Source organism: Elgaria multicarinata, chromosome 2 (genome assembly GCF_023053635.1).
Source record: "Elgaria multicarinata webbii isolate HBS135686 ecotype San Diego chromosome 2, rElgMul1.1.pri, whole genome shotgun sequence".
NCBI classification, from domain to species: Eukaryota; Metazoa; Chordata; class Lepidosauria; order Squamata; family Anguidae; genus Elgaria; species Elgaria multicarinata.
Genome location: NC_086172.1, coordinates 40246018 through 40359245, shown reverse-complemented (window position 1 = coordinate 40359245; position 113228 = coordinate 40246018). Strand labels below are relative to the sequence as shown.

The 113228-nt window shown below is 44.8% G+C and overlaps 4 protein-coding genes across 6 annotated transcripts; all 4 read left to right on the top strand.

The window, feature by feature from the left end:
* The first annotated feature begins 6540 nt into the window (after positions 1–6540).
* Positions 6541–9104, top strand: HOXD8 (homeobox D8). The gene is made up of 2 exons (XM_063116357.1): positions 6541–7455; positions 8391–9104. The coding sequence occupies exons 1-2, from the start codon at positions 6900–6902 to the stop codon at positions 8687–8689; spliced, it is 855 nt and encodes a 284-aa protein (XP_062972427.1). The 5' UTR covers positions 6541–6899; the 3' UTR covers positions 8690–9104.
* A 7252-nt stretch (positions 9105–16356) lies between these two features.
* Positions 16357–69117, top strand: HOXD3 (homeobox D3). 3 transcript variants are annotated; one of them, XM_063116348.1, is made up of 5 exons: positions 16357–16525; positions 34554–34580; positions 56088–56162; positions 62647–63280; positions 66258–69117. In XM_063116348.1, the coding sequence occupies exons 4-5, from the start codon at positions 62737–62739 to the stop codon at positions 67004–67006; spliced, it is 1293 nt and encodes a 430-aa protein (XP_062972418.1). In that variant the 5' UTR covers positions 16357–16525; positions 34554–34580; positions 56088–56162; positions 62647–62736; the 3' UTR covers positions 67007–69117. The 3 variants fall into 3 exon arrangements, with proteins under 3 accessions (XP_062972418.1, XP_062972419.1, XP_062972420.1); XM_063116349.1 differs by lacking the exon at positions 16357–16525 and adding an exon at positions 17256–17361; XM_063116350.1 differs by lacking the exons at positions 16357–16525; positions 34554–34580 and having other exon boundaries at positions 55961–56162.
* HOXD4 (homeobox D4) lies at positions 38316–40243 on the top strand. The gene is made up of 2 exons (XM_063116359.1): positions 38316–39011; positions 39524–40243. The coding sequence occupies exons 1-2, from the start codon at positions 38555–38557 to the stop codon at positions 39832–39834; spliced, it is 768 nt and encodes a 255-aa protein (XP_062972429.1). The 5' UTR covers positions 38316–38554; the 3' UTR covers positions 39835–40243.
* A 26573-nt stretch (positions 69118–95690) lies between the features above and the next one.
* Positions 95691–97750, top strand: HOXD1 (homeobox D1). The gene is made up of 2 exons (XM_063118304.1): positions 95691–96207; positions 96921–97750. The coding sequence occupies exons 1-2, from the start codon at positions 95691–95693 to the stop codon at positions 97253–97255; spliced, it is 852 nt and encodes a 283-aa protein (XP_062974374.1). The 3' UTR covers positions 97256–97750.
* Positions 97751–113228: the final 15478 nt, after the last annotated feature.

Genomic DNA, 113228 nt, shown 5'->3' with positions numbered 1-113228 from the left:
GCACCTTTGATTTCTCTTTGCAAGGAGGAAATAAACACACGGTGGAGATTTATCTTTCAAACCATCCTGAAATGCACTGTTTCTAAAAACAACAACGCACTGTCTTCTCTAGAGTACAGCACACACGACTTGCAGGAAGCCCCTACAGAGACAGGACAAGAGACAGAGGCTTGACTTCCACTGCTAAGTGAGCACCCTAGAGTAGGGATCCAACACGGGGGGGGGGATTCCAGCAGATCTTCTAAATGTACTGAAGGCGTACGGCAAGCCTGTGGATCCCCACCCCCATTCCTGTGATAGCTTTCCTCTTTGAACCTGACTTGTTTGCTTGTCCCTTGGAGCAAAAGCACTCTCTGAGGCAACGTGATAAATATGGAGATACAGAGTCCAAGTAATTGTTCCGAGGCTCTAGCCCGAGATCATAGCCTACGACCTTCTCTTCTGAGAAGGACATGGTGAGCTGCCACAGCAATTGTAAATGGTGAGGACGCCTAGTTTACCGCCGGTGGAGGTACAAGGTTGGTTTCCTTTCTAAAAAAATAAAATGAAAATAAATAAAAAATAAACATCCTAATAATAAACCATTTAACAAACTCCTCTCAGTGATGGAAGGGGGGAGAGCACATAAGACAAACCGAGCTATCCACAAAGAGGACAGAAGTTAACTTATTGATCATTGTTACATCTGTCTCCCTACACCCCCCTCCCCCATTCAAACTCACGGCCTTTTTGAAAACTTGAAAATGAAAATACATCTGAAATAGATAGAGAGCTAGATGCCACTTTGGCATGATCAGTTCTGCACCAGTGTTCGTGAGGAGCTATTTAACAATACCCACCAAACAAAATAACCAAACGTAAATAAAAATGCCTATCTGAATGCGTGTGTGTGTATATATACATACACAAATATATCTAAAGGAAGTACTTAATCACAACGACATCGAAGTCCCATTGGCTGATTTTGAAGTCCATTGATTTCTCTTAGTGGGAGAAATGAAAGCACATGCTTAACTATTCCGTTGAAATGAATGGAACTTCGAAGTGCTAAAGTTTGACTGGATCGTATATGGAGGACAGGCACGCTCAGGGTAGTTTATACTAATTAAGAGCAAGGATAGGATCCTGGAAGAAGATCATTGTTCTGTGGTGAGAAACTATTTGAATTAAGTATCTAGAAATAAACGTGGCTTTTTAAGCAATTTAAAAGAAGATTTAAGCGGATGGAAGCAGCCGCAGAGATGTGGGGGTGGGTGGTTGTGTCTGTATCTGTTTGTAGGGTCACTTCCCACTCCCCCCCCAAAAGGGCAGAGTGATAAAGGCCTAGGAAAAGGTGCTGGATTTCATCCCCATTCATTGTCAACCGTATACCTATAATTCGTTTTTAAAACAGGAAGAGACGAGGTATAATAAAGCCATTGAGAAGGCGAGACGTCTGGACCTAATGAGTTTACGATATGCACTGGCGCTTTTTTCTTTGAGACCATCTTATTTTGATGTTTGTGTTTGTTAGGATAAAACACCGATGCAGACAAAACCAGGCCTTAAAATCCTGGACTATAAACGTCAACATGTCACCCGATGAAGGCAGACAACAGGTTTAGACCTCAAAGTCTCAGAAGGGAGAGGGTGGAAATGAATTCGGATGTGTTTGCCAGTGGACATGGATCAGAAGTCCTTTTAAAAAAGAAAGAAAGAAAGAAAGAAAGAGCTAGAGATCCTATTGGAAGAGGGACACTGAGGTTGCGATCATTTGTGTACAGTATTACTGGAACAGGGTGGGGTCGCAGACCTTGAAAACGGGACACCTTAGTAGAGGAGAACCTTTGATTCCAGTCCCTTTGGGTGGGACAGGACAGAATCTAAACTTGCCATGGTCTGACCCAAGTCCATGTTTATTGATTTCAAAATGGCGCCACAGCCCAGCTACGGGACTTGATCTCCTTGGAAAAATATGAACCAGCGTTCCCTTTCAATCCGCGGATTAATATTTGTTAAGAGTCCATGTGTTTTTTGTTTGTTTGGTTATGTTAAGTCTCTCAATAAAACAGAAACAATTGATATTAAAACTCCAAGTGTAAGTGTGTTAAACGAAACTGACCACTTCTCCAACAAGGGCGTTGTGAGAAATAATGAAATAGACAAGTTCAAGGGAGAATGGTTATGAACATGAACATAAAACATACCCTCCACCCCAAAAAGCCTAAATGTGGAAAGGTTTGATTTCATACAATCTCCATCAGAACAGCAACAGACTTCTTCGTTCATTTAAATATATTATTTCAACAACATTAGGGCTTAAAGACATCTATTTGGTGAAGTAAAATCACCCATGAATTAATTAAACCTATCCTCTTGCTAAGAAAAGGCAAGATTGTACATTCATTGAAGTGATTCACGCAGGATGTGTAGGATTACGCTTATATACAATGCCCCTCTTCCTATTTGTGAATATGACGATTCTTCATTGAAGAAAACTGAGAATTCTTTGTAATAATTGCACGCTCCATGGATGTTTGTTTTTATTTTGCATGACTTTAGCAGTTTTTAGCCAATGGAAAACATATTTGTTGGGGGAGGATCTATAATTCATGGAAATTAAAAGCCAATATATTTCTTTCACAGTCATTGTAGAAAAAGCATAAACATGTGGCATGAACCTGGATTTGCAGGCCAAGCTTTCATTTCGCCACTAGAGGGCGGTGTTGCTCCATTCTCTGATAATTTTCTGTATCTGACCAGGATTATGTGTTTATTAAAATATGTATGGGCTGTGGTTGTGGTTTTTGTTTTTTGTTTTTTAATCCATGGCTTTGGTGTTTGTAGCCAAAAATAAATGAACACGACCATTCTTTACGATGATCTAACTAATTAAACTGGGAAATTGTATGCAGTCAGCATGTCTAAATGTACCCACCATGCTACGAAACTTATTGCATAGAAGTTATTGCGTGCAGGAAAAATCTGTGTCTTCTATCGAGTTCTGGTCATTCTATTATATTTAAAATTCCAACAGAAAATCCTCGAGAAATCATATATAAAACACAAGATAGATAGATAAAATATGATTTCTCAAGGGAAGGATTCATGTTGATCGAACATCTAATGGAAACAGAAATGGAAACCGATTATTTTTGGGTTGTTGTTACCACCAGAAAAGATTCTACTTTCAATGTGTCTGGCCTTTTGGGTGTGTGTGTGTTCCTATGATCAGTTTTCAAACTCAGGAAATATAAACTCCCATTAGACTCTGAACTAACCCAAGGTAAAAAGAGAATCAAGGCCTCTCTGTCAATGTGGAAACTGTATTCTGGGGTACTTCCTTTTCCCCCCCTTTTGTACTAAAAGGGGTTCAAGAGAGAGAAAAAGATCCTCTTTTGCATTGCCATTAACCTTGCATTTGACACTCCACCCACAACTTCTGCGTTCTACATGAGATTCAGGTTAAAAACGATCACACAGTCACATACCTGAATAAAACACATTTATCTCCGCTGTTACTATGATTAATAAACAGAAACGGACTTGCTTTAATAACTATGTTTTAATGTATTTATCACACAGTCCTATACATGTGTATTCAGCAGTAAATCTCATTTTCAATGGGGGTTTACTCTCAGGTAAATGGACTAGCCTTATTCAACCCAGAAAAACACATTCGCTGAAAGTCTTATATTCCAGGAGATCATTCTAAGAAGATGATGTTTTAGTTCTTCGGTTCTCGATTCGCCTGGATTTTAGAATAATTTCCCAGTTGTTATTCCACTCCAGCAGTCTGTCAACAGCCGGGAAAAGTTTAGAAAGCTGGGGACAGATTAAAACACAAACAAAACCCACATTCACTCTGGGTTCTGGAGCGTGCCAATTTTACTGCATAGAGGAAGCCTACTTGGAACAATGCAAGTGGTGTGGTTTGGTTGTCAATCAAACTCTTGTTACAACAGGGCTCAGCAACACGGTACTCAGCAGCCACACTTCGTAAGCCCTCCGTGTTTTTAAAAGGCTGAAGTGAAGGGTGTGTGTGTGCGGGTGGGAAGTTTCTCAAATCCCTAATCTACCTCCCCCGCTCCCAAAATTACATTTCAATCTCTTCCTTCAGGCAGAAAGATTTCTTAAATGATTGGGGCACGTTCCGCCTTGCAGGCCCGTGTCTTTCCTCAGTAATTCGAATCCTCCTTAATGGAAACCACAGAATAAATTTGATGGAAATTCATTTGGGTTACTCAAACAAACGTGTTTCTGTGTGTGTGGGTGGGTTTTTTGGGTTTTGTTTTTTTTTAAAAAAAAAGCCTGACCGTAGTGGGAGAGGAATTGAGGGAGATGGAGAGAGAGAAAGAGAGAGAGAGGAAAAGGAAGGAAGCAAGGAAGGAAGGAAGGAGGGAGGGTTAGGTTCTGTTATGTAGCCACAGATAGTTAATGTGACTTACACAAGACTGCTTAGCATGCTTTTCTATTTGGCTTTGTGTAGTAATTTACCCATCTCGGCTTTGTAGCGGAGCCAGATCGGACTGGAATTTATCTGATGTAATTTGAAGATTAGATACCCCACCCCACCCCCAAACAACAACAACAACAACAACAACAACAACAACGCCGCTCCACCACTTCCCCAAAGAGTGAGAGTAAATTTTATGAATGAATTGCACCTCAACATCCGTCCGGATCACTGCATGCCCCCGGGGGAGGGGGGAACGGGCTACCCCCTTCCCCTATCCAGTCCTTGTCCCGACCACGAGAACCCCACGCGGGGCGGCCTACGCTGAAGCCAGCCCCCTGGAGTCCCGTGGGACTTCCTCTCCTGTCATTGTGCGCACAGGCTGGCTTCCCGTCCGCACTCAGGACGGCCAGCGGCTTGGATCCTCGCGATCCTGTCCACGACCAGCTCCCTCTGTCGGCCTCAAACCCCGGGAGAGAGCGCCGTCCTCCTCACTGCCAACCTGGGCCCGAGCCCGTCTCTGGCTCTGGAGAGGGAAGACGTTGCGAAGAGAGCAGCGGCGCGTACGGGGCAGCCAGCGGTGCAGAAAGGACGGACCGGTCCTGCCCCGACCTTCCCTTTCCTCCCTTGCAGTGGGGGGGGGGGCGAAAAACCAGCCTCGATTTTGGATTCCCACCTCAAGCTATACCGGGGTTGCTCAACCAGCCGCTATTGCCTCCTTCCCCCCCCTCCAGCCTCACTCCCCCCCCCCCCTCCAGCCTCACTCCACTCCTGCTCGCTTGCTTGGCTTAGCTAATGACGTCCAGTGAGGATGAAATGATGGAAAGCATATTCATGGGCATGACTTCCATTAAGTATCAATTAATCCGGGATCTGCAGCCAGGCGCGCATTGCGTCAAGGGTAAATGTGCATTTCATTTGCAACCGGCCCACTCACGGGAGACACACACACAGCCTTCTGAGACCCCGGGTTTGGTTTTCATTTTATTTGTACGCCCCCATCCCAGCTACCTTGCCAAATCTTGCGGGTTGGGGGGATGGGGATCCATATCGACACGAGGCTGTGGGACAGGAGCGAGCCAGCCTTCCGTAGGCGCTGCCTGGTTGAAATCCACCTTCCGTTGAAATCACTCGCAAACGTCCATTAATTTCTCCGAGATGGCAGCCGAACCGGGCTCGCTTTCACTCCCCTCTGCTTTTCCTGCCTTCCCCCCGCAAACCCCCCCTCCGCGCTGCCCTTGTCCCCTTTGATGGTTTATGACCTTCTGGGCCTGCACTTTACCAACACCATTGGATTTGAGCGCGGGAACTGCAGCCCCCCCCCCCCCGCCCTCCAATGCCCGGGGTGGGTGGGGTGGGGGCGGCGGCTGGGCTGGGCTATTTTTTTAAAAAAAACCAGAAAAAAACACCCCACCACAAAATAGTGTCACCGCTTCCAGCTTGCCTAAAAGCCATGCCCTTTGATCCGGAAGTGAAGACCCTCTTTCTTGATCCCAGAGGTGTGTGTGTGTGTGGGGGGAATGGATCGACACTTTGCACACGTTCAGAGGCACTGGCTTCTCGACGAGGCCTTCATGTTTCAGTGACGTTAGGAGCGAAGGATCGCTTCACCCTCGACCTAGAAATCGGCTCAAATCAAACCAACCTCCTTCTCCAGCGTCCTCCAGGGTCTGCCCCCAGAAAATCCTAAACATCTCTCTGACCCTCGATAAAGTTTTTTTTTCCTATCCCCCCCCATCCATCTCCCCCTTCCCTTTTAAACTTGGGCTTTACTCCGGCCTTTCCGGTCCGCAACTCCAGCTTTACTCCGTATCTGCCCTGATCTCTCTCTCTCTTTCTGCTCGGTGAGTTTCAGAGAAATATGCGCCTCCAAATCAGCGCTCACAGCCCGAGGGGGAGGAAGGGGAGAGGGGGAGGCCTGGCCTGGCCTGGCCTGGCCTGGCCTAGGGTGGGGGTGTGGGGGGAGGCCGCTTGCCGGAGCAGCCGGTGGGGCAGCTTTGGATGCTTGGCTGGCTGGGATCTCTATTTATTTTTTCCTTCCTTCCCCCTTTAATTTCTTTCTTTATTTATTCCGGGGCTCGGTTTTGCGCCTCGGGAGGTGAGCAGAGCGCAGCAGGCCAGCCCTCCCGCTGCCATGCCCTGAACTCCGGCCCATGTGAGTGAGTGGAGTGTGGCGGCGGGGCGGCCTGTGTGTGCCTAATAGGAAATAGTAAAAGCACTGAGGCAGGTCAGTCGGCGCGCGGGTCGAGCCCAGCCCGGGTCACCCAGCAGCGCGTCCGCCCAGGCCGACGAGTAACTGGGGAGGAAGCGCGGAGTAGCGCGGCGGGCAGTGCGAGGCGGGCCGAGGTTCCGTGGGCCTCTCCTGGCCCGGCGGCGGCGGCGGCGGCGGCTCCTCCTCTCGCGGCGGCGGCGGCGGCGGCGGCTGGTGGGGGTGCTGGCGCCTCCGCTCGCCCCCCGCCCTCCGATGAGCTCCTACTTCGTCAATCCGCTCTACTCCAAGTACAAGGCGGCGGCGGCGGCGGCGGCGGCGGCAGGAGGGGGCGAGCCGCCCATCAATCCCGCGTACTACGACTGTCACTTTGCGCCCGCCGCGGCCGCCGCCGCCGCCGCCCTGCTGTACGGGAACAGCGCTGCGGCTGCCGCGGCCGCGGCCGCCGCCGCCGCTTCAGGCTTCCCGCCGCCCGGGCCCGGCTCGGGCGGCTCGGGCGGCGGGCCGGAATACTACCACTCGCCCCACCAGCTGCACCTGGCCGGGGGCAGCCCCTCCGCCTACCAGCCGCCGCCGCCGCCGCCTCCGGCCCCGCAGGCCCCTTGCGCCGGCCTGCCTTGTCCGGGGGAGCCGGCCAAGTTTTACGGATACGATAACTTACAGAGACAGCCGATTTTTACGACACACCAAGAGGCCGAGCTGGTCCAGTATCCCGACTGTAAATCGTCCAGTGCTAATATTGGCGACGAACCAGAGCACTTAAATCAGGGCGCGTCTCCTTCTCCAATGTTTCCCTGGATGAGGCCACAAGGTTGGGCGCAGGCGAAATCCCTTCCCCTTCCCTTTCCCTCCGCTTCGCTTCTCCCGGCCGCGGCGGCCCTGGGCGCCTTCCACTTTCCTTCGCTTTCCTTCTCTTCGGTTCTTTTCGTTCTTTTCTCTTCTCTTTCTCCCTCCTTCGTTGAAACCCCATGTGTGTGGGATTCTTTTTTCCTCCACAATAAGACACAAGCAAACTATTATCCGTCAATTCAATCTTTCTTTCTTTCTTTCTTTCTTTCTTTCTTTCTTTCTTTCTTTCTTTCTTTCTTTCTCTTCTCCTCTCCTTCCTTCCTGCTTTTTCCTTTCTCCCCCTTTTTCCTTCCTTCATTTCTTTCTTCCTCCCCTATAGCTGCATAATTTATTCCAGTTGTTCTTATTATTTCTCATTAACAACACACTTGATACAATTCTTTCCACCACTCCAATTACTATCAGTTTTAACGGAAGCCACGAATGTGTTGAACAGAGGGATTGAACAAACCACCCAATAGATGGTGATGATGATGATGATGATGATGATGATGATGATGATGATGATGATAATGATATACTTCAGCAAGAGACTGAAGTTATTCGAACTGGGTGTTGGAATGTTTTGGGCTCACGCACCCCTTCCTACGTACCAGTTAAGCTGGATTACTCGGGTTTAAACCGCTTAGCCTCGGTTAAATTTCTTAGCTGAAATACAAGAAGGTTTTAAATAGACCTCCGAGCCTATGTTTCTGCACTGGGAAATAAGTGAGTTCAGTGAAACTTATTCCCTAATACATTAGGGAAACCCTTTGGGATTTGTTTCCAGTAAATAAATTTAGGGTGTTTTGCGAATCTCTAAGCACGGGGTAGGTGTGTGCATATGGGTATTTTTGTTTTTGGCTGTTGTTGTTGCTGGTTTTGTTAAGAAATTTCTGTGCTTTTTGTTCCAAACAGCAGCTCCTGGCAGGCGGAGAGGAAGACAAACATACAGTCGCTTCCAGACCCTAGAACTGGAAAAGGAGTTCCTTTTTAACCCCTACTTGACCAGGAAAAGAAGGATCGAGGTCTCCCACGCGCTAGGACTCACCGAGAGGCAGGTAAAGATCTGGTTTCAAAACAGGAGGATGAAATGGAAAAAAGAGAACAACAAGGACAAATTCCCAGCTGCCAGGCCAGAGGGGAAGGAAGGAGGGGACGCGAAGGAGGAAGCCCACGGGGATCTAGAAGGCGGAGCGGAAGGCCCTGCGAAGTAAGGTTCGGAACCCTGGCGAAAGACAATGGAGTATCTGAAGGTGCTTCTCCTGGACTCCTTTACTACTACTACTACTACTACTACTGCTACTCAGGCACCTTTGTTGCAAGGGTCCTACCTTGTCTTTTAAGCTACCTTATGACATTTCTGTGCTAGGTGAGAGTTTATTTTACTTGTTACTGCACAGGTCTCCCTAGATGGAGTCTCAGCTGGCAGCGGCTGCATCATTCCCCACCCCCCACCCCACATACACCTTCACCTGGGATGTGATACTGGAAAGTGTTGCAATGTTGTACCTGGGGGTTTCTAGGGGGTGTCTTTTCTGTTCCAAGGACAGACTGCTCAAACCTATCCAGTGCTTCAGGAATCAAATCAACCAAGTGCACTTGTAATATCTCTGAAATTTCCCTTCCCTTTTATTTCTCGTAAAGTAAATTAATTAAGACATTGAATGAAAAAAATGAGGGGTGGTGGTGGTGGAAGGAAATATTTTAATTAAACGTTGATCTTTAATTATTGATAATTGAAATAAAAAATATTCCAATGTAATATTCATGATCGGGTTTTTTCCCTCACCTCTGCCTCTCAGGCAAAACTGTTAATGGCTTCAACCAAACTTCTGGAGCCCAGAGGGATGGTTTGGAAACTTCGCCCAACTGAGTTAGAAACAGTTTTGTTAAGCGAATGGCTGAATAATCAAGGGAGGGTATCATAGAATTCAAGGATATAGTTTCTCTTCTTCCCATCGATAGCTGTAGGATTTTGTCTTTGGCTTTCAGAGAACAGAACCTGGGCACAACCTTAGTGGGCAAAGTCATCTAGGCAACTGCAGTAGAATTCCTTGAATGCCTCTAACCCTACCTTATGGGAGTTGGCTCATCTAATGAAAATAATAACAATAACGTTCAATGACATACTTTGAAAGGCTGATTCAACCTGCCTTGGAAAACCCAATCCTGGAAACATTCACCTGGAAGTGAAATCCTATTGGTTTCGATGTACTTTACTTTCATATTACATGTGTTTCAGATTTGGAGACTGAGGGCCACTTTACAACAGAATCTCTTTTGACTAAGGGTGTCTGTGTGTAAACCTGGGACTAAGGGTGTCTGTGTCTAAACCTGGGACTAAGGATGTCTGGGTCCAAACCTGGGACTAAGGGTGTCTGGGTCCAAACCTGGGACTAAGGGTGTCTGGGTCCAAACCTGGGAATAAGGGTGTCTGGGTCCAAACCTGGGACTAAGGGTGTCTGGGTCCAAACCTGGGACTAAGGGTGTCTGGGTCCAAACCTGGGACTAAGGGTGTTTGTGGGTATGTGCATAATACAGAACAAAGGCAGGATCAGGTCATGAAGGCATCTGATACCCTTATTCCTGATAAAGCATGGACCCGATCCAGGGGAAGTGAATTGCCCTTACATCCAATAGCAAACCCTGCTTACTATTGATTTTCATGGAATGTATGGGTGACATGATTTTCTCTCTGCGGCCACAAATATACTGTAGATGGCTGTAAAAGGGGATTAGACAAATTCGTGGAGGAGAAGACTATAGCTCAGTGTGGTAGAGCACCTGCTTTGCATGCAGAAAATCCCAGGTTAGATCCCCAGCTTCTCCAGGTAGGGTGAGGAAAGAATCCCACCTGAAACCCTTTGATAGCTGCTGCCAGTCAGTGTCAATAGTACTGGGCTAGATGGATGAATGGTCTGACACAATATAAGGCAGCTTCCTATATTCCTAATGGCTACTAGTCCTGATAGCTCTATGCTACCTCCAGTCTCAGAGGCATTATGCCTGTGTACACCAGTTGCTGGGGAACATGGGCAGGAGTGAGTTGTTGCACCTACATCTTGCTTGTTGGGTTTCTCATGAGCAGTTGGTTGGCCACTGTGTGAACAGAATGCTGGACTAGATGGAGCCTTGGTCTGATCTAGCAGGGCTCTTCTTATGTCTTGGGAGTAATGAAGCTACTATGAACACAGTGGGCCTTGCTTCCCAATAATCATGGAAGGACTTGCAAACCCATTAAAATGACTGGGACTTCCATTCCGTCAGGTGTTCAAGATTGTTCACTCTCTCACTCTGCAATAATGGAGCCTCTGTAACCAGGAGCTGTGTATCCCCACTAATACCTTACTAGACAAGCAGCATGTGCTGCCTCTCTCCTGCCTACCCTGCTTGACTGACCACTCTTGGAGACAGAATGCTGGGCTAGTTGGATCCAGCGAGGCAATCCATCTATCCTTCCTACGTGCTAACACACTACCTAATTGACAAAGTGTGAGTGCATGTGTGTAGTTTGGGTTAAAGATAAATTGGAAGTGTAACAAGTAGCCTTCTTTTTCAGTTGCCATTCTAAACTCCAAGGATTTTCCAGAAATGCTATATTTATAAACATTACCATTAGTCATCCTTACTGCTAATACGACTGCTGGGATTTTTAATTATTTTGGCAGCAGTATTTATTTAACTTGTATTTCCCAGGTGGAAGATCTCATTCCCATCTTGGCCAAACTTCACTCAGTTCAAATAAAGCTAGTTATACAACTAGGAAGAATTATTCAGATGAGTAGCACTGCTGTAGATAATAACAATACTCGTACTGGAAGTAGTGGTAGCAGCAACACCATCATATTTCCATACAACAGCCCCGCAAGATAGACCACAACAAGGGGAGTGTCCCCTCAGTAGGGTCGGAGTCTGAGGCTGAGATAGTAGTAGCTTCTCAAAGACCACTGAGTGACTTCATGACCAGATTTGAATGAAATTTGTGATTATGATGGTTTTGAGATTTTGTAGTTCTCACTCTTAATGGCCGTGCTTCTCCAGAATGTAAGCAGCAAACTCTGAAAATCTTTTCGGATGGGCGGAAGTGAAGAACTATGAGAGAATCTGTGTAAATTCATAGCAGTTCAGTAAATTCAAAGTTCATAGCAGCCGTCAATCTTGCAGAGCTATAGGGAATTAATGACTAAGGGCCTTCAGTCAAGGGCTTGTGTCACAGTGCCTAATCCCTGGATTGGGGCCAGTGTGTGCAATCCACTTGTGGTTTATGGGCAAAAGCTTACATTTATTCCAGTAGGGGTTTCGCTCTGCCTACATTTTTCTGGGGTCTATGACTTTGCTAGTATTATTTTTTTGTTAAGGATGAAGTAGAAAACGGAGATTTTATATAGGTGAGAATTCAACAGAGAATTGAAAACATAGTACAGAGCGATAGAAAAATAAATCCAAATCATCATGGGGTAGTTGTTCCCAATAACAGGTGAAATCCTGTTATTGCTAGCTTGTACACCTACGTGAACCAACCACTTAGTTTTATTTTATTCTCTGTACATTTTTTTCCTGCAAAAAAGCACACGGGTGTGCACATGTTGCAGGTGTCAAAAAATGAGGAGGAATTATCTTTTTCAATTTTTAGGCAATCCTTCCAGCAATCAATTCTATTAAATCACATTCACCTCAATGGGATTTATAAAACAGCCTGACCCAAAACTGGCTTGCAGCCTTTTGCTTAATGCAGGAATGGATATCTCCACATTAAACTACAAGGAAACTGCCAGAATTATCTCGGAAATTTTAAAGACCTGGCTCATCTCATGCTGATCATGAAAAACGAAAGAAGAAAAAGAAAAAAGTAACTTCCCCATCAAGGCTCCAGGATGACTGTTTTGCTGGAAACAATAGCCTTCAAATACTGTTGATGTTCACATACACACACGCATTCCAGGGGAACTGTGTAAGAAAATCGCCCAGGCATTGAGGACACACGCCAACAAAAAATGAGTCTAAAACGGCATTCCTATACCCACTTACCTGGGACTTGAATGCCATGGGCCTGACTCCTGAGTAGACACGCATAGAATTGTACTGTAAATGACTTCACCCCTTTGAAATCAATGGCATTTGGGGGGGGGTAGGGCTATTTCCTATTCCATTGTTTACCATGAGAGAAAGTCTCCGTGTATCTTTTTGCGGGGTGGTGCCCAGAGTGGGCAGAAGCCCACGCGCGAAAGGCCAAGACGAGTGCAACCTCTTGGCACGCACGCACCTGCACACACACACAGCGTTATGTATTGTCCTTTGTCCTTTCTCTTCCGACTCATGTGCTCCACTTAGGTGTCTTTTATCACTGGGAAGCATTGCTACTCTCACTGTGCCCCGCCTGGCTAAAATTAAGTCCCTTTCGGTCCTATGGATTTCAATGGGGAGGTAAACCAGTAGCACTCAGAAGTGCTGAGTCCTGCCCATTGTTATCATTCATTGCCAGCCCTGGCACAGTGGTGTATTGTTTGATCCTATCAAACCCCTTGAAGCAAACTGAAGGGCCGCCCTGTTCTAAACAGGACGTGGACTGAGGAGCAGAACAAACCTTTAGTAAGGAGATTATACCCGGTCGAAGTCTGTTCTCATTTAACCAGAATTAAATCTGCAGGAACTCTTCCAAATCAATCCCCCCCCCACTTTTTTTTGTATTTTGCTTTTAAAACAACACTCTGGTCGAATTCTTTTCTTGACACAGGTATATTTCATACGATAGCTTAGGAAACAGCAGGATAATATCTCAGCAACACGTATAATCGTCGAGGGTCTTTTTCGAATAATTCCCCGCCCCCCGCCTGCCCTCACCCCAGTCCAAAACACATCCCGGTGCCAGTGCCGTAGTGGGCTGGGACTTCGTTCGCGTTGTAGGCGAGGGACTGCGGCAAAAAGCGTGAAGCAAACAATTTGGTGCATGAATTTGCATAAATGCGGCAAAAAAGCGTCGCAGTGGTCCGCGTGTGATTAGTTCTGCGGATCTAAGGCAAGCGAATCTCCGGAGCCCATATAAGGAAGGGCTTGTGATCCTCCCCACCCGCCCCGCTCCTCCCCACGTAAAGATATCTAAACCCTTTCAATCTCTTTACAAATAATGGATAAAACCCCTTCTCCATGAAAGGCAAATCTTAGTTGATTTACAGTGCCAGCCTAGCTATGTACTTCTGTTGAAAAGTAAGCCCCATTGAGTTCAGTGGAACTGACTCCCAGGTAAGTGTGTATGTATAGGACTGCAGTCTTCAGGCGATTGCAAGCCTCTTACTAGCGGAGGGAGAGGCCATTTTGGAGCGTCTCTCAGACCAGTTCCAACTATGAAAGAGAGAGAATGACCCCGGTATTCACGAATCCTAATTCGAAAACGGAGTCAAAACGTCTAAAGATATAGAATTTGCCTTTGGAGGAAGGAAGTCCATATGTTTTGCTCACACGCGTTCTCCTTAAGAAAGGTATAAGCCCAAGTTAGTGACAGAGTCACCCACAAATCGTTGGTCGTCCTGGATAGTGAGTCTAATTAATGCCATCAAAGGTAACGCCGCCTAGAAGCTCCTGGTTTTGTTGATGTCTAAGGAAGCGGCCATTTTGGTAAGGGGACGAAATTCTGCTTGCGGTTGTTTGGTCTACATTCCTGTAAGGCAACGAACCGGAATTATAGACATTTAAACCGATCCCAATCACATTACTGAATTGAAAATAAACCCCAAGCGAGTCTGAACCTGTCAGAACCCCTCGCTTTAAATACAAAAAGCACTTACAGACTAATCCCACAATATGGCCCAGAAATATCCAATTCATGATTTTTAATGGCGACTGCTAGTTTACAGAGGAAGGCAGCAAAAAACAGGCAAAGGAGATTTTGCTCGCTTACTTTCCTGGATCTAGGAGCAAGTAAAAACATGAGTGGATCCTTCTATCCATCCCATCTTAATATCTTCCTTGGGAGAAAGTGCCATCGGTTTCAATCGCACTTTAACCTCCAAATATTGTAATTGGGTTCAAATAGCTGCCTGGGGTCGGTCGGTCGGTCTGTCTGTCTGTCTGTCTGTCTGTCTGTCTTTCTTTCTTTCTTTCTTTCTTTCTTTCTTTCTTTCTTTCTTTCTTTTGCTTGTTTATTTGTTTTGTTATGTTGCACAGAAAACCAAGGGCCAACTGTAAAATGTCAACAAATGTCCACGGCGTGATCTTACACAGGTTTACTTAGCTGCAAGTCAGCGAGACTTACTTCTCCAGAAGAAATGGTAGGGCTGTGTAAACAGATGAATAAAGCGGAATAATGTGCCGGGGTGCCTGTCTGGGTGCCTGTCTGTGGGTTGAGGCTTGACAGGCCTCAAGTTAAAAGTTCGGGGAAAGTCAGTTCTAACTTTTGAGATGACGTTGGGTCTCCCCCACCCCCTCCCCCGCCCTTTGCAGTAGTAGATCCAGTTCAGCGCACGGTTACGTCTTTGGAGCGCAGAATTCCCGGCGCGTTCTCGAACGCTCCAAATCGATGGTCGCGCAGCCAAGGAGGGCCTTCGTTTGTTCCTGCTCAGATCCCATCTGCAGGGCCAGAAGATCTTCGAGGAGGCCTTTTCCTGCAACGAGGAAGAGACACCCATAAAGCTGACGGGTTTTATTTGCGCCTCCATACGGAGTCAGGGAACAACACCGTGAAATGTACATTCGAACAGAACGACCAGAAACAGCCAGTCCCCGAAATCGTGTCATGCATGGGGAGCCTTCACGAGCTGCCTCTGCCTTTGCAAAGGAAGCTAGATGCGAGATTCGTGGAGGTTTTTATTTTTAATGGAACCGTCTTCTCCCCGCCCTCCATCTGGAAAACTAGGCAAAGGCGGTCAGAATGAAGCAGGCTAAAATTTTAACTCGGGTGGCCAGGAAGCCATGGGAAAAAGAGGGAGAGGTGGCCAGGGGGGTTATCCTGCTCATCCTTTTGTTCTACTCCAAATAGCTTACACACTTCGGGTAGGTTTTGCGCACCAACGAACAGGGGACTCAGGCCTCTCCGTGTTTGGGCTGGGCTGGGGGATAACTGCACAGAAGAATCGAATGAGGATACACTGTCTCCTCTGCAGTGTTTTTGCCCCCCCCCACTTCGTCGCCTCTCTAGGAATGTCTCCCCTGGGGATATTTATGTATTTATTTATTTATTTATTTACTTTAACCGCGCCATTCGGCAGAACTCAACAGAATACCGCAGCTCAGGCCGAGGCAAAGGAAACGTAGTGGTGATGGTGTAGCTGGTGGTGTGGAAAGTGAAATGGGGGGGGTGGACAGAGAGGGAGAGCGAGCGAGCGAGAGAGAGAAGTGAAACAAACGGGGGAGGGGCAATGCGTTTGTATCGGTCTGTGTAAAAAAAAATCCGCAAGGAATTGCAGTAAATTCCTTTTTGTTTGAAGAAAATTTACAACTCGGTAATAGACCTTTTACGACCTATTTGGGCACGTCATTGGCTGCGCCTAGTCATGTGCCAGCGCTGATGGCTCGCACGGCCTCCCCACCGCCCCCCAATCTTTTCCCTGCCTGATTTCCCTGGCGAATCCCCCCCACACACCGCATTCTGACTTTCCCAGAGCCTCAGACCTTCTTTTCCTAACCTTTGTCTCCGATGAGCTGCATTACGCTCGCTATGATGTGTGGGTACCGATCCAGTCGAGTCCACAGCTCTTGAAAACAACACGCACTCACACACTCACACACATACGCACACACACGCGCTCGCCTCCGCTGCCTTGTCAGTTTCCAGCCGTAACGGAGGCGCGGAGGAGGAGGAGGAGGAGGAGGAGGATGGGCGGGGAGGTGAGGAGGAGGAGGAGGAGGAGGAGGAGGGGGGGCAGAGCTTCCTTGTCTTTGCCAGCGAGGCAGCTTGTTTATCTATCTAGCCAGCTCCAGTTCCTCCAAGCCCTACCTGCCCCGTCGCCTTTTGCTTTTCTTATTGCCACGGGGCTCGGATTGCCACCGAAGGCGACTCGCAATGGATTACCGGGATGCGCCTGGCCGCCTCACCCTTCCACCGAGGCAACGAACGGGTAAGGCGTTTCCTTCCATTTCTTCTTCTTCTTTTATTATTATTATCACCATTATTATTATTATTATTATTATTATCATCATCATCATCATCATCATCATCACCATTCCCCACTCGCCTTCCTGGCTGCAGGGGCTTCTCTTTCGCCTAGGCGCCGGAGGCAGCACTCCAGAAGTCATAAAAGAAAGTGGTGGGGGCGGGAGGGGGAGAGGAAGACGCTCAGGCTTGGGCAAGAGCAAGGCGCAGCGCAACGCGGGTGGCGGGGTGGCGGGGAGAGGTTCTGCGCAGCTCCCGGGCCACCTGTCCGGCTGCTCTGCCATTCAGAGGGGCTACTTTGCCGAAGGGCTTTGACTTTGGCGCTTGGCGATTTCAAGGCTCTAAGGACTGGGAGGCAAGAGAGGCATCGAAGAAACCCAAGCGTCCTCTCCTCCTCCTCCTGAGACAGAATAGCCCACACGAAGCAAAACACCCGCAGAATTATCTGAGCGGAGATGTCACTCCGCTTCTAGCGGGGCTCCCTCCCACCCACCCCTGTTTTATCCTCGTCGTGGCATTCCACCCGCATGCCACTAATTGCCAACAGGTGGCTTCGCCTCCCTCATCCGGGCCATTCATAATGAGCCGGGCAGGGCACTGTTGCGGCCAGGTTTGCTGTAGGGAGCGCCCGTGGGGTCTACGCGGGGGGAATCCAAACCACCCCTTGGCAAGCTAAGGCGCAGGAACGCGATCGAGGAGCTGGGTAGCCGTTCCCTTTCCGTCTGGCTAAACACGCCGAGATGTCTGCACAGACCGAGCCTGCTTTGAATTTTCGCTGCCAGGCGGAGAGAGAGACCAAAGGTTTGCAGGGATCAAAGCAGACGGGTCTCGTTAAACCTCTCCTTTTGGGGATGGGGATGAGGGTGGGGGTGGGGGTGGGTGGGACGCTTGGCTTGGCTTGTATAATTCTCTCCGATCGTGAACCGTTTCCGGGATGCCCTGTGTGATTCCTCGCCAGTTTTTCCGTGTGACAGATTTTATTTTACTTTATTATTATTCTTTAACAGGGCGATTAAAATATTGTGTAGATTGTTATAACGAGCAGACGCATGTGGACGTGTTCCGGTGGTGGTCGCTAATGCGTGTGCCATCTAAACAGACGCCAATATGGCTGCAATGAGGCAGGCATTGATTCTCTGATAGCAATGCAGCTGCTTCTGGCGTAAATTCTCTGTAGGTTACTAGTTGTGATACATCGGACTACTGCTCAGGCTTTTAAAAAAACCAAAATCAACGTGTTATAAAGGTGATGCCTGATTGAATGAAATGGAGATTGTCTATCTATCTATCGCCTGAGTGTGTGGGGGTAATTTGAGGACCCAACGTGTTTATTTTAATGGCAAAAATTTTGGGGAGAGAAAAATGAACATTCTTCCTTTCAGCTTCCTGCTATGTATGCATGAGTAAATTATCTCAGTGAGGCTTACCCTTAAGCATGCTTAAGATGGCAGACTGTACTATATTAAATTTGCCCCCAAAATCTTTTGCAGTCCCTTAGCTTTAGCAGTCTTCATTTCTTGAAATTTAAAACATGACTCTGCATATTCTCCGTAGTAAACAAAACAAAACAAAAAATCATTCAAAAGAAAACTAATTACCTGTTACCAGAAGGTCTGTTATTTTGCTATCTCACTGAAAACGGATTTGCATGATGTGGTAGATAACACAGTCGATGTTGTTTCTGTACCCATTTTGTGTGCTTATTCCTATATAAGATATTATAAATTATGAAGTGATTAAAGAGGTTAATGGATATAGGATTATGTTTCTATCTTGTTAGTACATTCACACGTTATGTTGAAAATGAGTAGATACTTCATTTTGTCTGTTTCATGAGGTGTAAGTCATCGTATAATCGTTTGAACCTCACTTTTTATATTTTTTCAGTCATCTCTACAGAATACATGTTTTTCTTAATTATAAACGACCAGTATAGATAGGAGAGTTAAAAGAAACCATTACAAGATTGTATGACTACGGTTTAATGGCTACAGTTCATAGCAGAAAGTCACAAAGCATTCCAAACAAAAAATATTCATATTACTAAAGTCCGCCCACTTTTTCCTCTATTCAATTGCATCTCCCCTCCCCCAAAACTGTAGCCATTGTACTGTATTTATTATAGCTAAGGTGGATGAACATTTCAGACTGTAGATAGGTGTGATTGCAAAATGTTACTTTTCACACCTGTTTTGTAATAGGGTTTATTCAACTGCAGGTCCATCCCAGTCCATATCCCAATTAAGATAAAGTACTCAGATTTAAAGATGCAGTTTAAAATAAAAATAAAAATAAAAATCCCCTATACACATCTAATTGACTGAAGCAGAATATATTCAACTTATTAGGCTTAAGTGGGTAGAGGAATGGATTTTAAACCCCCTGTGCCTAGAATCCTGTTTCTAAATACGTTCCATTCGTTAGAAGAATGTTCCATTCATTTCAAGACAATATCTTTCCACTTTAGACTGCAGTTATAGGCACACCTATCATTTGGCCATCTGGCCAGTGTTCAGTAGGTAGTAAGTACCACCAGTTCAACGATAGCAAGCTTTCAAGCTCCAGAAACCCACTGAATTTGCGGGAGGGTTTGAGTTCAGAGTGCTGCCAAAACTCATTTCATTATTTATTTATTTATTTATTTATTTAAAAAAGAGGATTCATAAAATTCACACATCAGCTCGAGCCCCTTAGGACCACGTTTTATTCACCAAGTAAGGGAAATGTTCCCAAGGAACAACGGGGAGAATTTAAATCACCCCTCCTTTAAAATGGAAAACAAGGCAACAGTTTGTATAAGGCAAACAAACCCAACATTTGGGGGGTAATTTCGCTGGTGGAGAACCACAAATTCATGTGCTGATCATGCGTTCTGCTGACTATTTGCATGTAACGGGGATAACACTCAACGCATATATTTTGCACTCTGGTATTTTTTTGAAAAAGAAGTCCACTCTGTTTATTATTTAACCAGTGTGTGTGTGTGTGTGTGAATGTTTTCCAGTGAAATATATTTCTCATGGGCTGCTTTATGAGATCCTGGAGCTGGGGGTGGGAGAGAGAAACCGAACAAAGACAGTATTTCACTCCTTGTTTGGCAGGCAGCTGTTAAAGGTATTTACAGCTCTGCTGCATTGCGGCACTGAATGCTCTTACTGCCAGTGTTGGAGCTAAAAACAGGAAGTGAAGGGGGAAAAGGAATCGCCATAAACGTTTCGTTTGGCCGAGGGGTAGAGCTTCAAGACACTGCAGCACGTCAGCCTAGAGATAAGAGATAAGATCTAATTAAGACACCTCGCCCCAGAGTCACTTCTGAAAACGTGCCTGTCTCTAGCAAGGAACTATCATGAAATAGCTAGTTTAATTGGCTGCATGAGGGCGCGGGGGGGGGTGTCTTCCTGCTCCAAGCCTTCCAAATAGGAAGCAACACAGGCAGCCTCCAAGAAACACGCGTGAGTTGCAGGAGAAGCCTTTACCTCCTTGGAGCAACAGGGGTTTCTTTCAGGTCCCACGGGGGAAAGGGGAGAGTAGGTTACGGTGGAAAGAAGAAGAGGTGCGTCAGGCATTTAGGAGATGGGGAAACGCTGCATTGTTTCAGAGCCCTTTGTGATGAAATCTCGTTTAACTTGGTTGTCCCACCATTTTCTCTTGTTTCGAGTGCAGGATGGATCAAAAAATCAAGGAGCGGGTAGGTGGGTGAGCTGGGTTTAACTTCTTGGATGGTCAGTAAATCTGCCCAGCAAGCTGACCAAAATCACACTTTGGGAATGAATCAGCCTAACTTTGATAAATAATAATAATAATAATAATAATAATAATAATTTTTAGGCCAGTCCATTTCGAAGCATCAGAATGGGATCCTGGCACTGGTGGTGATGAGATTTATTTATTTATTTATTTATTACATTTTTATACCGCCCAATAGCTGAAGCTCTCTGGGTGGGTCACAAAGACCTTCTGCAGTCCTTTTTTTGGTTTTTGAAACCCCTGTCAATGAGATTTCCCGGCTTGCAGGTGGGTCTCACACAGCTGCAGCAGCAGCCCCTGACCAACCTAGAGTTAGGCCTGGCTTAACGTGAATGGCACTGGATTATGACCATTAGCTAGGAGTAGTGACTATTTCCTGCCCGTTGGTGTGGGATTCTTTGTTATTTGGTGTATCAGCCCTTTGACTCTCTATCAGACCCTATTAAAGATTAATCTGCCCCGTTGCTCTTCTCTGGCTCTTGAAATGGCCTTCCTTCGCTCTGAGCAGAACGGAACAGACAACTGACTGGTTGCTGGAGTAATACCATTGAAGGCAATGGCTCTACTCAGGATGCCAGAATGTGGTGGCGCGCCTTGACTGGCTTTAGAGGCCCGTTTTGCTCCTGGAACGACGCCCGCGTTTCCTGCCTTCCTGTTTGCTCAGATTCCTCCTTTTATTGTGTCCCTTTGCAGTCCTGTGTTGGACGCAGCGTGGCCACCGAGACCGCAGCAAGCGCAGTCCTACATGCCTACCTTTAGTTCCCCTCCTTGTCGTCCCTTAAACAATCGTAGTTGCATTTTCTGAGAACGTGAGCCGGGCCATTCGGGTATCAAGGAACAAAACACAGTACAGCAATGAGTTTCCTGCTCAACACTCTGCTGAAGCAAACCTATTCAAAGGAGAAGCAGGCATGTCTTTTAGTGAACCGAGTCCCCTCCTTAAATAGTATTATTTCACATTATGTGTATGTACTTTTTACCTAAAAGGAAGGGCGGGAGCGGGAGCGGGAGAGAGATCCGTTGAATCTTAAGGCTGCCGTCCTGCACACAGACACATATAACTGGGCTTAGGGTGGAAGGTTGTGTGTGTGTTTTTTACTCTGAAGTGACAGTCTAATAGAATCAAGCTTCTGAACACACTGATTTCTCCAGGACAGCCTTCACCAACCTGGTTCGCCCTAGATGGCATGAGGGGGCATAATTCCCATCATCCCTAGCGATTGGTAGTACCGTCTGGGGTTGATGGGAGCTGCAGTCCAAAGCAGTCGGGTGGTAGGGAAAGGCGGTCTAAGAATCCCTAGATTCGAGCGCGAATTCATCCTACTTACTTCCCAGGTGGGATTCCCTCCTGTCTCTAACAATCGCCCATTTCCTTTCGTCTCCCCTACCCCGCCAATCCCGTTATATCTGATTTGGGAACCTGTCGCAAGGAGACCTCCCCCGCCACCCGCCCACTCCTGACTCACTTTGTTGTCTGGCCACTTGTCCAGAAGAAGGCGCTATAGGACAAGCCTCGCAGCGCTGGTGTCTTAAGACCCTGCCCTCAGCCACACAGCGAGATCTTTAACAGTGCAGGGACCCACCGTCTTTAAGAACTGCAGAGCCTTCCTTTCAAGGACATTGGAAGCCTGTCTTTCTCCCTCTTAACTTTTCAGCTAGTTCCAAGAAGAAATGGACACGAAACCTTAGATCTGTGGACTAGAGCATGTCCTTCTCGCCCACCCCAGCAAGGGTCACAAGAGATCAAAATAGGGGAATTTTGGAAGAGGGCCCCTCTATCTGGTCAGAGTAGGTACATGCTTAAACTACCACTTTAAAACAATTAGAAACCTGGGAATCCTGGGAACTGTAGTTCCATGAGCGTCCAGGACTTCCCTAAAGTTCTCAAAGAACTACAGTACCCACATTTCTTTTGGTGGCAGGGGAGAAGCCTAAGTAGATGAAACTAATTCCAAACCATTCTGTTTCTTAGCTCTGACCTAGAGAGAGTTACTGCGGCTGCAATCCTGTACACACTGAGCGGGGAATGTTGCATATTGAATTCTAAAAGTAAAGATACCCATGGTGGCCTATGGGGGGTTGGGGGGGATTCAAAACCCACAATTGGGCAATAGCTTTATTAGGATCAGCCAGAATTCTACAAAAATGTGCAAACTTTCAAATTCTCCAAAACTCTTGCTCAGGCCAGGCGAGACTTTTGGTACCATCTGTCCCAGCCTTCCGCAATATCTGGTGCCTTCCAGATGTTTTGACCTACACTTCCCAGCATTCCTGATCACTGGCCACCCTGACTAGGGCTGATGGAAGTTGACGTTCAAAACACCTGGAGGGCGCCAGTTTGGGGGAAGCTGATCTAGCCTGACGAAGCGTTCTGGAGAAATTGAATGCTTGCCCACTTTTCTAGAATTCTGGCTGGACCTAATAAAGCTATTGGCCAGCTGTGGATTTTGGATTACCGAACTCTGTGGGATTTACTTCTGAGTACACTTGCTGAGGGTTGCGCTGCAAGTCCCATTGAAGTCAATGGAATTCACTTTGGAGAAAACATGAATGAGATGCAGCTGCAAGGTTGCAATCTCATGTAGCCTGCTTTGGGAGCAAATCCCAACTGAAGTCAGCAGAACTCCTCCTCCACATGTCTCTGGCCTGAGATGGTAATGTAGACCTGCCGAGGTTGTCCTATTGAGGTCAGTCAGGAACTGCCAAGCCTTGGTGAACTTCACAGCCTGATCCTTGAATGGAAAACCCATAGAATTCAGTGGGAATCGCCATGCAGCTACGTCTCTGACTGCCACACAGCTGCAGCTGCTGCTGCTGCTCCACCCACCTGCCTGTGGCTGTAGGGCAGGCAGACCTCGGTAGACCAGACGGAGGGTGTGTTACAGCTACCCATAAAGCTCACTGTCGAAATGGCCCCTAATCCCACGCTCCGCCCAGGGTCTCCCACAGACCGGTGCCCAGCGAGTCCAGCCACCTCCCTCCTCAAGTGCAGCCGGTTTATGAGGCTGTATAGACGGCCTTTTGTGCCGTGGTAAACAAGTGGTCACAGCTAGTTACTCCACCGGATCATAACCTGTCTGGGGCTTTGATGTTGTTCTGCTCCTGCTTCCTTTGCTTTCTCTTTGATGTCTGTCGGCCCCCGAAATGGCAGCCATTCCTCTCAAAAGTCCTTTTTTCCATTGGCTTGTAGTCTCCCCGAAAGGAGGTGATAAAAACAAATTGCCCGCCTGGCCTTTCTTTTCCGTCTGCTGCCCCACCCGAACCCCATTCACTGGACTCTTTCGAGGTTCACCTTCCACAGTCATGATACAAGTCCTTGTCCTCGCGTGACCTTCTGTGCCACACAACCATCCTGTCCTTTCTCTTCCTGTGCCTCCCTTTTGCTTAAGCAAGTACCATTTGTGCGCGCAACGGAGAGGTCGCTGTCCAGCCTCTTCGTCTCCATCCCTCTCCACGCCTGGGTCCGAGCACCTGACTTCAAGCGTCTGCCTAACCACGCTTCCTGCCACTACTTGCTTTACTGTCAGTTTCATTTTTAGCCAGTTCTCTGAGATGGTCAGGCATCACTATATTTCTGAAACCTCCAAGCTTAGAATTAACATACCTCTGAGTACCAGCTGCTGGGGAAGTTCCTATAAGACAGTCTCCCTCTCCCACCCCGACCTGGTGCCCTCCAAATGTGTTGGACTAAAACTACCAACTTTTCCAGCCAGTACTGGAGGCTGGTGCCTCTGATTTTGGTGGGACTGTGAATCCATTCTGGGTTTCAGTCAGAATCAGCCAGAACTCTAAAGGAGCTATCCAAAGTGCTGAACCCAGGCCCAAATTTGATTCAGCACCTTGGATAGCTCCTTTAGAGTTCTGACTGGTTCTGCCTGAAACCTAGAATGGATTTCCAGCCCCACCGAAGTCAGAGCCACCAGCCTCCACTGCTGGTCAGATGACCGTGCTGGCTGAAGATGATAGGAGTTATAGTTCAAGAACACACCTGGAAAGCACCAGATTGAGGAAGACTGCTGGAACATAGGAAGGGCATCACTCTCATGCCCAGATGGTTAGTTTTTAAAGCCTAGAGTGTTAGTCCTACTTAGAGTAAACTTATTAAAATGAATGGGGCTAACATTGGTCTGTTGGAGTCAGAATGCTGGACTTGATAGACCATAGTCTAGCCTTCCCCGTCCTAGTGCACTCCAGATGCTTTGGACTTCAATTCCTATCAGTTTCAGATAGTGTTGATAGTGGTCAGGAATGCTGGGTATTGTAGTCCAAACAGATGGCGAGCACGAGGCTGGGGAAGGCTGCCTTAGTCTAATTCAGCAAGCAGTTCGATTTGTTCTCATAAAGTGGTCTTGGTCGCCAAAAACGCCCATCAGGAGCTGAATCGTTAGGATCCAGATTCCAAAAGAAATGCCAGTTTTGATGAGAAACACAAAATGGAACAATCCGAGCAAATGTATGCTAATCAAACAAGATAAGTTTGGGAGCTACACCAAAATCTTCTCGCTAGCTCTTGAAACGAGGAAGAGGTTTGTGCAGTTCAAAACCTGCCTAGTGTTTCCCGACAGAACTTCGTCCACTAGAAAAACCGACTTAGGTATGACCTACATTCTGCTACAGAACCGTGTCCGATCAATCCTGCACCTTTCGTCAGAGGTGAATGATCTCGCTGGAGCTTATTTCCAAGGAATGGCAGTCGTGGGGGGCGTTCCTCAGAAGTAAGCCCCAATGAGTTCCATGGGATTTACCTCCTAATAATTGTGATTAGGATTGGGGCCTTAGTCTCTCGTGTCGATATGGATGAAATTAAATGATGTAGTTTAAAGTAGGGGGTAAAAGAACTCTGTGTTGAAAGGGGGGAAATGCAATGCCGCAGAGGAAATCTAAATAAAAGAAATTAGCCAGATTCAGTAAGACTCTCTCTCCCCCAATTCCAATTCAATAGTAGCAGTTGTGCATGGGGAACACCAGATTTCCAGAATGTACATTTGGGGTCTGGGGTTTCTCCTCAGGCTGGAATCCAGAAGCATCGATGCCCAGAAGCATTTTTTACTGAGAACCATTGAGCTTATTTTCAGCTAAATGTCTATATCAACCTTCCTCATGCTGGTGCTCATCAAATGTTTTGCAAAACTATTTCCACCAAGTCTAACCATTGGCCATGCTGGCTAGAGCTGATTGGAGTTGTAGTCCAACAGCATTTGGAGGGCATCCTTGCTGACACACTTCCTACTTCTTAGCTTTGAATCTCGTTTGCATTTACCCCAAGAGTTTGATTTTTGGCTTGATCTTCCTTTTCGAGGGTTTCACTTTTGTTCTGCTCCTTTGCAAGGAAGCGGAATCAAAGCGCAGCTCCTCTGCACGTGCCTTCTCAGCCACCGGGCCTTTTTAACGCCCTTCATAGTGCAGAATCCGCTTTGAACCGAACCATTTTTCAAAAGCTCTGATTTTTCACCTGAGAATTCTCTGCATTTCCTCTCTGCTGATGTATCCTTGACCACATTAATGAAAGGCCCACGTCATCTCCTCCTACAGCTCATTTGCCTTATTTCCTCCTTTTGTGGTTTCGGAGCATTAAACCTCTTGCCAATTTCCACTGGAGGCATTTATCTTGAATTGTGGGGCTTAATGCAAAAGAGCTGAACTGACTTCTTATACACCACTTATCATTTTGAGAAATACCCCAGTAATTTGTGCTGGCATTTTGGTCACGACCTAGTATGAGTTTATTTTGATTTGGTACGAACCATGTACAGAAAAACAAAAACGGGTTCCTAATGCCTTTCTTTCTGCCTCTCAAAGGAAGCTTCCGAAATGGATCTCAAAGTTCTCTGCGTACCTACAAGCGGTCCCTTCTTTTAATCTGCATCACTTAGTTTTAATTTGCATTTCTTACTTACTGGCTAGATTTATATTCCCTTTCCTCCAAAGAGCTCAATGCTGCGTACATGGTTCTCTCCTCCCACCCCGCTCAGTTTTAGCCTCACAACAACCCTGCGGCTCAGAGATTGTGACTGGCTCAGGTTCACCAAGTGAGTGAAAATAAGGATTTGAACCTGGGATCTCCCACTATACTACTGTCTCTTCTGTGAAAAATCATCCTTCCTGACCCCCAGGATGTTACCTTTGGTGACCACTGGGTTAATGGCTTGTCACTTCCCCAGTTGTAGGCCCCCAGCTTTTTATTTTACTTTTAACAAAAAGGCTGATAAAAAGCAACATTTTAGTGGCTTCTTCAAGAAAACAGAGACACAACTAGCAGCTGATCTATATTCACCAAACATTGCCATGCAGGGTTTCATTTGATGCAAAATAGTGCTGACCCCTGGAACTTCTTTGGTGTGCCAAGGCCCAGAATCAAGAAAATGGAGAGACTTGATTGTCTCTAAACATGTACAAAGTGCCTTTTCTTCATTGCTAGATAACACGTTCCCAGTGGGCATCTGAGATCAGGAGGAAGTGATTGTAGTCAAAAGTCAGCAAATCCTAATTTACTTTATTACTAATGTAAAGCCTGTGTTGCCATGGGCCCTAGCAGTCCTGTTCCTTTCCTGCTTTTTTGTTCATGAATAATGCAAATGTTGCCCATACATAATAAATCCCCTTGAAATTTGCATGCACCATAGCTCTGCCCCCTCTCTCACACACCCCAATTAGTCACTTTTGTCACCTTCCCCCTCCCCACTGGTGGTGCCCGCCTTCACACCAAACCAATTGGCTGAACAGGACTGTCTGTCACCCCACTGGTGGAGGGGCTGCCCTGCTTGTTTGGTGCAAAGGAAATCAATTAATATTAAAGCTTGCGCTTTGAACTTTTTTGAACTTTCACAATTTTCTGCTTGTCTGCACTGCTCAAGCTTCAGTTTAAAACAAAAATGAGCAAAACCAGTCTGGTAGATCTCAAGCAATAAGACTTACACTACTGTATTCTTATATTCTTTGGATATTATGCATCTTGATTTTTAGCCAGCCTAATGCCTTGGGCCAGCCTTAAATTAAAGCATTCTACTACATCTTATATGAAAAGTGTATGAAGGTGAGATATTCACCTTGTGCAAAAGCTAGAGACAGGCAAGCAATTTGCCTCTTAAAGCACTGGGAGGATATGCTAGATGGTGCATTGTACTGGTTCTGTGTCACAAAGCACTGGTGGCAAACTTTCTGGGCTGTGCAATTTCAAAGACTGCATGATAAAACGCTCCTTCCTACAAACAAAATTCTCTGCCTTAAAACAAAGCAAAACACCTAGATGTCATAGAGAAGGGCCATAGATTAGCCATTTAAATCCATATATGCAAGATTTTTAACAATTTATTTTGGCTGGAGGAGGAGCATTCAATCATGTGACCTGGTCCTAATCTACACCAGCCAGTTATCCCGGGGTCGGCTCAAGATCATCCCTGTGCATCCAAATGACAGGTGATCCTGGGGTCAAGCAGGGATGAGCTCTCAGTTGTCCCGGGATAACTAGGACTGGGTTTTTCCCGCAGTCCTGGGACAACCCTGAGGTATGTGGGTGATGTGGTGCTCCGTAGGTGATGTGGTGTTCATTCCTGGTGTTGTCCTGCCTCCCTGCAAATAGTGGGGCTCCCCAAATGGGCACAGAGTTCCGCAGGGACTTTTGCCACCCCTGGGATGGCTCTTGGTGGGTTTTCAGTGCCAAATTTCCAGGTTTGTTTGTTTTTAAAAATAAGCTTACTTTTGGTGCAGGATCATGCCCATGCAATTGTGCAATGTCTGCTTCTTCAAAAAGAACCAAAACAAAATGCCACACCGGAATGTCCCTCTTCACTTCTGGGATGACATGCTGGTGTTTAGACCCTGGGGAACGATCCCGGAAGCTGGAATGCCTGAGATCTTTCCCCCACCCATCGTGGAAGGCATGCAGGTGTAGATTAGGCCTTGAACTACGAAGTGGTACCTTGGTGAGAACTAGGCCAATAAGGCAGGAGCCAAGCCCCTCTCTTAAGTCTACTAGCCTGGGCAGTTTATATGCCTGCTGAGAACAGCCATTCCCAATCTGGTGCCCACAAAACGTTTTGGGCTACAACTAGTGGAGGCTGGTGGCTCCGATTTTGGTGGGGCTGTGATTCCATTATGGATTTCAGTCAGAACCAGCCAGAACTCTAGAAGAGCTATCCAAGGTGTTGAACAATTTCAGGAAGAGGGCCCAACACCTTGGATGGCCCCTTTAGAGTTCTGGCTGATTCTGACTGAAACCCAAAATGTAACCACAGCCCTACTGAAATCAGACCCACCAGCCTCCACTGGTCTCAGCTCCCAGGATTCCCATGTTGGCTGGGGCTGAGACCAAAATTTCTGGAGAGCTCCACATTGGGGAAAGCTGGCTTAGGTCTCGGATGTCATTGAACCTGGGGACCACTGCAGAGAGACCTCTGGTAGGATTTTTTTTTCCTGAGCTGAAAGACCTTTGCCAAGGGATTGCTACACATTTAGATTCATCACCAAATGAGGATTCAGAAGGCTCCTTCTCTGCAGAACACCCATCCCCAACACAGTGCCTTCTAGATGTTTTGGACAGCAACACCCATCATCCCTGGCTATTGACCATGCTGTCTGGGGCTAATGGGAGTTGTAGTCTGAAACATCTGAAGAGTACTATGTTGGGGAAGACTGCTTTAGAATATATTCAAAGGAAAGGACTGTCTGACTTGACCCATTCATTTCAATGGGTCTACTGTAAATAGGAATAACATTGGATGCACCCCACAAGTTCTGATGCTGAGAATATGTCCACAGGATTCAATGTCATTGCACTTGGGATCAACAACCCATTGGACTTATAGGGATGTGTCATGAAAGCAAGCCGCATTGAGAGCAATGTCCACACCTGGAATCCTGCATGCAAGCCAATTCCAGCATTCCAGCCAAAACAGTGTTTGTGGATCCTAATACAAGTGTCATTGAAGTCAATGGAGTCAAACTACTGCTCTAAATCCTATGAGAGGAATTCAGACTTAGCCATACTTAGAACACAGACTCATTGAAATCAATAGGCCTTAAGTCAATGAGACTCTTAAGTGTGTAAGTCAAGATCGACTTGACTGGGCTGTGGGTTTTCTGAAATTTTGGGTATAATTAAGATCTTAGACTTATAGTCTACTGCCAATAGTGGGGGACAGGAGAACCACCCCTACTCCCATTCTCTAGAGACAAAACCCTGTAGCCTAGAAATCATAGAATCATAGAATAGTAGAGTTGGAAGGGGTCTATAAGGCCATCGAGTCCAACCCCCTGCTCAATGCAGGAATCTTTTACTTCAGTTACTTCGAAGAAAGTCCCAGGCATGCCAATGGAAATTGCTTCCATGTAAGAGGCTGTAATCCTCTCCATACTTACTTGGGAGTAAGTCTCAGAGGAATGTATTTCCTAGCCGCATGCTTCAATATCAGGGGGTATTACATCCTTTCATGGGGACCTCTGAGCCTTCCTACCATGTGTGATTGCTGTCCATGCGAGTGGGAAAGGAAAATTCCTGTGTACTTTATCTTCGATTTGTTTTAGATGTTGTTTAAAACTAAACCTCACATGTGGGGGGAGGAGGGGAAGGCCTGGGATCCTAGTCTATCTTGAGATAATTCTAATCTGTTCCTTCTTCTTCTTCTTCTTCTTCTTGTTCTTTTTGCGGGTTGGGGGGGCATGGACCACAAAAGTAATCCCTGGCCTAATCTACACCAAGCAGGGTATTGTGGTATGAAAGCGGTATATAAAATCCAGGAGCCACACTACCACTTATAGCGGTATTGAAGTGCACTGACAACTTTTGGAACCCATTATTAACACATACCATATTCCTCTTTCATGCCACCACTTGGTGTGGCTCCTGCCTTTTATATATCACTTTCATACCACTTTCATAGTGCAAAATCCTGCTTGGTGTAGATTAGGCCCCTTTCACAACCTAGTTAATTCGGAGTGCTTTGATTTAAACAGGTTTAGTTGAAATTAAATTTGTTGGCTGAAAAAAAGTTACTGTAATTAGATGGACAATCCTTTAAGCTTATCTGAAAATAAGTTCCATACAACTCTGATCCAATCCATCAGTGTCAGTCAATGCACATAAAGTAGATCGTGTTTAAAAGGGCTTTAATGCAAGTAGTATTCCAGATTAATAACTATTCAGTTCACAGTGTACCAACGGTCTTACTACACAGCTTCGTTACAGTTTCCTGTTCCGAACCCATTCTCCAGGAAGATTTGTTTGTATTTAGCTTTTTTGAGTTCCCGGTTGCTTGGGAAAGTTTCTTTGAGCTTTCAGTTTTGCATTGTTTGAGTCTTCATTTCTGCAGAAATCAGAATCGACTATTCCTTAGACTGGCTCTAACTTTTACTAGAAAATAGCGTTATTTGATCGTCTTACAAACTTGTAGGGGCACAAAATAGCCAGTCTTCTGAGTATTTGTTCATGTGGTATTCCTGAAGGAGTCTCATAGAATACAATGGGATTTGAAACGGTCTACTTTAGAGTAAGTGGCTGAAGGACTAGAACCTGCTTTCTCTTCGTGGAAAAGGATTACACTTGGGTTTAGAGGCAGATGCAGGCGTCTTTTAAAGTCAAGTATTTGGACCAAACTAATTTACACTTGGGTTCCCTACACATTGGGCTGTATTCAGACGTCATCATGTTTAGAATAGAGCCATTGAAATCATGACTGACGTAAGTCCCAGGCATGACAATGTGTGGATACAGCCCATTACACGGAAGTCTCATCCCCGTCCCTCCCTTGATGTTAGTTCACTTGCTTCCAACAGAGCTTATTTCTGAGTCACGTGTCTATGATGGCTGAGTAGGCGTTCCTTTAAAACAGGGGTAAACAACCTGCTGCTCTCCAGATGTTATGGACTACAACTCCCATCAGCCCCAGCCAGCATGGTCAATTATCAAGGGGTATGGGAACTGTAGTCCAAAACACTTGGAAGCACCAGGTGGTTACCCCTAGTTTATATGTCAACATCGAAACCCTTTCAACTGATTCCTGGGATTCAATGCTGGCCAAGCCAACCTTAAGAAAAAGCCAGTGTTTCCATCAGGTGAATGTCAGCACAGAGTGAATGTTGACTTTTGTCGTGTATTCAGTCCTGATCACCGGATGACAGAAGTCCCACTCACCTAAACGATGCAGGGTATTTCCCTCTGAACCTAAGCGTTATAGCTACGCAGCTATTCTACATCCATACTTGGAGTACTGTTCAAAAATAATTTCCCTGCAATAATAAGATCGACTCATGTGATGAGAGCAGGAAGAGGGGGGCGGGTCTTCTCTAGTCAAAGATTCAGGCAGTATGGTGTAGTGGTTAGAGTGTTCTACTGGGACCCGGGGTCATGACACTCACTGGGTGACTTTGGGCCAGTCACTGACTGTCAACCTCACAGGGTTGTTGTTGTGAGAATAAAAAGTAGTGGGGGAAACCATGTAAGCCGCCTTGGATCCCTTGTAAGAGGCAAAAAGGCAGGAAATTATATTATTATTATTATTATTATTATTCTGTCTGCTCTTTTTAAATTATAGAATGTTCTTTTGTGTGTGTTTCTTTTAATAGTTTTGGAGTATTATTGACATGAATTCAGTCAATATCTCCTATGGACCTACACAACTGGAGAATCATTTACCAATATTTTAAATAAATAAATACATATATAAGCAAAGCCTTTCAAGCAAAAGGTGATTCCTTCCCAGGGACATTTGACTTCCTGTGTTTTAAGATGAAGTCTCTTTAAAATCCACTTTGGCTCGCTGACCCGTCCTTCTCTCCCCCCTCCCCCTTCATCCTACCTTTCGTTCACACCAGACTTCTTTTATTGCTTTATAACCCTCCTTAAAGTTTCAGCCATCAAAGTTTTCGGGAGGGGGGCTGGGGGTGGCGACAGGAATCGGGCTTAGCCATCTTGCCACTTTTACAAGTCCTGTTCCCCACCCCACCAGGCGCGCGCTTTGAAACAGTTTGCTCTGCTGGGGGAGAGCCCTAGAAGAGGCGACATACAATAAGAGCCTCACAACTGCTGGGCGGGATCCCGCCGCCCAGCATTCTGCCTCCAACAGCGGCCAGCCAGATCCCTGCTGGATGCTGCTCGGCAAGACCGGAAAGCGACAGCCTCCCTCCCTCCTCCCGGCTGCTATTCAGACAGGTACACTGCTTCTGAACATGGCGGTTCCAATATCGGCTACCCCCCCCGCCCCCCTCTGAGGGATCCATTTTCAGCAATTACTTAGGGAACAGAAATCCACATCTCTGCCCGGCTCAGGATGTCACGAACCGTTTACACCATACTCATTAAAAATCATCATCATTCTATAAATTTGAATGGGGTTATTTTCTAGTAAGCGGGATGTGCATCGCAGCCTTGGCTTCACCCAAAGTGTCCAGGACCTGACAGTAGGGGGGTGGGGAGTGGGGGCGGTGGTTGGTTGAAAGGATCTCACAGACGTGATGAACTTTCAGGGTTGCTTAAAATGTCCTTCCCCTCCCCTCCCCTCCCCATACATATTCATCCAAATAAACTTTGAATCGGTACTCACTCACAGCGGAATTCACACGTTCCTTTCCTCAAAAGCAATTAAGGGCTGGGTTAGACTGAGTTAGACACTTTCTTCGTACAACTATTTTGTAAAAGCCTGGCCTAAGTGCTGCACACGCACACTCACGCCTCCCGTGCACGATCCTTGCTATTTTCGTCTACTGAAATCTCATAGCACACAGGGTCGCCGCCGCCGCGCACCCCCCCCCCCACCTTTTCCTCTTTTTCTTCTTCTTCCAGGCCCTCTTTATTTAAGTGAATAAAAGTTTAAAGCTGGAGGTTATTTATTGTTCCGTCGAGATAAGTCCTGAGTGGCTCTTTCGAAGCACGTGATTCCAATAAACTTTGTTTTATGGCTTGAGAGTTGACAAGCCAAAATATAATTCCCACCATAAATTAGTTTAAGAGCATACAAGTGCAGATGCTTTAGTTCCTGGAAGGCAGTGACAGGGGAAAGTGGTAGCCAGGAGCCCTCTGCCTGAATCCAAGCGTCAGGAGATCCTTTTCTTCTCTCGAGTTCCTTCCTCTTCCATTTGGGAAAGCTTACAGTAAGTCTCTTCTTCCTCTCCCTTCCCGAGCGAGTTTTTCCGGTGACTTTGCTGCCCGTTTGATACAGGAAGGATTAGACCAAATCCAGGGAAACGCGGATATGTTATAGGAATAGCTTTGAATCAAATTTGCTCCAAGCAAAACAAAAAACAAACAGCAACAACAACAACAGACACAGCTCAACTGTTGACGTTAAGAGTTGCCAGTAAATCGCGTTGTTGTATTATTATTACTATTATTATTGAAACCAACCCGCTAGAACGGTTATTCAATGTTTCATTTGCACAGATATCCCTGTAATGGCCCTGTTATTCTAGGAGGAAGCTGAAGGAAGGCAGGGGAGGGAGGGGGAACCCTTGAGACCCAAAGGTACAAGAAATTATGGAATTATGGTGACTCACTTAAAGTGTTCAGTGTGTTTATATTTACATAGCCCTTCTCAAGGCTAATGCAAGCCACAGGATGGATGGTGTAAAGGAAATGGTTTTTGAAAGAATAAATTAATTAGCTTTGTTACTACTCTTCGTAAACTTTTTTTTTTAAAAAAAGTATGTCTGCCTCCACATGTGTGATAATGTATAGAGCTTACATGTTTGTGAAAAGAAAGACAACAGAAATTATATGGTCATGTTAAGAATATAGTGTTGACTTTTAGAGTGTGGATCTTAAAGTAATTGAGATAAGTGAATAAATAGGTGGCTATGAGGCTTCAGGAATTCTGTACACTGGTAAGGTTTCTGTCACATTGGGATGATCCCAATGAAAATGCCCCTGGGAAGGAAATCTGCTACAGATAGAATATTGTGTAGATGCAGAGTTAAAAATTATAGTCAAAAACCCCTTTAAAATGATAAGATACGTTTGACTAAAAATTTAATTTGGCTGGTTTCTTTCAAATCACCATCCATCATATATCATCATCAAAATAACAAATAAGTAATCATAAACAAAAATGGAGAATCACCAATGAGAAAATGTGTGCTAATTTTTCGCCTTTAAAGGCAGTGCCTGTGTCCTCCAGATTGTTCATGGATAGAGAGAGAAAGCTGCAAGATACAGGTTTTCCAAATCACGATCAATATCCTCAGTACCTGAAATGCAACATTATCAAAAGGGTTTCTTCATGTATATTTTTTTCTCTCTCTCTTTTTAATTGCAACAGGTTCGGGACAATGGAAGGGCATCTACAGTAAGTGAATTCTTCCCTTTTTGCGAAATTTGCTGGGCTTCCAAACATTACCTTGGAAACATTGACTTTGTAAACAGAGACCATTTTATTCTTGATGTTCCTATGATGTTGTTGGTACTGGATGGCTTTGGGATCTTTCCTTGTTTTCTTCCATCCTCCTTCATGTCTGTGACAGCAGATCGCAGCAAACGCTGATTGTACAGTTTCTAGGGAGATAATTACAGGACTGCACAGGTGCAAGTTGTCATATTCTGCCTCTCACAAACACTTTCCAGCTAATGAGCAGGATTACCATTTTAACAGGATAAAGTTATGCAGTGTCTCCCTGTGCAAACGTTGAATCTATCATGTATCGAACTCTTGGCTGCCTCCCCCACACTCCTCTGTAGATTCCAAATGCAATTCTTATTTGTGGTCTGACCCTACAGCCTGTGTGCATGAAGGAATGTTCAAATGATGTGTCAGGCTCTAGATGTTCCTGTATCCTCTCCTTTCAGCCTGAGCAAGATTATTTGGAAATAAAAGGCCTGTTTGTTCCAATGGAAATATAGTTTCCCAGCAAATCAGCTCAGGATCGCAACCCAGGTGTTGTAATAACATTGCTACTGCGATTCAATGAACTCTTCCCGAGATCGATGGCTGGCATTTATACGGGTTATAGGGAGAAAGGAGATAGTACTGCGTCTGAATGAAAGGGAAGTGGGTTAATTGTGGGTTATTTTGGAGGAAGAAATAATTTGGGGGCGAGAGAGAAGGAAGGAGATGATTCCATTTCAACAAAGAGGAAAGAAATACCACTAGTTCAATGGTTGCAACTTTCTATGGCATGATAATATGTATTTAAGTATTTTAGCTTGATGTTTTCGAATACAATGCATTGCTTCCCTATTTAGAAAAAGAAAACCACAGGCTTGTTATGTTCATTCAACCCTCTAAATGCCATTCTTTTCAGCAAAGCTTCTCTCCCCCCCTCTCCTTTTTCTTACTCGCTGAGAAACTTCTCTTGCTACCTTTACATTCTAGGCTGATCTATTGATCTCTCTGTGTAAAATTGCAATATTGCTTGTGTATGGTTTTTTGATGGCTTTAAACCACTAAGGAGGGGAAGGGATTTCTCAAGTGTTTTTTTCCCCTAGATAAACCCCTCTGCTCTTGGCTCTTGCTTCAGTTTTCTCTTGCCAACCCTTAAAATCCTTAAAAAACAAAAACAAAAAACCCCACCCTGTTCTTTTCTATTCTTTTTACTTCTTAAAAAAAGGGGGGAATCTTCCTTAAACTTAGCTTTAGCATACTGATTATGAACCAGAATACAAAAAGGCCTGATGGATCAAAAGAATTTGTATGGGCAGTTGAGCAGGAGGTGAATATTTAACGCTTTTGTTCATCAATAACTCCTTTGGCTTTGACCTGTCTGAGCAAGTCCCGCAATAAGGTGAAACGCAGGTCACAGCGTCTCACAAATATGAAAATCTGTGCTATTGCACAAAATATTGGGGGTGTTTTTTTTCTCTTTTTTTGCTCCATTGGATGACTCCTGTTCAATGGTTCACCCCCACCCCAAAGTAATATATTTTGCCCCCCTTCCAAAACTGTAGCTTTTATAGATTTGGCTGCTTGGGCACATTCAGCATTTCTTGGTTAAATACTTACTAATTAAAAAGAGCAAGGGTGGCTAGAACCCACCAATCCTTCTCATGAGGAATTATAACGCCTATTTAGCCGACTCAGAAAATAGATATGGAATGGATTCAGAAATTCGTTAAGAGAACCTCTCCTATTTCCCCCATAAGATGCAAACACCACAGCCTCCCATTCCAAGAAAAGGAGCAGCTCTCTGTTTAAGAAGCCATTTTTTCACAGATGCTTAATGTCGTTCATATATATATATTCTCTGATGGTTTGTTGGTTAGAACAGAGCTGACCACGAAACAGTACACAGAAAATGGATCGGCCACTAAGCATGAACTTTTGGATTCTACTGTGTTGTTGTAAATAGGAAACACTGGGATGTTTGTCAATGATTTAGAATGACCTCCAGCCCTGCCCTTCACCATAAACGCTACTGCATGAAAAAGAGGACAGGTTTGTGTGTGTGTTTAAGGTTCAGATACTCTCAGCTGTTAGGAGATATGGCTTAAAACTAGAGGCATGAAGGTTAAAAAAAAAGGTTTTATTTTTAAAAACAAATAGTTCTCTTTCTCCTGGAAGAGACAGTCACTTAGCACTAGGACTTTTATTTTGGCATTGAAAGATGATGATGATTTTACAAAAATTAGTTGAAATCCCTTCCTTTTCTTGTCAGTAAACCCCAATCATTTCAAATGTTAAGTGCAATTTCATTTCCACCAGTACACATTATTTAAATGCTGAAGCATCCAGAGCGTTTCTCGCACAGGCTCTCAGCCATCCGTTGTGAGAAATCTTGAGACACCGTGATAGAGATCAATGTCACAACAATAACACTTTTTATTATGATTATTATGATTATTATGATTTGGTTTGCTTTCCTATGAAATGGTTACAGTCTTCCGATCCATAATTTTCAGACCTTTCCCCCAACAGAATAGTAGACATTTCTTCGGAGAGAGTCCCAGCTTTACAATGTCGCTGCCTTTTGCTACCCTCTGTAGATGAAAACAGAATGTTATTACGTTGTCTATATATACCCTGTAGAACCGAATTTGTGTGGTATTTACATAGTCACAGATTCGATTCTAGGGGAATATATGGTCGATGCAAAAACTTCACCTTTCTGCAAATGGTTAGAAGTTTTAAAGGTAGAAGATATCTAAAGACACATGTATGTTGGATCATATTGCCTCACGCTGGTTTACTAAGACCATTCTTCATAGTTCCTTGTTTGTTGTTTAATAGTGCATCCCATCACAAACCTGCTCATATAAATAGAATTAATACAAACAGTCTGGAAAGAAAATCCTAGCTGGCCAGTGAATATGCTTTTTTAAGAAAAGATTATAATGGTGATGATAAAAATAATGAATTAATAATAATATTAAAGTGGATGGCCAGAATAACTCTGATATTAGCGATTCCCTTACCCCCATTTCCCATGCTCCAATGTTCTCCAGATTTTAAGGCTAACATTGGATGTCCCTGGAAACAGTAATATTGTTTTACTTGTTACGAACAATTGACTATTGGAATGATCTGATTAAACGTGATTTTTTTTTCTAAATGCTTTTTAAAAAAGAAAAGTTGAACTTCACAACTCTAGCTTTCTTGTTATCTGTTTGTTTGTTTTTAAAAACAACAACAACAATGACATTTGTTTTGACACTTGCGCAGCAAATTCGAAGCTAGTTACTCATTGCCTAATTTTATGCTGCCCAACTAGATTCTGGTAACTTTTGGTTGACCCCTACCAAACAATGGCAGGGCCGATCCATTGTACACCCTATTGCCGTCTTGTTTGATGTCTTCTTCTGGTTTCCTATCCTTTCCCCCTGGTGTTTAATGCTTGCTTCACCCTTGCTGCTTTTATCTCTTTGGCACTTCTCTCTTGCTGAAATGTAACCCACTAACGTTTTCATAGATCGCCAAAAATTTAAACTAAAGGGCATCAAAGGTTAGAAAAGTCAGGGGAGACAAAAGGCTTTGATTTACCTGGGGGAGGGGGGGAAGGGGCAGATGGGGTGGGGTGGGGGGGTGTCACTGAGCTGGCCATCAATTGATGAATCGTGTTTTATGGCATTCATATCTCCTTTGGAAGGGAGGGGGGACACGAATCGGAGAGCATGTGGGTCCACTTGATTACCCGTATATTATTTAGTGAAATTCGTGGAAATTATGAGGTGCACACACAAATCCGGTGATAAACCTCCCTGCCTCCCTATTGGCTGAGCCAGTCACATGGGTGCCTAACTTTATTCAGTTGACAGCAAGTAGGAGGGCTCTGTGGAAGGAGAAAAAAAGACAACACGAGAAAAATTAGTATTTTCTACCTTCCGAAATTAATGGCCATGAGTTCGTATATGGTGAACTCTAAGTATGTGGACCCCAAATTTCCCCCTTGCGAGGAATATCTGCAGAACAGCTACCTCGCTGAGCAGGGCTCGGACTATTACGGGGCTTCTTCGCAAGGCGCTGACTTCCAGCATCAGGGACTCTATCCACGGTCCAGCTACGGCGAGCAGCCCTACAGCTGTAGCAATGCCCAGGGCTCTGCAGTGCAGCCGCGGGGTCACGGGCAGGAGCAATCCGGCCCGCCGAGCCACTTTCCCGGGCAAGCTGAGCACTGCCCGCCGCCTCCCATGCCGGCCACGAGGACCTGCAACCAGCCGCCAAGCCTCAAAAGCCCCAACGGGTCACCCGCGGCGGCGGCGGCAGCAGCAGCAGCAGGAGCAGCGACGGCAGGAATTAAGCCTCCAGCGGTGGTTTATCCCTGGATGAAGAAAGTCCACGTTAACTCGGGTAAGCGGCAGCTTCTTCTACCCATCTCTTCCTTTTCCCACCCGCACCCCACCCCCAACGACACACACCTCCTACTCGCCTCTCCGCAAACCCTCCCCCCCCCCAAGATTTCTCCAGACTCCACGATGAGAGATATGGAGTTGAAATCGAGGTAGCCAATTACACTCGCCATAAATTTTTATGGCTTAGGAAATAGGCCTCTCGGCCATGTGGCCGGAGTAGAAGGAGATTCCATTTCAGAAAAAGAAAAAAATCCTGGGGATTTTTTAAGTCCTCCACGTGAGTGAATGAATGAGAGAGAGCGAGAGAGCGAGAGAGAGAGAGAGAGAGAGAGAGAGAGAGAGCGCCCATCTGTTATTAGCAGCAAATGTAATGGTGTATATAATGGCCTCATAGTCGCTCGTGGGTTCTCATTTTGCTTTCGCAATGTCTAGTGAGAAAGTCAAGATTAGCTTGTGGGGTTTTTTGGGGGGTCGCTGTTAAGTCCTGCCTATTATTTTTCTCTCCCTCAGTGAATCCTAATTACACCGGAGGAGAACCTAAGCGCTCCAGAACCGCCTACACGAGGCAGCAAGTCCTTGAACTGGAAAAGGAATTCCATTTTAACCGGTACTTGACTAGGCGCCGACGGATTGAAATAGCCCACACTTTGTGTCTCTCTGAACGCCAGATCAAGATCTGGTTTCAGAACAGGAGGATGAAGTGGAAAAAAGACCACAAACTGCCCAACACGAAGGGCCGATCCTCTAGTACTTCAACTGCCTCCAGCCAACACTTACAGACGGTTTCCAAGGAGCATCAGACTGGCTTGACAACTTTGTAGGAAACTTGAAAATGGTCCGTTTCAGCGATCTGAGTGGGAATTAAGCTGCCCAGGACACAGACACACGCACACACGCACATGCACACGTGCACACACACAGAGATACAGCCCCACAAACACACAGGCTGGCTAAAGCAGAAACCTGCATGTAGCAGCTACACAACTCCCAAAGTGTCTCGCTCTTGCTTTAAAATACTGGAGAGAAACACACGATCTTATGGACTTAGGAATAAAGCAAAACTGCACAACCCTACAAAACAAACAAAACTTTGCATCCAGGTGGTGAGAAAGTGATATCTATCTATCTATATCTATATCTATATAAATATAATATTTTTAAAATAAAACTCCTCTGTCGACACACCATTGCAAACGAAACCGTTTGGTGTTGTGCCTGGAATCTGCAAAGGGAAGAAGATCTGGGTGTTTGATTCCTGTTGTGGTTTTTTCTTGTTTCCCCCCATTCTGTGCCATTCGGGGGTTGTGCGTTTGGGTAAGTCCAAAACTGGGGTCTGCTGCTGAAAAACTCTCCCCCACTGCTGCATTACCATTCAAGTAAAAATAAAAGCTTACCCATTCCTCTGACTTTTTTCAGAAATATTTTAAAAGAAAATATGAAGTGAAACGGGTTATTTTATTTTTTGATTGTATTAGTGTATTTATTTATTCGTTGTTTAGGTAAAGGGAAAGGTTAGAGAAGAGTCAAACCAAAAAATGCAAAAGAGGGTGACACCCAGTCCCCCCCCCAAAAAAAATGTTTCTGAGATTTTGTTTGTGAAAACAGAGAACTTTCTCTCCTTCCTCTCTCCCTCCTCGCCTTGCCCTTTTTTCAGATTCTTCTGTATATAGGAAAATGTTTCTAGCTTTTAGAGATGAGAAACAGGAGCAAGGACCCTTTTGAAATGGAATGGAATAAAAAAATTTTCCTTTTGTTCCTGCATTGTCCTTTGAGCCAAGGTAGGGCGGGAGAGAGCCCCAAACAAATTGCAAACAAAACAAACAGGAAACAAAACAAACAAAAATTGTAGTGAATATTCCAGGTGATTTGTGACATCGAAGAAATTTATTTTCTATTCAGACTAGATGATGTGTTGTTTTCCTTTAACTATCATGTTTTGAATTCAACTGTTGTGTTAGTTTAAAAAGAAAAAGAAAAAAAGATGGACTGGATGTTTTGGCTTTAAAGGCTGAATTTCTTTTGATTCAAGCCCTACTGTGGAAACTCGAATATATCTTTAAACAATTTCTGAGAAACTAAATCCTTGGTGCGGGAAGACTAGGTCCTGGTATAGTTTGGCACAAACCCCCATGCCTCTCGGGCCCATGCGGTGTTCATGGTTCGCTTTTAAACACCAAGAAGGATTTGCTGGGGGTATCTTAACCGATTAAACGTGTAGTTTGTTCCAATTACATTTTCGGATTAGAGCCCAACAAAGATCCCACACACATACACACACCCGCCCCCCAAACACATAGGCAAAGCTTGTAGCAGCTGGCAAAGTGGGGAAGGGGAGATGGGTCCGTTTGTGAAGCCCTCATTCTCCTTACATCTACAGCCCATGTTTACTTGGAAGTAAATCAGCTCGTTCCAATGGGACTCCGTCCCTAGTGATTGTGCCTAGGCTTGCAGCCTTCAAGAGCATTCTGAATTCTAAGAACGAAATTTCTGGGTCTTAGGGATGGCATCTGGCATCGCCTGTGTTGGTTTTCGATGGGCGAAACAGCTTCGTTGGATTCGTCTTTTAGTAGACCAAGTTCCGAATGCTTTCCTTGATTTAAAAAGAGAAAAGGGGAGGCCGCGGTGACAGAGGCGTTGGTGAGGAAGGATCCATGTTTCTAAACAATACTACCGGAGATGCAGATTTCATGTAATAGACCTCTATCAGTCCAGCAGCTCGCTTTGGCCGCTGTGCTTTCCCTGAAGTAGCGGTGCTTCTTGGGAAGCCAGTCCCAAGGGACTCAGGATCGGGATCTCCGAAGACGCCTCCTTTTGTGCCAGGTCTTGGAGCCCCTTCTTTGTTCTCTGCCTCCTTCTCAGGCTCACACCCGTTCCGGGGCATCCCTTGAATATCCGCCCGTCGTGATATTAAAGATGGATATTGCTGCATTCTCCGCGTCATTGTCTCTATGACAAAAAAAAAGAAAGAAAAAAGCGCCGGGTTCATACATAGTGAAGAAGTCTTCTTTTCTGACGCCTTCACGTTGAGAGGCTGAAAAGGTGGTGTGTGTGTGTGTGTGTGTGTGTGTCCGTCCGTCCCCATTTCTTCTTCTTTTAACTGAAGTTCGGCTAAATCGTAGAAACAGGTTCATCCAGAGGACAAATTTTCTATTCGATTAGCCGTATTTCAGCCTGGAGGAATGACCTCTAAACCCTTAACCTCTTGGACCTGGACGAGTCCCCTTTGCTTTTTTCTGCAACACAGAAAAGCAGCGAGAGGCAGCCCTTGGGAAGCCCTGGCCTCAAACGCTGAGATCTAAAACCCCTGAAGTCCTTTTAAAGAAAGAAAGAAAGAAAGAAAGAAAGAAAGAAAGAAAGAAAGAAAGATAAAGGAAAGCACCAGCCTAGCCCTGGATGGATGGTTGGTCACTATGCTCAGATCCCTTCTAGTCCCCGGCCAGAGCCTTGTCGCAACAGAGGCTCTGGATCAGCTTGAGTTAAGAAAAGCGAAGGCAGCCCGTGTTTATTTAAGGCCTGTGTTGAGTCCGTTGTGTCCCGTGGCAGCAGGTCGGTTTGGAAGCGAAGCCAGCAGTCCTGGCTCCCTTACAGCCATTTAATCTCCTCTTACAGCAGCCTTACTAGGGTGCCGGCCCTACTAAGTGGGTTGGCGTTTAGTTAAGTGCCTGATCTTATGCGTGTTTATTCGGAAGTCAGCCCTGAGTTCAGTGGGCGCTCCCTCGTAAGTGTGCATAGGATGCCAGACTAATACCCTGGGAAGGATCAGAAGGGCCGGCGCTACCATTAGGCTAACTAGGCAGCCGCCTAGGGCGCAGACCTCAGAGGGGACGCAGTACTGCCCTTTAAGGGTCACAGTTTTATACAAATTAGCTGTTTTAAGGGGAAAAAACCATCATAAAAGGAAAATAGAATAGTTCAGAAACTCTTCTTGAACAGCTGAATCGAAGTTGGCAGTTTGGGGGAGGGGTGCAAGTAGCTCACCTTGCCTAGGTCGCAAAATAGTCTGGCACCCGTCCTGAGAAGGGAGCATTTCCCTTTGTGAGTCCGGCCTTCTCTCCATCTGAAGCACATTCATTAGGTAGTTATAGTCCAGCGATTTGGGATTGGGATTGAAGACTCAAAGAAGCCCAACTGATTTCACTGGGATTTAGGCCATAGGAAAGGTGGGGGCCCAAGAGCGTTTTTGTGTAAGAAACAGGCTGTAATGCTACGTGTACTTACAAGGAAATATTCCCCCATTGACCCCCAGAGGCACTTACTTCCGAGTAAACATGTTTCGAATGGGGTTGCCCATGGGACAAATTGGACTTCCTCCACGTAACTCGTCCACCCCCAACCTAAATGGAATGAGCTCAGAACGTGTGAAGAAAACAGAACTGGCCCAAAGTCCTTTTGTAATGTTAATCTCCTCTGGACAAATGTTTGGTTCAAACCCTTCAAGTCGTGTGGGGTGGGTGGAGGAGAATTCCCTTTGAGCTGGGGTAGGGGCTTGTTTTGTTTTTTGGAAGTCTTAAATCTTCATTGCATTTATGTTGAAGGGGGATGATGGAAGTGGCAGGGTATCAAAGGGTTTCTACTTGATGGGTCTGAGATGAAAACATTTGGCCAAAAATGAATTAGAACACCCCCATACACCACACCGCACACCACAACACCCCCTCCACTTCCTATCATCTTTTCTCACGTGAAGGGGGGAGGAAAATGACCAAGATGATGGTAATGATAATTCTAATTATACTTGTTTTGAACTATGCTGAAAGTGGGGGATTATCTTTCTTCCTGCCCTTACAGATACAAAGTTGTATATTGCTATGACCTTTGTGAGGAAGCCGCATTGTCCAACGGCAGTTCTCTGTTGTTGCCCTGAGACATTTTATAAACTTTGCCAATGTTTTTGCTGCCTCTGATTAAAGAACTATTTATACAAATTAGTTTGGTCAAAGTCCTCCATGTTTTTGACACAATAAAAGGCATAAAGATTGATATTCTATTTCTTGAGTGGAACAAGGTAGAATGCATACCTACCAAAGAGCATGCATAGTATATAGAGTATCCCTATATGTGTGTGTATGTGTATGTGTGTGTTTGTGTGTGTGCACGTGTGTGTGTGCATGTGCATGCCATCTCAGAGTGTAAGACCACATGTCCAATTGTGAAAAGCAAACAAAAGAACAGATTATTATTCTCTGTTCCTCTCTGTATTCCATTCCCAATTCAGTGTGCAGACAGACTCTAGGCATGCTTAATGAGATGAACGTCCCACTGATTTCAAGTAAGTGTGCAAAGGATTGCAGCTTTATACTCTGCTTCTACGGATGTTGACTTGGAACCCATTGAGTTTCATAGGTTTACTTCCAAGTGAGCTTGCATAGGTTTGTAGCTTTATATTTCAGGCCTCAACATATATCTTACTCAGAAGTACATTCTAATAATACTAGTTCCCGTTACTTCCAAGTAGATTAGTAAAACAGCTGGAATTGAGGCTTCAGTCATCTCTACATTTACCTATGAGGAAGAGCCAATGAACACAGTGGGACTTCCTTCAGAGTCAACATAAATAGGACTGTGCTGTAAATCCCACTGACTTCAATGGAGTTTACTCCTGAGTAAATGTGGCCAGGATCAAGGGGCATGTGCTTGAAAAGGCAAAACAGGCAAGGCATGTCCTCTGATGTGCATGTCTTCATTTATTTTAAAAACCTTTCGCATGACCTTCAGCGAAGCTTCCAGGGCAGGTTACAAAACAACAAACAGTTAACAAACAGGATACAAATCAAAATGAAATGCAACTGGTTACAGAACGTGTTACAATATGCTGTGATATTACTCACATGCTTTGCCTTATATCACTTACTTGCACTCGCTTTCGGTGAACCTTTAATACTAACTTAAGTATTTCATACATGCCTTAATTCCTGGCCCTGAAGGCATGATTTGGCAGGGTCCCACTCATTTCCATGGGACTTACGCCCCCAGTTTTGGCCAGGAACCAATGACTTTTGTCGCTTATTCCATCAGTCCAAGGCATTTCTTGAACAGCGGATCCCCTCATATGACAAACTGGGCTAGAAACCAAGGGGAGTTTCGAAGGCAGTTTGTGTTAGTGTGTGTGTGTGTGTGTGTGTGTGTGTGTGTGTGTCCGTCAGTCTGTCCATCCATCCCCCCCCCCAAATTAAAACAACAATCACACTTGGGTGCGATTAAAATAGTTCTTTGGATCTGGGCCAACAGGTTGAAGGTCACAGTGCCAAATAATTATTAACCAAACCCCTTTAGTCAATTTTTACAGAACAATATTGAGCAGTCTATTATATATAGCATTGTAGAGAGTTCAAATACATCACACCAGAAGTTCTTACAACAAGCCTGTAAAGTAGGCCAATAGTTTTATTGTCATATTACAGATGGGAGACTAAATGTTGATGTCATGCCTAGGCCTCCTGGTGAGTTCATGGCTGAGACGAGATTTGATTCTTACACCACTCTAGCGACACTACACTCAGTGAGTCTGTGAATCCATTCTGGGATTTAGTCAGAACTGGCCAGAACTCTAAAGAAGCCATCCAAGGTGTTGAATCCATTTTGGGATAGGGTTCAGTATGTTGGATAGCTCCTTTAGAGTTTTGGCTGGTTCTGACTAAAACCCAGAATGGATTCTCAACCCCACCAAAATTGGAGCCACTAACCTTGCTGACTAGTCTACCCCGCACAACACTTCTCATATTTGATGTTAATTGCTGCACTGATACACAGAAGCATGCACAAACACACACTAGACCACCACCAACCCATCTGCAGGAAAGAATCCCCACCCCATAAAGTTTTCCCTCACTGCTTATCCTGCAGAGAGTCTCTATCATTACACTGCCATATGCATGTTTACTCTTGTAACAGAGTTCAATAGGACTTCCTACCTCCACCTGGAAAGTAGGTTAAGGCCAAAATCTTAGGAGCATGTCTAAACTCAGTGTTCTCAACTCACTTGCTTGAGAATAAACATGCATATCAGGGATGCATCCAGACCTCCACTTTTTATGTAATTGCTCTGAATTTTTATGCATTACCCACTGACTATGATGGGATTTACTTCCAGGTTTCTTAGAATTGCTGTTTTAGGTAAAAATCCACAAACCCTTGAAATGTAATCCACATCCGACAGAAATCTCCTGCAGAATTCCCATTAGCTTTAATGTAGCTGGGTTGCATCCTTTGTCTGGAGTAGTCCCACTCAGGTGATTAGTGAAATAACTCCAGCATGAAAGTGCACTGAACTATGGCCTAAGATTGTACTGGAAGCACAGGGGCCACAATTCCACCTGGAGAACTTAAATACACAGTCATGGATGGCCTTATATTAGGTCCTCCTCCACTACCACCACCATTATAATGATGATGAGTATATCTAAGTATAAGTAAGTCTGGTTCCAACATACCACAATGATAAGGAGGAGGAGGATGAAAATAAGGTCATCGAGACTTGTTTCCAGGCGAACGTCTTTGGGATGGGGGTGTTAACTAGATACATCATCATCAATATGTGGAAGGATCACATTCCAGATTTGGTCCTCCAGATCAGAGGTGGGTAGACTTTGTTTTTTCCCTAGAACACCAAGATCTACCAACTGGAACCTGGTGCAGAGGACATCACACTTAGAATAAAGGAATTCTGAGTCCAGAAATTTGTTTAGAGTACCAGAACTGAATGGAGCTCACGGTCCTTCCACACAAAAATCCATTCCAATTACCCCAAACTTTCTTCATCTCAGCAGTAACAATAATGTGGGGTGGGGTGGGGGTGGGGGTGGGGGGCACATTTTGTTGCTGCTGGTGTAAATCATGTGGGAGTCAGAAATCCTTGATGATCTACTGAAACCCACCCAGAGATCTACCCAGTAGATCCGGATTCACCTTCTGCCTACCCCTGCTCCAGACTGTAAGGGAAGGCGAGGCAAGATCTTCTGTTGCCAATCATGATCTTCGTAAGAATCAAGACCCAGCGAGGAGGACAGCGAGAGTTTCTGTAGACTTTTACCAAGAATGACTCCTCCTTCCATCGGACATAAACATCCATGGCAGCAATAAAACATTTCTCTTTCCACGAGGTCGATGGTGCTATTTTTATCGGAGATATTTTGATACACACACACACACACACACACACACACACACACCGCTTTGCACATGGTAGCTTGTCTTTTCTTGAAGAGCAGCCAAAGCTGGAGTCAAAACCAAAAGGATCCTGTCTGAGAAAGGACCCCCATCAATGTATGGAAGGCAGGCGTGACCTCGCTTTTATACAAGAAAGGCTGAGAAAGTGTGTATGTGTGTGTGTCTGTGTGTCAGTGCATCACCACCACCACCATCATCAAAAACAACAACAACAACAACACAGCCAGGACTGATAAAGATGCGGGACACATTTTATGACGAGGGCTGCCCACTGGCTCCTCTTCTGAACAGCTCCTCCCGTTCCCAGCAATCCCGTTTAATATAACGCATCTCTGCTACTCGTTATTTTGAGGACCAGGAGGCGAAAGAACAAATTTCTCCATCCACTTGTACAGTACAGTAAAGAGGGACTTTTGAATGGAGCGCTTCGAATTGCTTTCAACGGCCATGTTTGCCACACCGTCTCCCTGATTTCCTTTTATTTTCTTTCTTTTTGGAGTGTGTGTGCGCGTTTTGTGTGTGTGTGTGTGTGTGTGTGTGCGTGTGTGTGCGCGCGATGGTGGTGGTGGTGGTGGAGGAGGAGGAGATGGTGGTAGAGGAGGAGAGGGTTAAATATAACCATGTAGACCCAAATCTTCTTGCTAGGGAAGAGTCACAGCAGACAGCAGACAGCCTCTCAAAGTGCAAGGAAGATGATAAGAATAGATTTTTCTCCAAGTCCTGACCACGTGATGGGCGAAATAATTAATTCAGCGCGTCCCTTAAGAAACACGGAGTCGTCATTAATCTGCCAAGCAAAGGACTCTATCAGACTTGAAAACTGAAGAGATCCCAAGAATATAATATACAAAGGGGCGCCAGGCTCTTTCTATGCACACCTAGCAATTTGGCTACAGCCGAAGGGGGGAAAAATACCAATAATAAAAGAAAGAAAGAAAGCGGACCTTGGTATGTACACATTTTCTTTCTTTTCTTTTATATTTCGAAATCCTTAATGAACTTAGCTGTCAAATGTTTGACAAATAGGGCCCCTTCCCTTCCTGATTTGTAACCCTGCCCTAGTCAGAAGCTGTTCTAGGCATGGGGGGGGGGGGAGAGAGAGAGACACCCCAATGTTTACTCTTTATTATGTGATATAGTGGTACTGTGTGAAGTACGGATCCTTCTGTGTTCCAACGGTGGTGGAAGAGAGAGAAAGGGGACGGTTTGGCCAAAAGCCTGTGTGGGGAAATGGGTGAAGATTTACTGGTTGTTTATATCTTACTGGGAACAATGCTAGCTGTCAGGGCATCTGCTGCCCATTCTTAACTGGTGAGAAAAGGGCCCTGAACTTCTTTTCAAGCGAGGGTCGTAAATTTTTCTTTGCGTCATAATGGAAGGCTATAAAACGGAGTTGAAATTTTACCCAAGGCAGACTTTAACCAATAGATAATGAATTCTACGGGTACTTCAGCAGCAGCAGCAGCAGCAGCAACAACAACAACACCCCCGCCCTGCGCGCGTTCCAGACCCTGCAAGACTATAGTGTGGCATATTATCCACTACACAAAGACCTGGTGGTTTTGGATATTCCGTTTTAGAATATATTTGTGGGATGAGAGACTGAGGTCTGGAGCGAGAGACGGAGGGAATACCTGTGAGAGGGACGTCCCACTGGAGTCGGCATTCAGTTGGTTTTGTATAAGATGTAAACAGCCCTCCTTTCTTTGAAGCTGGCTTAAGGAAAGGGGAATTTGGAACCGCAACGCATGTGTGTTGTCTATACATTTGTGGGTTCGTGAGTGTATGTGTGTGAATGGCTATAGATATACACAAATACATAGGCACACACTCATCTGTGTGTGTGTGTGTGTGTGTGTGTGTGTGTGTGTGTGTGTGTGTGTGTGTGGCAAACCTATTGAGCTTTCCTTGTAGGTCTCTGGTTCTTTGGACATTCGTGTTTTGTTTTTGGAAGCGGTGTAGCCTTTTAAAAGCCTCACTTGGAGATTTATTTATTTTTTAATCAGATTGTTGTTTTTATTACTTCCGCAGCATGTCAGGACATAGACAGAGTTTCCTGCGTTATGAATTATACAGTCAAAAAATAACACATCGGTTCAATGATTCAAAAATGGCAAATGCTTATGGTTTGGGAAAGTGGCTAGAAAACGGAGTGGCTCTCTCACGATCCGTAGACATAGATGCACAGTTTCTCTCGGTTTATCCTCGCTCCCCCAAAAGAACCCAAAACTATACGAAGGAGAGAGAGAGAGAGAGAGAGAGAGAGAGAGAGAGAGAGAGAGAGAGAGAGAGAGAGAGAGAGAGAGAGAGAGAGAGAGAGAGAGAGAGAGAGACTCCGAACCTAAATGCAAAAGGCCCTTTAATGATAACGCTGATTCCTGTATATCGCCCCGAATATTTTATCAGTTTGACAATTGCGGGGTTTGTTGTTATAAATCATCGTAAGTAATTCCTGGAAGGGTGTGAGGCTCCCCGGTGGTGTGTGTGAGGGAGAGAGAGAGAAAGAGAAAGAGAAAGAGAAAGAGAGAGAGAGAGAGAGAGAGAGAGAGAGAGAGATGGAGGGGTGGGGTGTGGAGAGGGAGAAAGCGAGGCAAGGAGGGCCTGCAAGGACTGTAAATCTTTCCATTTTATTGCTCTATGAACATATGTTTAGACTGAAAAAGCCTTAGATCCTTTCCCCAAGACGCATCTCGGCCAAACTGCAGACCCCCACGCTCTCGCCTACCTTCACACTTGGCTCGCAGCGTTTCCCAGCCTTAATGTGGGCTGTTTGGTTACTTGCTTGCTTGTTTGTTTGTTTTAAACACACAGTTTATAGGTGGCCCTCCTGGAAGCGCGCGATTTCCTTTTTCTTCTACCACCCACCCAAGAGGCCTTGACAAGTCGTGGGTCTGAGGAGGGGGTGCCCCGTCTTCTTCTTTCTCTTGGCCCTTGATCTTTCCTTGATTGGTGGCTGTATGCTTTTCAGGGTCTGGTCGAAGGAACGAGGAAAAGACGAGGTTGTCTCTTCCGCTGTCCCCCCCCCCCCGCCCCCAGCCCCAGTGTTACATTTTATACAGAATCGTTCTTCTTCCCTTCCCCACGGCGAAAGGTTTGACTGACAGGGTATTGCAAACGGGAAAAAGACAACAAGGAGCAGAATATTCCTCACAGTTGGGTCCTCCTAAGCCCATGTAGGTTGCAACCCTACAAACACTTACCGAGAAGTAAGCTCCATTGAACACAGTAGGGTTTACTTCTGAGTAAACATGTATAGGATTGAACTTGGGAGTAAGCGTCACATGCAAAAGGGCTTACTCTCCTGTAAGTATGCATAGGGTCAGTCTAAAGAAGAGCTTAATCTTGGCTGGATCGTGCCCTCGCTACAGATGCCCCGAATCGGAGTTGTCCCCTGAACTTCGATAATCGGACTCCAATCTTCCTCCCTACCCACCCACCCCCAACACACACCCCGCCCCAATCCCCGTGCTTTAATGACCGCTTTGCAAAGTCAGGAGAAAGCAGAGTAATTTAGATAAATGCAACCACACACTTATGGTGAGTATTGTAAGGCAATACATTACTGTCAGATCTCCATGCTTTGGATGGTAATGAAATCTTAGGAGATTCTAGATTAGGCTGGGCGCTTTTACAGCACTAAGTTACTTTAGAGACATCAGACCAAACGAAAAGTTGCAATAGTCAGGCTGTGCCGAATCTGACTTGCTCGGGATATTATTTGTGTGAACAATTCGTGCGGTTGTTGTATCTGAAGATGGTTTGTATACAGAGTCCTACAAGGGGGCGTTGCGATAGAAAGGGGGCAGAAAGAAAGAAAGAAAGAAAGAAAGTAGCACCGGGTTAGATGCAGAAGTGTTAACACGGTTGGTCTTTTATCTCCTGTGCTGACCAAAGCCAACTTTACATAATTCGTCCCCACACCCCCAACACACATACACACACACACACACACACACGGATTATTCCATGCTGCAAGGCTCAGGCAGACCTGGAGCCATCCCATGTTGTCAATGGATTGTACAGAAATCGATTGTTCACGAGCAAGACTTCATAAACTACAGCGCAATCCACATTTCTTCCATCTTTCATCGTGAGGCTTTAAAGTAATAATTTTCAGGAGCAATGGGGGAGAAGCCCCTCCCCTGCCGTTAACACAACTCTTCCCCCCACCACTCCACCCCATCACACCGCCCTATTTGTTCTACGCACAGATGATGATTATTATTATTATTATTATTATTATTATTATTATTATTATTATTATTATTATTGAGAGATTCTTGAGCCAAATTTACCGTGGTGGTTGAATTTTTGGCGAGGTGCAAGGACTTCGTGGGCCACCGCCACAGCTAGCACCTGCACTTTGAAATCTTTTGCTAAGGTGAGCTTGCCAACTGGACTTGTGCGGATATGGAAAGATCTCTGGAACCTGGCTGTTGCGCTGTCCCCTTGGCACTGGACTATGAAGGGGCACTTTTAATGGACTAGGTTGTTACAGTGCTCTTTTAAAGGCATCTCTCCATAGGAAGGTTTGTGGGTACCTTTTGCCCCCACCCCCGGTCAGTCCATCCCAACTCCACAGACAGCTAGACCGACCCAGGATACCGGGGGAGGATTTTCAGAGTAACCCCAGTGAAAGTTCCAGACTTAATCAAAACCATCTCCTCTCTCAGGATCACGTGAACCAATATGCTTGTATTTTAAGGCAGCGCCTGTATTTCTTATGACAGAAGGCTTCCTCTATTCCTATGATATATATATATATATATATATATATATATATATATATATATATATATGGGTAGATAGCCTGGTCACTCCAAAGCAAAACAATAAGTTGGCAAATTTGGCTCTTTTATTCTGTGAAGTTGATCGTGAAGGGATTATTATTATTATTATTATTATTATTATTATTATTATTATTATTATTATTATTCCAAACAAACTCAGAATCCATTCGCCCTCTTTTATTGGAGCTCGACTCTTGGCTTTTTTTTTTTTAATTCTATCGGGAATACTGGTCTATGGAAATGCCTGGACAAACCCGCAAGATCAGGGTTAGGAGTGTATTGTCTGCAGAACAAAGGAGGACGGATATAATCCCAAACCTGCAAACGCACAGTTTATGACCGAGGAGGACACTTTTAGGATAAGCAGGGATCCAGGTAAGCAAATGCATGAGCTTTAACCAAGATGGGGAATTGTGAATACCAGGGTCCCCCCCTCCTCATCCCACCCCACCGTAGACTATAATGGAAAATGAAATAGAGCCTGTTTAACACGGGTATGTGGGTATAGTCATGAATCTTTGGAGACTGCCTGAAGTAGTAAGTTGATGTTGCTGCTGCTGCTGGAAACTCAGGGCTTTCCCAAATTGTAACCCTCCTCCCCAAGAAATCCGTATTGGGGTGATCAGGGGAAGGAAAGGGGGGAAGGAATTTGGCATTATGAATGAATGAAATACACAATTGCAAAGAGAGAGAAAAGAAGCACACCTTTGTGTTTAAGTGAAGCTCTTTGGGTACAATGCATTGCATTCTATGGCCACTGAATTCTATGGCCAAACTCCTTTGTATGTTAATACTCTGCTTCCTTTGGCTTGGACAGGTAGGCTGAGTGCAATTCAGTTTACTATATATCTATGCAGTCATATTTAAAACACACCCAGTGGAAATGGTGTCACTGACTATTGTTTCTGGGGAACTCTTTCTGGAAACAGTAGGCTTATCCCTTTATCTTTTCTTTTGCCGTTTGTTTTGCTTTGAATCTGCCTTCTTCTCTGAATTACTTCCCACCATCACCACCATCGCCGTCAACAAATAAAAAATGCTGACAAAACACACTGACTTGTCATAGTTCCAATGGATTTGCATGGATCTATTAAAAAAACAAAGCAAATGTGCTAGGGTCTATGTATCTGCGTGGGTTGGAGCCTCTCCATAAATAAAGAAGTAGCCACAATCCAACAGAGTTAAGACATATTTACTCCCATTGATTTCCATGAGCCATGCAGCCTGATCTTTTGCATGTTCACTCCAAGTAAGTCCCACTGAATTCAGTGGGGCTTACTCCCTAGTAAGGGTGCTTAGGACTACAGCACAACTGCGCCTAATTCTGTGCCGGATTGTGGCCAATGATCATGTTCTTTAAAATGTGGGGTAGCTAAATATAATCTTAGTATGTTTTCGCTGGCATCAAGCATCTCAAAGGCATCTGAGCCAAACCTATTTAAAGAAAGGTGCGTTAAAAGCCTCCCCCCCCCCGATTTTAAATACACTTCCTGGGGAGTAAATACAGATGTTTTCAGCGGAATTTTCTACAATGACTAGCACAGGGGTGTTACTGAATCCGGAGGATGTTTTACTTGGAAGTAAACAGAATTGATTTCAACTAAACTCACTACTAGGGGACTGGCGTGGTCGTGGAGTGAAGTCCCAGTAAGTTCAATGGAGCCGATTCCCTGGTAAGTATTGGATAGGTTTCTGCAGGGACTCTAACGTATGTATGATCCTGGGGGATATTGGAGGGGGATTTATATCCAGGCTTTTATTTATTTATTTATTTATTTATTTATTTATTTATTATTATGTAATAAATAAATGCAAGTATCCTTAATTCTGACAATCCGCCACCCCAACCTCTCTTGTACGAGAGAGATTGAGCCTGATTTAGCCTGACGCTCCTGTTCTTACGATAACGCTCTTATTTTCGCCGAATACTGGGAAGGAAGCAGGGAGCCTGCGCTTTGGTCCATGTCTTGCGCTGGTCTCGATCGGAAGATGCGCCTCAGCAAGCCACCAACTCGCCCTCTCCCCCACCCCACCCCCCGCTTTTCCTTCAGCCCTCATGCCTCCGAGCTGCGGGCCTGACAAGTTAGTCAGCTGCATCCAATTACGGCAAGCGGCATTTCATTTCGTTCCGCGACAGGGAACGCTCTTGGTTAGGACTTCACCTAAAATTTCAATCATCTCTCTGTGTCTTGGGGCCCGGGCCTGAAACGTCCTCCAAGCTTGGCCCTCGGGTCTCAGTCAATCCCCGACCAACCTCTCGGAAGCGCAGCCTTTCAACAAGCGGCTCCGGATCAGGATGCGCGCTGGAACGCGAGATCCCGCAGCAGCCCGGCCACGCCGGTGACTTCCGCATCCAAATGCGGATCGTAGCCCAAAGCGGCTTGGAAATACCCCGACTCGTCCGATTGTCGTTCTATTTTAGGGGCTGGGGGTTGGTGGCTCGTCTTGTTTTAAATGTTTCTCATCAGCCTTTCCCCTGCCTTGTCGTCTTGCTGCTGCAGAAGGAATTCAGAAGTCGATAATTAATTAGACACAAAATGAAAACTTACCACGTTAATCAACAGCGGGGGAACAATGACTGGCTTTTGCGAATAATGATCACTCTGTTCAAGCGCTTCTAGGATGCTCCCAGTCGTCTTTCCCCCCCTCCCCTCCCCTCCCCTCCCAACTTCTTGCACTGTACACAGGGCTTATTTCTAAGGATCTCCGGCGTTTTGTTTTTTAATGGGCAGAAAAAAATTAAAATAAAACCCCTTAAAGTTGACTTAGGCCCACGTGAACCTATTATACGAAAGGTTTGGTGGGACAGGCCTTGGAGGGCCTGGTTAGAGCATCGTGTGTGACCAGCCTGCTCCGCTTTCCCCAAACTCCACGCTGCTGCCGGCATAAATTAAAGGTGGCTCGGAAAAGGGCTGCATCCCAGCTGGGCTTTGGATAGGGATGTAACAGAAGAAAGTTGGGAGCTCGTTTCGCTGCCAGCTCTTGGAGGGGCTTCCGTGGGTTGTTCATTAAGTGGTGAGTTATAGCTGTGCGAGCCAAAGGTCATTTCAAAGGCTTATGCTTGTTAGATATTCTCTTTATAATGACCCAGGCTTCATGGTGGGGAGATCTCTTCCCCGTTTCCCCCCCCCCCTCCCCATCAGCACCAGTTCTGTTAATGCCCTAAAAGTTCTGAGTTGGCAAATTCCGGTGTGAAACGGTGACGGCCTCCCCAAATAAAGAGAGGGGGGCGATTTTCGGGGAGGCTGAGTAAATTATGATATGTTGCCTTAAATAAAAATGTAAGAGGTCTGTCTGCCTCGAGTACCCCTGAAGTGAAATCCGAACAGGGACTGCCAAGATCCGGCAAGGGTGTGTGATTTGCCCGACTTTTCTCGGTGTGTGACATCGCCAGGGCTAACCACAGCTATACATAATGCATAAGCCTCGGGGTACGGCGCGGGGGTCCCCCTGTTCACCTTTCCATTCTCCTGACTCAAACTATGCGCCTGGAGTCTAAAGCTGCTTGTCTGAATAGGCCAGATGCTTGTGTGACTATCACGCGCTACAATCAACCCCCCTTTTTTTTGTGGGGGCAAAAAGTGACTGCTCACCACCACTACAGTTTTTGTATTCCCCTTCCACTCTCCGCCCCCCACCCCACGCAAAAATATAGACCAGAAACGCACCGGCAGCAAACATCCTTCTTCGAAATGTGATGCCAGCCTGTGCTGTGTGTGTCAGGTTTTTAAAAGCATAATTTTGATCCAGGTGTGGGGCTTTTACAATGATTCCTTGTTTCCCTAAGTGGTTATATATTAGGAGGGGGAGGGGTGTGAGTGCATGGATCCAACTCTGTGGATTCGTGTCTACTGCAAATGTCCAAAAACTATCTAGTCGCCCTAATATTTCATGAAAATCAAGTGACTTATTTGCGGTAAAGAAAGAAACAAACTCTTATACTTTATAGACAAATAAGGCTGAAGTCCCATACACGCCTACCTAGGAGTAAATCCCATTGTGTAGTGGATGTAAAGGGGGGGAATAGCCATGCTTAATATATACATTATTTATTAAGCCCGTGGTTGAAACTTGCGGGGGGAAATAATACTTCCACTGAGTTTCCCCCTTTGTTCCAGGTACAACTCATCGTTTTATTCAAAGGAATCTGAAGATCCTACCAAAAGTATTACAGATAAAATTCAAGAAAAAACGTAATTGTGGTGAGTTCCCCTCCCCCCGCTTTTCCTTTTGCTAAAAATGTTTTGCTTACATTCCTTCCCTCTCTTTTTCCACGTGGAGTTTACCAACAGATAATGTATTTTACATGGAGGAGGGGGGAATATCATGGCAGCTGATTCCCTTAGGAGCTTAATACACATGATATAATGTAACTGACAATCGATTTTCAAAAAAATGTATGTTAATATTCAGTGGCCTTAAACAAATACTTGAGAGTACATAGATAAAAGGTTATTACCATGAAGGTTATTTTTGTCTAAGCAGAATTGATATCCTATCAGGCCACTTCAGTAGATCATTATTAAAGGGGGAGGCATGATAGCAAACAAAAAACAAAAACAAAACCTTTAATGAAGCCATTCCACAATGATCCCGATTTATCCAACAAAATATAGATACTAATATTCTCTCAGTGACCATGGAATTATATCACATCAAGCTGAGGGAATGATATAGCCACGACCCCCACCCTCACTTGTTAAGCACTTTCAAGCCCCATAGATTCCACTGGGGAGAATGGAGGAGGAACTTAAATCCCCGCCACTTCCGAAACCCACTGGACTCAAAAGCGCATAATGAAGAGCTCTTTGGAGTAAATTTACTAAGAGCGTAACTGCTTTGTAAAGCGCGAGTTCGTTGAGCGAGAGACAAAAAGAGGGGGGGGGGCGTCCCTACAAGCTCATAACGCCGAATACACACAATACTCCTGCCAACGTAGCAGCGATTGGCGATTGATACAGTACAGCGGTGATAGAATATGGCAGTTAGGGTTCATTTACATCCATCACCCGTTTCTCCCCAGAAAGAATCGCTCCTTCCTGCGGCTCCTTCCTGGCGGCTGCAGCCTGTATTCCAGCAAAGACCCGGTTGGTGGAAAGCCTGTCTTCTGCCGGGCTCGGGGTGCTTCCAGGGGGCGAATCTCAGCCCGGCTTTGGAAGCAAATGCTCGAGGCAGGGCGGCGCAGCCCTTTATATACAGATGCCCCCTTGCAGGCTGCGGAGAAGGGGACGTGTTCCTGCGGACTGGGGCATTCTTTCGCCGGTCTCCCTCCTACGCAGCCTTGTTTTACACTTAGCTGTGCCCAGGCCAGGGCTTTCCTTCCTTCCTTCCTTCCCCCTTCTTCTTCCCTTCCCTTTCCTCCCCCCTCCACGCCATTCCTTACTCAAGCGTTTACTGCCCGAGCGCCAGCAGTCATAAATTTTGCTACACACCACCATGACAGGTGCATTGATATGCGCTGTGAGAACTCCGGCTGCTTAATAACCACTCCTCCGGCCCTCTCTTACTGCCTTTTATTTATTCGGTATCATATTAGATATTGATCCCCCGCAGAATTAAGTGTAGTGGACGCATTAGTAGAGAACTTGCTTCATATGAATATGTGGGGTTGGGGGTATCGGATCGAACGCAATTGTGAGCGCCGGGGAACTTGTCAAGAGAACAGGAGCGGGGATGGCTGTTCCTCTCGGTGGCACGCGGGGTGTGCGTGTGCGATGGGGGTGGTGGTGGGTGAGATAAGAAAAGGAGAGGGAGGGGAGGGGGTTGAACCTCATATTCCTCTCCCCACATCCTGAGCCACTTTGATTTCGAGAGATTATTCTTCGGAATAGATGGAGAGCAGTGAGGAAACAAAGGGATCTATTACTTTGCCTAATGGCACAGCGGTTCAGACAAGGTTAACCTCTCCAGATACTTGGGAAGGAAATTCGAAACACAGACATGGATACTTTGTGGCTTCCTCAGACTCCCAGAGAATCGTCCTCAGCCTCCCACACCGGTTTGTAAACAAGTTGGGCCAAACCACCGAGTGGATAAGTAGGGCTTCGGCCTTACCTACACACACACACACACACACACAAGAAGAGGGGGGGGAACCCACTCTTTTAAGCGCATGTCATTCTTGCAAAGCCCAAACGTGTTAGGGGTTTGAGAAAAGAAAGAGAAAAGAAAAGCGGGGAAAGTGTGTGTGTGTGTGTGTGTGTGTGTGTGTGTGTGTGAGAGAGAGAGAGAGAGAGAGAGAGAGAGAGAGAGAGATCTAAAAGATGAGCCACCAAACAGTAGAGCATTGTCCATGTGATTTATGGCCCTTTGCCTCCTTTTTAGGTTCAAGCAGAGTTCACAAGCAGTTGGTATTTCAGAAAAGAAATAAAGCTTCTCAGTTTTGCTGCAATATTCTTTCAGAAAGCCTCCTGTGTTGTTTGGGAAAACCTGGTTTTGGTGAATGAAGCAGGAGGCAGCCGCACTAGGCTAGGTTGGAATAAACAAAAACCTTTGAGAGCAGGCCACCAGTGAGGTTGTAAATGGCTGGGAGTTGAGACTTTATGATTATGGATTATCATTTGTGAATAAATAAGTGCTTAAACACTACTAATGTGTAGATAAATGGAAAGTAATCATGGACCTCCTGTTGGTCAATTTTATTTTATTTATTTTTGCTTCTTAATAGAATCCTCTTTCCATCTCATGACCATTTGGCCCTACTTCACCTCTCTCCCCCACCTTGTGTGTGTGTGTGTGTGTGTGCAGATACATATATCTGCCAACTGAGGAAAACACTTCATGCATGAGCTCTAGTCCAGAAAAGCTCAAGCCACAATAAATCTGTAAGTCTTGAAGGAGTCACAAGACTTTCTTGCTTTTGCTCCCTCAGACTTAACACTGCAACCTCTCTGGAACTTCTCACAATATTTTAGTTTTCTAAGGGTGCATGTTGAAACAGACATACCAAACATGCAACCCTTTCCCCTAATTATCTAAATACTTATGCTATTTTAAACAGTTTTTGTTGTCTTTAAAACACCTTAAGGAATCTTTACTTGAATAAATAAAATGTGATGAAAGGCTCTATTGTTCCTTTATTTAAAATGCGGAGCGAACATTTGCAAACATGTCAGGAAGCTGGAATGTTTTGTAGATTAAATCGATGTGAGCAAATTATGACAAAAATGGGGAAATATAGCAAATTAAGATTTTTAAGATTCATGAAAATATTTACATGAAAATTAAGCCAAAATCATGACGTCCATGATTACTGGGGAGGCAACATAAGTATAAAATGAAGAAAAAGATAACATGCTGGTACCAGTACCTATAGCAATGCAAAGGATTGGCATATTATTTTCAAAGTAGTTTATGTGAGTCTGTTCTGTGATTCTATATGGATTTATTTCAATGTAAACAGGCAGAGATTCACAGGACACCTCCCCTTCTCCTTTGATTTTAATAGCATCTATTCATGGGCTTGTTTAGGGACCCAAAGTCCAGTAGCCATAAACTGTAACACAGAATAAAATACTTGGAAAATATGCCTTTAAACTCAATGGATTAGGGATTACACTCTTAGTATCTTAAAACAGAGAGACAATCCCTTGATAGCATCAGGAATGGGCAACTTTCTGATTGTAATCCCAAAAGAGTAATCCTATGCACGCTTCAGTTAGGGGCAAATACTATAGAACACAGTGGAATCAACAAGCTTAGAAAACTGGGCTGTTTGCCACTTACTTGAAAGTAAATTTAACTAGAATCCTTTTGAAGAAAGACCCAACTATTTTTAAAATTATTTTGAAGTAAAGTGTTAGCAACCCAGTTATGACTGATTGCCAATATCACCTTTCTTGTTAGATCAGGCTTTTCTGAGAATATTTTCTGAACACCTTGCTTAGAAGTTAAATCCTATTAATTTGGTCTGTAAAGAAATGTAACTGTGCATCTAATACAGCACATTCAAATACAGATTTGATATGCATTTATCTGCCTACTGATTAATGTATTGGGTTTGAATTGTGCTCTTTCTCCAAGGTCAGATTGGCATAAAGCCCCCTCATTTGATCCCCACAAGGTAATTTAGGTTGTATTTTAGTGAGAAGCCTAAAATCTCCCTATGAGCTTCCTGTCTTGAGTGGAGATGGGAGCCCCAGGTCTTGTCACCATATGTCCATAATTGTACCACTACATGGTACATGTAAAGTATATTTTAATATCTTGTCCAAGTAGAGCTAAGGAAGTGTGGATGCATCCATAAGAATTAGGAGAGAAAACCAACAAGTCCCTTTCTAGCACTGAGGGACAAGGCTCCTTCAACATCTACACAATGCAGATTTATATTCAGGAATAAATTAAGGAACTAACACTATATAGTGCATTACTAGTAATAAGGAGGGGGGAAACCTCTTTTTTGTGTATATCAATCTTTCCTGGAACAGGAATCTTTTCTGCATGGTAATAAATAAACAAACAGAGGAGATTTTTCATGGCATGGAGATCACCTCCTCTACTTTAGCTAGCTTTAAAATAAAAAAAAATAACCTGCAAGAAACCTTGATTGAAATATCTGTAAAGGCTGAGAACTAACTAAGTTAGCTGACCCATGTATTTCTTCTTTATATTGCAAATCAAAATTATTGAATGCTCTTAGTTACACTTTAACTTCTTAGAAATCTTCCCAGGAAAAACAAAACAAAACACCAAGAGACAGGATTTACAATAGAGATGGAATTTTCGCTGGTTTTTCAGGTTCCAGTTCTGGTTCAATCCATCATGTCACTCCAGGCTCACAAATACCAGTGCGCATGCGTGACTTGAGGGTGGGGGGAAAGAGGGTTGGGGGAGGAAGAGAAAAAAGCAACAACAAAAAACTGATGGTTAATATTTATACTAAAATGGTACAGAGATCAAACTGCAAGGATATAGAAATGCTTGTTTAAAACAATAAAATAAATAATAATGTGGTGGAAGAGACAGTGTTTATGCTCTTTATAACCTTTTAAAAAAATCAAAACAATAAAAAACAGTAAGAATATGTTAATAAACTGTGGGCAGTCATTAGCTTTTTAACTGCTAGCTGAGGTTAGTTTAGGAAGCCAAGCTACAACTCTTGGTTGTTTGCCAGAAGTCTGTTCCTTTTTTATTTTATTTATTTTTAAAATCTTTCTTTTGGGAAGTTACTATTACCAAGTTATGAAAAGTCATCCAATTCTGTTTTCAGGAAAGCATTTATAAACCTTTGATTCCTACTCAACCTAGGATAAAAGGGAGACGATAATGCCCAGAAACATTGCACAGAAGGATCTGTGTCTTTCTGCTAATATGAGATGTGTTGATTCAGTGCTGAATTAGGCTGGGTGGTTAAATCCTTTGATTTCATCATAGCCACTTGCATTGCCTCGTTACACACTTTAGTTGTTTCAGAGTTGTACACTTCCAATGGAAGGTGCTTGGCATCAAGTTGCAAGCATACAACACTAATGCCACTAATGGCTCTCCTAGTACACCCCCATTCTCAACAGGAGGGGAAAACCCCCATTAATTTTAATGGAAATTTCGTCCAAATGAATTGTGTTTAGGATATGGATGTAAGGTATTAATAGCTGACTGTCTTGGCATGTGCTTCTGAGACAGAAAGGGAACGGAATGAAAGAGCACTGCATGCAAGTGAGGTCAATGCTGAAACGTGTGAAATCTCTGAGTCCGAAAGAGACCATGGGAAATGGGAGGCGAGGCCATCCATATATACGTGTGCATGACTTTCTTGCTGTGGTGCAAGGAACAGCGATGAGGAAGAGTGGGCTCAAATATTAGTCTCTGGGATTTGTGAGAATAAGGGAAGAAACAGAAGAGGCGATGTAAGGATTTCTGCTCTTTGAGACAATACGTTTGCCATGTTGTGCATGTTTGAAAGAAGCATTGGGGATGTTTGTGCCATAATAGGCCATCCCAAAGCGTGTTACTTTTATTGCATTTATGTCGTGGCCAGGATGTCTAATAGTAGTCCATGGCTACACATGGGCAGATAGGTGTGTGCATGTGTTTCAGAGAGAGAGAAAACTGGAGCCTTGCTATGAGTCCAGTTCTCTGGATGTTAGACTGTTGTTATATAAGAGGCTAATTACCGAAGGAAGTGTGGCCTGGAACTTTATGTGTTAGGAGATGGTTCGACTTGCAGAACAGTTGTAACAATGGGAATCTTATGTGCTGTGTGTGCAAGAAACCCAGAAGCTGAGAGCCTGGGCAATCCCGAATCCATTCATGTGTGCACCTGTGATTTTTCCTATGGTTACAAGTGAAACCTTTACGGATTTTGAGCTGGTCATCCCAGGGTGGATCATGATGAGCATATGAGGAAGAGAAAGTGTGAGTCCCTGCCATGGATGGCCATGTACCTGTGTGGTTGTCATCTTGTGAACACCTGACTGGCAGGTTTGTGTGTGTGTGTGTGTGTGTGTGTGTGTGTGTGTGTGTGTGTGTAAGTTGGAATGGCTGGGGAGAGCGATTGCTCCTGAGCCCGTAGGGAACTGGGAGACGGAACACGAGGCCAATGCGTGAGGAAATCTATCTGGGCCAAAGGGTCTCAGTCGGCCCGCCACTGGGTTCCACACGTGTTTGCCCTCTTTGGTTTCTTTCGTCCCCAAGTGACTCTTTTCTCCCTATCTCTGTGGCCTCCCCTCTGTTCTCCAGGTGGTTCCGCGGGCGGCGGCAGCAGGAGCGACTGGCCGGAGCCCAAGACGTGAGGAAACCAAGGCCGCGCGCGGGAGGCGGCGGCGGTCAATGTTATTTGAGCGGGCTCCCGAGGCCTTGGCAACCGCAGAGCCCACGATGCAGAAAACCGCCTACTACGACAACGCGGCGCTCTTCGGGGGCTACGGCGGCTACGGCAAAGCGGACGCCTACGCCTACACCACCGGCCCGCCACAGCCTTACGCCCAGCCGGCTCTGGACACCGACTACCCGGGCTCGGCTTGCTCCCTCCAGGGCGCCGCCCCCATCCGAGCGCCGCCGGCCCACAAGAGCGCCGACCTCAGCGGCAGTTGCATGCGCACCGGCGGAGGCAGCCAGGCCGTCCCTCCGCCGTCCCAGGGCCTGGCCGAGCAGCCGCCGCCGCCGCCGCCGCCGCCGCAGCCCCAGGCGCCGCCACCTGCGCTGCCCTCCCCCTCCCCGCCCAATAATCCCGCCCACGCGGTTCCCGCCAAGAAGGGCAAAGGCGGGCCCAACTCGTCGAGCGGCTCCACGGCCACCATAAGCAAGCAGATCTTCCCCTGGATGAAGGAGTCCCGCCAGAACTCCAAGCAGAAAAGCAACTGCGCCCCCGCAGGTACACGCCAGCTCGGCCTAGGGCGCCAGTCCCTCTCCTCCCCGGGTCCTCTTGTCCCGGACGTCGCTCTTCTTTCTCTGCCCTCATCATCGAAAAGCAGCAACGTTTGGCCTTCCAGATGGTTTGAACTACAACTCCCATCAGCACTAATCAGCGTAGCCAATGGTGAGGGGAAATGGGAGTTGTAGGCCGAAGGATCTGGAGGGCCACAAGTTGCCGTAGAGGGAGAAAAGTAATAATAATGGAGCTCAGAGGAAAGGGTTATGCTAGGCCAGCATCCTCGTTCCTACCGTGGCCAACTAGACGTCTCTGGAAACTCCACGAAGGCAACAGCCCTCTCTAGCCGCTGGTGTTCAGTGGCAAACAGAGCCTGAAGGTTCCCTTTGACTAGTAGCTATTGATATAGCCTTTTAGTCCATTAATTTGAACATTCCCTCCTTTAAGGCCATTTCCGGATCTTGTAGCAGATTCTGTCCATCACAAGTGGGGAATGTGTGGCCCACCCGATTATGTTGGATAACAGTTCTCCTCAGCCTTGACCATTGGCCATGCAGGCTGGGGCTGATAGGAGATGAAGTCCCAACAACACATGGAGGGCTACACATTACCCACTCCAACTATATATTAACGAAAGTATTGTTAAGGAAAGAAATGGAACCATGCAGAACTCGTTTCCCTGCTGAATATTGAAGGGAGCTGATAGAGGGAGTGTGTGAAACCCATCTCTTTGCAATGTTATAAGCCACTCAGGATGTTTATCTAGCTCTCCCACATCAGCAAAACAGAGGAAGAGAGTTGGAGACATCAGACCAGCTTGGGAGTAAACTGCATGGTTTGCAACATCTATTTCCCTCTTGACTTTTAATTTGCCCACCTTGAACATTCAGCCTGAGGAAGAATTCAGTGTGACTTCAAAGCTTACGTTCTGAATTTCATAGGAAATTGCTCCCAATTTAAAGATTCTATCTTTCTACATTGTTTCCTGTTCTTTAACACACACACACACACACACACACACACACGGGTAGATTAATTAGAGATCGTATCTTTCATTAGCCCTACTTGATGGATTTATTTTAAAAGGTGAAATCTGACTCAAGCCCTTGAAATGGGGTGAACCAGAAACTGAAACAAACTTATAAATACATTCTGTACACACAAAGCAAGGCATACTATTGAACCCACACAAGGTTATTAGTAAGTACTATTGAAAGTAGTGTAACTTCCCCAGTATATTTAAGGGTCTCTCTGGATGTAAAGCTTTGTTTCTAAGAATCTGTGCTTGGAAATGTCTCATTTAAACTGATTGGATTTGCTTCCCAGTAAAAGTTTTAGGCTGGGGTTGAACAAAGAGTGAGGGGGTGGGGCTGAAATTGGGGGTGTTCGCCCTCTTTCATCATGTCAGTGTTTAGTTACACAAGATGTTAGATTTTCAGTGCCCTTTATTCTAAAATATATCTTATAATAAAGCACGTCATCGCCCTATAGAGCATTTAGGTATGTCACTTGTTTCTGCAGTTCTCACCCATTTAGGACATAATAGTTGTGCTTCATATCAGGCTCCAAGGTGTCAGTGTCCATTCTTAGTTTTTTTTCTCTCTCTCTCTCAATTGATCTGGCAAATGTAAGAGACCATGTAACCATGTGCAAATACCAAGTAGCCCCAAAGTGGGGGGAGAGAAAATACTCATCTCTAATGATTCTAGCAAGCCGTTTTCCTGAGTACCATATCTAGAATAGAGGTTCTGTGACTCCAAATGTCTGTGGTCTGCTTTGGGTTACTCTGTCTTCTCTGAAACCATCTTGGTGGGAACATTTCTAACAAGGAGGAGCAAATACTGGAGAAAATACGGTGGCCCTCACATTCCTCCCCTTATTCAAAATCTCCCTGACGTGCAAAAAAAGGGAGGAGTGGTGGTTAATTTGACTGTGTTCTACCTTGTGGCTAGCCTTCCTTGGTTCTGTAATGCTACCTACTTTGGAGAGGAGAGCGAGAGCATTGTAATCCTGGGTCTTTCTCATGCTCTTCCTATGGGAATCCCCACTCTGCTGTCCTCTTGTGAGTTAAAGCACTGGCTCAGAGAGATAATAAACATGCCTGGTTTACTCTTGTTAGCAGCTGCAGCAGCAGCTCCATTGTCTTCAGAGTTTTGAGGCCTGGGCCTTGTTTCTTGCTTGGGACCAGTCAAGAGAACCTTCCTGGGCTTTGTCAGGGATCGATCGATTCTTCCAATTAAATTCGATGATTTACAACTCTCCCGCCTGGAACTGTAACTTTCCTATCCCTCTGAGAACCCAATTGCTGAGGCTCAATGTTGGTTCCCGCCCAACAGGGTGAGAGATCGAACCAGGTCCTCATTTTACACATGGTGGGGTGGGGGGTAGCTGAGTGAGAACCTCCGTAGTTGGCATTGGCTCCAAAAGATTTTTTTTAATTAAAATAATTCAATGAGATCGAAGGATTTGGTAAAATTGTCACTTTACTTACCCTGTTCCTAATTACCCTCCTGCCGGGTGGATATGAAGCAGCGATCTTCACTAATGTATTGAAGTGGTGCAGGGTGCTGAGCTTTGCAGTCCCTTTCCCATCCAGTTTCACTTAACTTTGAATTCTAGACTCCAGTTTTCTGAAAAGCCTATAATGGGTGGGAGGGAGGGGAACAGCTTTAGAATCGCTGAAGGAGAATACAGCCCAGCTAAAGGGGGGTCGTTAATTGCTAAACTGCCCAAGGAGTCTCTACAAAGACAGAATAATATCACTTCAGACAGATCGTGCAGTGTGTAAATGGCTTGATTCGAACTGGGTGATAATAGCGATTTGTGTACATTTTTCAAATTGGCACCTACTCCTCCAGAATGCCCAAGCGTCCCTCCCCTCCTCGCCACTGCACTGGTAATGCTATCAAGCTTTGTAAATCAACCAGCCACCCAACCAACCTCCTCCTCCTCCTGCTTCTTTCTCTCCTTTTTCCGACAGGAGAAAACTGCGAAGATAAAAGCCCCCCAGGCCCTGCTTCCAAACGGGTCCGCACCGCCTATACCAGCGCACAGCTGGTGGAGTTGGAGAAGGAGTTTCATTTCAACCGCTATCTCTGTCGCCCACGCCGCGTCGAAATGGCCAATCTGCTGAACCTGACAGAGCGTCAGATCAAGATCTGGTTTCAAAACCGGAGGATGAAGTACAAAAAAGACCAGAAAGCCAAAGGGATTATGCACTCCCCGGTGGGACAGTCCCCTGACCGAAGCCCACCTTTAAGCGGTCCAAACCACGTAGGATACTCCAGCCAACTCCCCACCGTCAGTAGCTTGAGCTACGATGCTCCTTCGCCAACATCCTTTGCCAAATCGCAGCAAAACATGTACGGGCTGGCGGCTTACACAGCCCCTCTCAGCAGCTGCTTGCCCCAGCAGAAAAGGTACCCGGGAGCCGAGTATGACCATCACGCCATGCAAAGCAATGGTGGCTTTGCCAACCCCAATTTGCAGGGCAGCCCCGTGTATGTTGGAGGGAACTTTGTTGATTCCATGCCAGCTTCTGGCCCGATGTTCAACATCAGCCATCTTTCTCATCCTTCATCCGCCAGCGTGGACTACAGCTGTGCTGCTCAGATCCCGGGCAACCATCACCATGGACCTTGTGACCCCCATCCCACATACACAGATCTTACTTCTCATCACACATCTCAGGGAAGGATTCAGGAAGCCCCCAAACTAACGCATCTGTAGTAGACTGGAATGGATTCAGAAAGAGAGACAGAGAAAGAGAGAGAGATTTAATGTACTCGCGTTTAAATTACCTCACTTTTTTCCTGATGTTACAGTATAATTACTTTGTGTACTTTGCGTATTAGTGGATTTCTGTGTCCCCAGTAGCAGCTACATTATCTTGTTTATTTTTCTAGTGACTCTTAAGTCCATGAAAATGACTTTTTTGTTTTGTTCTTCTGATTTTTGTTTTAACAGTTTAAAAGCATGACAGTGCAATATCTTCATTTTTTAAAAAAATAATAATAATCCTACAAGGGAATAATAATTGGTAATGATGTACTGGAAGGTAAGTTGTAGAAATCCATTAGTATTAGCAGCAAGGAAGTCCTGATGCGTTTACAACTATTGGGACCAAAATGGGGACTTGTTTCGGAGAAGTTAATTTATAGGAGCCTTCAGCAATGTAAAATATTGCTTTGGACTTAAATAAGGTGTATTTATTATTTTAAGAGAAACTTTTTTTTGTATCATTGATTATTTAATCCTGGTCTTCAATGTATTTATGTGGATATTTGTAGAGTTTCTTCACGCCCCTACCCCTAACCTCGGAAGATTGATTCAGGTCTTTGGTGACTATACATTTTCACCTATTTAGTATATTTGGTCTGAAATAGAAAAAGTAGTTTTGAACAGTTGTAACAGTGGCTGGTGTTTGTAGTTTATGTAAGGATTAAGCAAACTGTAAGTCAAGTCATAGATTAATACAAAACTGAAGCATTACCACAAAGAGCCGTTACATTTTTTAAAATATATATATATAAAATATAACATATTAATTTATTTGAGATTGTTTGGTATTATTTTACTTAGAATTAAAAACAACCCTCCTTAGGTTGGAAGTGTATCTCATTTACTGTTAGCATTTCCTCTGTTGTGGCACTGGGCTATTTCAGTTTTTTGGTGAACTTCTACATGCATAAAACCTCTGAGAAACTGGCAATTTGAATCCCATTCATGTCTACTCAGAAGTAAGCTTCGCTGAACTGAATGGGATTTACACCCTGTTAAGTTTGTCTAGGATTGCAGCCTTACTAGGCATTACACAAGCAGTTTTGTCTGGCTGTTGTTTAGTAAGACTAAAATAAGCAAAAATTGCTATCTGAAGATTAGGAACAATATAATTGATGTAATTAGGATTTCTATAGCAATTCAGGCTAAAAAAAACCCTGTCCGTTAAAGTTATTGTTCTTGTTATCATTGTTGCTGTTATTATTATTATTATTATTATTATTATTATTATTTATATTATATTTATGCTAACCATAAATCAATTTTATACACGTCACTGGAAACATGAACTTACTTTTGCTGAATAAGGAGGGGGAAAGAAGAAGAAAAACTTTGAATGAAATATTGACAATCAAGTATATACAAAGGAAAGACTGTGTTAGGGTGTAGGAGAAGAAATCCTTCTGAAATGCTCAGAATGGATTTTGAGGTAGGAAATTACTAGATCTATCAATATTTAATATAGTCTTCTGTAGCAGACATTGGTACAATCCTTGTGTAAACAAATGTTTCTGCCCGGAGCCTAAAAGGGACAAGAAACACAAACATCCTTTTTCAACCCCCCCTGCCCACTCTTCCTCTTTATTTATATGTTGCATTTAATCTCTTACCAGATTTATAAAGCTATTCTCAACGTAGAAGTGGCATTAGGTACATGTTAGAAGCGATACATGCCCATTAATTCAGCAGGAAGTGTTCCTTATCGCTTTAAAAAGCGCTCAGTTAAGATTCAGATCTTTTGAATTCCCACAACAGAACTGTAGCGAAACCTCACTTTTCAGTTTGACTAATAATGCAACTCCATCTCTCCATGTCCTAATGGCAACTCCTGCAATTCTTTTTGTGTGAGAGGTTTTTACTCCTACATTTGTGTCTGGCTGGAGTACCGTTTGGGGGCTTGTTTGTTTTAAAAAATGCCATGTTAATAATGAGAGAAGACGGGAAACGTATCCTTTTGTTAAATCTCACTTTTACCCGAGTGTTGTAGATCTGTAAAACAAAACAGAATAAACAGCTTCAAACGAAGAAATATTTTAACCACATCTGGATCTCAAGTGGCTTTCTATGATACTCTGTTTCTTCCATCATCTTTATTTAAAAAGTCAGATTAAAATAATTTATAATATGCACAGTCAGTGAGCTACGACAACAAATATGATTTCTAGTATGTCTTTCAGGAAAACCCAGTAATCGAATTGATAAATAAACAGTGCATGTAGATTTTATTTTATGTTCCTCATGTGTGCACATATTTCACTTTCCACTCCTATAAATCAAAACAATGCATAAGGAGTCCAACCCTGGGTAGGCCCTTTATGGTATGGTATGTCACTCAATAGGCATCCGCTGAGTCTGAAGGATTGGGAGGCCCCAAGTGTTACCCACAGCTTAATGTTTTATGGGCTTCATGGTGTCTCGGCTGTCTTGCATTATTATTATTCCCTCTTCCAGCCGTGTAAAGGGGCTGGTATAATTTAAAAATGAGGGGTGGGTGGGAGCACGGAGAGGTTGGGAACTTGTTTTGCATTTTTTAAAAAAATGTTGTTGCAACATAGCACTGGGGTAGCCTTACAACAACAACAATAAATTTCTTAGTTGCCTTTCTCTTAAAGACCCAAGGCAATTTGCAATGAAGTATTAAAACATAGAAAATATAAAATACCTAAAAACAATTTCCATTAAAATACTAAAATACAATAAAACTACTAAAGCATTAATACAGACCCTAACCATTCATAATATTGCATAGGCAACACTTGTAAATTATGGTTGCCCTTATTTCCAGAAGGGTAGCCGTGTTAGTTTATTGCAGCCAAAGCAACGAAGAGTCTTGTGGCACCTTAAAGGCTAATATAAAAAATTCTGGCCTAAGCTTTCATGGACTATAGCTCACTTTGATGAAGTGGACTATAGTTCACAAAAGCTTATTCTAGTCAACGGGATTTAAGCAGCCTGTGACCAGGATTGAAGCAGAATGTTTTGTTTTATTCTATTTTATTTTAAGATAAAGTTATTTTGAAGTCGTCCTAGTAAGCAAGGCTCAGGAAATCATATATTCAGGGCTGCTGCTGGTGTATATTGGAGATGAGATAGGCCTCTATTTAACCATAACCCAATTATTGGAAACAAATGTCTGCCTTCGTTCAGTCTCTGGCTTTTTGCCTTTATGCAGGAGGCCAGCCACGGAACATGCCAAGGCTAAACAAATTACTTGGCAAGAAATCCCTATTGATTTCAGTGGAGCTTACTTCCAAGTAAACAGGCATGGGATCCATGCCCAGAAAAAGAGGTGTATATGTGTATTTCACAGGAGTAAATGGCAAAACTCCCACAGATTCTAATGGTGCTGTTTTATGCTCAAATACATTCTGGCACAAGGTTTCTTTTGCTTTGGCCCGCCACTCAGATCATCATAAATTATAAACAACTGGTCTTCACACCTAACATAACTTCTGTTTCAAGTAGCTTCCTGAACCATTGGGGTATCTGAATAAAGTATGATGTGTTGTAAGCAGGCCCAAGATTTCACTCCTTCAACCCACCCACCCAAAACCTTTGTAAAAAGCCTGCAGTTCTTCCCAGACTTCCCCAGAATATTCAAGTGCATGACTTCACAGCTTTTCAGGAGGAGAAATCGGAAGGGAGGTTGCAGGGACTTGAATTTACATTTAGCTTGGCATAGTTCAAGTAACGTCAGATCATTCAATAAAATGAATTTATTGAGGATGCCACACTACCCCAACCTTCATTATTCTTAGCCTCAATCATTTAAAGCATTTTTATCCCACACTTCAACCAAGGCTCCCAGAACAGCTCACAAAGTTCAGAACTAAGATGGTTCCAGTCCCAGAGACGGGATACAAAAGGCAAGGGGCTTGGGAGGGAGGAGGAAAAAAAGAGAGCAAATTTAGGCACTAGATTCTTGGTTGCAGGGCTAAAGGCAAGCAGATGGACTAAGCCGCTTTAACTAGCTGTTTTAACCTGCTTTTCGTCATGTAGTGGAAAGAGGCAAGGGAGATACCTGGTTTTGAACTTGCCTTTCTCTGTTATCCCTAGTTTTATTTAAAGGCACTAATTTATTTATTTTATTTAGAATTACCCTCTGTTTCCCAAGGTCTGAAGGTGAACTTTATCATTGATTATTGTTGCTCTCTGTAGCATACAGGGTGGAAGAGAGAAACTAAAGGAAAGATGTGTGTATGTGTGTGTGTGTGTGTGTGTGTGTGTGTGTGTGTGTGTGTGTAAGAAGCCACACTTCTAAAGCCTGTCTTCCTTAATCTCCCTAGCTTGGCAACCTAAACACGCTTTCCTAAAAATAAAAATACGTCTCCGTAAAGTCAGTAGAGCTTAGGATCAGTCACCAAACGGAGCCCATTTTTCTTCTCCCTTCTCTTCACAGTGGCAGGGCCCCTCCCACCTGATCCCTATGCACACACACATTCCCCAGCCATCGCCTAGCATTCTCCAAACTGGAAATAGTTTTCTTCACACATACTACTCCTGCATATCCTAATCCATCTATCAATGAGAGGGTAGAGGGGTGGTAGATAGTGATAACAAGAATAATATGCGTACAAATAAATCTCGTTTCTTTCTTTCTACCCTATCTTTCCCTTCCAAATTATCCGAGGGTGACTAACTGCCAAAGTTTTGAGGACCAAGGAGAGCTGGTAACTCTGTCTTTTCGAACTCAGAAGCAGATTCCCCATCGATTGCTCCAATAGTAACTGAGGCCGGCTGTTCTGAAAGGGGTGGGTGGGTGGAGGGGATGAGCAAATGTCGGGGGCGTGTACTTAGCTCCCTTTCAGGGCCAATAAAACACCCCTCCGAATAGGAGTAGCGCGGCCTTTCTTATCTCAGCGGAGCTCCCCCGCAATGGAGAAAGGTGTTCAGCCCTGCGCCTGATGGCAGAATTGCGCCCACCCAGAGGAATGGGTGGGGAGGTGGAGGTGTTACACACACAAAATACAATTAAAAAACACACCTGTTTTTCGAAATTAATAAAAAATGCTCTCCTTGCCTTGGCTCGTGTGAATGGCTCGCATTTAAACACACACACACACACACTTCATTTATTCTAAAATAAACAGCTGTCGGGTCCCGGGACAAGCTGCCCTATTTGCCCTCCCCCCCCTCCTCCAGGCAGGCCCGCGCCCACCCTTCGGCAAAGCACCGAGAGACGGCATCCTCCCCGGGCCTCCCTCCTCATTGGCTTGGAGCAAAACCTGTAGCTAAGCAACCTCCTCTAGATAGGGCACCACTCGGCGGGGTCAATGGGGGATACGCTTTGCTGGAGCGCTTTGCAAGGCTGCGGAGAGAGATGCAGCAGCAGCCGCTGCCTCCGCGCCTCGTGTAGCTTGTCTGTCTCCTGTCTCTCCCCCCTCCCCTCGCTCCCCTCCCCTCGACTGAAACGGCGCCGTGTGCAAACAAAGGGGTCCCGGTAGCCATTTTTTTTTTCCTGCTCAGGAAGAATGCAGAGATTGCCAGACAGGAGAAGAAAGAAAGCGAGAGGCGCCTCTGAAGAGGGCCGGCCGGCGTGGGCCCGCTGGAAGCAAGGCGTGGGGGTGCGGATCTGTCGAGTGATTTTAAGGAAGGAGTTGAAGCGCGGAAGCAGTAAAGGGCTTAGTCAAATCCAGGAGGGCAAACCGCCGATGAAAGCGACTTAAAACACAGAAGCAGTCGTCGCCCTCACTTCCCAAATGTCCCCCGAAATTGTCTTCTTCACCCACCGACCCCTCCCAGTGCAACGCAGCAGCAAAGCCGCAATCCGGAGAAGTCTCTAAGGCAGCAAGTTTATACTCACTGCCCTGGCTGGGAGTAAGTCCCATGGAGCCCCAATAAGGCTTACTTCCGAGTAGGCGTACTTGATTATCTTTCCAGAGAGCTTCGCCTATGGGGCGGTATATAAATGCAAATCATCATCATCATCATCATCATCAATAGCCGAAACTCTGTAAGGCTGCTGTCTGATGCACACTTTACCTGAGAGTAAGCCTCACTGAACACAATGGGACTTCCGACTAAACCTGCCTCTGATGGTGCCCGAAGGCTGTGCTTTCTTTGTGCGCATCCTTGTGTGCCTTTCTTATCCAACTGGACGCGGCCTTGCAGGCGTGTAGCGGCTTGGCTGTTGCACCAGGCATTTCAGAAGGTTGTTGCCAGTGCTAAGAAGGCTTATTGTTTCGCGAAGGCTGCGATCCTATGAACGCTTTCTTAGGACCAAGTCCTATTGGGCCTACCTTCCTCCCAAGCGAAATGCACAGGATCCAGCTACAATAGCAAATGACCCGCATGAAACTCCGAAAGGGTTGGGTGTGTGTGTGTGTGGAAGAGTTGTATGCGGCCCTACATTTTGGATGCCTCTCCCCCAACTTCCCCTGGATGGGTGAACGGGGAGACTAAAATGCCTTGTAGACAGCATTTCTATTATTAGTATGATCCAGCCAGAGTTTAGCTCTCCTTTTCTATTGCTTTCAAAGAAATAGCCACAGTGGCTTCCGATTTTATACATTTTCACTCCAAAGTGTCCCCTTGTTTTCAGGGGGGCTTACTCCAAAGTAAAATGCGCACAGTAAGCCCTATTGTACATAACATGCATAGGATCGGGCTGCATACGTTACTTACGTAGTTATTGATTAGTTTTCTCTCATAATAAGCAAATCAACAGTACATTCCTATGCATGTTTACTCAGAAGACATACTGTGTTGAATTCCGGAAAATCCTATGCTAGACATGTTTACTCAAAAGTAAATCCCATTGAGTTCAGTGGTGGTTTACTCCCAAGTAAGTGAGCATAGGATTGCAGGCTAAAATATCTCTTCACGAAGGAAGGTGCACGTAACCCTTCTGAATGTTTCCATTGATCTACTGATAGCTTTGTAGTATTATTTATTCTGCCATTTTAGACTATGGTTTCTTTTTGTGAAGCAGTCATGCTTAAATAAACCTTGCAGCATTTACTCGCTATTTACCAGAGTGGTTCAGCTTGTCAGGTGGTCATCCTCTAAGAAAGGAAGGCAACACAAGAAAACTAGGGCGAGCAGAGAAATCACTTTAAAAATCCATCCTGCTCCACCACCCAGATAAACGGAAGTACATGAACAGAAGATGACTGACATCCCAATTGGAAAGTTTCATTAAAATCAAAAAGGCACTTTCTTCGAAGGAAATGTGCTTGGGAATGTAATATCACTGAATGAGTTCAGTAGATCCTGGTTCTCAGCCAACGATATCCAGTCAGCTCAAGAAAAAACTGCAATCTTATACATACTTACCTGGGAGTAAGTCTCATTGAATTTAATGGGACTTACTTCTGAGTAGACATGCCAAGGACTGCCCTGTTAGTGAACTATAATGGCACATTGTCCGGAGTATTCAACCCTGATCCTCACCCTTTTCAAGCTAAAATTCATTATCTGCAAAGAATTTAAAGTTTTAAAACCAGTAATATTATTTCTAAGTGTAGTCAAGATTAGGACTGAAAATAATAATCAGCTACATGCTGGCCACCTGCTATGACCCAATAGTGGTTGTTGCTGCTAAAAACACTTAACGCCATCTCAGGCTGCATTAACGGAAGCATCTTGAAAAGTTCCTGCTCCATTCTGCCTTGGTCAGGCAGCATTTGGAGTACTGTGCCCAATTCTGGTAGCCATGTTTTAAGAAGGCCACAGACAAAGTGGACCACATCCAGAGAAGGGAGACCAGGATGGTGAGGGCCTGGAAACTAAGTCCTAAGAGGAATGGTTGAAAGACCTGGGCATGTTTAGCCTGGAGAAGATGAAAGCAAGGCAGCCATACAAAAAATGGAGCAGAGTTGTTGTCCTGCTCCAGAGGGCAGGACTAGAACTAATAGGTGGAAATTGTAAGGAAAAATTAGCAGAAACTTCCTGTTAAGAGAAACCTATTCACAAGAGCTGTTTGAGAGTGAAGCAGGTTATTGCCTCGGGAGATGATGGGCTCTCCTTTGTGGAGGAATTTAAGCAGAGGCTGGACAGTTCCTGCATTGAGCTGAGGGTTGGACTAGATGACCTCCAAGATCCTCTTCCAAGTCTTTGATTCTAACTACCTCTAGTATCCAAAGCAGTAATCCTACATGCATCAGTTGCTGGGGAACACGGGTGGGAGGGTGCTGTTTCACCGTGTCCTGCTTGTGGGTCCCTGGTTGGCAGCTGGTTGTCCATTGTGTGAACAGAGTGCTGGGCTAAATGAATCCTTGGTCTGATCCAGCAGGACTCTTATGTCCTTAAATGAAATCATTAGTCACAGATTAAATGTGAACTTCTATGCAGGACTTAGGTCCACCTGAAAGTGCAGCTAGCATTGTTCTAAGTAATCAAAAGACATAGAATCGTAGACTTGGAAGAGACCTCTTCCAAGATGCAGGAAATCCACCAGTACAGCACCCCTGAGAGGTGGACATTGAGACTCAGAATCATTTGTGATTGTCCTGCCAGGTTCCCAAGCAAGACTGTTCTACCCTGCAACCCCTCCTGCTGTTAGGAATTTCCCTTAATGTTTAGCTTAAATCCCTTTTCTTGGAACTGGAGAACCCACCAGGTTCCAGTCTTACCCTCTGGAGCAACCATCACCTCTTCTCCAGGCTGAATATACCCAACTCCTTCAGCCTTTCCTCATATAGCTTGTTCTCCAGGTCCCTCATTTGAATTGCACCAGGGAAAACTTATGCCCCATCCTATATACATTTATTTATTTATTTATTGAATACTATACCTTTGTAAAAACAACCAAGGCTGTTTACAAAACATCTAGAACAGTGTGGTGTAGTGGCTACAGTGTTGGACTGGGAGTCGGGAGGTCTGGGTTCTAGTTCCCACTTGGCCATGGAAACCCATTAGATGACTTTGGGCCAGTCACAGACTCTCAGCCCAACCTACCTCACAGGGTTGTTGTTGTTGTGAGGATACAATGGAGAGGAGGAGGAGCATTATTTATGCCGCCTTAGATGGAGGAAAAAAGGCAGGATATAAATGCAATAAATAAATAAAACAAATAGAACATAAAACCCACAAATCCAATAAAAACATAGTAAAACATTTTTTTAAAAACTGCAATATCCAAAGCCATGGAAAAACCATAACAATGAGTTAAAAAGCTGAATCAAACATTGAATAGAAGGAAGTAAAGTCCCATTGATTCTAACAGGGCTTCTGACTTCCCAGTCTGTATGTTCAGGATGGAGGCTTCAATCCCCTAACAGAGCTAGGAGAGGTCAAACTAGATTTCCAGTAGGCCCTGCTGCCCTTTTCGACTGGCCTTCTGCCATCGCCCTGGTCTGTTTTGTAATTCTGTCTAGCTTGCAAGCTGCTTCTATTCTTCTCTCTTCTGAAGCCTCTGTGGAACTGGCAGAAGTGCTGGTGGTGTTTGGAACAGATTCGGCTCCTGCTGCAAAAGATTTGGCAAGGCTGTGGGGACCAAGGGATGGATGGACACAGGTTCGAGCAACTGGGAAGCAAATAGCAGAAGGTATTCCCCAAGTCATTAAGCACAGTAGTCATTCAACAACAACAAAAGTCCCTGCAGGCATTTGGATATGTCGAAGGGTTGAACGGGCAAACCCTTCCAATAAAGTAATTTATGGAGAAAAAGGAAAGGTCACATTATTGTGAGTGCCTGTCTTTAAGCCCTTATGAATGTTTCACCTCTAAAGGCCCAATCCTATGCATGTTTAGACCCTTCCCTCACCCCCAAAACCCAGTCGTACAATTCCCAGCATTTCCCAGGCAGCAGTGCTGAATGGGGAATGCTGGGAGTTGTACAACTTTTTTTCTGTCGAAACATGCAAAGGATTATGCTATAAATAGAAACTGAGTAATGGGGTGAGGGGTGGGAGGTTTCTTCTCCATAGTTTTGCTCCGTTTTATATATCCTACAGAATTTTTTTCAAGGCTGTACTACTTCAACTTCACATGGTGGTTGCAAAATTTGAATGATCCTCCCCCCTTCATACCTTGTGGTCAGGGCTGGCGCTGCCATAGAGGCAGCTCAGGCGGTGGCCTAGAACACCAAGGTAAGGGGGGCACCGAATGGCGCTCCCGGAAGCTGCTCTCACACAGCGGATCTGAGAGGGCGGCTTCCGGGCGCGACGTTCCGAAGCCACCTGCCCACCCCACCCCACCCCAGTGTCCTGGCTTCGAAGCCAGGAGTGGCTTCCGGCCGGGCGCTGGCTTCGAAGCCAGGACGCTGGGGTGGGAGAGCGAGTGGGCAGCTTCGGAATGGTGTACCCAGCTGGAAGCCGCTTTGGGAGAGCGGCTTCCGGGTGTGTCTTTCTGAAGCTGGCCGGCCTCTCCCTCCCCCCCCCCCGCAGCGTCCTGGCTTCAAAGCCAGGAATGGTTTCCAGCCGGGGGCTGGCTTTGAAGCCAGGACGCTGGGGTGGGGGAGTGGGCAGGTGGCTTCGGAACAGCATGCCCGAACGGAAGCCGCTCTGGGAGAGTGGCTTCCGGGCATACCTTTCTGAAGCCAGCCGGCCACCCCCACCCCAGCATCCTAGCTTCTCTTTGGCTGGGCGGGCGAGATGGCGCCCTGCATCCAGGTACGTGGGGGTGGGATGGGGATACTGGGGGTGGGTGGGGGTGGGTGGGTTAAAGCAGCTCACGTGCCTAGGATGCAAAATAGTCTGGCACCAGCCCTGCTTGTGGTATAGTGCAGGACAACCATTGGCCCTTTGTTGTGCTGAATGTGTAAACTGGGCACATAAGCATACGGCAATGCGATCCTAGGCATGTTTACTCAGAAATAAATCTTAAATTAAATAAATCCATATTTAATGGAGCTCACTTTTGAATAAGAATGCATGAATTGCAACCTCCACTCCTAGAGTAATTAGCTTTTACAATCTTAACCACTGTGTTGTACCTTCAATTAGGGTGGCAAATGGTTGGATCCCACCCACCCCCATCTACTCACCCACCTTTTCATTGTATGCTTGATGAAGGTTCTGTGCTGGGCTCTGGTGGGATTTCCTATAGATCAATGAATGTACAGTATCAAGCTCTGATAATTTGTGTAGTGCAAAAGTGCAGATCCCTTTATCCTGGGATACCACACCTATGTCTTTCATTTTGGAAGTATCCCTGAGATGAACCCACCTATTTGGGTTACCATAAAATAAGCACAAGAGTCAACTTACAATAATAATATTTTTTAAAAAAATACACAGATGAGATCTTGATGCCAGATTAGTTCATTTAAAATGCAAAGAAGCCAGCTATATTAGTCTGTTGTCACCAAAAAATTAAATTTAAAAAATGGTGAAGTTCCTGCCATGCAGAATTAAGCTGCTTAACTAGCATTAGGTTTGTGTGTCTCATACCACTTTCTCCTCAAAAACCACCACACTACAGCCAAACAGGTCTTGGGATACCTTAAAGACTAACAGATTTATTGTGGCATAAAAAGCTTATGCCACAATAAATCTGTTGGCTTTGAAGTGGCACAAGATTCTTATTTTTTTAATTTACACTTGGGGGGCATTTTATTAATAAATGACCACTGACCATGGCTTTTTCAAGGGGCTTCATCACACCAGTATTGTATTGAACTCTCATTATGCCTGGTTTGCTGTTTTGCAGCAGGGTACTCACATGATGTTGTGCCTGTCCTGCAGTCACCTCGCCTCTTCCCCTCCATTTTTTGTGTTTTCCTAGAGCAGGGAAAGTCTGGTTTATTTCCTCCATGCAGGATTAAAGTGCTCTTTTGCCCCCATGTATTGCCGTTCTCGCACCATGTCCTTTGTTGGGTGTGTGTGTGCTTTGAAGGGAGGTCTTGCTGACGAAAGAGGAGGGCAGGGCAGTTCTCCTTCTCCAGTATGCTGGCTTGTGCTGAGTCAGTTGAACAGACTTTCATTGCTCCAACCCTACTCTTATTGGCCACAGAAACAGCACCCAGCCCATGAAACATTGTAAAACTAGACAATAGGAATGTGCAGAGTGGGTCTTCTCTGCCATGAAATTACATTCAATGGGAATTAACCAAAATGCTTACAGCTCCTTCATTTTTAAAGATAAAGAAATGAAACTTGGCACCATGATACCTCTTAAGTAGGGCTTTAGGCATGCCATGTTTGAATGAGATCCTTTCATTGGTTGATTTTTAAATTTAAAAAATTCTCTCAAACCACTCACCCACATAAACACACACACACCTCCATAATGTGCATGGGTGGATTAAAGCAGAATCAGAAGTGTGTGTATCTGTTCATGCAGGTGAATGGTTTAAGGGGTGAAATTAAAAAAAAAATGGATGAAGGGATCTTGTTTGACCTTGGCATGCCTAAAGCCCTACTTAAGCACTATCATGGTGCTAAGCTTCATCTCTTCATCTTTAAAAATGAGGGAGCTATAAGCATTTTGGTTACATCAATCACATTGGCTGACGGGTCTGAGATTTTCCGTGGTTACTTACAAAGTTGTTGATTGTTTCCTTGGGACTTTGTCTGGGAAGAATGGGTGCAGTGATCCTATGTTGTTAAGTGTTATTAATTGGAATTGGGAGAGAGGGGATAAAATAACTGGGGTGCGGAGAGTGAAAACCGGACGTGCTGAGATCTTTAAACTCTGAAGGAGGGGCAGCCTTGGCGATGTTTTTCCAAAAAGGCATGGGGAAAAGAGTGTGTGAAAGTTGGGAAGCTGGCTTAACGTTAAGCAAAGAGGTGAAGAAAGCCACCCCTGCGGTGTCAGGAGGACTCCACGCCTGGCTTAAAGTCCTCCTCACTCTCCCCTTCTCTAGTGCTTCCAAAACACTTTGGGGATGTCTGCGACATAAGGAAGTCCTGCCTGTAACTCCCCAAACTTTAACCATTGTGATTACTCCGATGTTGGGAACGCTCAGTATAAATAAATAAATCAGGTCCAGAGTGGAGGTGCCCACGTCCATCACCCGACAAGAACCAATGAAGTGTAGGGGGAAGGAGAAGGCGTGGGGTGGAGCGGGCACAATGGCAGGAGAGCAAACAAGTGAAAAGACAGTCCCCTGGTATAGTGACAATCATGAAAGGGACTAGCCCTTGCCTCGCTAATCAAACAGTGGTCAAAAGTGCGAGTGCATACGGGGTGGGGAGGGAGGGAGTAGGTGTGATGGAGCTCAAGGAGTAATTCTTATTTCAGGTCACACAAAAAGTGAAGGTAGCCTGTTGACCAAAGAAACATTCAAAAATCTTTATCTCCATAATATGGTTACTAGGACCAACTCGCAGGTCACAAAATATTGTGCAAGTTTTCAAGTTCTTTAGAACTCTCCTTCAAGCAGGATGGCAAATGAAGTACAGCCTTCCTTCTCCCATTTTAAATGAAGATAGGATCAAGGATAAGAGGTCTATGGGTGTTGTCACACAGGGCATTAAATTAAAAAGCATCTTTAAACCTCTCCAGGTATATCTGTGCGCATACTGCATGTGTGCAGATGTTCTTAATATGGTGCAGAAAGCAGAAGAGGGGCATTTTGAAATCCAATGGACATTCTAGCCAATGTGAGTTTTGCACTTGTGTTTCAGAACACTGAAATGCCACTTTAGGTTACAATATCTTGTGGACATTTCCTTAGGGTAGGAGGAGAAGGCAACTTGTGGCCCTCCAGATGTTTTGGCCAACAATTCCCAGCAGTAACCAACACGGCCAATGGTGAGGAATGATGGGAGTTGTAAGACAAAACATCTGGAGGCCACAAGTTGCCCACCCCATCTTTAGGAATTAACCTTCTGAGACTTATTTCTAAGTAAACTTTCAGAAGATCACAACAATGCAAATGGATTGCTTTTACTCTTGCCCAAGGCCATCCAAAAAGCCCGCAGTTAGGATGGGATGTGTAGTATTCATCCCGCTAAACTACACTGATAGAAATATTATGGTTGTGGAAAGACAGTTGCTCTTTATTTATTCATTCTATTGCAGTTATCTATATGCCTCCTTTCAGGACACAAATCCTGCCACGGTGGCTAACAAATCACACAAAAAGAATAAAATCACAATAAATCATCTTAACACATTTTTAAGCATCACTAGGACAGTTGCTGGAAAGTGGCTGTGGAGGCAATAGAAGCTGGTTGCCTTCTCTTTCTGGGTCTTACCGCACTCCACTCTTCATGTGCTCATTTAAAAAGAAGATAAGGGGAAGAAAGAGAGAGAGGGGGCGGGGGGGGGGGGTGGCTGGCCGAAGGCGCTGGCTTAGATCTCCAACGTTTGCCAGCAATGCCAGGGCAGGCAGGCAGGCTCTTGGGAAAGTCCTCACGCATCCAGCGCTGGCGAGTGAACCGCCGACGGGAACAATAGCACAAAGAGCGCAGCCCTCCGGCTCTCGCGTCACCGCGTGGCCCGAGGTGAGTCCGCGGAGCTTCTTTGTGCCACCACGTGGCAGGCTTCGTCCACCCGAACGCGCCTTTGAAAGGGCGCCAGGCCCGAAGTACCGGCTGCTCTGAAGAAGACTACATGGGGAAATGAATCAACGAGCGAGCGACAGCGCTTCGCTCTTACGGAGGGTGACAGGGTTTTGGTGGTGTTTTGTTTTTGTTTTGGTTTTTGGTTTTTTGTCCAGCGGGGAGGGAGGGAGGGAAGGAAGGAAGGAAGGAAACCGGGAGGGAGAGAGGGCGGCTTGTTCCTTGCTGGGAGCAGGCCCGCCGGGGGAGGCAGGAGGGCGAACGTGGGATTGGTTCTATTAAGAGTTCATCAATCACGCCGTGTGTGCACTTTTCACTCGACAGCGGTCCCTCCTCCTTCCACTCTAGTCCGGGGCCAGCTGGGATTCGACCAGAAAGCACAGCCAGCCAGGGCTAGACGGCATTTACCTTTAATATTCACCGACTAACCGCTGGGCTGCCAGCAGAGAAGATGCAACCGGATCCTCCTGCTAACACAAACCAACAGAGAAAGCCCTGCTCGTTAACAGGCCTTGCCGGCTTTATCTGATCGCTCTCATCTTTCACCGGCGAAACTCGTCACCACTGTAAACAGCAAACACCAGGCAGCCCACAGGGACTGGGAATCCGATATCAGGAAAGGAGACTTACAGTGAAATTCTATGCATGCCTACTCTGAAGTATGTCCCATTGAGTTCAATGGGCCTTACTTCCAGGTAAGTGTGCGTATAGGATTGCTGCCTTAAACTTATTCATGACTCTAAGCCATGTCAAGGTTCAGAGGCCCCATACCATAAAAAAACAAGAGGAAAAAAGTGCATTGCAAGAGAAAGGGTAATGAAAGGGTACAACCGAGCATTAGGAAGTACTTATAGTTGAACAGTGCTACATAGCCTTCTCTGAAGCTGTGAATAAAACACAAAGTAAGTTGATTTGAACTTCTTCTAGTTTGCAATTATTGCCGCCACTTCTAAATTATGTGTTGCCATGTTTTCTTTATATAAGGTAACTTTGCTGTAATTCACGTCAGACTTTCCAACGTATTTAAGCCAAAGCGATTTCATCTTAGTTATCTTCAACATATTAGAGGCTCACCATAATATGAGGCCTTAAGCCACAGTTTACTCGATTTGTTCCTAAATCTGGCACTGACACAAGCAGCTAAATTACCACTAAGTCCTAATAATTTAAATAGGTTATTCTAAATATGAGTACATCTGGACCCAATGCCTGAATTTCCCTAAATCTGTATAGAATATTAAGGTGTGAGAACGCATTATGTGATCACCCACCCACTCCTGTCCAACTAACAGAGGAGCAATTGCCTGAATTTATTTTTCTGCAGCCCCTAACAGGAGGAGGAACGGCCTGGGGTACTGCGATACCTGCAGTAGCGGAGTTCACACACTAAGAGTGCTAGATAGTGACTCTGTTCCCAAAGTTTCAAATTCCATATTTGGGCAATACCTTTATTAGGCCAACTAAAGGTGTGCAAGCTTTCGGGTAATCCAGAATTGTTCATCAGGCAACATGGTAAATCATATGCTGATAGCTCAAAAGTTGTTTCTAGATGTATGTTGTATTTGTTTTTATGTTTTTAAATTTTGTATATAATTTTTAATATTTTAATCTTTTGTAAACCAACCAGAGAGCTTCGTCTATGGGGCAGTATATTATTATTATTATTATTATTATTATTATTATTATTATTATTATTATTATTAATAATAATAATAATAATAATAATAATAATAATAATAATAATGCAATATGGCACTGGGGTGGGTTTGCTTTTGATAGTAAAAACAATATCAAATATTCCAACAGACATAACCAAGGCTTTCGAGATGCCTGAAAGAGCTTTGGCAGTCTTTAGCATTGAGTTCAATGGATTTGGAATGTATTTTTAACTTATACATCAGAAAAAAATGTGCGGACTCCAAGAGCAGTTCAGAAATGGACTACTGCTAAGGAAAGGAGCAGGCAGACTTCAGGCTTGCAGGAACTACTCCCCCCCACTACTAGAACCCCAAAATCCACCAAGTAGACAGGACCTGGTGCAAAAGAAGGCATACCCTTAGAATTAAAAAATTTTGAGCTCTGGAATTTGTTTTGACCAAAACTGGAGCTCACAGTCCTCCCACAGACACAAATGCTCACCTCAAACTTACTTCATTTCAACGGCACAATTTAGGGCTGGAGAACAGTCATAGTTACTGTTGCTAGTATTGTGATGTCTTATATAGAATCATAAAATAGCAGAGTTGGAAGGGGCCTACAAGGCCATTGAGTCCAACCCCCTGCTCAATACAGGAATCCACCCTAAAGCATCCCTGACAGATGGTTGTCCAGCTGCCTCTTGAATGCCTCTAGGGTGGGAGAGCCCACAACCTCCCTAGGTAACTGATTCCATTGTCGTACTGCTCTAACAGTCAGGAAGTTTTTCCTGATGTCCAACCAGAATCTGGCTTTGTTTAACTTGAGCCTGTTATTCCGTGTCCTGCACTCTGGGAGGATCGAGAAGAGATCCTGGCCCTCCTCTGTGTGACAACCTTTTAAGTATTTGAAGAGTGCTATCATGTCTCCCCTCAGTCTTCTCTTCTCCAGGCTAAACATACCCAGTTCTTTCAGTCTCTCTTCATAGGGCTTTGTTTCCAGACCCCTGATCATCCTGGTTGCCCTCCTCTGAACACGCTCCAGCTTGTCTGCGTCCTTCTTGAATTGTGGAGCCCAGAACTGGATGCAGTACTCTAGATGAGGCCTAACCAGGGCCGAATAGAGAGGAACCAGTACCTCACGTGATTTGGAAGCTATACTTCTATTAATGCAGCCCAAAATAGCATTTGCCTTTCTTGCAGCCATATCACACTGTTGGCTCATATTCAGCTTGTGATCTATAACAATTCCAAGATCCTTCTCGTTTGTAGTATTGCTAAGCCAAGTATTCCCCATCTTGTAACTGTGCCTTTGGTTTCTATTTCCTAGATGTAGAACTTGGCATTGATCCCTATTAAATTTCATTCTGTTGTTTTCAGCCCAGCACTCCAGCCTATCAAGATCACTTTGAAGTTTGTTTCTGTCTTCTAGGGTATTAGCTATCCCACCCAATTTTGTGTCATCTGCAAATTTGATAAGCATTCCCTGCACTTCCTCATCCAAATCATTAATAAAAATGTTGAAGAGCACTGGGCCCAGGACTGAGCCCTGAGGTACCCCACTTGTTGCCTCTCCCCAGTTTGAGAAGGTTCCATTGATAAGTACTCTTTGAGTCCGATTCTGTAGCCAACTGTGAATCCACCTAATAGTTGTTCCATCTAGCCCACTTTTAGCTAGTTTGTTAATCAGAATGTCATGTGGTACTTTGTCAAAAGCTTTGCTGAAGTCAAGATATATGACATCCACAGCATTCCCACAGTCCACAATTTAATCCTGACTCCCATTAAATAAATGGGAGTCAGAAGTCCTCACTGATATACTGCAAAGCATTCAGTGATTTACCAGCAAAACTAGGCATATGGTCCAGGGAACTTACAAAGTTTCCTTCCCTGGAGATCTTCAAGGAAAGCCTGGATTGGAATGTACTGAGAATGCTGAAACATCAGGTATCCTGCATGGACAGGATGCGAAGGTACATAACTATAGGGTTTCCCCCACTCTGTGAAACTCTAGTCTCTTTCTCAGATGTCACATTTTCCATGTGAGATCCAACATTGGGGAAGTAAATACTTAAGAATGAGATGGCAATTAGCATTCTAATTTCCCTCCAGACAATACTTTGAAATTAATATATTACATTTTGCAGAACTGAATCTTTTCCAAACTAAGGGAGAGAATGAGAAAAAGAATAATTGAACTCTAGAGATAAATGCTCAAAAGAAATATTGCTAGTGTAAATAATCCAGGCCCAGTTCCACTGTTTAAAAATAAGTCCCTCCACTTGAAAGGCAGCTTAGTTTACATGTCCATGGCAGTAAATGGTGCTTGAATTATGCAACTGTGCATACATACATTCCTGGCTTCTTCTGGAAATCTGCCACCAATCCAATGAATGTTAGCGTGTGAAGTGGGAACAGTCTGATCTTTCCATTTTGTCACAAGTGTGGGTTGCCCAGGTGTCACAGTGCTGTCTAGCTAACACTGCAAATTTCCCTTCTCCAATAGAAGGCTAGTTTAAGGGTATGAATAAGGAACTTTCACACACATGGCTTGACTTTCTCTCTGCTACTGTGAGGGCAGTGCTGATGATACACCATAATCAAGCAATGTTTCAGCCTTTAAAGAATCAATATAGTACCTTTATTATACAGCTGGTGGCAGAACCAAGTTCAAATCTCATGTTTTCTTCTGTATCTTTGAAGAGCCTGGGACAAGCCACTTTCTCTCTGCCATTTGTAATATGTGTATGTGTGTGTTGTGGGAAGTAATCCTGATCTACCTTATAGGGTTATTTCAATGACACATCATATAAGGATGATGATGCACTTTAAAAAAGAATGCATTATGTTCTTTAATATTATTAATACAAAAGAAGACATACCAAGCCGATTAAGTAGGTTGGGCTATTAATTCCTAAAATATTGTTACAAATGGGTTTGGAAACAAAGCCCTATGAGAAGAGACTGAAAGAATGGGGCATGTTCAGCCTTGAGAAGAGAAGACTGAGGGGAGACATGATAGCACTCTTCAAGTACTTGAAAGGTTGCCACACAGAGGGTCAGGAGTTCTTCTCGATCATCCCAGCCTTGTCCAGTTCTGCCTGAACTCCTCTCCTTCCTTTTGTTCCTGTTCTGTGAATTTTCATGCTGTGACTTCTTTTACTTCCAGAGGGATTTGAAAGGTTCTTTGCAGATAAATGGTGTGTTTTTGCAGTAGGACACATATGGCTGCCTCTTCCGTTAGGCAGAATGAGGCGGCTGCAGATACTAGGGGGCAGGGAGCAGTAGCAAGGTGCTGGAGGACAGAGTTGTATGTGTGTATGTGTGTGTGCATGCATATATATGTATGTGCCATGCAGCCTGCCCTGCACCCCTTAAGCTAGCTTGTTGCCCTAAGGTGTGGTGGAGGTCACCATCATCATCCTAATTCAGATGCAGTCCATTTGGCTTTTGTACATGGTGTGGAAGGAAGAGTGCCATCGTTTCCTTTGCTTCTGGTAGCAAAAAGTTTTGGGCTGGGATGCTGTGGCAACTCAGATGTACACAATCCAGGTGTGATTGTTTTTGCTGTTCCAATGATCTGGGAGAAATCAAATGTCCACATGTGCTGATATGGTAAAACTGGTTTGCTGGGAAAAAGAGATAGCCCCCTCACCACCACCACCACCACCACCACCACCACCACCACCACCATAATCTAGTTCAGGGGTCCCCACCTCTTGGGACCTGTGGGCACATTTGGGAATTTGCTGTGGGCACTACCACAAAATGGCTTCCATGGGGGATGTGGCTAGTCACATAATGGCTGCTGTGGGGACCTGGCTAATAAAAAGTGAGCTAAAGAGGAAGTGGGAGTAGCAAGGCTAGAGGCTGGGAAGGAGGGGAAAATATCAAGGGAACTGGGTAGAGGGGAGAGAAGAAATGAGTCTAGAAAAGGAAAGAAAGAAGACTGCCCTAACATTTTCCAAGGTTTTTCTTAAAACATTTCTTTTTAAGGAGGCAGGGAGGGGAGAGTTTCATGGGAGCCATTGGAGGTCCTTGTGGGCACCATGGTGCCCATGGGCACCTTGTTGGGGGCCCCTGCTCTAGGCTCTACTCCTATTTCTAGTTCCATTTTTGCTGTGCCTGTGACATCATCTGTGATACATTCGTCTTCTTCCTTCAAACCATTTTGGGTGTTTTTAAAAGCTTTTCTTTATTTATTACTAAAGCCTTGTTAGCAGGGAAAAAGCTAACAAACAGCTCCTTTCCTCCCACTCCCACCTCAGCAAGAAGCACTCACCATTTGTATTTTTCTTTTAAGAATTAAATCCACATCCTTTACTTCTCCAACACCAAAGTATCTGAGCTTCCTGTATTTAAAGAAAAGACAAGTTAGATCTGATTCAGCCCCCTGTAGAGTGTATATCCTTGTGGTCTTCAGGGAGAAAGCAATAATAATAATTTCTGACCTAAATATGCCACTAGTGAGATGCATCCAATTTTAAACCTAACACAATATCCATTAGAAATGTATCAAACCTGACATTAGAACTACATAGGTTCTTCAAACCCACAAGTTTCATAAAAGACTGTTTCAAAATATCACTCCAATTTTGGGGTGGGGGTGGGAACTCATAAACATAATAATGAGAAAAACACACCCATTTTTAATACCCATTGTACAACTTTGTACAGTTGTAGCAAAGTCAAAGTTCACTTTGAACTATTTCTGGTGTGGCTTAGGATACAGTGTTTTTCTGTCTCGTAAGGGCACAATCCTATGCATGTTTAGACAGAAAAAGTCCTACAACACCCGGCATTTACCAGCCAGCACGGATTTCTCTCTCTCTCTAAACACGCATTACACCACACTGGCTCTCATGCCATAAGACCGCCATTGCCTGCCTGTGTATTGTTGCTAGGGGTGTGCTCCTCTCTGTTTCACATCCCCAAATCTGAAGTGGAGCAGGCCGATCCGGACCTCCTAAACCCGTTTCTGGAGAGGTCTAGATGGACCCGAAGCGGTTCAGAATGGCCCAAATCGATTCGGACCATTCCAAAGCTTCAGAGCCAGGTAAGTGGGGAGGGGGGCTTACCTGGCTCTATCGTCCACCACCGCTGCAGTATGTGCAATGGCTTTGACTGTCGCCCACGCCTATTTCTGGCCTTAGGCGTGGGCGGCGGTCGAAGCCACCACACAGACCGTGGCAGATGATGGAGCCAGGGAGGGGGGAGGGGGGCTTATTTGGATGCCATTTTGTCCCCCCTTCCCCACTTACCTGCCTCTGCTGTCTGCTATGGAGGCAGGTAAGGGGGGACAAAATGACATCCGAATATCGATCCGGACCTCTGGATTTCACTCCGGATCTGGTTCCGGAGAGGATTGGGGGGTGTCTGGATCGACCTGAAGTGGTTCGGGACCGATCCGATCCAGAAGGTCCAGATTGGGATCCGAAGCGGTTCAGGGGGCGTGCACAGCCCTAATTGTTGCCATATCGGTTTATGTGAGCAGAACTGAGGGGTGTGGTTATCATGCTGTGACAACAATGGGACAGTGTGTCCATAGGCATGTGCAGCACATTTCATTAGAATGTGCACCCAGGGAAAATTTATTTATTTATTTATAGGTAAACATTTATTGAATACTCAGTCATAAAGGACATTATTTTTATTCATTCATTTATTAAACACCATAGACACTGATGCTCTACTTGGTGTTCAGCTTGCCTGACCAAGAGACGGCTGTTGCAGGTGAGGAGGGATGGAATGAGGAGACACTCCTCAAGCCCCAGCATGGGTAGGGGCTTTGTGGTGACACTGGCCGGAGGAAGGCCTTATGGGGCAATATTATCCTTTGAGGGGTCTCTTCCTGGCCTCTTTGAAATATGGCTTCCGGCAAAGAAGTGTTATTGCTTGAGATATTACACCTTGTACACCCCTTGTGCACGCCTATGAGTGTGCTGCCTCCCCATTCCCGGCACTTCCACTTTCCGCCTCCACTATTTGCAATAGTGTTGGAAAGTCAGCAGATCAGGACAGACATTGCTAAACAACAATAGAATGACATGCCTAAGAATTATTTATTTATTTATTTTATTACATTTATATACCGCCCCACAGCCGAAGCTCTCTGGGCGGTATACAACAATTAAAAATAGTAAACATTAAAAGTATACAAAATTTAAAAACCATCAGAAACATAAAAAAACAGTATAAAAACAACAGTATCCATTTAAAAACAACAATTCTGGGGTCCATTAAAAACAAACTTAACATTGTTAAATGCTGTTAAAATGCCTGGGAGAAGAGAAAAGATAACAATGTTGGCGCCAGGCGAGCCTCATCGGGAAGATCATTCCACAGTTGGGGGGCAACCACTGAGAAGGCCCTCTCCCTTGTTGCCATCCTCCGAGCTTCAGAGTAGGCACTCAGAGGAGGACCTTAGATGTTGAGCGCAGTGTACGGGTAGGTTCATGTCAGGAGAGGCGTTCCATCAGGTATTGTGGTCCCAAGCCATGTAGGGCTTTATAGGTTAAAACCAGCACCTTGAATGTGGAGTGCACTGGTTCTCAGGCTGCTGCTGCTGCTGCTCCGCATACCCACTGAGGTCATGGGGTTTCTTGGCAGTCCTTGATCTCCTGGTTATTTGTGGGGAGGCTAAAGTACATGAACAACTCTGCAGCAGCCCTCAGAACATCCATTCTTTTGAGTACATAGCACATGAGATGCCCACATGTGGACATCCCCACCCACACACACTGCATAGATCTTTAATAGGAATTTGCCTAGGGTGACCATATGGAAAGGAGGAGAGGGCTTCTGTATCTTTTACAGATGTATAGAAAAGGGAATTTCAGCAGGCGTCATTTGTATGCATGCAGCACCTGGTGAAATTCCCTCTTCATCACAGCAGTTAAAGCTGTAGGAGCCCTGGCCTCTTTTGTATCTGGTCACTCTAGAGTGACCAGATACAAAAGAAGGCAGGGCTCCTGCAGTGTTAACTGTTGCGATGAAGAGGAAATTTTACCAGATTCTCCATATATACAAATGACACCTGCTGAGGTTCCCTTTTCTATACAACTATTAAAGATACAGGAGCCCTATCCTCCTTTCCATATGGTCACCCTAGCTTAGCCATTGGCATTAAGAGCATTACATGAAAATATACTGCCATTTTGGCCCCTCCCCTTTTGCCTTTGGCCCCACCCACCACTGGACTGCAATCCCCAAGAGCTTTTCTGAATTTGAATTTGGCCCTTGGGCTAAAAGAATCCCCACCCCTGATTTACAGCCTAACCCTATCTATGATTACTCAGATTTGAGTCCCACTGAGTTAATTGAGGGTTCCTTCCATGTAAGTGTGCAAAGCACTGTAATTCTAGGGCTTGAATTCTGTGCACCTGGGGTAGGGGACAGGTCCTATTGAACTACGTGGGATTTTAACAAAGTGGGATTTCTGAGTAAACTTGGATCAATTGCAATCCTAAGCGTGCTTACCTGAGAGCAAGTTCCATTGAAACAGTGGGGCAGTTCCAAGACAACATGCACAGGATTCAGATTTTGGCACAAACCACTTTCTTCATGTTTAAAACCATCACTTTTAAACCACATAGGCCACATGGTAGTGTTTCGTGGAATCTTTAAACTGGGGGTCTGAATTTAGACTCAAAGCAGAATTTCACTGTTAGAAGTACTAAAAGATTTTCTGTTGGTTTGTGTATTTACTGCCATTTACAAATTGCAATAGAATGCTGCATGGTCTTACCTTGCTTCTCTCTGATACCTACAACAGAGATTGCTCCAACAGAAGAAGCCACCTCCTGATTTATTTTGCAGCTTTGCTCACATCTCCTGCTGTTTCCTGCAACATGGAGGCTCCAACTTCAGTCAAAGGGAAGGAATTCCTTGGAGGAACCTGACTCAATGCCGTTACATGCCACAAGCAATTTCACTATCTAAATGCTCTCTGTCTTGTGGCCTTCCATTTCTTTTACTTGCATGAGAGTTGGAATCCAGCTCTTTGAAAAACAAAACCCTGGGCACCAAAATGACAGCAGTGCCTGATATGACAGAAGAGTTGGGTAAAACTTTGGGCCGTGCTCCTCAAACCTCTAGATTCACCAGGCCTAATGGGAATAGGCAAAAGTAAGTAGTTTCACTTGCAATCTTAGACCTTAGTCATATGATGTGTGTACTGTGAATTGAGTTACAGCCTAATCCTAGACATACTACAAAAAAACCCATCCTAGTTGTGATCATTGGAATCCACTTCCTGGTATAAAGTCAGTATAGTATACCAGCTAATAGTCTGAGTAGCAACTCAGAAGTTGTTTGAGGTAGCCTTAGGCAAGCCAGTTTTGCTCCACTTCAGCACTTCCTATGCAACATGGGGATAATAATACCAATCTTATGAGGTTCTTGGAGGGGTTGCAAAACTGGGGCAATGGTCAGTATCCTATCTGGCACTTCCACTAATATAAATTATTTTTCAGTAGTGTAAGTGACCCCTGGTGCAACACCAATAACATTTGCTAGTTTGGCATGTTTTCTGAGGGATTCTATTGTACCAGCAAATGCTATTAGCATTGTGCTAGAAGTTACTTATGCTAGTACAGAGTAATTTATATTAGAGTAGTGTTAAATAGGATGCTGCCCAATGATCCTGTAAGACAGGGATAGGGAGAGAACCCAGAGCCCTCCTAATATTCTTTGACTCCAACATGCTGGCTGAGGCTGATGGGAGCTGGAGTCCAACAACATCTGGAAGGCCACAGGTTTTGAATGCTCTAAAGTATTATATGCATGTTAAGCATTATTAGCATGAATGCTTAGGATTGCAGCCTTATTTGCATGCAAAAAGACTAAAGCTGTGATTGGCTCTTAGCATAAGGTTGGCACCTTCCACTGGATCAGCATCCACAAATGATTGTTCCATGCCTAAGCCACAGTTAACCGACTGATGCCATGTTTACTTGCTCTCAGGCTTGCTCTCAGTAAGCATTCATAAGATGGTAGCTTTAAACTGAGACAGAGTTCACCAGGGCTCAACAGTGGAACCCAGCAATACCAGAGTGCAGCCTGGCATGCGTGAAGTAACAACAGAGAGCTTTTGAGCATATTTGGGAGTGCATTGCCAGCCCTCACAAGGGGAGTCCTTTAAGCACGGCTCAGGACTTGCCTTTCAACCAGGCTTGGCCTGTGGCGGGCCTCATGTCCTGAAATTAATAGCAGATGATGACTCTTCCAAGTACAAACTTGCTCTTGGATCCGTCGCAGAGGCACCTGGATCCAAACAGGCCTCAAAAGAAGCAATTAAAGCTTTGGAAGAGGTTTTGTTATGTTTTAGAACAAGCATTTACAACCTCAGGCTGGGGCCATGTTTGACAGGATTTTGGGGCATGGCCATCTGGGGAATCCAGGAAGGCTAAATTGAGACCACAGTGTTCCGCCCTTCTGTGGTTTCAGTTCAGTCCTCCAGGGGTTCCCCAGATGGCATGGACTGGTCCCATCCTCCCATGGATTGGCGATTTACAAGTTTCTATACAGTTTTTCCCAATTCTAAAAGGCTGAAATGCCCCTCCTAGGGCTTAGTTACTGGCAGTAAGAGTTTTAAGCAAAATAAAAGTTTGGCTTTGGCCCTGCTCACCACTGGAATACAGCTTCCAAGAGCTTCTCTGAAATTGATCTTGGCTCTCAGGCTGAAAGAAGTTCAACACTCCTGGTTTAGAAAACCAACCAATTAGGATGGTTACTTGGGGGGTTCCTTTCGGAAGGAGGGGAGAAAGGTGGCATCTCAGAGTTTTCTTCTTTTGCAGAGGGAAAAAAGGGGCAGGGAGAGATACTTCAGCCATCTGAGAGTTTAGCGAAGAAACCTACAATTTGTGAGCCTGCTTTCTTCCTTTTCTCCTATGCCAACTGAAAGCAGTCATTAAGCAACAAGGCTGTTATTATTACCAAGGGAAACAAGGAAGCCCATTATCATCCTGAGGCCTCAAATTCACTTGCAAGGAGGACCCACAGAGCACTTACTGGCTGGCTGAGGACCATTAATAGCTACTCTACTCGGGATAGTAGTGTGCATTGTTGAAACCATTCCGATTTGCATTGGCTTCTTCCGGATGCTTTTTAGGCTAGCTCAGACTCCTTAGAAAGCCCAGGCGGGATGGGGGGGGGGGAGGGAGAGAGAGAGAGAAAGAAAGAGATGAAGTGCTTCTCAGAGCAAAGGCAGAACTAAAAGGCTGTAACAACCCTCCCTCCCTGACACTTCCTTGGGAGTCAGCGCCATTGAAAACAAACCATGGGGCTTTATTCTATAAAGAATTCTGATCTTATGCTCAGGACTGAGGTGCAGTCCTTTCTTTCTTTCTTCCACTACTCCTGCAAATGACTTCCTTCTTCCCTATCTACCAGTCAAGTTCGTGCACCCAAGGCCAATCAAATTATTTTGGCACCAGTGGCAGAAAACCCCACAAACAGTTCTCCCCCTCCCTGGCAGCAATAATGCAGTGGGCTGGATCCAGATGTAGTCATATGTAGAGCAGACCCATGGAAATCAATGAGACTTAAGTTAGGTTCAAGTAGATTTCAATGGGTCTGCTCCAAGTTTGGATCTAAACCAATAATAAATAATTGACAAGTTGCTGTCTTTTTCATGATACTAAAGGTCTGCTGTATGAGGCTGCGGCCTAACTCTGTCTAACGGTAGGATCCTAACGTACAAGCCCAGTAGAACAGCCTCTTGGGATGTAGTTTCCTGGATGTAGTTTCCTGGGAGCAAGCCCCATGGAACACAACGGGACTTACTTTTGAGTAGACACGGATAGCATTGCTCTGTCTTTGTGAGGAGAGAATGGAAGGAACTTGTTTAAAGCGCATTTGCAGTGGATGGGAGAACACCAAGCTTATATCTGGAATGCTACGCAGGAAAGCAGGGCTGGCAGCCATGCATTGTCTGAGAACTTGCAGTGTAACCATATACATGCAAATAAGTTCTATGGCATTGAGTAGGCGCCCCCCCCCCCCAAAAAAAAGCAGGGCAGTGTGCATAAGACTTAGTAGCAGCCTCATTCTTGGAGCTGTTCACAGGGAAGGCAATAGATCTCGGCTGACACCCAGCTGATGTTATCGATTATCAACCTTTTCGAAAGCAGCGCAGGAAGTGGTACCAAACCATTCAGTCTCTCTGTCATCAATTAGAGATGACTGGCTAAAACTCAGAAAAAATGCAAAAAGTAAAAGAAAAACAGCTGGGGGTAGATTCCCCCTTAGCATTTCTCAGTGTACTTAGCTGCTGTACAGCCTGATCCAATGCAGAGTTAGGCACTCCCAAGTAAGCCCATAGGCAAACTCCCATTCCAAATCAATCAATCATAACAATTTTTGTGAGTCGGGCAGTATTGAGAGACTATGATTTTCCCCAAGGTAAACCAGTGAAGAGAGATTTCAGTCTGGTCATGTCTTCCTATGATTTGATCCCATTGGTTAGTCTTGACTAACTTAAATCCCATAGTTTTCAAAAGCGTTATTAAGTAGACCCCATGAAAGTAAGTCCTGTAGTGTTTCATGAAATGCACTATAAGTTAGCAGGATTTCAGTCTAGACCTCTCTCACACACTCATCTAAACTTACCTCCCCCCAACCATATTTTATAGCCTGGAGTATCGATTGAGGCACTCTTCTATACATGGTGGTGGTGGGGAACATTAATGGAATTAGTCTATTTGACATTATCTCCCCCATCCCCATCCAAGTCTCCTGCCTTTAAAGTTTGCTCTACACACCACCATGCAGATTCCACACTAGTGTCAACTTGGGCATCGATCCGATAAGGGAGAAGGCTCGCCTTGTGACCTTAGATGGCAATCCTATAGGCTTGGATGAAAGTGTACTGGTGGAGGCTGTAATTTCGGTGGGGATGTGACTCCATTCTGGGTTTCAGTCAGAACCAGCCAGAACTCTAAAAGAGCTACCTTGGATAGCTCTTTTAGAGTTCTGGCTGCTTCTGACAGAAACCCAGAATGGAGTCACAGCCCCACCGAAATCGGAGCCACCAGCCTCCACTGGGCAAAAGAGAACCACTTGCCCACCATCAAACTATGTTCGGAGTCCCTGCTCCCTCCCTTAAAAGCAGAGAATTTCGGTCATTGGGCGGGCCTAACAATGAAGAAAATAGATAAAACAAAATAAAAAGTCATCTCAGTCCAATGCAGGATCTCCAACTTACCACTTTTGTCCGGGTTTGCCTCTGTCTGGATCCCTTCAAGGTTTAAGCATGACTGGGCAGGTATGGATGACTCGGTACCTCCCTGCGGTGCCGCCCACATCGCCGCCGCCGCCGCTTTGGCGAAGTTGGAGCTGATGATGCCCAGCCCGAGCCAGCTGCATCCCAGGTTGCGCGCCAAGGGCTCGCCTAACTCGAGGCCCCCATTGGCCAGCGGGCAAGCACGTGCCAGTCCCCCTGGCGCTATATTAGGACAATATTTACCTCGCGGCCGGCTTTACAATGGTCGAGAGAGGAGGAGCAGGTACAGAGCGCGAGGCGGGCGCCGCTACCGCTTCGTAGGCTCCCTCCCGCTGCCCGCGCGCCTTCTCCTCGGCCGCTCTCTTTTCCCCCCTCAGGGGCGCGCCATGAACTCCTTCCTGGAGTACCTGGCGCGGGGCGGGGACGGCTTGAGCTTGTCAGGCAAGTTCGGCGGCGGGGCAGAGCCCGGCGGGGTGGCGCTGCGGCCGCCCTGTCCCCTGTCAGCTGGCGGGGAGCGCGCCTACGCGGGGCCGGCGGCGGGGAGCCTGCCGGACTTCTCCCAGCGGCCGGCGGCGCAGCAGCCGCAGCAACAGCTGGCACCGTGCGCGCTGGCGCCCAGCGCGTTCGCCTCAGAGTACAGCTTGCTCCGTCCCGAAGCGCCCTTCGTCGTCGCCCCCGAGGAGGCCGGCGCTCCGGTACACTACGCCGCCTCCGTGTTCTCGGGCGGCGCCGGCGGCGCTTACCTCCCGGTGGACTACAGCGCGCTAGCCGAGAGCTTCCAGCCTTGCGCCAAGGATGCGCCGCCAGCGCCGCCCTCCGACTTCTGCCCCAAGGCCAGCTGCTCCCAGGCGGCGCTCAGCACTTTCGAGTGGATGAAAGTCAAGAGGAGCGCGCCGCCCAAAAGTAAGTGCCCGGCCACAGCCCTTCCCGGAGGACAGCAGCGGGGCTCGGGGGGAGACCCGCAGGCTGGGTGCTGACTCCCGAAAGGGGCAGCCCCATCCCGTGCGGCTGGTCAGCTAGGAAGTCAACCCCGCTGAACTCGGTGGGGCTTACTCCCAAGTAAGCGAGCGAACGAAGGCAGTTCCATGGTTATCATGACGGGATTCGCTTTCGAAGGATGGAAAGGGGGCTTTAGAGCGGGATCTAACTGCAGGGGGGAAGGAACCCACCGAGCTCAACTCTTTGTGAAGAATCGACATTTGGCTGAACTTTTCCACTGGCTGAACTTGGATCACCTCACTCTTCAGTACTTGCTTCTAAGGCTGCGATCCTCAGCGTAGCTCTTGGAAATTCACTTGAAATCAAGTAAATGCGTTTGGGATGCTGGGTCTTATCACTTATTTCATCGGGTCCCTGATGTTCTCAGTCAAGGTGGTGAAATAGTAGGGCATTTCCCCCATCAGTTCAAAGCTTTATACTAGAAAACAAGGGGTCTGTTATTCCACATAATAAACCAGTCCGGGTTTTAAAAAGTGTGATTGTGTGTATACAGTTCATCCGCCCAGAGAACTTCGGCTATTGGTCAGTATAGAAATGCAATAAATAAAAAAATAAAAAATAACACCCATGTGTCTCGTGATTTGGGCAGTTAACCATTCTAAACTTTTCTTTTGCAGACAAAGCCTCCATCTATGGAACATCTTCCAGTCCACCCAGTGCTGTAAGGACCAATTTCAGCACCAAGCAACTCACGGAATTGGAGAAAGAGTTCCATTTCAATAAATACCTCACGCGGGCCCGGCGCGTGGAGATTGCAAAGTCTTTGGGCCTCAATGACGCTCAGGTGAAAATCTGGTTCCAGAATCGGAGGATGAAGCAGAAGAAACGGGAGAGGGAAGGGATGGTGATCCCTCCTCCTGCAGTGACATTCCACGTCTCCCCCTCGGATTCAAGCCCCTCACAGTTAGGCATGTGTTCTGCCCCTTCTTCTCCTGCCAAGGGTTCGCCCTGACATAGTGGCAGTGTGATAACATGGAGAGACATTAGAAACAGCATGAGATTAAAAAGACTAAAAAGTAATAATATTGCAAGCAAAATTGCAAAGCTCTAAACTGTGTTAAATCCTGCACATTCTAAGACAAGGGGGAAATAAGACAATCATTGCACTAAGATTTATCATGCTCCCCTTGGGAAAAGTCTGGCTTTATCTTGTGTACGATGAATACCTGCTGCTTTATGGAGAACTGATTCAAGGCACAAATGACATATGACGTTTACATTTTATTTATATGTATTTTCAGGGAAAACCACTACATGCTGCTAAATTTTCTTATTGGTTGAGTTTATTTACAGGTTGATCTTCTACTTGTTTCCTGACAGGGAAGTCCAATGGGACTTACTTTTGTCAGCTGTGCATAGGATCTCTGCCTTGGTCAGCTGACCTTCAGTCTATTTTTAATTTTCTTTCTTTCTTGCATGTGTTTTGGGAAGGGCCAAAACATGTGTTTATGGGGAGGGGGGAATTCTACAAAGGAAACCAAAGAAAAAGAGTTACTTGAATTATAATAGAGCTTCTGCCCTGCCTTTTAAAAACATTCCTTTAAAGTGTTACACTTTGATTTAAAATGTAAAAGGTGTATTTCAGGGGTTCCTCAGTGCTCCTTATCCCAGGTACCTGCATGTAAACACGATCATTAGCTAGATAGCAGTAAAGCTATCAATGGGTACTTGATTACTTTTCGTTTCCAGAGGTCAGGCTGTGATTTCAAAGCAAAAGTGTTTGCCAGAAAGTTCCAATGCAACTTTCAACTAAAGTTCTTTAAAAGTATATTGGCTTTAAGATTGTGGGGAGGTACCAGTGAAAATATTGTCTTGTCCATTTTTTGGCATTTAACTCTTTATTTTATTTTTATATAGGCTTCATTTTTGCATTCATAAATGCAAATGTTTAAAAGTAATGTAGCAACACAAGAGATTCTAAGATGGAATTGATGGCTTTCTATTTGTTGTATTTCTGTTTACTTTGTTTGTTTCTGATGTGTTGAACCAGGAAATCACATCTCTTTTGGTTTAATCTTCAGTTGGATTCTTAAAATACCTTCACATTATATAGTTCATTTATAGGGTCATTTCTTTTGAAAACAGGGCCTATTTTAATTTTTCATGGCACTCTGCAGTATGATAAAAGGTAGTTGATTTATAGTCTAGAGGAATCTCAGGAATAACAAAACTGGTCTAAAGGAATAGGGGCAGGTTCCTTCAGATGATGACATTTATGTAACTACCAGAACAGTCACACAACCTTAAATTGGGGTCTTGGTAAAGACCATCTGGTTTTCAGTTTTTGTTTTTGTTTTTACTTTTAACACAAAGTCTGAAATTTTCCAGTTATAAATTCTGAGAGAAATTGTTTCTGAGTGTGTTGTATGTATGTTGGGGTAGGGTGTGTGCTTGTCAGTTAAATCAGATATCCTGCCTTAGTACCTTGAGGAAAATACAATCACGATGCTTGAAAATGCGAGTACTGTGTCTCAGGTAATCCTGTAGATCGGGAGTTGGAATTTCATCCTATTGTGTGAGCCATTTGAACCAAAGATCATGCCTTTAAGAATGAGTGAAACTTAAGAATAAACTTTGATTGGGAACCCTTCACACATTGTTTGATTACTATACCACTGTCAATTTTAAAGCCATCTGTATATCAACTTCATGCTAACCAATGTTTTAAAACAGGGAATCCTCTGAGACTTTGGATATTTCAAATGGCCTCTGGACTCCCATTCCAGAACTCCTTGATATGTCAATGTCCCTATTCAGGGACATTAAAATCTACACGAAAGCAATTGCTAGTGGATTGCTAACACCTCCATGTAAGGAAGGGAACAGCTGTATCCGCGGCCCAACCAGGAACTCATGTAAGGAAGTCCTTGGTCATTGAACCCAATTACATACATTACCAAATCAGCAGAAGTAATAAATCAACTTAAATCTAAGTATTTTGACTCAAGCCTGCAACTGGAACAGAAGTAAGTGTAAATGAGAAAATTGGGTCTTGCCCCTGAGTAAGTATGCACAGAACTGAGATGGAATGCAAGTGGATTGGTGTAAAAACTTTTGACGGATGACTCATACATTGCAGAGTTGAACCTGGAAGGGGAAGATGTGTTTGACTTCACCCCTTTCAAGTTTTTGGCCAGTCCATGGGCACAATCTACCTGATTTCTTTAGGAAGCAAGCAAGCCCCACTTAAATAGCTGGCACGGTGGGTTGTGTTTGCTGTTATTTTGAGAATGGTGTCAGATAATCTCAGTACTATTTCTATTTTTTAAAGAATTTCCCATTCATGCTGCACAATCCTAAAATGTTTAAGCAGAAGTTTCTCATTGTGGTCCATGGTGCATCCTCCCAAGTAAAGGTGCAATTGTAAACCTATTTACTAGGGAGTAAGACCTATTGCATTTAGGGAGACTTACTTCAGAGTAACCGTGTACAAGATTGCACTGTCTTTAGGATTGTAGCCTTATCACTGTTTACTTAAAACAAAAGCTGGTATTCATTTAGATTGTTTGAAGATAGCGAGACAAACATACACTCTCTGTCTGAATAAATGTGGCAAGAGAAGCTCAGGGCCTGTTTTAATGTGGAGTTTGGAGGAGGAGATGTTGTAAATATACGGCTGCTTTCATCCCTTCAGAGACCCTTGAAGGAAGATGGGGGGTCAAACACAGTTCGGAGAGAGAGGGGAGGGGGCTCCCTCTTTCGCTCTTGCCATATTTCTGAAAGCTGTTCAACACTGGCAGCCCACAAAGCATCTGAAAGATAATGTCGAACACAGTCTGAAGAGGCACTCAGGCGACAATCCAGTGATCACTTACTTGGGAGTAAGTCCCATGGAACCCAATGAGACTGACTGACGAGTAAACATGCTTGGGGTCAGACTACAAGAGAAACAGTTGATACAAAAAGGGTCTTTATTTGGGTTGGAGTATAAGCCTTTGTCAAGGAAAGCTCAGCTCAGATGCATAAACTGTTATCCTCTGTGCACATGTGCGTGCATGCATGCATGCACACACACACCTAACTTGTGGGCCTGAAATGCAGGTGTATGGCAGAGGCTGGGAACTTCTTTCAGCTCAAATGCCAAATTTAATTTCAGAGAAGTTGGGGGTGGGGTGCATTGCTATGGTGGGTGGGGCAAAGGGTGTGCAGCCAAGTCAACAGTGATGGGACCAAAAGTATCAGCATATTTATTGTAGCTTAAAGCTTTTACTGCCAGTCACTAAGCTGTAGGAGAGGCGTTTCAGCCTTGTAGAATGGGCGGGTGGGGTGGGCGACTGCAAAAAAGCCGGGAAACCACAAAACAATCAATGGTTTGGGGAAAATGGGGTGGGGCCAGCTGGGGAACCCGAGAGAGCTGCCTTGGGACCTGGGCCACAGGCTCCCCACCCCTGAGATACAGATGGTAACATTTATTTATTTATTGCATTTCTATACCGCCCAATAGCCAAAGCACTCTGGGTGGTTCACAAAACATTTGGGAAAGCTGAGGTGTATACAAGATCAGTGGAGTTGCATGCCTGCATTGCTCTCAGCCAACCATCAGGAGTCATTCTACTGCATATATAAGAAAGACCTCAATGGCTGAAATTGCAAATTCAGTGTCGCTCTGTTCACTTTTGTCCAATAGATTTCATTTTCCTGCCTTCTGGTTGTGTGGAACTGATCAAGTGTGAGAATGCTTTTGCTGGATGTTTGTTATCTTACACATGAGAAAGAAATGCTTCCAATGAAATTAGATTATTATTATTATTATTATTATTATTATTATTATTATTATTATTTACAGTTGTATACCACCCCATAGCCGAGGCTCTCTGGACGGTTTACATAGGATAAAAACACTTAAAAACAATATACAAAAATTTAAAATCACAAAAACATACAATTTAAAACCACACAAATATTCAAAAACAATTACATATTGCTAAATGCCTGGGAGAAAAGCCTTGACCTGGCGCGGAAAAGATAACAATGTTGGCGCCAGGCAGGCCTCTTCAGGGAGATTGTTCCACAATTGGGGAGCCATCACAGAAAAAGCCCTCTCTCTTGTTGCCGTCCTCCAAGCTTCCCTCGGAGTAGGCACCCGGAGGAGGACCTTGGATGTTGAACAATGCTATCCATCCCATGTAACAGCATTGGTCACCTTTTTGTATCCTACCCATCTTCTGAAGAGCTCTAGGCCTGAGCTTCTCCCATTTTGTTGTCACAAGACCTGTGAAGTAGGTTACATTCAGAGAGAAAGAGTAATTCACCCAGGACTACACAGGAAAGCTTCAGGGCTGAATGAGATTCAAACATTGCTCTTTTTAGGTCACCATTCTAGCAGTTACACAACACTAGCTTCCATGTGAAAGCATCTAAGGCTGCACTCCTATACATCGCATATGGGTAACCCACAGTCCTCTTGCAGCCCTTGGCTGGCTCAGTGGGGTCTTCAGGCTTCAACCCTACTGCCCAGCTGATAAGCCTTGGAAGTAGCTGAGGGGTGTGCTGAATAGGTGAGTTCCTCAGCTGCCTGTTTCCTGTGCTAATCAGCCTGCTGGGCACTACAGAAAGGAGAGTGATGAATTAATACTCTTAGGGCACAAACCTATGCATGTTTAGACAGAAGAGAGCCCTGCAACTCCCAGCATGGCTGGCTGAGGCACGCTGGGAGTTGCAGAACTTCTTTTCTGTCTAAGCATGCACATGATTGTACTCTTAATCCCTCTTTGGTGCCTGTTGCCCATACAATAGATGTATTGATCCATTCTGTTTAGCCTTACAGCTGATAGCTATCCCAAATAGCCTCCTTAACCACCACTCTTAGATTTTTGCAGCTGCACCAGCAGCTGCCACCCCTTACATCCCTGTTCCCTTTTCAAAATGGCAGCAGTTTACCGAACTGCCACAATAGAGCAGCTGCAAAAATCTTGGCAAGCAGGGGAAACAGTGACATTGTGGATCATTTCAATAAGCCCTGGCCAGGGCCAGCCCACTTTATATAAGAGTTCAGGATGGCAATATTCTTAGGGATGCTGATGAAGCAAAGTGCACTCACTGCTAGATGGAACAATGGTTGATCTCAGTGTAAAGTAGGCTAGGCAGCTGTGTCTGTTCCTCCATGGGGTATCTTTACAGGCTGGCAAAATACCATGGGACCTCCTTTGGCCCACTTCGCATCAGCCCTTTGGCTCACTGGAACCCCAGTGTGGTCTTTCCTCTTGCATGTAGAGTGGCATTCTTTGCTAACCCGAAAGCATCAGGCCTGTTATTCTGTGTCTTGCTTTTTCTTGAGTAGCAGATACATAGGCACAAAGAAGATGCTGAAACGGAGAGCGGTACCCATGCTCCCTACAAAGTGCTCTCCTAATCAGCTGCACACAGATGCCTAATGATAAAGTCTGCCCTACCACTCTAGGCAATTTCCTATTGCCCTGGGGACACCTTCCTTCCCATTTTGGCCGCAAGGTATGATGGGATATCTGGTCCTCCAGGGTCCCCATCAAAGCACTCTGCTTCTAAAAATTGAGAAGCAGTTGCTAAGGCTACAATCCAGAGCATGCCCTTTGGAATAAGTCCCAATGAAATCCAAGGAATTTATTTTTGTATAAACGTGGTTAGCATTGTGCTATATATCTGGGTATGTCATTGGTGTTAAGATGCTGTCAGCTGTTAGATGTGTTTACCGTCAGATAGGACATGGGCATAAGAATGTAACAGCCCTACTGGGAGCTCCATCACATCTAGGTAGAAATAAGCGGTTCCCGCCGCTTCTCTCATCGCTCCGATGTCACTTCCTGAAAACAGAAAGTAACGAGGCTCATTCAGTCTGACAGGAGAGCAGCAACCAGACTTTTTCTGGGGTGGGTGGGTTGTGGCACAAGGAAAGCCAGAAGGGGCGGAAGACACACAAGAGGCAGACGACATCATGTGAGCAAACCGTGAGTGCCCAGTAACGAGTGTGCAGTAAAACGCTCGTCGGATGGAGCTCTGGATCAGACCAGTGATCCATACCATCCAGAACCTTGTTTCCAAGGCCATGAAAGGCTGCCTGCCGTATCATGGGTTGAAGTCATGATAACTTAGAGCAACCTTCCTCAACCTGGTGCCATCTGGATGTGCTGGACTACAACCTCCATCATCTCCAGCCATTAGGCATACTAAGAATGATGGGAGGTGAAGTCCAACAGGATTCCATCTTGGGAAAGGCTGCCCTAGAGTGCCCAGGAGCCACTGTCAGTACTGATGAGTATTTGCAGGGCAGTGTGAAATTAGTAGGCAGCTTCTACACAGCAAAACATTATTATTTGGTGTTGTAATTGATGAGTTAAATACTCTGAATGATCTTTTCCAACCTTGTTATCTCAGGATAAAATATATTGTCTGTGGAGCTTTCCAGAACACAAGAAGCTACCTTTTACTGAGCCAAACCCATGGCCCATCTAACCCAGTATTGTTGACACTGACTAGAGGTGACCCTCCAGAGTTTCAGGCAGGATTCTTTCCTAGACCCACTAGCTGGAGAAGCCAGGGACTGAACCTGGGACTTTCTGCATGCAAAGCTGCTGGGAATCTACACGTCGTACTAAAGGTGCTTGCATGCGCCCCCAGTACGCCCCCAAAACGATGGTGTAGATTCCTGCCTTCCTGCAGCCCAGAAGAGACAGAGGAGGCGGCGGCTGGGGAATCCCTCAGGTTCTCTACTACTGAGCTATAGCCCCTGAACTAAATCAAGTACAACACAAGCAGGCATCTGTTTGTATAACAGGAGTTGCCCTCCCCACTGCATGCCCCCAAATCAGCTTCGGGAAGTTCCCCAATCATTTAGAGCAGTGTTGGGGCACATGTGTTTGTACATGTGTGTGTGGAGGGGCGGGGAAGGTGCAGGAGAAGTTTGATCTTCCTGTGGTGGTGTTTCTGTTGGCAGAAGGACACCACTGGATACAACTGGGTGTGTTACTTCTGCTCTGCTTTTCTCTAGATTAAAACCTGGGCCTCAACCTCCTGAATGGATACACAGATAGAAATTTGTGTATGCTAAATATGATAAAATAGTCTTTAAAAAAAACCTCTTGCTTTTGTTTTGGCCTTGACAATCTGTTGGGATGTTTTATGTTGCTGCTCTTAAGGAACAGTTTCTTGAATTATTTTATTTTGTAGATCATTTTTGTATGCCACTTTTCCAATATAGTTGAGCTCAAAGCAGCTCACGACAATAACAAAGCATCCAAACCATATAAATAACATCCCATCAATATATGCATATCAACATAATATCAAAAGTACAATAACATAATGCAGTAATGAATAATTTAGTACATAGTTTAAATACGTCTGACTATAAAAACTACAGGTTTGACTTGGACCCTGCTTTGGCACTTTGGAAAAAGCCCTAATTCTACTCAAACCTATGTGAGGGCTGCCTGCGTTGACACTGGTAGGTCTTCTGAACTGAGAATCAGGCATCTGAGGCACCGTGTCTCCTATTGACCATCATGGGAAAGCAAAAAAAAGCTATAACTTTTTTCTGTTTGTCAAACATGGTTGAAATTTGCAGGCATAGCAGCAACCCTTTAAAGGGGGATTATGCCAATAACTATTTTCTTTACTGGCAAAATAAGATGACATTTTCCATGGATGTGGCCTCTTCTGAAGGGATCAAGCCTGCCCAGTTTCAGATGAATAGATGCAGGGATTTTGGGGCAAGAGCAGCCTTTGCATGTTGAGGGAGGGAGGGAAGAAAGAAAGAAAGAAAGAAAGAAAGAAAGAAAGAAAGAAAGAAAGAAAGAAAGAAAGTGGATGGATGGATGGATGGATACATTTAACCCTCTATGTTCCTTGTTGACCATTCTTCTGAAAATGACAGACAACATACAGGTGGCCCTTAGTAACTGAAAAAGTTTCAAAAGGATAGGTGCAGCTGTTTATGTGGAAAAGGGATCTTCAAATTTGGAGAGTGGTGAGTGATTCACTTCCCCTTCCCTCCCCCCTGCCTTGTTTTTTGGGAAATATGTAGAAAATGGCACACATCATAGAGGTGTCTTCAGGTTTAAGCAAAGTTTCAGAAGGGTGGGTGCAGGAGCTAGGGATTTATGATGACTGAAAAACAGTTTAAGGCTCCCTTTTTTTCATAGTGAAGCCTGGTAGTGTTAGAAGAATGTCCATCTGTCAGGTCTCCCTAAAATCACAGTGACATAACAAAGAAGCAGCATATCAACAGTATGAATAATCAAATATAACTGATGATGTTTTACCATTATTTCCATTTGTATTTTTTATTATCAACATAGCTGATATCGTCGGCCACAACCCAGCAGGAAATTCTTCTCCACAAGCCCCGCTGAAATGAATGGGAATAGCACAGTTGTCATTACCAACAATGGGATCCAGTGGGCCAAATCTCAGACTAACAATGCAATCCTACGCATGTTTATTCAGAAGTAAGTCCCACACTTTTCAACGGGGCTTACCTCCTGGTAAAAAGGAATGCAACCTTATATAAAGTGAACACATTGTTTTTGTTTTAAGTTTATGCGAGTGGAGACTTTTTTAGGCAAGCGATCCAGTAACACCAGGCAAGCCCTCAAGAATGGCAGTGCTTTCCTGCAGCCCCATTCATTTCCATGGTCTCTTGGATGGAAGAACATTTTGCTGCTGGACTGTGCCTATTATGTATATCAGGGTGGGCAACTTGGAGATGTTTTGGCCTATAATACCCATTATCCCTTACCATTGGCTTTGCTTCTGGCTAGGGCTGATGGAATTGTAGGCCAAAACATCTGGAGGGATACTAGCTGTCCATCCCAGATTTATATAGAACAGGGGTCGGGAAGGTGTCCCCTTCCAGATGCAGTTCGACTTCAACTCCCATCAGCCCTAGCCAGCATAGCTAATGGTGAGGGATCTTGAGATCTGCCGCCCAACAACATCTGGAGGGCCATCCCTATTTTAGAACATTCCACAATCTTAATTTTGTTCAACTCACAGAGAAGGGTCACTATTATTCCCATTTTACATTTTGGAGAACTAACACTGAATGATAGTAACCTCCCTGGCTCACCCAGTGAGTAAAGATTGAGCCCCGAGATTGGGAAAGAGCCCTATGGCATGTCAATCCCTTTAGAGCAATCCACCACCCACTGCTTCATTCCATATATTTTCCTGAATAAACAGATCCACATCTTGACCTTGTATTGGGGAGAGCTCAATATCCATCAAAGTGACACAGCCCAAATATTGAGATTTACTTGCAAATTAAGACCGAGCCACACAACTTTTCTACAGAGGTCTGAGGCGAGAGAGAGGGAAGGGAAGAGAGGCACTTTCCGTGCTGAGCACTTCTTATTAAGGATAATTTCTTCCCCTGTGAAATAGGCAATTTAATGAGGCCTTATTTCCTGATGAACAATCCAAAGAGTATAAGTGTTAGCTACTGCTCCTTTGCATTATTCTGTCAGCAAGGGGGGCCCAGAGGAATGAGATAATGCAACTCATGTGCCAATTCCTGAATAATTAAATAAAAATGTCTGTAATATATATGGGCATACACATGAGACGAATAAATGATAGATAAGGTCTAGCATCCATTCATACAACATTAAGCCCAGCAGTTGGGTGCCGCATATGTTCAACTGATGCCAAACAATTGCAAACAGGTTGTAGGTTATGCTGCAAGGAATTAAGGCAGGGCTCAGAATTCCCACTGGAAGTGGAACGCATAGGAAAGCCTTCCATCTTAGTTCTTAACACTCTCTTGATCCTCATGTTTATTAGTCTATAATGTTTTGTTGTTTGGTCTTATTTTCCCCCAGACTTTCTTTTTAAAAAGCCATTTTATCTTAGAGCTTTGTTATATTTTACTTCGTTACTCTTGGGTTCGTCAGAATCATGGGCACTTTAGATAGTCAGAGTCTCAAAAAGATCACCAGGGATGCCTGTAGATAAGAGATAATTTAGTAAAACAATCTGGCAGACAGATTAAGCATGTTAACCAGGCCAACAGTGTGCAAACAAAATGTAGAATGTAGAAATACATTCCATTACTATTGATGGAACTTAACTTCAATCATCATTCCTTCTAATAGCAAACATGATCAGTCTGGAAACAAAATGGGGCCATCCCAAAACAGTTAGTTAGTAGTTTCTTCTGCATACTAGTGGGACTCTCAAGCTATTCAGAAGCATATGCATTTATAGATTAAAAGAAAATTAAATATCTAAAACTCTCAAAACAGTCCAATAAAGACCTTTGAACTTCCAGGGCTTTGGGAATATTGATAGCATTTGAGCTTATAGGGCAGGGGTGAGAAGTCTGGGGACAATGCATGTTCCCTAGACCCTCCTGGGGGACGGCCACAGGCCACTGTGCAGTCGGCATGGTGGCCCTGAGAAAATAGCAAAAAATTCAGGAGTTTTTGGTGTTCCATAGTGGCTCTGCAGCACAAAATGAACTGCTTGGGCTCTCTGTGGCTGCTGCAAGTATCATTCCCCACCCCCTGGTTTTTTTTTAAGCCTTTTTATTTTGTGGGTATTCAGGGTAGTGGGGGCACACTGGAGGGAGGGTGGGGGCTACATACCACCACAGGCTGCATGTTGCCTAAACTTACTATTGAGGTAAGAAATTATAGAATAACCCACCTCATGGAGAGTGAACTTTCAAGTCCACACTGAATGCCAAAGATAGGAACTCGTGTCTATGCTATGTTTTGTTGTTTAGTGAGTGAGAGACATGCTGGTGGCCAATCATGCTAAAATCCTGGATTTGTCCGTTGTTTTATATGGGCAACTCTCACTTCGGTCCCAGGGCAGGGGGAAGAAAAGTTAACCACAAGTCAGGCAGATTGTGTGCCAGTATAAATTAAATCTGTACGAGAGCAGTTGAGAAGTTAGGGGGTCAGATAGAAAAAAACCAAACCGAGGGCAGGGCGCAAGAGAGGAAATTAAGCTACTCGAGCCAGTAATAGGCTATACTAGTATGTATCGTGCAGTGCGCGGGGCATTACAATTGGGAAGATGCATGCTGTGATGTTTAAAGATGCTCGTTCCTGCACCATACAGGCAAGTTCAATAGAGAGTAAAGGAAACAGTATACAAGCTGCCTTGAGGCCCAGTATTGGGGAAAAGGTGGGATATAATACTAATACTACTAATATTTTCCTAATTCCTATTTTCCAACCCCATCCCAACCTGAGTGCTCTAGTGTTATATGGCACAACAGAGAAGGGTCAGGGGTTGAGGACAGGTGTCCTTTACTCAGGGCCGGCCCTACCATTAGGCAAAGTGAGGTGGTTGCCTCAGGTGGCAGATGCTGAGGTGTGGGGGAACAATGAGGCACTGGAGGACAGAGCTGTGGGTGCCAGACAGCTAGTCCCACACCCCCTAAGCTCAGGTGCAGTGGAGGAGGATGCCTCATTGACATTGACAGTGTTGAAGCAAGGCTCAACTATCATTCTAGTTGGTGTCTACATGTGGAATGGGAGGGGCACCATTTTATCCTTTGCCTCAGGCAGCAAAATATCTTGGGACAGCCTTGCCTTTATTTCCCTCCTAAACTTCCCCCTAACCCAAGAGGCACCTCTTCCTGGCTGGCTGGGTCGGGGGAGACACTGCAAGGTCTGACTTCTATCTATATAACAGCCCTCCCCAACCTGGTGCCCCGCAGATGTGTTGGACTGCAACTCCCATCATTTTCAACCAGCATGACTATGATGCTGGGAATGATGGGTGGTGCAGTCCAACACATCTGGAGGGCACAAGGTCAGGGAAGGCTGCTGTATAATATTGATGTGACCATACTAAACTGAGTTGAACATCTGAATGAATCTGTTCATCTATTGAGAATTGCTTTCCCCACTTTTAATTAAAAAACCGAAGTCCTTTCATTCAATAAAATGAATCAGACTAAAGTACAGGGGTGGGAACCTCTTTCAACCTGAAGGCCAAATTTAGTTTTGGTAAAGCTCTCGGGAGCGGTGGGGGGCAGCATTCCAGTGGTGGGTGGGGCCAAAGGCAAAAGGGGCAGGGCCAAATTATTATTGTTGTTGTTGTTGTTGTTGTTGTTGTTGTTGTTGTTATTATTATTATTATTTCTTTCCCGCCTCTCCATTTGGATCGAGGTGGGGAACAACAATAAGTATAAATACATAAAATTGATTAAAAACATAGTACACATTATTAAAACATCATAAAAACATTGTAAAAACATCCTAAAATTCCACTGGGTAGGCCTGCCAGAAGAGATCAGCCTTACATAGTTTAGCTTAAAGCTCTTACTTCCAGTAACTAAACCTTATTTAGCATTTCCACTATTTTGAATGGGGACGTATTGTGTAAAAGTTAGAAAACCACCAGATGATTGGCAGTCAGGGGAATGGGGCTGTGGCCAGAAAAGAGAGTGTGAGCATTTGTGGAAGCCCAGAAGGGCCGAATTTAGCCTACAGACCTCAAATAATTTCGCCTACAGGCCTGAAATTCCCCACCCGTTGGAGTATTTCTCCTGCCTTTACTAACAATGCAAGACTAAAATCCATGGATGCTTCAGCCTGAGAGTCTTCATCATTTGCAGTAGAGGCTTCTGTACAAGAGCAAAGCGGAGACAGACAGAATAAACAAAGAAACTGATGGATGGGCAGAAGACAGAGGGTGGTATATAAGAGAGAGATGGAAATATAGGGTCAAATGGGATGGTTAGAAGCCATGTGCCTCCCTTGATACCTGCCTGAGCTTCTCCAAGGAAGCCTGGCCTACAGTCAAAGAACCGCTGCTTAGTGTTGGGCCAGAGTACTCTATAATGTAGCATTGATTACAGAAATATCATTGCCAAAAGATGCTTAAGTAACGTAATGGCAAAAGAATATTTGCAGGGAGGAATAATTGCAAGATGATTGACATGCCTTCTTTTAATGCAGTCCCTCACTTGAGTCCATCTCCTCAGCGGGTGAAAATCAGTGTCCATTTCAAAGGAGGAAAACCAATTGACACAAAAAGAGATTGCTGTGCTGGGTCTTCTCCTGAGGCTGTTGTGCTATGAATTTAAATTCCCTTTGCACAGCCACCCTGTGGACTTTATTTGCCATTAATCCACTTTCCCTTCCCTTCCTCATGTGCTCCATCTTTGACTAGAGTATAAATCTGATGTTAAGACTTGTCTTAGTTTTTAAAATCATTTTACAATGCCTTGTGGTTTGTGAATGGTTTAATATGAAGAATAAGCATGAATCTAAATTAAAAATACGCCGTGCATTGTATAGCTGATCGTATTAGGGGTAGCAGGCACATTCGGAGAACCCTATTTTTATGCCAACATGACAAGAGTTAAGTCTCTCACCTCTTACTCTATCTATGTGAAAAGTACATTACTTCCTGTGCCTAATCTAGGGTGACCATATGAAAAGGAGGACAGGGCTCTTGTATCTTTATCAGTTGTATTGAAAAGGAAATTTCAGCAGGTGTCATTTGTATATATGGGGAACCTGGTGAAATTTCCTCTTCATCGCTACAGTTAAAGCTACAGGTCCCCTGCCCTCCTTTAAATCTGGTCACTCTAGTATAGCTCCTGCAGCTTTAACTGTTGTGATAAGGAGGGAATTTCACTAGGTTCTCTCTATATACAAATGACACCTGCTGAAATTCCCCTTTCTATGCAACTGTTAAAGATACAGGAGCCCTGTCCTCCTTTCCATATGGTCACCCTAGCCTAATCAGCTTCTCTCTTCCTTATCTCCATTCCTGGCTTTGTGGAATTGCTGTGCATGAAGAACTTTGCAGCAGAACTGTGTAATCAGAGACCCAGGTGGTCCAGTTCGTGACAAGTCATTGCCTAAAGAAGATGCTGACGAGCTTTATCACACCAGCGTTATACTGTGCAATCACTGCGAATTGTGTGCAAAGGACTCTGAAGTTTTCCAGTTTATAATCTGCTTTGACTGTGAAGTACTCCCATGCGTCCTGCTTTAATTGTGTTTCAAAGGCAAAAGACCCGCCCTATTTTGGTACTACTTTTCAAGAGAATCATTTGTTGTTTTCCGAGCAGCCACTGGGGTCACAGGAGCAGGATTTGATATGTTTAAAGAAAAATTAAACAAATGCTTATATCTGCATAAGCTTTAAAGATAAAGTCATCAAAATTGGCACAGTAATAGATATTAAGGAGATCTTTAAGCATACCAAATATGAATCGGATTGGGTCATCTGTTAATTTTTTATGATTTTTTTACATTTCTCTCCTTAAACCCATTTCCTGGTATGCAAAGGATCTTAGGAGCGCTGCCACCTGGGGTGTGATTTAGCTAGCAAGAACAACAACGGTGACAGCTTAGCGCTGTAGGGGATAATTCAAGGGAAACAGGTATGTGGGATGAAACTATACATGGATGAGGCCTAACACCAATCTCCAATTCTTTGAACAGGAAAGAACTCATTGGCCACCATCAAAATGGAATATGGAGTGGCATTTAATGGGATCCTTTCAGAAAAAAATGATGTGAGAATTGCCATTGGAGCTGTTAGACTAAAAATATTGGTTTGTCGTACCATAAGAATGTGTAAAATAACGTTTGATTTAGTCTGCACATGTACCTTGGAGTAAGTCCCATTGAATTCATGCATGAGATTGTGCTATAAATATCCTTTGCTCTATTTATATAGATTAATGTGAATAATAATAATAATAATAATTTTCATTAATGCATCAATTTTTGAGTGCTCAGATCAATTCTCATGCATTATCTCTATGAAAGCTAGGAACTATAGTGATTCATCTATCCAATATTTGTTCTTCTGTCTAATAAGAAAATGACAGAGAGGATAAAGATAGCTCGTAAGGATTATAATCCAAATAGTTTCACTATCAGCCTAATCTTAAACACATTCCCTTGGAAATAAGCCCCATTGATTTCAGTGGGACATTCAAATAAATATGTTTAGGATTGGGGGATGGGGTGGGGTTACATTCTAAGTAGGAAGTTCATGGTTCATAATCCATGTCATTCAGTGGTCTCCTGGCTTAGATAGAAGCAACCCCATTTTTATTTGTGTCCCCTGTAAAAAACACGCACGGGTGTTGCATATGCTTAAACCCATTTTTGATTATATCCACTAGTCCTGGTGCTTTGTGGTAGAGCACCTGCTTTGTATGCAGAAGGTACAAGGTTCAATCTCCAGGTAGGGCTGAACCTTGGAGAGCCACTGTTAGTTAGTGTCAACAATACTGGGCTGGATGGACCAGTGGTCTGATTCAGTATAAGACGATTTCCTACGTTCCTATGAGGAGGAAGCATTTATTTTAAATAAGGGGAAGAAATGGGGAAATCACAATATTTCAACACAGTAACAGTGATAAAAACGTATGTCACAGCACTACACAATAATTTCCTTTGGGTTAGACATGTTTTGGTCATTCACCATGCACTAATAGCTTACTGTGAGACAGTTAGTTGTTTATTTTTGAGACATATTATGCTGATTAAACTAGGAAATTGAATTGAACAGAATTACGTGTGCATCTCATTTCAGTGCACTCAGTGAGCCGGTTTGGACAACACACTAACCCACAGTTAAACAAACTATGGGTAGTTCAAGAGCAAGCAAGCATGTTGGTTTAAATATGGGTTCTGTCTGGGTTGTTCCTTGCCCAACAACCCACAATTTTGGTTTTGCATGTCAAGCTGAAGGAGCGGGTCAGCAGTTGGGAGTCAGCATGCTTGCTTGCTCCTATTCATTCACAACAACCCATGGTTCTGTTTAAATGTTGCATCATTCAAACTAAGTCCCAAGTAAGTGTGCATCTTGTTAGGTGATAGCTGAAGAGAGCAAGAAATGTGTCAAGGTTCTTAGTGAAGTATTTCTCCTCAGTGCCAGTTTTATATTTTCCCAATTAGCAAGCCTGCTGTGTGTTTTGTCAGTGAATCCCACAATGTTTGAGACAGACTCATAAGTTTATTTTA

Bases quoted from the DNA above. Each gene is read 5' to 3' on its own strand.
- HOXD8 (XM_063116357.1), top strand. From the start codon at position 6,900: ATGAGCTCCTACTTCGTCAATCCGCTCTACTCCAAGTACAAGGCGGCG. The intron at 7,456-8,390 runs GTTGGGCGCAGG...TGTTCCAAACAG, and splicing joins TCCCTGGATGAGGCCACAAG to CAGCTCCTGGCAGGCGGAGA.
- HOXD4 (XM_063116359.1), top strand. From the start codon at position 38,555: ATGGCCATGAGTTCGTATATGGTGAACTCTAAGTATGTGGACCCCAAA. The intron at 39,012-39,523 runs GTAAGCGGCAGC...TCTCTCCCTCAG, and splicing joins GAAAGTCCACGTTAACTCGG to TGAATCCTAATTACACCGGA.
- HOXD3 (XM_063116348.1), top strand. From the start codon at position 62,737: ATGTTATTTGAGCGGGCTCCCGAGGCCTTGGCAACCGCAGAGCCCACG. The intron at 63,281-66,257 runs GTACACGCCAGC...TTTTTCCGACAG, and splicing joins AAGCAACTGCGCCCCCGCAG to GAGAAAACTGCGAAGATAAA.
- HOXD1 (XM_063118304.1), top strand. From the start codon at position 95,691: ATGAACTCCTTCCTGGAGTACCTGGCGCGGGGCGGGGACGGCTTGAGC. The intron at 96,208-96,920 runs GTAAGTGCCCGG...TTTCTTTTGCAG, and splicing joins GAGGAGCGCGCCGCCCAAAA to ACAAAGCCTCCATCTATGGA.